The sequence below is a fragment of the Thamnophis elegans genome, chromosome 5 (assembly GCF_009769535.1).
Source record: "Thamnophis elegans isolate rThaEle1 chromosome 5, rThaEle1.pri, whole genome shotgun sequence".
Classification (NCBI taxonomy): Eukaryota; Metazoa; Chordata; class Lepidosauria; order Squamata; family Colubridae; genus Thamnophis; species Thamnophis elegans.
Genome location: NC_045545.1, coordinates 64597661 through 64741839, shown reverse-complemented (window position 1 = coordinate 64741839; position 144179 = coordinate 64597661). Strand labels below are relative to the sequence as shown.

At 36.5% G+C, this 144179-nt stretch overlaps 4 protein-coding genes across 6 annotated transcripts in view; all 4 read right to left on the bottom strand.

Annotated features, from left to right (window-relative positions):
• The window catches only part of LZTR1 (leucine zipper like transcription regulator 1), a 28896-nt gene extending 11872 nt beyond the window's left edge, over nt 1–17024 (bottom strand). For all 3 annotated transcript variants that reach the window (XM_032218375.1, XM_032218377.1, XM_032218376.1), the window contains exons 1-14: nt 16780–17024; nt 16575–16637; nt 12765–12821; nt 11722–11801; nt 11201–11309; nt 10375–10458; nt 9395–9452; nt 8244–8383; nt 6431–6632; nt 5505–5615; nt 3977–4069; nt 2787–2882; nt 1848–2031; nt 1–92 (exon numbers count right to left, since the gene is read on the bottom strand). The exon at nt 1–92 is cut by the window's left edge and continues 78 nt beyond it. In XM_032218375.1, the coding sequence (XP_032074266.1) occupies nt 1–92; nt 1848–2031; nt 2787–2882; nt 3977–4069; nt 5505–5615; nt 6431–6632; nt 8244–8383; nt 9395–9452; nt 10375–10458; nt 11201–11309; nt 11722–11801; nt 12765–12821; nt 16575–16637; nt 16780–16946 (1536 nt within the window). In that variant the 5' untranslated portion in view covers nt 16947–17024. The remainder of the gene's footprint in view (nt 93–1847; nt 2032–2786; nt 2883–3976; nt 4070–5504; nt 5616–6430; nt 6633–8243; nt 8384–9394; nt 9453–10374; nt 10459–11200; nt 11310–11721; nt 11802–12764; nt 12822–16574; nt 16638–16779) is intronic.
• Nucleotides 17025–19816: 2792 nt separating this feature from the next.
• IPO9 (importin 9) lies at nt 19817–48907 on the bottom strand. Its single transcript, XM_032217817.1, has 24 exons — nt 48547–48907; nt 44884–44945; nt 43448–43534; nt 42995–43196; nt 41493–41581; nt 40041–40127; nt 37459–37578; nt 37051–37151; nt 36175–36233; nt 35658–35809; nt 34584–34682; nt 33745–33851; nt 32247–32386; nt 30870–31029; nt 30456–30682; nt 29748–29896; nt 28884–29012; nt 27511–27786; nt 27002–27168; nt 26213–26346; nt 24982–25101; nt 24017–24121; nt 22808–22884; nt 19817–20805 (listed from the first exon to the last, which is right to left on the bottom strand). Exons 1-24 carry the CDS (start codon nt 48695–48697, stop codon nt 20695–20697), a joined length of 3111 nt encoding a protein of 1036 aa, XP_032073708.1. The 5' UTR covers nt 48698–48907; the 3' UTR covers nt 19817–20694.
• Nucleotides 48908–56165: 7258 nt separating this feature from the next.
• Nucleotides 56166–113415, bottom strand: KDM5B (lysine demethylase 5B). Its single transcript, XM_032217281.1, is given in 30 exon segments — nt 56166–57000; nt 57526–57834; nt 58310–58437; nt 59600–59711; nt 62379–62864; nt 63250–63408; nt 64607–64786; nt 65228–65366; nt 66365–66720; nt 67334–67448; nt 68902–69052; nt 69701–69825; nt 70764–70945; nt 73321–73515; nt 74174–74293; nt 75572–75734; nt 75929–76110; nt 77484–77642; nt 78354–78473; nt 80049–80207; nt 81717–81826; nt 82157–82256; nt 83638–83772; nt 95802–95827; nt 95830–95857; nt 99029–99069; nt 99072–99198; nt 99909–100031; nt 102575–102652; nt 113179–113415. Coding segments are annotated over 30 exon segments (4584 nt in total). The 5' UTR covers nt 113317–113415; the 3' UTR covers nt 56166–56862.
• Nucleotides 113416–128818: 15403 nt separating this feature from the next.
• Nucleotides 128819–135482, bottom strand: LOC116509312 (tubulin alpha-8 chain). The gene is made up of 5 exons (XM_032218431.1): nt 135376–135482; nt 132352–132574; nt 131265–131413; nt 129848–130528; nt 128819–129320 (listed from the first exon to the last, which is right to left on the bottom strand). The coding sequence occupies exons 1-5, from the start codon at nt 135376–135378 to the stop codon at nt 129027–129029; spliced, it is 1350 nt and encodes a 449-aa protein (XP_032074322.1). The 5' UTR covers nt 135379–135482; the 3' UTR covers nt 128819–129026.
• Between the last annotated feature and the right edge of the window lie 8697 nt (nt 135483–144179).

Genomic DNA, 144179 nt, shown 5'->3' with positions numbered 1-144179 from the left:
ATATTGGACACAGAGTTGTTCCAATCGGGATAGTTTGAAGTTAAGAGCCAACTTGTACACATCCATGATTAGCAGAACATCTTGCACATGCCCTATGTCACAATAAATAAAAATAATAATTAATTGTGCATACTGCAAACAATATGACAGGTGAGAAAGCAGGCAGGAAAGATAATAATTTGATTTCCAATATTAATATTGCAAAAATGAATCTCTAAAGGCCTATATTAAAATGCTGTTAAAGCATGTACATGTTAAGAATGTTTGTTAAGAAATGCAATACAGAGCAATCAAATACAAAAAGATAAAAACAGTATGATGGAAGTCAAGGGATATCTGTATTACCCTGAGTACAGACCTATGACTGCAATGGAGCCTGCCCATTACAATCATAAGTTGTGGCAGTCATTAATACCCACATAATTGTCTCACTTAATTACCACAATCCCTACATTCCCTATTGTGGTCATTAAATGACATTGCAGGCCATTAGTGTAGCACAGGGTACCTCATGGGGCAGTGGAGGCCCTGAGAGGCCAGGTACAAACCAGGTCTGCACTGCAGAACTTTACTATGGTCTCTAAACTCTTTTTAGATTTTTGGCTCCCTCATCTCTGGGAGTTGAAAGAGCTGCCTGCCAAAGAATTTCAGCTCTTTCCTGGCATTGGAAAGGAACTCTTTCAGCTCCATTCCTGCACCCCACCGAAGGACTTCAGCTTTTCTCAATAAGCAGCTCTTTCAGCTAACCCCCAGCAGAGAAGACTGCAGGTGACAATTACATGATCACATGGAGTTTGCAACTAATTGTAAGTTCAAACAGGTTGCCAAGGACCCTAATTGTGATCATATGACTGTGGGGATAAGGGTACAATGTTTTTCAACATCTGGAAGTGCTTTGTGGGTCATAACAAAGCATCCTTTCTGAGGCTGTTATAATTCTGGACCGCCATTAAACAATGGTTGCAAGTCAAACACTATCTTTAAAGTAGTGGTTCTCTAGATTACTGTTCACAAAAGGCCTTGCAAGATGAATCTTTTAAGCTGGACAGCTACTAGCTTAATCTAGAAACACTGGCCTATAAAGCACATGTTCTGGCATTGCACATAGGGTTTTAAAACTATCTATATAGGCTATTTAAAAATCCGATCACAAAAATTCTGCTCAGTAAGTAGGCTATTTGCTTGGGGGACACAAACAGGGTGGGATAATAAAGTGATAAAATAACCACTTTATTCAAGCCTGTCTCTATTGGCTTCTCCTGTTCAAGAGTGTAATATAAGGAAGCACTTGGCTTATTATCTCCTCGAAAGACATTCCCCTCTTTCCTTTTCCTTCTTATTGGTATTCATTTAAGCTCAAATTCTCAACACATCTCAGCTGAGAATTCATAGCCTCATTATCCAGCCTGCTGCTGGACGTTCTTAATTTTTTAAAAAAAAAATAGTTTTTGAAATAATTAAATTCTTAATTAAATTTAAGAATTCAAGGTTCTTAAATATTTCCTACAAATATTTCTTATAATGTTAGGCAAAGGCATCTTTCAATGGGCAGCTATTACCCAATTGCTAAGGATTTCTAATGCCCATTTTGCTCTGAGTTTCACACATCCTGTTGGGAACACGTCGACAGAACCACAGCCATATTCTGGTCTGGTCTGTGACACACAGGCATAAGCATATTAAAATTTGCTGTGGATAGCGATTACATGAAATTTGCTTTTGGTTTTAGTATCATAAGCCTCTTGCACTAGTCACGTTTATTTTTTTCTTTCTTAGAAAGACGAATTCCAAAAACAGACAGAGAAAACATGCACTACTTTTCCCAGGAATCAATTCTACTATCCTACCTTTGCGTGGGTATTTGATTTTATCTGTGTAGAGGAACTGCATGAGGACTTCAAAGGGTTGAGCTTCAGCTTCCCGGATTGTCACTTCCAGCAGCGGCTGAAGGCGACCCATCTTTACATTGTTGCCTGTCGTTTCCTTTTGGGGCGCCTCTTGTCCTTCCTCATTAATCTCTTGCTTAGATTTCTAATAAAGAGAGGGAAAAGTTAGGGTTAACATTATCTAAAAGGCTTATCTAAATTTGAAAAAAATAAATACATAAAAGTCAACTCTATTATAAGCAAAACATTGCCACAAAATGAAACAATTACATGGTTACATGCCATCATGTTCGCTTTACCTGGTTATTAAAATAAGATAGACCCTAATACAAATAGCAAACTAAGTCTGACGATGGTATATATGTTAAGATTTTCCCAAATATTATATCCTGTTGTAGGTACTGAGAAAAGAAATCACCCATCACTTCTAGACTACTTTTTCACTGAAAGCAACCATGCCTTTGGATTATTTATATGACAGGTTCAACAGGCTAACATGAAAGCACCGATTTGCAGCTCTTTTCTTAATAAGTAATATTAGTGGCTTATGACCCTCCTATCCATTTGTTTCAATTAGGTACATATCAAAAGATACTGTGAATGGAGTTAATAAGAGAACATAAGCATTAAACTTTAGCTAAGCAATGATAATGGTCTCTAATTAGTTCTAGTGGTAATATCCTTTATTGTATGCTTTTTACAGTAATATATTGCTGTAAACAAACCACAAATAAATGGCCTGATAAGAGTTATTCTTGGAGAGGAGAGCTGATTGCTACAAACAAACATATTCTAACTTACGTTTATGGTGAAATATTAGTAATTTACACAATGTCCTCATTTACTGCAGAAGATAAATTGGAAAAGTGGGATCCAAAAAATATTTGTAATAAATCATACCTGTTTCAGCCTTTCTTTTGCCTGTGTAATTTTTTTCCTTAGCCATTTACAGCGAGCTGTGACAATAGCTGCATGCCCTCGGACCCTCTCTTCTTTCTGTCAGAAATAGGGAGATAGCATGGAAAAGGAATTGCAGGATTTTGCTGATCACTGAACATTAAAAACACTATATATTGGAAATTTAGCCAGTTTTTATATATAGTTTATATGTATGTATGTATGTATGTATGTATGTATGTATGTATACGTATACGTATACGTATACATATATATATTAAACAACATTATTTATTTTTATTGATAAGGGCTGGTTTCGATTATTAATTTACTAGGAATGGTCATTTGGGCAGTCACTCATATATTCTGTATCTGCATGAGATCTATTTTAGGAAGCTTCTACGATTGTGAAAAAATTCTGAAAGAGTACCCACCCATTTTCAAGAGACTAACTTCTATTCAGTTCTTTAATATATATTTATTATGTTTTATCAATAGGAAAAAAATATAAAACAGAAAAAACAGAAAAAACAGAAAAAAAACCATATATCCAACAGCAACAACAAAAAAGGAAAAATTCAGTTCTCATTTAATAAAGGAGCAATTATAAAACTGAAGCAAATTAGAAAACTGATGAGTAACAACTCTAAACATACAGAGAAGCGGTTTGCTTTTCTTTATGTTCTCTGATAATCGTGAGTAGGGGCTGAAAGAAAGATTCACTTCTCCAGTGGATGAGCAGATATTACTAAGCAAAGAAATGAGTATTATATAGGCTGAGAATATATAGCAAACAGTAACATAGTTCATCTATGGTCTTTATAGAAGCAGTAACTATCTAATTGACATTCTTCTAGAATCAAGTAATTATATTGGGACTGAAGAAGTACCTGTTTTTGAAGTTATGAAAACTGCTTTCTTTAGCTGTTTTCTTTACTCATATCTCAAAAGCAGAAAACAACAGAACACATTTTTCACTTTCTCATCTTTCTTCTAAGCTTTTCTTTAGTTTTTCTTTATCAATATAACAGGGAAATCATACACAGCCTGGCCCCTGGAAATATTTCCAACCCCCTTATCAGCAGTTAATACAATTATATTAATAAATAACGAAGTACAAAGTATATAAGATGATATATACATATATTTCCTGCAGAGAAAACTTTTCAGCCATGTCATTATAATTCACTTACCTCCCCAAGCACAAATTCTAGATCACTGAATTGCCTGTTTTCCCATAGTCTTCCATAGTCATCATGTAAAGTACATTTTGGATAACATGAAAACTGAAATCAAAAGTTATTGCTATGTTACAGTCTGAAATGGAAAGTTTTACTGCTATGACCGACAGTTTGGCATGAACAGATTACATAAGTGTTATTAACTCTTTATGTCATTGAGCCAATATAATGGTACACTATTTGTAAGATTTAACTCTCTTTGCTCTATACCAGTCAATCTTCCCAATGCCGCGACCCTTTAATACAGTGCCTCATGTTGTGGTGACCCCCAACCATAGAGGAGCCGTGTCTCGGTTTCTAAGACCATCGAAAATGTGTGTTTTCTGATGGTCTTAGGCAACCCCTGTGAAAAGGTCCTTCGACCCCCAAAGGGGTCGCGACCTACAGGTTGAAAACCGCTGCTGTACACCATTTTAATAAGAAATCGTACCAAGAAAAACTTTGACCTAATTAATTTATGCACACATACATACATATTCATTGTATTATTTCGTCTTAGGACAGAAAATGGTATGCAGAATGCAGAAATTGGGCAATAAATAGCAGATGAAAGAACTAATGATATAAGATAAAGATAAGGAAACAGAAGTGTAGGTCAGAGGTCTCCAACCACTGGGCTGAGGCCTACTACTGTCCATGGCCTATAAGGAATTGGGCTGTGAGAGTGGCTGGCTGGAATGCGCACCTGCGTGTGTAGCTCAACTTGAGCAAGTGGCAGGTTGATGGGCACTTGTCCATGTGTGCGCCATTTTGCTATTTATGCAAGTTGAGCTGCATGCGTCCGGCCCACTGCTCGTGCAAGGTCTGTCTGAATGCCACCCACTGCTTGCATGGCCCAGTTCCCCCAGCTAGGCTGCCAAGCCAAAAAGGTTGAGGACTGCTAGTGTGGGTGGTTTCTTCAAACACAACCATACAGAAGCAACTCTACATGTAGAAGTTATGTATATGAAATATTAACTATTTACAACACAAACTGTTCAGAAGATCCAGGAATAAAACTAGACAACTTGCAATGTTGGAAACTACTCAATTTTATACAAAAAGAAAAATGGTGGGAAAAGTGGTGGGAGGACACAAGTTCAAATATGAAATCGCAACAGCTGGATTCTAAATTTCTGTAAATGAAAATAACTCTGCTAGAACTTGATGCTTCTTTAGTGTGAGATAACTCTGCACTTTTAACTTGTTTCTGTGACAAGTTAACATTGCTCTCAACTTGTACATCAGATCTCAACTAGCTAAAGAAGGAAACTTTTCCATTATATTCCATAAAAAATCATTTTTCATGTTAGATATCTCCCTGAAACTCTTGATATAAGATGTAGCAGTCTCTTCCTGATCAAAAAATCATGCTCCAAAATAGAATTCTATGCTACATAAATACTAAATAGTAAACTTACAGTAAATAGTAAGTTGTTCATTGTCAAAATGTAAACTAGTATCTTATATTAATCAATGACCAATACTTTCAATATATTACCTGAAATCTATACATTTCTCCACTTCTGATGTTATTATCCACTGTCCCTCCAAAGATATACATGGCATCACAGATGACAGCTGCAGCATGGAAGAGTCTTCCAGTTGGTAACTAGAAACAAAGAATGCAAAACACCCTTTACAAATATTATGGTGCATAACCACAAATTCAGTTTTCCTCACTGGTGCTCTGTAACCAATATTTTCTAGTCTAAAATCAGTTTTCAAGGCCTGAGATACAACACAAGTGTGTGGGAAATATAGCACATATGTTGATCCACCACAATATACAGATACACTATTGTATGCAGGTCAGTTCATATTTAAAAAGAATAGTGTCTTTTTAATACAGACAAAGAAAGAGATAGAAAAACCTCTCAATCCAACAACAAACCAAGGAAAATGGTCAGATCACATAGTATTTTAGTATTCATAACAAAGAGTGGGTATATCCCTGAAGGGTAAAGCCTTCACTTTGTTTACCACTTCACAATGCTCCACCTCTCATCAATAGACTAGCTGTGATTAAATGCCCCTTTTACCCAGGAACCACCCCAATTATTCACATATATACCCCACACATTGTATAACATCCGTTTCCTTAATGGATCTGATAAGCTTACAAATGAGCAATAAAACAACAAATGTTAAAACAAAACATAATAAAACTAAACGAAACATTTAACATATTAAACATCAAGACGCCAAAACATTAAAAGGCCTGAGTGAATAAGTATTTTTATATTATTTCTGTAATATAATAACCTGTTAAAATTCCAGTGGTAATTTGTTCCATGTTTAATAACAGCATTTATACCATTTACACTCTTCCTTCCTTCCTTATAATTCTATCTCTCATATATGAAATCAATTTGTTAAATCAGAGATTTTGCAAAGCTAATTAAAGGCAATTAATTATATTTTTACCTCACTATCTGGACTTTGCTGGATAACTTCCCATGTCTGAGAGTCAACATCATAGCAATGAAGTTCATTAGGCAACGTATTGTCTGCAGCGCCACCAAACACATAGAGATGACGATCAAAAGCAACCATTGTGTGACCATATCTCCTTTGGGGAGGAGGTGGAGAGCCCCGTAGTAAGTGTTCTGTAGGGATTCGTGTCCAACTGATATTTTAAAAAACAAAGATTATTTATTAATTGAATTTTTAGAGTTTCAGTTTCTAAAGCGGAAATGCACAGAGCTGTATTCAAGCCCTACAACTCTTCTAACAGCTGTCATGTTTCACAGAAAGGAAAATTTCAAGAATAATCCCAATGTATTATTTCATGTATTTACAGTAATTAAAAGTTGGTTTGAATTTAGATTTACATCTAGATTTAATAAGATTTAGTTTTTGCCATGACTTCACCAAGTCAAAAGTGAATTCTGGTCCTTACTCTGAAATGCTCTGCAACTTGTTTTAAAGAAATTTATGAAACAAAGAATATCTTCCTTTGTATGTTTGATTGATTGTTAATCTCTCCCTTTTTTATGTGTAGAAAATATTTTGCAAATTGTTATTATACTGCTTATCTGCTAATCAAAGTTTTGGATACAATCCTCAACTAGGAAGTAAGTACATTAAAAACAATGGGAATTACAAACATACATTTTTGTTGTTCTTTTCTTAAACTGAACACATAACATTTTAGTTGAGTTTATAATTAATGCATCCTTTTCGCATTTTGCTGTGTTTAAATGTTAATTCTAAATGATTATAGTAGGTTTTGCAACAGTATCCCTTAATCTGTTTTCATAAATAACACAGAAATGCAACTCAGTCCATCACTCTGTAGAATGTTTGCCCTGATAAGACAAAATAAGCTACTCAGAAATCAACTTGACTAGCATATACAATATAATGTAATTTCATAATGGCCTAATAAAGGGATTCTGATTTTTTTTGGTCCATTACAATTTGTACACTGATAATGAATAATTCATTCATAATAAAAATAATTCAAGCAAATGTCTTATTGAAACTGTAAAGCTAAATCCATGTAGGTTGACTGCTTTAATACACATAACAAGAGAAATACAGAAGTAATCAATATTACTTCAGTTATACGAAATATTATAGTCTACTCCTGTGACCCAGTTTGATGTTGCAGTGAAGCCATCAGATTGGAAACTGGGAATCCATGAGTTCTAGTCCCACAAAGGGAGATGGGTGACCTTGGCCTGTCATTCTCTCATACACTAGGAAGTAGTAGCAAACTGCTTTCAAAAAAATCTTGCCAAGGAAACTTCAGGGAATTGTCCAGGCAGTCATCAGGAGTCAAAAACAGAATTGAAAGCACACACACACACACACACACACACACCACTCTCAAAGTCCTTTCATGCTTTTCATTTTCAGTGGCATTTTCTTCAATGTCTCCATTGAACGTTTCCTCATAACTGACAATTTTTTCCCAAGATACTTTATAGAAATGTATTTATTTATTAAACATATTTCTATTCTACTGCGATCAAAATGACTCTTGGCATTTTACAAAGAAAAAATATAATGTAAGAGATAGCATAAAAAATAAAAGCACAATAGCATCATAACAATGCAAAGAAGTTAGAATAAAAAGATTGCAGCATCAAATCAAACCAGTGGAATGCTTTTCAAATAATTTTTCAAGAGCTTTTGAATTTAAATTATAGTAAACATTTCCACTAGATACTGCAAATCCAAGATACTCATTTTTAAACTTATTTGATTTTGCTCAGTTATATTTCATACATACATTTTTTCTTTGAATTCAAACTGAAAAAGATTGTTGGTAATCTTTGCTCCACTCTGGCCAGAAAAAACAAACATCCTTTCTTTGCAGACAGCTACAGGAAAATTACAGCATGAAGGAGGAATCTCACCAGTTTGTTTAATCTGAAAAGCAATACAACAAAATAAATTGCAATAAATTGTGGTTTTTCTTTGAAGATATTTCGCTTCTCATCCAAGAAGCTTCTTCACCTCTGACTGGATGGTGGGGAATTGAAGGATTTATACTATTAATCCTTCCATTCCCCACCAGCCAGTCAGAGCTATAGATTCATTGTTAATTTGAAGACTGAAATGTATTGTGTTTTGTTCATACTATCAGAAAATAAACAAGGACTAAACTTTTTAAAACCAGATACTTGAGAGACCGCCTCCTGCCAATTACCTCCCTGCGACCAATTAGATCGCATAGATTAGGCCTCCTCCGAGTTCCATCTGCCAGTCAGTGCCGACTGGCAACTACACGGAGGAGAGCCTTTTCAGTAGTAGCTCCGACCCTTTGGAACGATCTCCCCATGGAGATTCGTACCCTCACCACCGTCCAGACCTTCCACACAGCCCTTAAGACCTGGCTAGCCCGTCAGGCCTGGGGATAAAGATAATTTGTCCCCACCCGAATGATGAATGAATGTTGCTTACTATTTTACTTCTATGTATTGTTTGTGTCTATTGTCTGTACCCTCCCTCCCTTATTTTGTGTAAGCCGCCCTGAGTCCCCTTAGGGAAAAGGGCGGCCTATAAATGCTAATAAAATGAAAAAATGAAAAAAAGATACTGAAAGCTCAACAATTTGATTTACATACCGTATCTATGTACCCTTGCTAAAAGTAAAAATATATTTAATAAGCCTACTCCTGAAAAATGAGGATTTCAGTCTTAGTTATCTAAAGTATAATCTAGCAGGAACAATATAACTTAAATATGAAGAATTGCACACAGTTAGAACTATACATCCAATACTTTGTTCAAATACGTTTCTGAAATACTGACAATTGTTGAATTAGGAATATCCATTCATGTTTCCACTACAATCCCTCTCTAAATAGATTAACCTCAACTCTCATTCAGGGATTATATTTTAATCGAAAATTTAACAATATTAAGATATTGTCTTACCTCTTCCCAACACGTTAAATCTCTGTCTTGTAAACTAATAGTCCACATATCATTTAATCTGTATTGAAGGAAAATACAAGTTTTAATATACTTGTAGAAATGTAACAGTAACAGCACACTCTATTTCATGTGAAGGAAAATTTCCAGCCCAAAGCCCTAATAGATATTAGAATTGAATTAATTCAATTGAATTGAATTAATAGTTCCCCAGCAGCATAAAATGGTAAAAGTCAAAGTTCAGCGATAGAGATCCAAGGAGACTGTACGATTTGGGGGCCAAAAGGAGTACAGTGTGCAACCTATAATCCCTGTTACCTACCGTCACTATAAGCAATTGTCATAGCTAGAGCTCCAAGACATAAGGCCTGAATTTTGCTCCAGAGATTATTTCTCACCTTCTCTTCCACATTGAAAATTAATCCATAGAGAATCTGAAGGGTTTTTTTTTTAATGGATTCCATTTTTTAATGCAAGAAACTGATCCCAAGCTCCTGAAATATGTTTAAACATTTACAATTCAATCATCTATATCCTTAATTACCCTTCATAAATTTGTTTTAGATTAGGGAAGAATTATATTGGAGAGACAAACAACTAGGTATTGGAAGTCAGGGAGACAGTAGAGAACCTATCGTAATATTTGGTCAAACCAGGTTTGGCCAAATATTATATATTATTACTAATTAATTTTCTTGAGAAAAAAGGCTCCAGAAGATAGAAACATATTTTTCCAATGAAGAAACATATGTTAGAACAACAAAGCTCATATAATTTATTTCATTTAATTTGCTCAATAACTGCAAATTAGGTCTTAATTATGAATTTCTGAATATCATAATAAACCAATAGTAAACTAAAATACTAATAAAGGCATGCAAGTAAATCTATCTTCATCTTATCACATCAAGAGTCTTAAAAATGAATTGCCTTATCATTATTAATAAAAATAATCAGAGCTTTAGACAAATAATGTATCTTACCGTGCATTTCCATCATATCCTGCAAAGATCCACAATTTATCACTATAGACGGTTGCACCATGAGCTGACCGGGCAACTGGTAATCTAAAGACAAATTAGGATTTGATGATGAGCATATGTTTATCTATATTACTTATAATTTATCTATATTATTTACTTATTATTCTTTTAATTTTATATTATTTGGCCAGAGTTGCTTTAGATGGATGGAGGAATGGATGATTTGGAGGGATAAATAATTTAGAAGATTTTGGTATTTGTAGTTTAATGAGAGAGCAAAAACAAATCAACACATTAAAAACTCCAGATCCTCCCTCAGGCTAAGCAAAATGTTAATTCAGTTACAGTTGCACATCAAGAAAAAAGCAACAGTTAATTGATTTTTTTCCCTTTTTAAATTAGTGAAGTCAATCACAGAAGTAAGGTTTTAGGTTTATTTACTAAGTATATAAATATACTTAGTATACTTACCATACACTTAAGTATATAAATCAAGGGCTGGAACCTTTTAACAGCCTATTGTTTTAGTTTTAGTTTGATTTGGGGTCCTGACTAAATAAAAGCATTTGTTCTTTATTCAGCTTTATCTGTAAATATAGCCACTGATTACTGCCTTTTACTGATTCTTTTAATCAAATGGATTGAAAGAAGACTTCTACCGTAGAGGGTTTTATGTTATTCTGTTTATCAACTAAAAAGGGCTAAATTTTTAAAATCTCTAGATCACTTTGCAGCCTTCATAATTATATACAAAATTATTACTGAGTGCTGTTCTATGAATCTGCACTTTTTGCAGGTTTATGTAATAATACCTATACTCTCTTACCTTCCTTCAATCTTCCATTCAGTCCATTGGCCTGTTGCAAGTTTATACTCAAAAAGATCATTTTTGTTCTTCAAGTTGGAATTGGAATATATATCTCCAGTGTAGCCACCTACATGATGATGATGTTATAATAAGAGTCGGTTTGCACAATTTGATAATAAAGGAGTTATTATTTATAACAATAAATATGGTTACATAAAGCAAACCAATTAATGCCTTTATAGTTCATAAAAAACATATATGATATCCAGAACTTGTCATGTCTATATGCAATGTATACTGATTTTTTATTTACTGGTATGCTTTGTATTATGTCTGATTCCTGCACTATTTTCATACTGTTAGTTTTAAAACTTATCTTATTCCATATTGTTTTCAGACCTTGTTCACCTTAATGAATTGATAATGTTTATCAATTATTTTTCTGTCAGTGCTATATATGTTTGTGGTTAACTCCTTATGCTAATTCACTAAGATTCTTACATTACACCTAGAACTCGCTTAGCTTTCTGATAACTCACCAAATACAAACATGCTGCTTCCAGAAACGACTGCTGAGTGGTGATACCTTGGTGCTGGTGCAGTCCCAGTAGTAAAAGCCCTGTGCAGGATAATATACAACAACACATAGAAACAAAAAAAGGCTTAATTAATATGGTACTTTAATGAAAGGACATATAAATGTTGATTGTGTGCATTTTTAACTTAATGTCTTTCATAGCAAAAGTGGCCAACCCCCCCCGCCCCCCCCAAAAAAATACAGATCAGCAAGGGTTTTCAGATTGCCTGCTCTAACAAAAAGGTTATTTGGATTTAGATCCTAAAACAAAAGAGGAAATATTTTTATTTAACGACACTGGTAATAAAAGAGATATAAACATCCTTTGAAAGGAATGCTTCAAAATGCATGGCAGCCTGAAACAGATATTTTTAAAATACTAAAATGTATATGGCTCCTTTGGAAGACTCTATAAAAGGACACAACTGTAGATATTTTGCTTTGTATGTTTTTCAGTTCTACTAAAATATTTTTACATAGTCTAGGAATATTAATCTAGGAATATTAGTCTAGGAATAAGACGGTAGATAGGTGAGTAGAAAGAGCACTATATTCCATATTTAAATTAGCAATATTAATTCTTACATATTTTATAAATTTGCCAATTTATTTGCTATTATTCCTGTATATAACCTATGAAAACTTGGAATATTGTTCAGAAGGAATTTGGGCATTTCACACTTCCTAAAATTCTGTGGTAATATAATTTATCTTGTTATTGTTATAAATCCTACAATTCTGAATGTATTTAGTTATAACAAAGTGTATAAATATATTTAAAATTATATGCACATTGTTATTCTTCTTTAAAATGATTCAAAACTTTTTTCTTCCTAACGTGACTTACAATAAGTTAACTTTTTTTGACACCAAATCAAAACAGACAATAATAGAGTATATTGCCATCACTAAAAATAAATAATTTCTCATTTTGTCAAACAATCCTAAGTTCTAATTCACTCAAATATTGATAATATGGGACATTTATTAGAAATAGAAATGTACCTGCACCAAGAGCAGTCCTTCACATCAAATCTTAACAGGTCATTCAACATAGTTTTCCTTCAAAGTAAGGGAAACAATACATAAATGTATATTCAGAAGCCACAAAAATATTATTAAAGTTTATAAGTGAAAGAAATTTACTCAGCTAAAATCTACCTATTATTTGATTTCTAACTATTTTTAAATCAAAAGAGAAAAAAAAACAGTAACTTCTTTAACAATTATATCAGGATAAATTTTACAAATAAATATAATTAATGGAAACAGAACAGATTTTTGTAAGTTGAAATTTTGCTTGTTCATGCTTGTTTCCTAAATGCCTCAAGCAAATGTCTTATTTATGTTTATAATAATTTGCCTTTAAAATGACACAATATTGACTCAGTAAAGACTGCACATTTTTGGTAATAGCACCACCATTCCTTTTTTTGAAAGCTGTGATGGTATGATGGCATAAACCACTGTCTTATATTTTCAGGGATAGCAAAAGTTCTTTCATTTGCAGTTACATAGGAATTATTTTTATATCAACCATCATAAAAGCAACCACTGTGCAGTAGACAAAGCGAAGCATATTCCCAACTATTATAAAATAGATGCAAATAAAACTAGTATTCTATTGTCCCTTCCCCACTCACCACCCAGACCGTTACAATACAAAACAACAATGGACACACAGCCAGCACCATTCAGCACCAATTTACCAATCATGATACAACCACACAACCAATCATTCCACTTACTGAAACAAAGCCAGAGCTCCACACAACCCCACCAAGATTTATAGAGAGACAGCAGCTCTGAGCACACTTTAAGCTCAAAACCCAGTTTGAAGATGGCGAGACCTCGCTGAAACGTTGCCAAGACAATCTCAATTACATGTGTATGTATGTATGTATGTGTGTGTGTGTGTGTGTGTGTATAAATATCAGTGACATGCAGTCAGGTGAGACAGGTGGGGCACAGCCTCACCACTCTCATCATGAAAAGAAAAAAAAATGTAACAGGAAAAAAGGCTGAGGTGCTGAGGTGAGGCTAGCCAGCTGCTGCCTCATCTTGAATGACTGCCTGTTTAAAAAAGCTTCTAAAAAAGCACCCTCTACTATGATGCAGAAGAACTGCATGCCTCATCTAGTCTGACTTTTTAGGTGTTTTACATCGCTCAAGCAGAGTTAAGCAAGGCTTAAAAGCCTAAAAAGTCCCGAGGTGAGGCACGCAGTTCTCCTTCCTCATAGTAGAGGGCGCTCGTTCTTCCTGTGACTCAACGGCACCGCAGCTACCCCTCTTCCTTTTTTCTTCCCTTCTCGCTTGTGATACAGTGACAATAAAGGGGGAGCGCAGAGACGTAACTTAATCTCTTCATTGATTTCCCTTTTTACGGGATGAGCCGGCTTCCTGCTTCTTTTATTTTCTGGGAGTCTCACTTCTTTCTCCTTTTGTGCCAGTTTTTATTTTATTTTTTTTGTTTGGTGTGCATGTGTGGCGCCCACGGATGTGTGTATATAACTACTTTGGTGGAGAAGAAATGGCTGCTGGCATTATTTGGGAAAAAGCTTTTGGGGGAAGGTTGTGGAGAGGAAGGGAGGGAGGATGGGGGCTGCTTTTAGTGCTGATTTGTTTCCCTCTCTTTTCTCTCTTTCTCATTCCCTCCCTTCAACTCGCTTTCATTTCTCTCTCCCTCTCCCCCTTCTCTCTCTAATTTGTTTCTCCCTTTTCCCTCTCTCCCATTCTCTCCCTTCAGCTCTCTTTCATTTCTCTCTCCCTCTCCCCCTTCTCTCTCTAATTTGTTTCCCTCTCTTTTCCCTCTCTCCCATTCTCCCTTCAGCTCTTTCATTTCTCTCTTCCTCTCCTTCTCTAATTTGTTTCCCTCTTTTCCCTCTCTCCCATTCTCTCCTTCCAGCTCTCTTTCATTTCTCTCTAGCTCTCTCTCTTTCTCCCCTTTTCTCTTTCACCTCTTTCTTGCGCATGCAAGCAAAATACCCCAGGATCACGGCAGCGGGGACAGCGACTCCTTCCGCTGCCGCCACTGAGAAGTTAATGCCTGACTGCGCTGCGGAGAAGAGCCACGCTGTGCAGGAGACTCCTTAGCGCTAGACTCAGTCAGCATGAGCCGCGGTCCCCTTCATGTTGGCTCAGGAAGGAGGAGAATGGGAAAACACAACAAGGAACTCCTTGGCTCCTTACTCCCCCCCCCCAATCTCTTTTTTTGTTGTTGTTGGCCATTGGTGGTCACCGCATATGGTCCTCGGCGATATGCTCTTGCCCTCTACCCCTTTGAAACACGCAAGGACAGGACAAAATAGTGCGGATCCTTTTATTAAAACCTCCTGTATTACAAAGGCATTTTAATAAAAAGATTGTGATGATGTCAGTGCTTCACCAGCCATAAACCTCACCACACATAACTTTATATATATATGAAATGATATAAACATTCTAGATAAGATCTATTAGTGTCATATCGAATAAGGACATTTCCAATTAGGCAGAAAAGACAGACAGACAGACAGATAGACCATATTCTTGATTCGTGATGGTGAACCTTTTTTTGCTTGGGTGCCAAAAGGGCACGCAAGTGCGTGATAGCATGCTCACACCCATAATGCAATGCCTTCCCCCCGCACATGCACGCTCAATCCCCAAGCTTTCCTGAAGCCTGGGGAGGGCAAAAACGGCGTCCCCTGGCCCTCCAGAAGGCCAAAAATCAGCTAGCCATCAGTGCTGCGGAGCTGACATAGAGCAATGCCTTGCATGCCCTCAGAAATGGCTCCACGTGCCACCGGTGGCATGCATACCATAGGTTTGCCATCATAGTTCTAGACTGACTAGCCATCTTGGATATTCCTGTCAAAATTTTCAGCTTACCTATTATGTAAATATGTTGCATATGATCACAACTTCCAATCAGTTGAATATTATTCACACTTTTTCAAGACCTTGAAAAGTTGGTTCCTGTGTCCTGAGTCTGGGGCCCTGGGCATGAAATCTTGTGGCTGTGTAGATGACTGGTTTACTTTTTTATATTGTGTGTTTTATTTGTATTTGATGTATTTTATTGCAAGGTGCATAGACTCACATAAAAGTGAGATGGTTTGTCCCAGACTTTTCTTTAGGAGAAAGATTGGGGGCGGGGGAGGTCTCAAGAAGAAAGACCGGGAGGCCCATATATGCATTCATCACTTTTGGTACTCCATGGCATTCTTCAAGGGAAAAGAGTTGGATACCCCAAGGCCATCCTCAATGTCTTTGGCCTCTTAAGTGTTTTCCTAAAGAGAAAGTCATGGAGCAGCCAAAATTGAGCTAACACACCTCAAACAGGGGAGAGAAACCTCTGCAGCCAGAGCATTCAGAGATTCCCATCTCAGTTTTAAAGTGGTTAGAAACACTCTTGCGGACTAGACAAGTCCAGTTTGCCTTTTTATGCCTGCACCTTTTCTTAATATGCAGTGAGAAAAAAGATGCTCTGCCTAGCAATATTTTCAGGACAGGCAATATTTTAAGAGGAGCCTCCATCACTGTAAACTTCCCAGTTTCCGTTGTTTGTTTGTTTATTTTCTTTCACATGGTAAGAACTACATGACAGACATTGTTTCCTAATGATAAAAGAAAGGGGGGAAAATCCATCTCACTCCCATCCCAATCTCTGCATCCGCATCTTAGAAAAGCTTGTCTGGAAGAAACGTTTTGTGTGCCATTGTTAAAAGTGAACCATGTTACGAAGCGGAGAAGCGCAAAAAGGAGCCAGCATTTGTTTTTGCTTGTAGGGACAGGAGGGGCTACAACCAAGGGCAGGAACGTAAGGGGACTCACCCGTTATCCCCACCAAATACGTAGATGGCATCTCGATAAGCCACCACGGTGTGTTTGCTACGGCTGGAAAAAAAAGAGGAGACAACCTTGGTTTAGATCCCTTCCCTAAATCCGCCCTCCGGTCCGGCATTTCGTCAGTGGCTCTGTTCAGCCCAACGCCGAGCCGAGCCGCCCCACCCCCCCTCAGACCCCAGAGACGCCTCACCGAGCCCCGACAAATTCATCGCAGGGCGGGAGGCGGCGCCACCGGTGCACCGTCTCGAAAGGCCCGAAATTCAAAGTCAAGTATTCGACGCTGTCGGAGCAGCTATGATCAAAATCTACGCTGGGCGCCACCTTGGACCGGCCGCCCGAGTTGGCCGCAGCCGCCATGGCCCGGCTTTTGCTGCCGAGAAGAAAATCCGCGAGAGAACATAGATCAAGTCCGAACGTCAACTACAACTCCCGACATCCCACGGTCCCTCCGACACCGTTTATTCGGAAATCCGACTACAATTCCCAGCACGCCCTATACTTCCTGCAGCAGCATTTTCAAGGGTGACTTTATAGTTCAGTGTTTCTCAACCTTGGCGATTTGAAGATGTCTGGAATTCTGGCAGTTAAAGTCCGGACATCTTCAAGTTGCCAAGGTTGAGAAACACTGTTATAGTTTGTATTCGAACTATACGTGATTCTCGTCATTGAGTCGCAGACACCCTTTCGAAGTACGTGTTTCAATTAGGGTATAACTTGGCAACGACAGCCAAAAGTTCAAGACAAAAAAAGCAAGCTTCTGAATTGTATATTGGGATTCAGGCAGCCCAAGATGAACGTAGTAGTGTAATGATCAGTCTTTCCAATACGATGTTAAGACATAACATTTTGTTAAACAGGAGGGGGGAAAGCTGTAAACCTTTAGAAACAGTTCACTTTCCCAACTTTTTTGAAAAGATGCCAAAAGATCATGTCAAATGTGAAAAAACATCAAACTTAAACAATTATTGTTTGCCTTTTCAAATGAAGACAATGAAAGCATCACTTGAACAGAATTTAATCAAAGGGATTGATCAAAATTAAAATTAATTTGTCTATTAGTCTTGACTGAGCTGTCTCCCTTGATACATTTTTTCCAACATAAAAGTGCTTATTATTTTTCACTACATAAAAAGTATGGTTAATGTATTCAGCATGGACATGTACTTGTGTATTATTTATGTAACTTTTGTCAAGAAAACAAGAAAGTTAGACTTTCTAGAACCGCTGATAATACTCAAAAATTGTATATTCAAGAATTTCATATTTTGTATCAATAAGATATATATTCCCAAGAATATTTCTTCCCAGGAATGGTATAACATGTTTTTCACATAACAGTAGCAAGGTAAAAAACTGTTTAAGAATAGGATACTGCAGAAAATGTTAAAAACCAAGCTGACACTAGACATTTCTATTAATATTATGCTGTTTGCTTATATATTTAACATATATTTCTACAAAAATCTACAAGTTAGTCTTGATCCTTACTATAGCTATCAAATCATCTTATTTCAAGTATACATTCTGTAGCTACTTTTATTTTATATAAAGACTTTGTATAAAATCTTTATTTTAAGAAAACAGAAGTCTATTTATGTATTAATAACCTATGGCACAAAAAATGCCAGACTTCTCACTCAGAAGCACTATAGAACTCAAAAGGGATAAACGTATTCATCCACAAATTGTTTTAATATGACAACTCAATTATGGTAGCAGCATAGGAAACTGACAAGGCATCAAGTTACAAAGTACATGTAAAAGACAACCAAATAGTCAAAGAGCTGGAGTGTTTCAATTTAGTGGGTATGTTGAAACAGAAGCTGGACTTTTGTTGCTTCTTGATCAGCTAAATCAATTATGCTGTCTTATGAATGGAACAGAATTTTTTTCTCATTATTTAAACACATACATGTACAGGTATGATCTATGCATATAGAATAAAGGGCAATGTTTGTACATTTATAGTATTTATTTTATGTCATAAGACAAAATACTTATAAATAGCAATAATCCATTCTAAAATTACTTTTGATCTTATATTTGCTCTATGTATATGAAATCAAGAGTATCTTTTAAACAATATAGTTTATTAATTTTTAAAAAGGGGAAGCTACTTGGATTTTTTTAATTAAAGTTTGACGTAGTTATTCAAGTATCCAGTATTTATTATAGCAATAATAATGAGGTAGTCTTATGTCAATCTTAGTAAATAAAGGTAAACTTTAAATAAATACAAGTAATTTTATATTAATAAGGTTAAATGATAAATATGAAGCCTTTTCTGGTACCCTAAAGTAATGTCATAAATAATAAATATACTTTTATGCACTTCATATCCAAGATGAAAAGATTTTTGCTATTCTTTTATTTAAAATACTTGTTTTTTATGGATACACTTTTGAAATCCTGAAAGTTAGGAAATAACAGGGCAGACGATTTTAAATGGAAAAGATTTTATAATACTCTGACTTTTGCATTACAAATTCCCAAGCTGTCCACTTTGAGATGAAAAAAGCTTAAGGCAACTATTTTATCTATTTGCCCAAATATTTGGCTGAGAGAATAGAAACAAAAATTAATAAGTTGTGTCATAGTTTTTTTTAAATGTCCTATAAAAATGTCAGCACATCAGATAAATTATTATATTCCAAATTCAGTTTCAAGTTAAAAGGATTTCTAAATTATCACTATCATTATATCTAACCTTTCCAATCAAGCTAAAAGGGTTCTAATTCCAGTGATAATGGACAAGAATTTTCTTTCAGTGTCCACCTAAAAATATATTAGTAATTTAATTATATTAAACATCCTAAAGCAGAAATCATTAAAGACACTTTTTAGGGCTAAATTTGTGGTATGCTAAAATTCAGCTTCTATTAGATTTACTTCATTCATATGAGGGAAATACTTACATAGTTACCTTCATACATATTAACTTTTTCAAGGAAGACAGGGATACACTATGTGTCTAGCTGCTTATCTATAACTGTGCAACTCCTGGCTTTTTCATGAGCCAGAAATACTCATGTAATAGGCATTTGACAGAAATAAATTTCTTATAGTATTACACTTCAGTTTGAAATCAACACAGATTAATTAATGTAGCACTACACATTAAACAGAAAGTTGCTTTCCAAATCTACACAGAAATACAGTATTTTAAGTAGTAATTAAAAGCAAAGGGTACCATTTTCTTTTCTGAATTTTAAAAAGAACAATACCAATTTATGTTTGAATAGTTTTATTTCATTTCCCAAAAAGGGAGAAAAAGGCAAAAAGGTGTTGGGAGATGCATTGGTGTACTGATTTTTAGAGTAACCAGCAATATTAATTTTACTACCCTATAAAAAATACTTGTACTAATTTGTGAAGTATGGTTTAGCCAGTTGTTTAATCCTGTGTGTGAACAAAGCAAAGAGTTTTGGTGAAATGGGTCCATGGAGTAAATAAACAAGTTAAATACAATCAGTTTCATATAAAAAAAGTTTGGTTTCTAAACAAAAGTCATCAGTAACCACAGGAACTGAGTTTTAATATAGCAAGTCTGCTCAATATGGGTGCATGATAGTTTTAGTACAGAATTATGAAATGTAGAACCCCAAAGGTTTTCTATAAATGGAAACAATTTAGCATTTTTATTTTTCAGGTTTTAATTAAAAGTATTGGACTGGAAGCAGATTCCATTTCATTCCAAATGTCTATATAAAAAATGTCATCTGGTTAGATCAAGATAATATACCCTGCGTAACAAAAGTGTGAAGCGCTTCCAAGTTTCTAGATAAACAAGCTAGTGACAACAGTTCCTTCCTCATTTCATTAAACTGCTGTAAAAAGTCAGTGAAGTGCTTTTTCAGTAGAGGAAAAATGTTTAGAGCCAAACTGGAAAGTTTATCAGAAGAATAGTGTTCCCATTGTGCGAATTCAGAATGCAAAAACTCCATGCATATTTGCCTTTTGTCGCCTTCTAAAACACGAGCAGTACTTCCAAATAAAAATTAATCATTTTTGTAATATTTTGTGGATAAAGGAAATGTTCCCTGTTTAGGTCAAAAACATGAACTAAACCAGAAAATGTTGCCTAGATAATCACGATACTCTGGATTTATATGCCAATGGTCTGAAGAACTCTTCTTTCATTTTCATTGAGATGGTCTGAGAACATTGTATAGCAAGGGTGCTGGGCAAACTGGCATAAGAATTCTGTAAGATAAGCCTAGGAGAAAGAAAAATATATTGTTAATACCTGAATAGAAGAGAAATGCATGGTTAATAATGGGAAAAAATCATTAACCCAGGGTAATGAAGTCATAGTTTTTATTAAAGTTGTCAAAGGATTTATGAAGTAACTTACATAGCAGAATCAAAATATGGGTTTAACATTTGTTCAAGAATTAGTACAGAATTTCTGCAACAAACTTTTTTAAATTTTGGGATTAAGGCACTAATCTCAATCATCTACAGTGAATGGCAGCACAATTCCTTATTCAGTACAGGTTGTCCTTGATTTATGACCACAATGAAGCCCAAAATTTATGTTGCTAAGTAAGACATTTGTTGTGAGTTTTCCCCCTTTTACAACTTTTCTTGTCACAGTTGTTACATGAATCACTGCAGTTATTAAATTAGAAACACGCTTGTTAAGTGAATTTGGTCTCCCCATTTATTTTGGTTGTCAGAAGATCGCAAAAATTGATCACATTACATTAGGACACCGAAAAAATCATAAATATGAGTCAGTTGCCAAGCATCTGAATTTTGATCATTTGGACATGGGGATGTTGCAACAGTTGTTAGTGTGAAAAATAGTCATGTTTTTTCAGTGCTATTGTAACTTTAAACGGTTACTAAACAAAGTGCTGTAAGTCGAGGACTACCCGTAATGCGGAACATATTTCTTCTGAATTGCATCAGAGACTCAGTTCAAACTGTGTCCAGGATTATAGCTTTAATTTCAGCCATGTGTCTTTGAAAATTATGAGTGGTGTCAAGAGAACAATCTCATCAGCTTTAGAATAATGTTAACTACTGGTTATTTCCTGTTGTAACTCAAATAAATATTATATTTCATAAGAACACTTATTTCTGATTAACTTACACAAACAATGGAAAATTCTTCCCCATAGTATTTATTCTTGGACACAAGTCATGAATAACAAGATATTTTCTTCTTCAGGTGTTTTTTTTCTGGATTCTCTTTCCAAATTATTTACCAGAACACTGCTATGATGTCTAAATTGGGGTTTTTTTCAGAAATGTAAAAAAATGTTTTTAATATTCTCTGTTTTTAGTTTCTTTGCTCCTTTATTGTATTTTCTTCTTCAGTACAGATAGTACTCATTTAAGTTATGACAAACCTCCTAAAAGGCACTTATGACCCCGTTCCAAAGTTCTTGCAGCCACACACATACTCTAGTCATTTGATCGTATTTTGGGTGCCTGGCAACTGACTCACCTTTATGGCGGTGTACAACATACCAGTGATTACGAATTTTACCAGTTTCCAGCAAAAATGGCCCATTGAATAAAATAGATTTGTTTAATGATCATGGCATTCCCTTAATGATCACCACAAAAAATCGTAAAATTGGGTGATCTGCTTAACAATTGCCATGATTTACAACTGAAATTCTAGTTGCACTTATAGTCATAATTATGGTTTTAAGCCAAGAACTACCTGTATGATATTTCAATATTTTATTTATTTCTTAAAATTCAACACACTCAAATAAACTAACTTCCATTTGGAAAGCTTTTGATTCTAATAAATGTACATTTTCTTATCTGCAATAGGTCCAATATTGAGATTTCATGTTTATAAATAACTGAAGGTGGTGAATATATCCAATACACTTTCCTCCTCCTATTTTCCCCACAACAATCAACCTTATGAGGTGAATTGGGCTGAGAGAAAATAGCTGGCCCAAAGTCACCCAGCTGGCTTTCATGATTAATGTGGTACTTGCTTTAAAAATCATTTGTGATACCATTTTAAAAACAGATATGATAAATAATATATAATAATGTTATTTTAGAACAGGGTGTCAAACTTGCAGGCTGGATGCATCAAATACTGGCCATGTCCACCCCCTGTTCTGCAACGGGGGGGGGAAGTTGCGATATGTTATGTAACAAAGTTTCGTCGTGAGTTTGACACCCCTGTTCTAGGTGATGAAGTTTCAAAGTACACAACAAAGTTAGACCGCAAAATACGCCACCTGTAAATCTATCTGATATAGAGGATCCTTCAATGCATCTGGATCATCCTCATCATCATCTTCATAATAATCTTCATCTGTCAAACAAATATGTTTCAAAGTGAAGTTGATGCACACTTAAAGAACTGAAATCTCAAAATTCTTATACTTTCTTTGCACTACAATAAACTGCTGTTTTCTGCTTAGACATTGAATAAAACAGTAAATAACAAAACAGACCAGAATTACTAATAACCCTATTTCCAAACTATACAATGAATGTATTTGGATTCTGTTTCTTCTATTTATTTAACCATCTATTATTTAACAGCAACAATATATATCTAAAAGTGGCATAAACATGACCACTATTTTTATGGCATCATAGCGGAAGTTTTATTTCCATTCCTAAAACTGCAACAGTAAGAACAGACAATGAATATACACATTTTTGCAAACTCTTTTCTCCAATCCAATTTTCAATTTACTTCTAAAGCTTATTTCTCAGAAATGGTAGATAAAATAAGAAACAAACAAGATTCAGTGTTTTTACTTTTACTTTCAAGCAGAACCACTGAATCATGAAAGTCTTCATGTCAGGGTTCCAAGTAATACCCCCAATTAAAGACTTCAAGGCTAGTGATTCCTCAAAGTTCCATTTTATTAGAGATATATTGGCACATCTGGGAAAACCCAAATCTGAGAGTTCCGGGTTTTCCCCACCCAAAAGAAAGTCAAAGACCCATCCCCTGCACCCACAAGTCCATCACATGATCCAATCATTTCAACGTCCCAACTGGAGACAGCCCCCAGTCACTCCTATCCAGCTGCAGGCTGAGTGTCCTTAACTCCCATAGAAAAGAATGTTATTATACCTAATCCTCCACCGGCTTCTTGCAATCCCACCTCCCGTTTTCCCAGGCATTACATGTGGCAGCCATGAAGCTCCAATGAAAAAAATAGCTTCTAGGACTGACACTTCATTTGTCCAGGTATAGGTCATTCATTTCACTTACTATTTATCCTTTGAACAAATGCATTTTTTTTAATTTCAAAGAATATATGTTTGTGTAGGCATCGTGGAAGAGTTGCTCAATTTGTGTGTTTCTTGAAATAGGGAACAAACAAATCCTAACAGTTTAGTCATATGCATTATTGTTGCGTTGATTTTTTTTAAAAAATTAATAAGCTTTTTATGCTTTTTCATAAATTTAAAACTGCTTCACTTACCATATTTATTGGTAGCAAGAATATCTGACAATAGCTGGCCCGTTAACCCTTCATTCTCTTCTTCCTCTTCATCTTCTTGATCTTCCCACATATCATTGGATTCTTCTGTTAATTGAAATAAGAAATTAAACTAGCAGAACAGATTTATTTAATTTTATTGACTGTCTGTTATAATATTCTCTGAGAAACAAAATGTTAACATTTTCGTCCCCAAGTAAATTTTATTTAAGCATTATAGTAATGTTACTCCACCTAAAATTGATTCCTTTACTGTAAACATTTGTAATCATTAACTCAGTAAATTGACCCATAATATAAGGCAAACGTTTATAAAAGAGACTGTAAAAGGAAAAGAATTCACATTCTAAACACATGACTACTAATCTGAATGCCCAATACAGTATGTATGTGTGTGTGTGTGTGTGTGTGTGTGTGTGTGTGTGTGTATATATACATCGTATATCTCCTATCCTTACATGAAACACAAACCCCCAACCAATCAGAACACACCTCCACCCAATCAGGACACACCTCCACCCAATCAGAACACAGCCAAGCTCCCACCCAATCAGTTCAAACCCCCACTGGCAGTTAAAAGGAAGAAACAGCCGAGATCTCACATTGCTCCTGGAAGCACCAAGCCTGAAGATGACGAATGAGACTTTGTCGAAACGTCGCTAAGACATCTCAAATTTTACGCGGGAGAAAACCCGAATAACTAGACACACACACACACACACACATATATATAGCAACCTTGCTCACATGCTGTTGGTAATGCAATGCTTTTTCTCTCACAACCACCATAACCAGCTCTTTTTCTTCTGTAATCAGGAGAAATAACCCATAACCACTAATCTTGAAAATTATCAGTACAACATGATTAATCCATGGCCGAGCGTATTTGGACTTTCCAAACCCATATTCCATGCAAGTTGGGTCATAAGATACCTAGCAATATATACCTTGGCTCCATTCTGCAGCAGTTTGTCGAGAAGCATTTGCTTCTATTGCATTAGAAAGCTCATTTATTATCAGCTTTAAGATTTTAACTAACAAAGGAATGTTGGTCCAGCGCTCAGGATCTAAAAGATACCAAAAATTGCATATTTTTAAAGAAATTAAGAACTCTGAGAAACCACAATGTAAAACCAGTTGGAGAAGTGCTTCATGTTTTATTAGTCTCTGAGGTATGTTTTTGAAATACATATTTTATAAAAGGCCAGCAGTAGTTTAACTCCTCTTGGCGCACATGCCCACACACACATACACACACACAAAAACAGCTGGATCCGAAAACCTATTGTTCTGGGATCCTGACAATAACTGCCTGGCTATAGGCAGTCCTCATTTAGTGACCTCAAGTGGGCTGGCAACTATGTTATTAAGTGAAGTGATCTCTAAGAGAAACTGACTGTTCTCACATAGTTACTTCAGCTTTCCTTTGTTTTACAGATCTGCAAAGGTAAATGTGAGGATTGGTCATGAAGTGAATTTATCATCACTGCAAATGGTCCCATATGAGGTAGTTGCCAAATGAGGATTATCTGTTTATGCAGATACTTTGTACACTCTTTATTATATTTTTTTATTAAAAGTTAATATTTACTCCGTCTGAACAAACATTGTCAATACCACTCTTTAACCATCTGAGCCTAAGTTAACCTTTTTCAGGCTACATATTTCAGGACATAGAACGGCATGATTTTTTTTTTAAATGATAATAAATATTTTGTATAGATATTTAGTTCACAATACTTTAATTGGTTCAGAAGAATAGTCAGTTACACACATGGCCAAAAAAAATTTCCAGTCAAAAAGTTACACTGCTTTTCATGAAATTTGGATATAAGTTCCGAACCTATTTTTACATGTTCAGAATCATTTATTCTTATAAAATTAAAAATTCACTAATAGCTTTTATAAATATTTGTTTATAACATATTTAAAATATATAAAATATTTGTTTATAAATACAAATTTTAAAGGCTGAATAGAATACAGAACAGACATCCTCAATTTTCACTGAAGACTGTCTTATCTATATCCAAAATTTCAATAGATGAATTTATCATGAAAAAATTAATTTTGGTACCAGTTACAAAATAGACCTGATGTTAATTGTTTAATAAAGGTAACTAAGAATTAAAATTACTTTTAAGGATACATCCTGTTGATTCATATACAAATACTCACTTTTGGCTGCTTTTGATCGTGTACGTATGCCTTCTTCCATATTATATATTTCTTCCCCTTTTACCCTGATATCTTGAAGGCGCTTGTCATCTGTATTGATACCATACTGGAGTAACTTACATAGAGCTACAGAACTGAAATTTTTAAAAATAATATATTTCATTTCACATCATTCTACCTACAAGACAAATATGTAAAAGCATAAGCAAAAATTTGCAACATTTTATTTCATTTGGATGTGTAACCAAATATTCAATAGGACCTATGTCATGAACATTTATATAATTATTTTAATAATCACATAATTTATTTTACCGCATTTTAAAAACAAAGATTAGGCAAGACTTAAGGATATTTATCTATATGACTATATGTTTGGTGTTCTCTTGGCTTTTCTCCCCAATAGGCATTTTCCTAACCCTCAGTGTTACTTCCTTTCCACCCAATTTGAAATCCCTATTACCAAGTTTACTAGCCAACACAGGACAACACGTCTACTTTCTTTTTGAATGGGTGGGCAGGATGCTTAACAAAATCCAGCCCTCTACAACTGTTGATGGATATATTCCCACTCCTTTATATATGAGATGTTTGTGTTATAAACAAGGCATAAATCCTTGGACAGTCTATAAAGGACTATATAAGGTCAATTTGTCTTGAACAATTCATTATAATAAAATTACGATAAAATGCATTGCTTCTTACACTTAGTTCTTACATTCTTTAAAAAACAATTAAATACTTGTTCCAATCTATAGAAATATACACTGCAATAACAGAAAGCCTTACCTGACCTTCCCTTCATACTGTCCATAGAACAAATGTTGTCGACTCATCCACTCTGACATTACAAATTCCAGAGCAGGCTTGCCTGTTGGTCCAGGTAAACTACAAAGAAATTCTAGTAATGGTTCCAGCTGAGAATGAACTAGATGAGCAAATACCATGATCAAAGACTGCAAAAGGAATCAAAAGAAGATAATGACAGCTTCAATTTCTAAAAAAAAAAACCCAATCTCATAAATAAAATATCAATATCATATGTGTGTGTGTGTGTGTGTGTGTGTGTGTGTGTGGTATTTGTGCTGATAAATAAATAAAGGGAGACTAGTATAGATTTATTTCAAGCTATTTAGCTCTCATCAGCTAGCCATACCCTTACTGGGATTCGATACACACACACACACACACACACACACATCTTGCAAACAATTATTCTGATAATTATCATGAAACAAATATTAGTTTTAATAATATTTAAATAATAATAGTTTTCATCTATTTTATAACCTCCTTACCTGCATTACAGTGAGTGTTTCTGCTTGCTGCATTTTACTAAGAATTGCTCTGAGAATCTGATCCAGATTTTCTCCCAATTCACTCCCAACTTTGGAGATCAATGTAGAAACTAGCCTGCCTACAAAGGCAGCTGTAAATTCTGAGGTGCGTGGATCCAGAAGTTGACTCACCACTTGCATCACATACCACAGTCCATTGTGGCCTTGTTCATCATGCCACTGTGCAATTTGTTCCAAAGCAACTGAGATGTATGCACGCAAACATTCACCACCATTCTGAATAAACAATAATAATAAAACACAAAACCTTTCATTCCAGAAAGAATTCAGATATTACAACCAAACATCATATTATCACACAGGATGAAATAGTAACTGGTGATCTAAGAAAAAAAAACCCACAATAAATCTTTTCAGATGACCTTACTCTGCTTCACTTTTTCACGAAAGCCCTTTAAAGATCTACGTACTAAGCATGAAATAAATAAAATAAACTCTATTTGGCACAGTTCTTGGAAAATTACAATGTTTAGACTCCTAAACTAAACATCCAGATGATGAAATTGACCCATGTGATAATTCAAACAGGTGGATTGAAGATATAACCTTATAAAATGTTATTCATTTTTTCATACGTGAATGCCTAATCTTATTCATATGCATTGGTTAAATTTAAGTGCTGGCATGGTAGAAACAGGTACACAAAGTAATAAAGCCAAAATTGATATTTTCCAGAATGCTTGTTGCATTGAAACAAGTATATTTTATCAACTTGCTTGAACAAATGTTATTTTCCCCTGAAAGTAAGATTGGTGAAGCTTGTTCAAAGTATGTCAACTGTCTGAAGTTATATAGATAAACAGCATTTATGTCATATAACAACCTTTAATTTTCTGTTTTCTGTATATCTACCCAGGCAGATACTACAGCAAACCAATTACCAAAAAAGGAAGAGCAAAACAGGTAAAATTTGACAATGTTCCTATGTATTGTAAGAGTAAGAAATAATAAAAACTACATCATGATATGATAATACACTATATTTTACATATTAGCACCCAATTTCAAGATGCAAGAACAGGCTGGGCCTTGTGTTGTGCAGTTGCAATGTCTTTTTTGTCAGTCCCATTGTATAGATGGCTAGGCTAATTTTTCTGCTATTAACGAAACTTAGAGAAAAATAAATTTCAGTTGTGAAAGATTTGCTTCGTATTTAAATAACATAATAAAAATAAAAAAACCATTTAAATTTCATTAATGGAATCGATTGCCATTTGCAGTCAACATCCCTGCATCTTAATCATCATGAATCCAGTTCGTTTAAATATAGAAACTTTATACAAATGACTGAACAGCCACTCAAAAAACATTACCTGCATGGTAGCATTGTCATCTGTGTGCAGGCTACACTGAGCCACAGCAGGAAAAGCTTGGAAGATTAAGAGGTCTGAAAGAGGTGGTTTAGTATTTCTTACAACAGTTGTTAATATGTCTATTGAAGTCTGAAAAAGAAAAGAAAACAGAGGAGGGAGCTAACGAGCTGGAGGTCGGGATGGTGGAGAGATGGTATGGTGCAATAGTAAGATTAGTTTACCCAACAGTAATTAAAACTAATGTGCAAGTGTCATTTTGTTTCATATTGTTTTCAGCTTTTCTCTGAATGTCTTGCTATCTTGCCTCATTGAGAAATCTTGTGGAATACTGAGTTCTTTTTTTTATTTTGGGAGTTGCCCAGAGTTGTTAAAAGACAGGTGGCCATATATAATAAATATTTTAAGTAACTAAATAAAATATTTTTTCTGCTTTCCACATCTATAGCTAAAATCTGAAAGTTCCATTAAATTGAATATATTTTTAAATCTTCCCCACTTTTGTTCTTTTACTTTGAATTCACTTGTCATCTTTCTTTTATTTCCATTAATATATTATATTTCAAGAAATTACTTAAAACTATGTTCTCCTGTAAACTGCTAATTGTAACTATGGAATGCCAAATTATTATCTGATTGTTCTTTTTTGCTATTAATTTAAGAATTATACTATATAATTGCTTTATACTTTCATTTTTAGACTTCTAGAATATATATAAGCCTATTTAATACTTACATTGTTTGGGGAGGATCTCAGCTTTAATGTATTCTTCATTAGGAATTTAACAACAAATATTTCTTTTTTAAAATCAGCAGTCAGGCTATACAAATGTTTCTATATTTTGATTAAAATGTCTGTATACTTACTGCACAAAGTCCTGCTGGAATTTTATCAACAGGAGCTTGCATGATACTAACAAGAGTTGGAATTAATCTCATCTGCATTGCATCCTGACAGGCTTCTATTTGTGCTAGTTCCTTAAAAATATCCTGGGCAAGAGAAGCGACAACTGGATCTAAATAAAGAAATAATATCAATTACTAAGGAGAAATATCCTAGTAAAATCATAAAGTTATAATAAGAAAAAGCAGCCTCTAACATCACCCTGTCTACTAACAAGTATTCTAGCCAACATATAACTCATATACGTTCTTAGAATATTACACTGCTGGGTGGTTTTAGTCAAGTGTTTTGTTCAAACAGTATTCATAGAAATGCAAAGATACAAAATAGAGGGAATCCTGGGGACCAAGGAATGAGCAGTTTATCAGTTCTCCTGGCCATGCTCTCCTGGCCATGCTCACCATTTGAGCAATTTTCTGAGTGCTAAAATGCTACCTGTCACAGTAGGAAACAAGCATAACAAAAAGCAGCTATTTTCTATAAATCGGCTTAATAATATTTCTGATAAAAAAATTTTTTTAAACCAAGATAGATATCCCTATGGCCTTTTAATAAAATACTGAAAAAAACCAACACTTGCGTAATCCAATTTCTTCATTTAAAAATATTTGAGATCAACAGTGTTCTTTGAATATCTGCAATCATAATCAAGAGCAAGTCTGAGCACGTACCATTACTATATTTGAGAAATATTGCAATGGTGAAGGGACAAATCTTGTTCTCCACATTTGCTGTAAAGGCTGGATCTACTGTGCAGACAATGCAAAGAGTTTCCATCACAAGATTGAGAACCTCGGAACTAAACTGAGCTGCCAAATGGATTAATCCATCAAGGACACTAGGAAGAAAAGGCTGCAGTACATGGGTGCTATCAGAAATCTTCAGTTGGTCACAGTAGCTAGGAAAAATAAACATTTTAAGAAGAAAAATTATAAAATTATATTTGCCAGTAAGATTGTAACACAGCACAACATTTCTCATAATCATGCATTCAATGTCTTCACTATTCTAAGTATTATACATTCTCGAAATTAAATCATGGTATTATGCTACTGTTCAACTAATACAGGTCTTCAGCTACATACCCCCAGATAGCCCTTACTGCAGAAATTCGCACAGAAGGAGGTTGTGTTTCATGAAGGCCACTGACTGTTGCTTGTAGAAATTGCTGGATAAGCTCTGGAGACATTGCAACTGTGAACCGACTGGCCACCCAAAGAGCACGGCCAAGAAGGAAAGGCGAAACTATAAGAAAACACAAACAAACCATAGTGTTATTGCTATTGTAGTTCTCTCTCAAAACTATCATTTGGTAACAGGCCCTATATATATTAGTGAGACAATTTACATACTTGGAGCTAGTAAAAAAGAAATTATCTTTTTACACATAAACATGACAGTTGTTGTAGCCTAGCGGTATAAAGTGTGCACACCCGATTACATTGTAAACAGCATACTCTTTTGTTCTGACCCCCTCCTCCATCCAGTAACGAAAGCCGAGACAAGCTTAACTAGAATGTCCTTTAATACCAAGACCAAAATCTTGGTGGCTGAAAGCCAAGCAAACAGATAAGGACCTTGGCAGCAACTCAGACAAACCTTGGCAGCAACTCAAGACAAATCTTGGCAGCAATCCAGCCTGTCAAGTTAGTTACAACAGTTCTCTTTAGTCAATGTGTTGACTTCTGCAAGAGGGCGTGTGCACAAGCAGTCTTTTTTATAGTCTGGAGAGGAGCCTAATGACCACCAGCTGAGCGCAATTACCTCCTGTAATTGCGTAATTGTTCCTGACGCCTAGTAGCTTTTCAATGGCATGCATCCAGGAACAACTCACTGCTGGCTTCTGGATCACTCTCCCTTGTCTCCACCCAACTGGTCCAAGGCTCAGGCGCCACCTGGTGGCCAACCAGTCTCTCTGGTCCCTGCTCGGAGTCGGAACCCTGTCCAGGGTCCTCCACATCCTCCAGAGCCAACTCATAGGCCCCCTCGCTGTCGGAGTCTGGTGGCAGCTCCAACGGCTCCTGCTGGGCCACAACACTCTTTAATTCTCCAAGTGCAGGTTGAAGCAAATAAAAGAATGTACCTGATCATTTTTACTCTATGGATTTTAACAGAAAGGACAAGTTGCCATTATTTTAACAAGAATGTGTTTGATTCCTTACTTTTTGATTGTTGACAATCAAAACAAACTTCTATTTGCAGACCAGAGTTGAAATGATTTCCTTTTCTGCTTTGAAATTTTCATTAAATGACATAATTGTAAATCTGATTTTATGTTTGGAAGAATGTTTCTAAATTAATCTCATCCTGTGTTTAAATAAAGAGACTCACACCTACTTAAATGCAATACAATTTGTTCATAGCCACAAACATTCTATTAAAATTTATCCAAAAACTATGCATTACTTTGAAAAGATTTTTGAATTTCTCTTTTTAAATTATTTTTAGGCAATCATAAGTACCTGACAGGTTGAGATCAGCAAGAAGAACATTGGTTAGAAATCCGTGCATATCAAAATGTATCCTTCCATTTTTTACACAATCTGTGATAAGAGATTTGACCGAGCCTAAAGCCAGCATGCAAGCTTCATGTATCTTCCACCTGCAAAGAATAAATTACTTAAATTTTCTAATATTCAATTTTCTTACTTGATAACTAAAAAGCAATAGGAAACCAATGGCAAATAAAAGTTGGGTTATCATATATAACATAAATAATACTTTGGTTATTTAACTTTATTTGGAAATATGAGCTGTTATATACCTGAAGAATATTATTTAACTGATGACTATTTGAGATGGAATTTGTTACAGATGTAGTTTAGTAAGGGTAACTTAATCTGTTTCTATTATAACAGGGAAAATTGTATATTGGATTAGTATACTATTTTCATATGAATTAGTTTTACTAAAGCAGTTGCTTTACTGAAGTAACTAATGTATAATATTCTTCGGAATTATTCTCAATGGCATTGAACCAGGGAACACCATTTACTATCTGTGGCAATAGGACAAGTATTGACGCTTGGCCAAGCTTTACATGTTCTATATCTTATATATCTTATATACTGTATGTATATCCTGTGATTATTTTAGGAACAGTAAATATAACAATATGCCATGGATTTGATGGCTTTTACCATATGGTGTGGATTACTATGATAATCATAAAAGTGCATTTCTTTCCATTTTCATCTTAAATCCCATTTTTGTGTTCTGATATGCATGCTTTCAAATCTAGTACATGACTAAGAGACAGGAGAGAACAGACAATTGAGAATATAATAGTTTTTAACTGAAGGAAATATATGGGCATAGATCTATGTTTCTGTTACATCTGCAGAGCGAATCAGTAAGTGGATGTCTCAACAGCCACTGCTTACAGAATTCACTATTTTGTAGGAAAAACAAAGCAAAATCCAATCTTCATTTCATAGATACTGACAGCATTTAGCCATTATCAAAACAGGTAATAAACTGGCAGTTAATCAGTGCCCAATCTTATTTATAATTGCATTTTTTGCTGATCGTTGTGTAATAATATTCATGTAATTATTTTGTTAAACAAAACGAACAAGCTGAGTATTATGGACTCTTGTATCACCAACATTATCAGTATCTTCCAGATGCATTTATATGATCTCCTAATGCCAATGTCCTTTAGCATTCTATGGAAAAAAAGGTTAGCTTCTGAGCAATATTAAAATGATAATAAATCAGATGATTTATTCTCCTGCAATTTAAGCAAAAAGTGATTAGAAAACTAGCATTTATTCTGCCGTATGAACAACCTTAGCTTATTCATTAATGTCCCCGAATAACTTATAATGGTCAATGAGAAGGCAGCTGCTCTAATTCTAGATTTTTCATTTCTAACTTGATTATAAGGTATATAATACTAGTTTGTTTCATTATGGATTAAATATTCTGATACTGTCACTATAGAAACTGCTTTCTTACCAATGTTCAGCACCACTATTTTTGGCTTGCTCCGCTTCCTGCAAGTGTCTTGTAGCTGCAGCAGCCAAAGCTGTTGCACTTTCATTCTGGAAATCAGCTGCCACAGCCTATACAGAAGTATGACAATAGCTCACATTTTCTAGAAAAGGTAAAGGGAACCTTCATATCACTATTCTTTGTTGATAATGAAGTTAGCAGTTATAGTGAATAGCTTCAAAACAGTCTAGTCAAGAAAAAATATTAACAAAATTGTCTTCTTTTTAGCATCTTGAAATATTTTAGATATTCACATGAAATACAATGATGCCAAGGATGGGGAGAGAATAGAGCTCAACATAGCAAACATTAGAAGAGTTTGAAAGCAATCTAATACCATTCACGTGTATCTTCTTTCCAAACAGTGAGTTATAAATGTAAACAAGAATGCTAAATAAATAGTTCTATTAAACAGCCTTTCTAACGTCCATTACATTTATGTATCTCCTTTTAAATTATCTATTAATTGCTTCATTCTATTTTCAACTTAAAACCTGAGAGCAGAATAGCTCTTATAAAATAGCATAAAAGTCATACATTCTCAGGCAGCAAGCATTAAGTGTCAAGTATGTACATAGTGACATACAGTAAGTTACTTATTAAAAGCAGCTTTCATTTGCCACTATTGTGTAGATCAAAAGAAACAAACCTATATCCTGCCACTTATTACCGGTTTCCAACTTCTATCAGCATAGGCCATCACTGCCATTGATCAAGGATGTTTGAAATATATTTCAACATCTGAAGAATCATACATTATATTTTTCAAAACATTGTAAATTTGTACCATTGTAAAATCTTACCAGCAGCAAGTCCTGTGCAGCAATTCTAACGGTATAAGAAAATGTATCATCATCTTCATCCTCAACAAATTGTTGCGGATTAGCAGTCCAGACTTTTATCTGAAAAGCAATCAGTAATTCAATCATTTATAGAAATATCTTTGCTTATTCAAGACTACACATAATTAAACTACCACATGTAGGTAGTCCTCAGTGAATGATCATTGTTTGTGACCATTCAAAATTACAGCAGTGCTCAAATCAAAATTCAGGCACTTCACAGCTCACCCCCACGGCTTGGATCAGGGTATCCAACCTTGGATACCCTGCTTCACAACCAGGTGGATTCAGTTAATGATGGAAACAGGTGCGCCAGCCCATCACTTGCGTGGACTGGTTCCCCTCCCCACCTTCGGCCAAGCTGCCAAACCACAAAGGCTGGGTTGCTGCTCCAGACTGTCTGCTTGGAAACTTTTGTGTCTTTTTTTTCCTCACACCAGAATGTTTGCAAGACAACTTTTCTGCTATCTTAGTTGCAGATTAGCTGCAAGGTAGTATCAAGATGTAGGGAGTGTCTTAAGACTATGATCTCTAAAAATAGTGGTGCATCTTCATGGCAAGCAGAATGTGTGGTTAAGATATTTATCTAGTAATAAACTGTTTAGGTAAATATTATGGATCTATTACTCATTTAAACTTTTAAAGAGAATAAATCAGTATTTTGCCATATGGTACAGCCTGTGTAATTCAGTTGATTAAACAAGAACAGGTTAAATCATTGATACTATGTTTGCAAAAGGAACAACTTGCAAAAGGAGGAGATGCTGTAATGACTTGCAGAGAGACGCTGTGCTCACACAAGATCTGAGATACATCATTTTGAAGTACATACATTCTTGCAAACATTAAAATATGAAATGAGGTTTGAAAAACATTTTACTTTGAGTAGAAAGCCTGGGTCCCTGCAGGTGGTGCTAAATGCCAACTTCAAGCCCAAGATGAATGAGCTTCTTGGAGTTGTATTTCATCAATATCTGAAAAGTAATAAGCTTCTAGCCCATTTTTTACAATTTAAAGCATGAAAAATGTGCTTACCTGTTCTTCTGTTATCTGCATATAGAGAATGATGTAATATATTAATTCAGGCAATGCTTTCTTCACTGTGCTTTTAAACTTGTGGTTTTCTAATAGAGCATGAACAAACTCGAATATGCTGAAAACTAGGTTTTCAAAGCCCAAAACTTCACCTAAATTTTAAAAATTATATGAAAAATATTAAAGATCTTTCAAATTATTACTTTAGTATTTGACAGTTATATTATTTTACATAATTCAAATTTTATAATACCATTGCCAATAGCTTTGTTTTACTCACATTTAAAATGTAAAAAAATCCATATGTGTGTGTGTATGTATATATATATGAAAACTTATTAAAGCAATCTAAATGTGTTATATTGGAGCCCATTTGACATTCAAAATATCTATAGCCAACTTATTCTCTGTATGACAACTCAAAGCATCACCAATTAAAGACTGATTTTTTTTCTTTACAAGGAGCATATTTTAAAATATCAATTTTCATTACACCTCTAATAAAGAGTTTTCTTACCATCAGAATCCACTGGATCTTCCACTTCTTCTGTATCATTTACTTCTGTTCTCACATAGGTAGTTGAATAAATTAAGGAAAATAAATATAGCTACCATACAATTAGATTGCAATACAATTATTTCATCTAGACAATGAAAAATTCAAAGACTATCATTTATTAGAAAAAGGTCTAATAAAAAAGAATATCAACTGAACTAATGGGGAAAAATGCCTCTCCAACGTATTTATTTTTTATTAGCATTATTCAGATACACCTTTACATTACAAATAAAATAAGACTATCAACATTAGAAAATCTGTAAAATACTGTATGTACGAACCATTATTAAAAAGATTTAAAGATATAAATAGCGCAGTATAGTCTAAGAGTAGTAATATCAACCTAATCATTTTTTACTTTCTGGCAAAAATACACCATCTATTCACTTAAGCTAAAAAAAAATATCAGCCTTCAGCTTCAGCTCAACCCTCTCCTTAATTACATCTTTCAGTCCTATCAGTTACAGCAGAAGAGGTATGTTTCAGGTTCTGTCCATTATGAAATATCACCTGATGAGACACAGGCTATGAAATTTAGTATTCTATCAACTTTAATAGATACTATAAACTAGTATCTATCAACATGGAAGGCTAACAGCAGCCTTACATGAAAGGCAGCATTCACTAAGTCAACAAGGGTACAGAAGAGACAATTTGAAAGCCTGTGGGGAAAATATTTGAAATAGATCATTTGGATTCTTGATTAAAATCTCTAAACTATATTGCTGAAATATTTTATTGTACATTAGTATCTATCAACTTTTCTCCCTTACCCCCTTCCAATTCCCTTTCAAGGAAATTAATGCTTATTGCAAACCAAAGCAAAAAGGGTATAAGGCTGCACTTTCTGTAAGTGTATTCCAAACAATTGGAAGAATCTGTTGCATAGAGGAAATCATGTGTTTTGGGTAGTTTTTCACTAAAGCTGTCACTGCCTGCAGGAAGAAAACAGAGCATTAGAATTAATAACATGCTTTCTTTTATAATATTACTATTTTTCTTTAAGTGCCATTCTAACACTATATTTATATTTCTTCCTCTCCAGAAAAGTTCTCTGCCATACAGTAGCCATTGGATGCATGAAAAACTAAGCACATTTCAGGAATCATCAGAAGCAACTTGTTTTGAATTTAAAACCCAATATTGCTGTTAGATCTCATATTACACTGAGAATATGCAAAATCCTCCTTTATGTTGCTCATGGTAACCTCAAACTCATATAAAATCAGATATTGTACTTGCCTTTAAAACCTCCATTTTAAGTCCACTGTCTGATGTAGGGCCATCGGGCATTTGCAAAGCCTGAACAAAAGCTTCAGTAAACTGCTGCACCACAGGGAAAATCAGAATTTTGGCTGCTCCCTATAAAAAGAAAAAAAATATATAATTAGCTCAAAAATTAGAAAAAGGGGAAGATTCAATATTTATTCATTCCATTTTTATACTTCTATTATAGAAAAATCTAAGTTTTCCTTACTTGACATTCAACTACTGTGTTTTCCTGAAAATATGACATGTCCTGAAAATAAGGCCATGCCAGATTTTTCAGGTGGGCAAAAATATAAGCTCTCCCCTGAAAATAAGCACCCTGGACAACCCACCCCCTCCAGCCAGGCAGAGTGCTGCTCATCAACCTAGCGGCATTCCAAAGGCGCCAAGCCGAAGAACCAAGGGGTGGGGGGGACAAAGGCGCTCATGTTGCTTGGTGCTTTTAGGATACTGCTAGGTCGGTGAGTGGCACTGTGCCCAGTTGGAGAGGCGGTTGTTGGGCGGCTGCTCTCTTGTGAGCGGGCTCACACAGAGCCGGGCACAGCCTCTGGGGCGAATGTCTGTTTTGCGCTGTTGCAGCAACGCAACACAGCAGCCATGAGGTGACCACGTTCACGAGCAGCCACCTGGCAAATCCCTTTCCAGCTGGGCAAAGCGCCATTCACTGACCTAGGGGTATCACCAAGCCGCATGAGCATTTGTTTGCCTCCCCCTGGCTCCCGCAGCTTGGCATCTTCGGAATGCCCCTAGGTCAGTGAATGGCACTCTGCACGACTGGAGAGGAGGATTGTACAAGCAGATGTTCCACTCCCCACTCATGTGCCTCCTAACCTCACAATGCCCTGGCCCAGTTTTCCCTGCAGAGCCAGGGCGCCGCCATCCCAGTATGGCTTTTTCTGCAGCTTCCAAACCACAGAGGTAGTCTTCCTGCAGTGGCCGCTCTGGGAGTACGCTCTGCCAACAACCGGCCCAAAACCATAGAGCGTACTCCCAGAGCAGCCACTGCTGCAAGACTACCTCCGTAATTTGGAAGCTGCAAAAAAGCCATGCTGGGATGGTGGCGTTGGCAGCGGGCGGCGGTGCCCTGACTCTGCAGAAAGAGCAGGGCCAGGGCATTGTGAGGCTGGGGGGCGCACAAGCAGGGAGCAGAACAGCCACTTGCGCAACACCCCTCTCCAGTCATGCAGAGCTCCATTCACTGACCTAGGGGCATTCCGAAGGCGCCAAGCCGCGGGAACCAGCAAAAAGGCGCTCAAGCGGCTTGCCGATACCTCTAGGTCAATGAATGACACTGTGTCCGGCTGGAAAGGGGTTTGCTGGGTGGCTGCTCGTGAGCATGGTCAACTCATGGCTGCTGTGTTGCGCTGCTGCGACAGTGCAACACAGCCATTCACCCCTGAGGCTGTGGCCGGCTCTTTGGGAGTCCGCTCGCAAGAGAGCAGCTGCCCAGCAACCCCAAAACAATAAGCCCCCCCTAATAATAAGGCCCAAGCCATATTTTGTGGGTCAAAAGAAAATAAGACCCTGTCTTATTTTCGGGGAAACATGGTATCTTACATAAATCCAAAGCCTCCAACTAATAACTATTAGAGACTAAACAAGATTTTGGAAAGTCATTCTGAGGAATCAGAATTATGCTGACAAAATATTAACAAACCAGGAAAAACAATTCTTGCAAAGCCTTACATCTACAGAAACCGGATACTGTCATTATTCAACAAATGTTATTAAACAAAAATAATTCCCAGAGCACAGTCCAAAGAAAAATATACATGCTTAAAATAAAGAACACTGACTCAAATAGCTTTTAATAAAACCTTTACTGGGAATTTGTTTTATTTTAGAAGAAATTGAGTAATCATTTTCATTGTCTACAATATTATTTCAGTCTGGGTTATCTCTTGGCTTGGTGGGTGGTGGTTGTTGTTGTTTTGTGGTTTTTCTAACTTTGTACACTATCCAGACTCCATCAGAATCAGACAGCTAATGAATTCAAATAAATACAATTTCAAATAGGATTCAAATCACTTACTTAAACCACTCCAAAATACTGTAGCAGCTATATTCAAGTAAAACTGGCAACAGTAATTCCAGACATTTTAATCTCATATTTACATTAGTGTAATGATTTGTCTGAAATTTTATATAGCTATTTTATTTTACATTGTGCATCAGTTTATACATTTATAAACAGTTTAATAAATAGGTTTCAGAATGAAAAGCCAGCACATAGATACTTATTTTAGAAATTACAATTGAGAAGTTTATATTTTATATTTATATTAGTTATGTCCCACTTAATGACTAGGCTAAACTTAATGGTAAGTTTAAAAAAAACAACATTTAACAACAATAGCAGCTGCTAGTACCCAAGCTTAAGACTTCTTTGGTTGAATGTTTCAGAAATACGTTTTACCAAAGTTGATTATACAACACAGAGAAATCTGAGTGACTTAGTGATTAAGATATAAATATTTTTCAACCCTAACACTTATTGGCAATCTTGATCAGTTTTTATGGTATCACAATGTAACATAACAAAATTAATGATTTACCTTTTCCAACTCTTCCATATTGCAAATCATTTGTGCACAAGTGGTGAAGATTTCTACAGCACGTGATCGTGTACGAATACCATACACCTAAGAAAAGCAATTAACTATAATTGTGAAAAAGCCGAGAATTGTGTTCCCAATATTTATTGTTACTTAATATTCCCTTTTACAATCTTGTAATACCTTAAATATCTGTCAGAATGTTTTCTAACAAAAACACTTTGCTTTAAAAAATTTCTCTTTAAAACCTTAATAAAATATACCTCATTAGAAGATAATTATTTAAATATAAAATAACTTTTTATTTTCATAAATACTACCAAATGATATAACACCCCAGCTGAAAATATTTGATTTATTAAGTTAATCAGAAATGTTAAATTATTCCAGGTTTTACTAAAGAATTGGTATCCTGATTTTATGAAGAAGAAAATGTTTGCAGCGTTCTGTGGCAAATTAATATTATGAATCATATAACATACAGTATATCATATATACAGTATGCTATTCTATAACTTAAGATCTTCTTCTATCATTCTAGGATGACGGAAAAGACATTTTATTGTAGCTTTGGGTTCCTGCAGCATTCTTCCCACAGAAAGGAAAGGGGACTACTAAATGATTTATCCCAAAGAGCGGTGCTTTAAAGTTCTGAGAGATTTTTACCATAGCACTGAAAAAAGCGACATAACCATTTTTCACATTTACTACCATTGCAGCATCCCCATGGTCACATGATCATGATCAAAATTCAGATGCTTGAATGATTCATATTTATGAGAGTTGTAGTGTCCCAGGGTCATGTGATTAACTGTTGCAACCTTCTGACAAGCAGTCAATGGAGAAACCAGGCTCACTTAACATCTATGTTACTAACGTAACAACTGCAGAGATTCATTTAACAAGAAAGGTCATAAAATGGAGCAAAACTCACTTAACAAATGTTTCACTTAGCAACAGAAATTTTGGGCCTAATTGGGTCACAAGTCCAGGACTACCTGCATCCCAAGCATATTTACCCACGATCAAGACTAGCTGGACTCACTGGATTTGATCATAGTCTGTGCACATATAGACTTCCTTCTGCTTGGACCTTAGCATAAAGGCCTCTATCAATCCATTTTCTTGGTGGAAACAGAAGGAAAAATTGTTTCAATAATCCCTGTATCTGTTCCTCATTTTTACATTATAAGTTGGACTAAACTGATCATCCTCAGAACAGTATCAACAAGTTCATTTGTATTCAATGGTTGTTGGAATGGTAAGTCAAGTCTGGTCAATGATATGTACCCGCAGCCCTGTTCCTTCCATGCTTACGGGAGGTATTCTGTATTTGGCTCTGAAGAGGAAAAGAAGAGTCCTCAAAGGAAGTACCATTAAAAGTACAATAAATCTAGACATGCTGTTTTATATTATTCCTATGACATAAAAGAAAACAATTTTCATCCATACCTCAGCCATTGTAAAAATCTTGTACATCTCGGGAAGAATAACTGGAGCAACAAGGGGCATCTGTGTGTCTGTTACCTCTCGAGTGAACTCTGCAAGATATTATACGTACACATATAACATAGCTAAATTATGGTTTCCCAGACATATATTCAGGGAACACATCTTATTTCTATGCTGTTTATCCATTTTAACAGTATACTGATGACCAAATGGACAAAGAAAAGAATAAAAGTTTCCCTTGCAATTATTTATAGTCTAGCTCTTCTAATAGCAAATTTATTTTATTTCTAGGCTCCATTATTTGAAATTATAGGTGGGGGATCATATGGTTCAAATCTATCTTCCTAAATTCTTTCTACAATGAAAATCATATAGCCAGGTTAAAGAGTTCTAACTGAACTGATTATCTGCCTCACGAGAACTAGACATATATCCATAATTTATTATTATGTATTGACTCTGTTACACAAAGGTGCATTGAAACTATTCTCTTATATTCCTCAGCTATCTGGTTAAAGTAAAACAGATTTACACAAACTAGTATATTTGATATGAACATTGTCAGGTCTAGGAACTTCAGTCCATGAACCATTATCATCAGTAGTTGTCATTCACCCTGGATTCTTAGATACAATTTTTAACATGTGTTAACTTCTACTAATATAATCTGAGACATTGTTTTTTTTTAAATCATTGTTTGAACAGGCATCTCATGGGTCAGCAACTATAACATGCAAGCCTCATGTAGCCCATTAACACCTGAAAAGACACCGATAAAATCTAGTTAAATTTCAAAGGCAGATTTTTTTTTGTTTCTTCCTTCCTAAATTAAGGAAAAATAGGAAGCTCTCCATTCTCATCTATCCTCTCCAACGTGCTCCAAATCACTATTTTTTAAGAGTTAAGGATGGGGATATGATTAGGAAACCTCTGGAAGTAAATTGCGTCCATCCCCATCCTACACACACACACACACACACACACACACACACACACACACACACACACACGGCTTTCCATTCCCCTTCTAACCTTTTAAATCTGAAAAGAAAAAAAATGAAATACAGTATTTTGGCCAAATTGTGTCATGTTTCCCATCCTTGAGATAAAAATGACACAATGTGATCTAAGAGTCAGAGTTTTCTAGCGGTCTAGTGCAATTTTTCTTTTGTTTCAATATCAATACTTATAGAAATAAAGATCATGTCACACTGGATATCTAATGATCCATTAGTTACTGTCTATTAAGGAAAACATTATTTCCTAATGATTTAATGGAATGACATATTTTGTTGATTATTATACCCCAATATTGCACAACTTTCATAAAAGGCTAGACTTTAGGTGGTCAAAAGTCTTTGTTTATATTAAAACACTGTGTACTTTGTACTTTTACTACAACTATATTAAAGTAGAAAATATTTTCTATCTTAAAAATCAAAGTAAAAAGTCAAGCCAAGTTAGTAGAATTATCCAGTTAACAGCATATAAAATACAAATACCTGTAAGCACTCGCATAGCTCCATGCACTGCATTTAGATCTCCACTGACCAGCATTTCCATCAAGAGATTAAAAAGCTCAGGCCAAGCTTCAGGCCAGTCCCAATGGGCTATTGCTGAAACTGCATAAGCAACGCTTGAACGAACTTTGCTAATTGATTCCCGCAATCCATTGGGAAGCAGTTCCCTAATGGCAGCTTTTGCCTATGGATAATAAAAAGAGATGAACTTAAAAACAATCTTTGTCTCCACAGAACAGCAATATCTACAGGTGCCATCTAATTAAATAATCAAAGACTATTTAATATCTTTTAAAAAGGTGTCCTAAGAAAACATTGATCTTTGACTTTAAATGTCCTTTAAATTGCATAAAAAGGAAATACAGTTTCTAAGTTGTTCTATAGTTGTTCTAAACTTGGGTATTGTATAATAGAGTTTTTAAAAACAGGCATTACCCTTTCTGTAGTTTCAGGAGGTCTAAACTTCTCTGATTGGGAACACCAATGAGTTTCCACATATTGTTTCAAAATCACAGAGGCTAGCTATGAATAAAAAACAGAATAAAGAATCCCAGATTTATCATTTCATATGATCTTTCATCTCTTCAAAAATTCAAAGAACAGACACAACTGGTTTCAATTACAGAGGAATGCTGCTTTTAAAGCTCTAAAGTAAATATTACGCATTATTTAACAAATTATACCTACCCAGGAAACAGTATTACATTATATCATAAAGCAAGATATAACTTGAAGCTGACAGAGACAAGAAACATTTTACAAATGCATGCAATGTTTTAGTTAATTTAGTTTAAAATTATGCTTTAATTCTTCAATACACACATTTTAAATACAAGACTATGCCTATCCTTGAATTCTATTGATAGCAATTGTCTCACATCTGTATTTTAATATGAGTGACTTGATATTAATATTTTTATTGTAGTGAAATGGTAACCATATACTTAAGGCTAGTTTATTTAATTTTACTTTAACCATTTAAATGTGAGCTAATGTATTCACTCCGGTCTGCCAATTCTAATTCAAGGAAATCTTAAGTATGACATATAACTGTGAGTTAAACTAAGTCTAAACAAAGCTTTCTGGAAACTGACTCCTGAGCAATGCCAGCATATTCTGGGTCAGACTATTTGTGAGATTGCCTATCTCTCATTGCTTCTATTCACCCCACCAGATTTAGCAGGAAAGTTCCCGGTCTCTCCCATCAACAGTGCCCTTATGGTGGATATAGGAGTTGTGCGTCCTTTGCATTTTTCTTAGGGAAACTCCAGAAAAGCCACATGGCCCTGTTTACCTTCCCTAAAGCATTTGACCCAGGAGGTTATGCTATTGGCAAGGCTCTTTATAGGAGTTCTTTTTCTTTTACCTTGGACATTGCCTTTTAAATGGTTAAGACTGTTGTGAGATGTGTGGCCATATAAAATAGATAGATAGATGATAGATAGATAGATAGATAGATAGATAGATAGATAGATAGATAGATAGATAGATATAGAGAGAGAGATAGGATAGGATAGGATAGGATAGGATAGGATAGGATAGGATAGGATAGATAGATAGATAGATAGATAGATAGATAGATAGATAGATAGATAGATAGATAGATAGATAGATAGATAGATAGATCTGTCTTGAACTAGAGCATTTATCTGGTTTCATTTCATACAAGCTTTTTTTAATTTCATTAAAATATTTTCCCAAGTTAAAACAGCTTTGTACTAGTTTGAACATTGGTTGCCCTGACTGAACCTATAGTGCAAAGAAATCATTCTACCCAGTATTAGCTATTAGCATATCACACTAATACACAGAAAATTGCTCAATTTATAAATTGTTTAAATCTTTTGAACTGATCATTTTGAATGACTGACCTGACGAATAGCCAGTGCTCCTTGGGGATCTACAGTTAACTCTGCCAAGTGAACCCCAAATTCTGAAATAGAACAAAATAAAAATCATCAGCCTAAGGACCAATGATAAAGCACCATCGACTCAGGTATAATGGTGAAAAAACTATAGTATAATGACTTTATTCACAACCCACTCCTTATTATTTAAGCAATTCACTCCCTACAGTTTTTGTTTCACTTTATGACTGTTCCCTATTGTTCGTATGACATTTTTTCACCTCACAGGCAATAAAGAAAGTCTACAGAAAACAGAACAAAAGCAGTCTATGAATTACTTAAAGAAAGTAATTGAAAAAATATTCTTCAATGCTGAACAAATATATGAAAGAAAAAATATCTCCAATGATAGAACTTCCACAGTCATTAACTAAAAAAGTAATGTAATACATTAGGACTGTATAGTCAGGATGAAACAGCGGCAGTAATGAATTTTCTTACTCAATCTTTCCCAATTGGATGTCCTCTGATTGTATTGGACTACCTGTATCTTTAGGGCATATTAAGGATCTATATTTAAATTATACACTTTAGAAAAAAGGAGAAAAAAGGTACTTCATGGCTAAGTGCATATATTCATTGGGAATATAATTCTGAATATATTTATTCATTGTGTACCCCAACTTTCAAGATCTTTTGCCAAACATTTTTAAAAAAATAGTTTAGTTAAATTAGTAAAATTTCAACTAAAAAACAAAAGCACATAATAAGTAAATAATTCTTCCAATTTTCAAATTCTATTGCTATATTCTTATACATGAATCAATACAAGACAGAGAAACCCAAATCCAAACAAATCAAAGTGGATTATTTCCTGATTGAAAGTATTTGCAATAGTCTGCTACAATTTATGTCAAAATTATGAAATTTTGAATATAGTATCAGTAATTATCTTATAGTGTTTAGATTTCATAATAGCTAATGTGTAGCCATGTAAGTTCTAATCACAGAAACATATTCTTGACAAACTAGTAAAGCTCTAAAATCTACAATCAAATTGCTCTATTCTGATTGCTTCTCATTTCTCCACTGCAACTAATATTAAAGATAGTTCAAATAAGTAAAGGTAAATGTTTCCCCTGTCCAGTCATGTCTGACTCTAGTAAATAGTGCTCATCCCCATTTCTTAGTCAAAGGAGCCAGCCTTGTTCGAAAATACTTCTGTGGTCATGTGGCTAGCAGGACTACTATATGTAAAATCAACTATAAATATCCATAACAGATTTTGATCATCTTATTGCTAAGTATATTACAATTTTCACAACTATGTTATCATTTTTTATTCACAAAATCTTTGATAGAATCATTCAGTTCTATAATTGCAGTTCTTTAAAAAGAATCAGGAGGTGATAATAAGGATAACAGCCGCATGCATGAATCACCGAAGACACATGTTTTGTTGAACAAATTATCTCAAGAATCATATTTTCAGGAATACTCATACTCAATAATGAAAAGCAAACCATATACTTAATTCTGATACATAGACTAATGTCTCCTTGTTTCTTCAAATAATTACTACTACAGTACGACTTTTAATTTATTATATTGGTGTTAAATATACCAAGTAATGAGAAAGGTAAAACAACACAGCACAAATTTCTGTATGTCCTCGGAAATTTTATCACCATGGTCTGCATTTATACAAATCTTGTCAATCTTCACATGGCTCCTTCAGACTTGCTTTCTCTGAGTAAAATTGACTTAGTGCCACCTGAAAGAAATGACTAGCAGTTCCCCATTTTTGTGAGGTTAAGGTACAACGGGATAGTACATAATGTTTTCAATTGCAGCCAGTGTGTCTGCAGCCAAACCCACACAGATTAATGTGTCCTGTTATATTTCCAAATGGTTGTGAAAACTGAACTCTTTTAGGAAACATTTGGAGGATAATGAATTTCATCACTGGACTCCTATAGTGGATATTCCTATTTTTATCCCACTGTAAGATAATCTGTTATGAATAAGATAATGAGTGTCATGCATTCTGAAAACTTATTTATAATTGTTGGAACAAGTGATTAATAATATGCTGTGTTTCCCCAAAAATAAGACAGGTCTTTATTTTCTTTTGATCCCCAAAATAAGCACTTGGCCTTATTTTCGGGGAGGTCTTATTATTTTTGAGGTGCAGGAGGTGGCGAGTGTGGCCACCTCATGGTTGCTGCTGAGTTGCAATATTTTCAGGGAGGGCTTATTTTGGGGGGAGGGCTTATTTTAGTGCATGCGTCCAAAAGCCTGATTGGGCTTATTATTCAGGAAGGTCTTGTTTTGGGGGAAACAGAGTATTTATATTTGTATTTCTAGTTTTAGTATAATACAAATGTAAATTTGGTAAAAGAATACAATATATTTAACATACAGCACAAAAAAATAAATTACCTGGTTGGTTAGCAGAACCATTTGATAGCTGTTGTGAACATAAAAATTGGATATACCAAAGTTTTTGTGGTTGTGCTATGCCATTACATAAATACACCATGCTATACGATTTATCAGCGATTGCTAATAAAAATGGAAGCATGACATGTATTTAAAACAACAGTGCACACAATATGGAAAGGACACTATGCAACTTCATTATGGTTCTACCTGCCTTCATTATATGCATCGATATGTCTGCATACACCATATCATTCAATTTTTCATTTTAATTGTTTACAATACTTTAGCCTGGGAATCCAAAGGCAACAGCTTTTCTGACTAACAAATTTTATTAAGAGACAAAGGTTTCATGACTAACTTTTTACATCTCACTTTATCCTCTATCTAGGATATAGATTAAGATGAATAAATGGGAAGAAAGAAGCTTGATTATACAGATGCAAGCTGTACACGAGGTCTGGTTAGTGTAAACCTTAGCTCATTTAACATCTGTAAAGATTCTCAGTCATCCAGGTCATGGTTGTCCCAAAGGTGCTTTTTCAGGAGGCAACTGGACTTTGTTTTTTCTTTGAAGACATTTTGCTTCTCAACCAAGAAGCTTCTTCAGTTCTGACAGTTCTTCCATTCCCCACTATCCTGTCAGAGCTGAAGAAGCTTCTTGGATGAGAAGCGGATTGTCTTCAAAGAAAAAAAGAAAAGCAAGTCCAGTTGCCTCCTGAAAAGGCACCTTTGGGAGGTAGCTTTTTTGTGGTTTCATGTGTTCTGCAAACCACATGTATTTACGGTAGATTATGGCTCAAGATACAGTGCAAATCCTGAAAATCCAGAAAAGGGGCTGGTTCAGTAACCAAGTTAAGCATGTTGCATTAATATGGAAGATACTGTTTTTCAGCCTCTCTTGGGAGGACGGGGACTGAAATAGGAATCTGGTACCTTCAACATTGTGGGAACAAGAAATGATTGGCTACCGGATCCTGAAATGAACCCGGAATCAAAAAAAAGGAGGAAAAAAAAAGGAAGGTGAGCTTCACTCCACGTTCCTTTTCAGGAATCACTCGCGCCCCGAACGGGGATCTCTCGCTCCAGCCTCGCTTGCGGCGACAGCTTTGCCCCTCGCCGAAGTCCAAAGGGGAGGGCAGCGACGACTGCAAAGACTGGAGGCTCAGGAGGCCACAAGACCCCACGGCCTTCGGTCCTAGAACCCAGCCAGGCAAGGAGCTCCATCAGCTCGGGTATACTCACCCTCCGTCACCTCCAGCACCTTCACCTGTTCCTCAGCTGCAGCACGAACACCCTGCACCGGGCAGAGGATCCCGTTCAGGGTCTCCACCAGCGCTTCTTTCAGTCCCTGAGCCACGGGTCCAGGCCCGCCGCCCGCCACCGCTCCCGACATCCCGCCGTATACCGCCGCGCTGGGCGGGAGGAAAGGCACGCACGGAAGCCCCGTGGAAGAGCTCGCGAGGGAGGGAGGGAGGGAGGGGGAGAGAGAGACAGACAGGCAGACAGAGAGAAAGAGAGAGAGGGTGGAAAGAGAAAGGAGGCGGCACCGGAGGGTCGCGGGTGGTGCCGCCACGCGCCAAACGCGCCCGCAACGACGCGCTTTCCGAGAGCGACGACTGCGAAAATCAGAGGTTGAAAGATTCCCGAAGAGCGCCCCTTGAGGCTCTTAATACACGCGTTAAAAGGAGCTTTTTAAAAATCGCCTTCATTTTTTTTTAATTCTGCCCCGAAAACGAGTCTCTTCCAATTAACAGATAACAGATTAACAGAGTTGGAAGGGACTTTATGGGTCATCTAGTCCAACCACACCACACCACCCCCGCTCACGCAGGAGACCCTACCTACACCATTTCTGACCAATTATTGCCTGGTCAATACTGTATGCTAGCTGTACCGCATTGCCGATCTTTACTATGACCAATACATGTACAATAGGGAATGTCTTCATGTCGTTGCTGACAGGAAGAAGCCAAGCAAAATGTCGTAAAGAGGTCTTGTCAGACAAGAGGCTGAATGTATGCATTTTTACTCGAAAATACAGGTAGTCCTCGAATGACAAGAGCTCATTTAGTGACTGTTCAAAGTTAGAAGGGCACTAAAAAAGTGACATATTACCATTTTTCACACTTATGACCATTGTAGCATCCTTGTGGTCATGTGATGAAAATTAAGATGCTTGGCAACTGGTTCATATTTATGATGGTTGCAGTGTCCCCGTATCATGTGATTGTCTTTTGCAACTTTCTGACAAGCAAAGTCAATAGGGAAGCCAGATTCACTTAACAATCATGTTACTAATTTAACAACTGCAGTGATCCACTTTTTTATTGATCTCATAGGCTAAGCAGAACTTTCCTCTGTGGTTAGAAGTGATCACCTGGGAATGCTAGGCCTGTTGTTGTCAATAGACAGAGATTTAGAAGCATTCTTATTTTGACGATTCCTACTTGGTGTCAGTCTAATAATTCCTTAAATCAATTGTCTGAAACTGAAATCTAAAAAGCTTTGTGGGATCCAACTACTTTGGTCTGAGGTGAAACTTAGGGCAGCCCACTGAAAAATGTGACAATTTGTTTACAGAAGAATTCCATAACGTGGTCCTCTCCTGAGATTTATTGTAACTCCCATTGTCCCAATTAACAAGTATTACACTGATTTGATTGAACTATATTTCAACTCTGAACAGCGTAGAGTTAAATTGTGTTTGAAATACAGAGAATGTCCTCCTTTGCTTACAAACTGGCCTGAAAACAAGCAAAAATCAGGCATGCAACAGCTTTTCAGACAGGTTGGCATCTCGAATGGCCCTGTTAAATTTCAGATTTCAGATTAAGAGTTGGAAGGGACTTTATAGGTCATCTAGTCAAGCAGGAGACCGTACACCATTTCTGACAAATGGCAGTCCAATCTCTTCTTGAAAGTCTTAAGTGATGAAGCCCACACAACTTCCGAAGGCCCATTGGTTGCTTGTTCGCACTGTCAGAAAGTTCCTTCTTGTTTTTAGGTTCAAACATTGGAACACTCTCCTTGGTCAGTTTCCATCCATTATTCCTTTTCTGGCCTTCAGGTGCTTTGGAAAATAGCTTGACCCCCTCCTCTCTGTGGCAGCCCCTCAAATATTGGAACACTGCTATGATGTCTCCCCTGGTCATTCTCTCCACTAGACCAGCCATGCCCAGTTCTTGTAACCATTCTTCATATGTTTTAGTCTCCAGTCCCCTAATCATCCTGGTACATAAAGGTATACAAAATTGCAGTGCGAATTCCCAAGTCCTGTTTTAAAAGCGCATTTCAAAACTTTGAAAGTCAGCTGACTAGCAGTAAAACATAGACTCTGGATTGCACATTGTTACAAACCATGGTATAATTTGGTGTTGGCTTGGGTATTATGTATTCCTGCTAATATGATTTCCAAATAATGGTTATGGCTTACAATATAGGGTAAACTTTTAGTGCATGCACTCAAAAGCCCCATTGGGTTTATTATCTGGGGAGGGCTTACTTTCAGAAAAACGGTACATGCTGTGTGCCTGAAAAATAAAAATAGAAGAGCTACACCTTGTATTCCTTGAGCATCAGAGCTTCCTTTCCTTATATAGATGGAGTGTCTTAATGAGACAAACCAAATGATAAAAAGTTATATTTATGTAGTTACTTACCAAGCACATCTAAATTATATTAAAGTAACTGTCAGCTTCTGCCTTGCTACTGCTTCAGCTGTCATGAAACGGGGAGGGAGGGTTTGGTATTTGGGAGGGGTTATTTGATGTGCTGGAGGAATGTTCTAGTATTTACTGGATGGTTGGACTACGCATGCGTGGGTGCTTCCCGCCTGGACCAACGGCCCCGACATTCCATCTTCGTGATGCCTTTTGAAGTTATCTCACACCTGACACTTGAAGGACTTATGATTGGCCTGAGGCTATGATCCCAAGGGGTGGGGAATGGACTATTCTATATATCAATTGCTTTCGCGCCTAATTAAACAGACTTCGCTTCGCAACTGCTCGCTAACCATTTGTAATTAGTAAAAGTACTTTTGATTTCCAACACATGGAATCTCTTGGTCTTTCTTTCCTAATTATATAATGGAGGGATGCTGACAAGAAGCGAAGTCACTCAAAAACCCTTTCCAGGAGACCTACGTCTACCGTGAAGGGAGTAAATGTCTTCGCCGGTCAGAGAAGACGAGGAGGCCGCTTGTGATGTGGATCCCAGCGAGGCCGCCCCCCCCCCGAACTTTCGCTTCACGAGGCCGGACCTCCCGACCTCTCGCTTCATGAAGATTTATTTCAACTGCAGATATCAAGCCAGCCTGACCCACCCCCCCCATGATGGTCCACTTCGGTAGGACAAAGAGAGGAAGGGGCAAGCTGGGATGCAGGGGTTACCCGAAGGCAACCCCGACAACGACCGCTGGAGACGGGAGCCGTAAGAAAACCCCAGAGGAGTGATTTGCCTGATTACGGGGGACAAAGGTACTTTGGGGAAAGAGGTGGGGAAGATGAGGAAGACTGGAGGGGCTGGGAGCGAGAGTACCCATGCGCTGCTTCACCCCCCCCCCTCGGCCTGCTTCACCCCCTGCGGCTAGGGGTTTTGCCAGACCTGGGGCCCCACCTCCCCGAAGGCACAGAATGGCCAAAATCCCTCCCCTGCCTGTGAGATACAATGGTGATTCTACCAGCCTGGCCTCTTTTATTATGCAAGTCTTCAATTACATGGAAATTTATGGCCGTGATTTTGAGACAGACACTATGAGGGTGAGGATGATTCTCCTATCTTTGGATGGCGAAGCGGCTACCTGGTCCACTGCATTGCATATGTCTGCTTCCCCCCTCCTGAGGAATTTCAATCGGTTTATGGAGGCTTTCAGACGACGCTTTGATGACCCCTTGACTGAGAAGCGAAGCAAATTGAAATTTATAACCCTCGAGCAGGACGATAGGCCTGTAGCCCAATATATCCAGGACTTTCAGCGCCTTTCCCAATACATGAGAGGGTGGGGCGAGGACGCCCTTTTGGACAAATTTGCTTTGGGCTTAGATGAAGACATTTATCAGCAGTGTGTCAATCGCAATCTGCCCAGACGTTTGACCACTTGGTTTGAACACGCAGCTGACGCTGAACTCGACTTAAACAGGCTTCGTTGTGCCAAGGAGGAAAGAAAAAAAAGGAGAAAGCTGCAAAAAGCACCCCCCCTCCAGGCCGCAAAGCCCAGTTCAGAGGGAGGGGCGAGGGGAGAGGGGCCCCCTCAGTGACCTCCAGACCCGTAACATGCTTCCGTTGCGGGAAATTGGGGCATCGCGCCCCCGACTGCCGTGCTAAATTGTATAATGGAGGGATGCTGACAGTAACCAAAATATCTTTACAATCCCCAAGGCATGTCACAACATTTGAGCACCCTAATCCTTAGAAATTGGAAATTGAAATTTTGACATGCCCTAGCTCCCAAACACTGTTAGTGCCAAAAAGGCGGCTGTAGCCAAATGCCTGATGACTGTCATATTTATGAAATATTATATAGCAAGAGCCATGGTGGCACAGTGGTTAGAATGCTGTACTGCAGGCTACTTCTGCTAATTGTCAGCTGCCAGCAGTTTTGCAGTGTGAGTCTTACCAGTTCAAGGTTGACTCAGATTTCCACCCTTCCCAGATTGGTAAAATGAGGATGCAGGTTGCAGGCAATATGCTGACACTATAAACTGCTTAGAGAGGGCTATAAAGCACCGTGAAGTAGTATATAAGTATTAACTGCTATTGCTTTGTTGTTATTGTTAGTTGCGAAATTGTGTCTGGCCCATCGCAACCCCATGGACAATGTTCCTCCAGGCCTTCCTGTCCTCTACCATCCCCTGGAGTCCATTTAAGCTCATGCAGACTGCTTCAGTGACTCCATCCAGCCACCTCATTCTCTGTCACCCTCTTCTTTTGTCCTCAATCATTCCCAGCATTAGGCTCTTCTCTAGTAAGGCCTTCCTTTTCATTAGGTGGCCAAAGTATTTCATTTTCATCTTCAGGATCTGGCCTTCTAAAGAGCAGTCAGGGTTGATTTCCTCTAGGACTGACCAGTTTGATAGCCTTGCAGTCCAAGAGACACGCAGGAGTCTTCTCCAGCACCATAGTTCAAAGGTCTCAATTCTTCGGCGCTCAGCGTTCCTTATGGTCCAACTTTCACAACCATACATTGCAACTGGAAAAACGATAGCCTTGATTATACACACTTTTGTTGGCAGGGTGAAGTCTCTGCGTATGCCGTCTAAATTTGCCACAGCTTTCCTCCCCAGGAGCAAGTGTCTTTTAATTTCTTGGGTATAGTCCCCATGCTATTGCAACCAGTAGATATATAAATGTGAAATAATTCTCATCAATGAGTAGATACATTTCAGTTTATTATCTAGCTGCATTTTAAGTAGGCCTCTTGATTTGTCTTGATTTTTTAAAGTGAAAAATTAGAGCACACCATAAAGGAATGTAAAGTGTATGTGGTGTATGGATGTTTAATATTTAACTTTTTTTGCTGATAAGAGAATGTAGCAGTCCAGGTCTGAAGAAAATAAGATTTCATACACAGAAAGGTAAAAATAGCAGTGTCCCTCTCCCTCTCATTCTTCCTTCCAGGAAGGTTGTTTTACCAACTCTTTTTCATATTTCAGGAGGATATGATTAAGCACCGAAAGGATTTTATAGTAAAACTAATGTAGGTCAGCATTGTGAAATACTGATTGTGAGGACACCAAATAATAAGAGAGAGAAGGCAAACATATTTCATACACAGGGATGTAGAAAACAACATAATCCAATATACTGTAAGCAGGAGAATGTGAACTCTAAAATGCTGCAAAAGAAGTACAGAGCCTTTAATATAATTAAGAATGACATCGGATGAGATTTCTTTCCTTAGAAAAGTGCATTCTTCTAAGGTTTTGGATTTACTGTAACATTTATTATAAATTTGATCCTGTTGTATATATATTTTCTTGTATGTTGGTTTAAGAGTTCAAAAATGTAAATCTTGCTTTTTCAAAAAGAAACACTTTTCAACTGGATTATAAATATTGACAACAAATGCACTCATCTACTAGTAAAAATATTTTGTCCCAAATTATAGTCCAATGCTTTCAAAGAATAAACAAACTTAAAATGGGATGATATGACAGAGAAGGCAGGCTTCCAGATCTGATAGGTGGAATTGTTTAATAGAAGGAACCTGGAGAACATCAACATTGCTGATTGACACTGTACCCAGACAGATAGAAAATAGAGGAGTTAGGTGGTCTCACAAGTAATCAGATTATATACCATATAGCTCCTTATAGGTAACAACCAGCATCTTCAATTGCACCCAGAAGCAATGATGTTACAAAGGCATATTGAAGTGTTGTGGCTCAGCAGGAGCCGTTGGAGCTGCAGACAGACTCCGACAGCGAGGGGCCCTATGAGTCGGCTCTGGAAGATGTGGAGGACACTGGACAGGGTTCCGACTCCGAGCAGGGACCAGAGAGGCTGGTTGACCACCAGGAGGCGCCTGAGGCATGGAGCAGCGGTGAAAGCCAAAGGGAGTGTGCTCATGACGTCAGGCCTTGGAGCAGTGGGGAGGAGACAAGGGAATTGGTCCTGGATGCCAGGCAACGGTGGGCAGATAGACGCAGAGAACAACTACGCAGATACAGAAGATAATTGGACCCAGGTGGTTGTAATTAGGCTCCTCTCAAGAGTGTATATAAGGAGAGACTTTGGGAGGAGACTATTTGCAGGATTCAACTTAATTACAAATGCTGGAGAAGCTCTCATGTATATTTCTTATCTTGGAAGTCTGGATTGCTGCCAAGGTCTTGTCAGTGTGTTAATTTACTGTGAATAAATTGTCTAGCAGTATTCTTGTCTTGGAGTGCCTTGGTGTATGGAGAGGGGGGTCAGAATATTGAAGTATGCTTATTATTGCTTGTGCTGCTGCATTCTGGACCAAGTGAAGCTTCTGGATGGTCTTCAAAGACAGTCCCATTTAGAATGCATTGTGATAATCAAGTCACAGGATAACCAGGGCACAAGTGGCCATCTGAACAGCATCCTAATTTTAATACAATAAAATTAGTGCAAAAGCTTCCCTGGCCACTGCTACAACTTACTAATTAAGTGATATGAGTCCAGGAAGGTCCCCAGATTGTGCATCCAAGATTAAAGGTGGAACTTGCTAAGATTTGGGTAGCCCAAATACAACAGCCTTCAAGCACTGAGACAATCTTGAAAAAAAAAATTCTTCTTCCATTGCATTTACATCCCACCTTTCCTTTGAAACTTCCCAACCATATATATAGCAATATCATTTCATTTTATTATCCCTAAAAAAGCCAAAACGTAGATTGGGCTGAGAGTGAGTGAATGGCCTAAAGGCACCAAGTAATTAATATAAACATGTAACAATTTGAACCTGTATCGTATAACTCTACAATACCTGAATTCCTTAACTTGTTCCTTACATCTCAAATGTTTTTCTTAATGACAAATGTAGCAATTTTTCTTCTTCCACATTATATTCAGATAGGACTACTGATCTAACACAGCCTGTTTCTAAGAATCATTTTCCTGATTCTTAGCCATATTTGCGTCTACTATAGGTAAGAACCATCATACAATTGTACAAGATTGTCCACATATATGTCGCAAAATAACAAACTACCAGGTTTGTCCCATAGGTGACCTACAAGGAGTCTTTTGTCTCTTTGATTTTTTTAAAATAAGGCTTCCCAGGATGAAAAAGAGTAATAAATCTAAATATGAAATAGCATAGATCCTTTTAAAAATATTGTGTGAAAAAGTGCCATAGAAGTGGCTGCAATTCAACTTCTGTAAAGACGCCAGTGTTGAATTTTGTAACATAACCATTTGTTTATTCCACAATATAAACTGCAACATTTGATACAAGCTACCAAAAAAGAAAAAGCCAAAATACAGCTGTGGCCATTACTTTACAGAGCTTTCCTGTCTCCTACATCGCTAGTGTCATCAGTGATACTAGAACCTAAACATTTGCTTTCTGTACATTAACCAATGCTAAAAGCACCAACACGCTGTTTGGAATTATAATTCCAGTCACTGAAAGCAGACACAGAAGTTATTGCTCAGATAAATAAATCTAGTCTACAAAATCAAAATGAAGGAAATCTAACATTTTAAAAAATGTTTAAGAGTAAACAGGGATTTCTTCAAAAAGAGAATTATGGGGATGCTTAGTGCATTGCTTTGCACCTAAACAGAGCTGATTTAAGTGTGCTGGTAAATTCCAAAGAGGTAATTGAATGCTATACATGAAAAGGTGCACATCTTGATGCCTTCCAAACTGGCGAAAACCCCCAGACCAAAAGAGTCATTTCAAACCTTAATAACCACAAACAGTTTAAAGAATAAAAATACAAAAGTGTCAAATTGTTTTAAGTCTGAAAAAATGATCCCATGAGGACAGAAGTAGCACCATTTGCAATGTGGCTCTAAGACCAGCCCAGTGGCTTTATGGAGAAAAATATCTTTCTCTTCTACAGTCCCAAATGATCATCAAATGATTTACTTTCGATATGGAGAATCCTTTCTGGTACAGCTTGTACAAATATAGTCTTCTTTTTCTGCCATCTCTGGAGAAACACCCACACACACTTGATGAAACCATTGGTTGCAGCAGCCGTCACACTGGACCCAGTCCACCTAGACAGAAAAAAAATCCAGAAAAGGCCTCAATATATAGCATTATTATATATGTCTGTCAAAATTTCAACAATACAATATATGCCATACTACCCCCAGGCCTGGTTCTGAATACTATGCCTTAAGAAAGAGTTCAATAACTAAGATCCTCCAACAATATAGAAAACAAAATGCTAATTTTCTATAGATATAAAATGAACCATGTTGGAGTATTATTATTTAAGAGACTTAAATCATTCTAATGGTCTTAAAATGTGAGATATATATTATAGGTGAATGCGAGAAGAAATTTGTTGATGATAAAAGCAGCTTAACAACGAACTAGCTATCAGGATTGCTGGTTTTGCCCCTCAATGAAAATTTGTGAGCAGATGGAACAGTTATTCAAAAATAACTTAACTCTGAATTCCCTTAATTAAGTAGGGCAATGGAATAGATAACCTACAAGAGCCTGTTAATATTATCCTTCTATTATGTCCTGTATTTTTTATTCCATTTACTCCATAAGTTTTTGTTTCAATTTACCTCATCACCTTCAGGCTGTAGACAGTTGTCAGCTGGACAAATGGCATTCTCATCTTCAGAGTCTTCCTGTTCAGAGAATGACATTTCTGAAAAAAGCAACTGACTTTCGCCAGTATACTGAATGTCAAACAGCCCCTCTCTTTCTAATTTGCTCAGCTCCCTCAAATGAGTCAATTTCATTTTTTTCTTGTTTGGAGCTATTTTTCTTACTCTTGCTCTCATCTCACTGCAGAATTTCTCTCTTTCAAAGCGTCTCTTCAGCTTCTTTTCCATAGAACAAATTCCATCTCTCTTCCCTTGACAATCATTCTACAAGAAACATATTTTAAATTAAGTACTACATAACCATTACTTATAATTATTTTTTTCATGCAACAATTCTCTGTGTACAATATAAAAAGCATATTTGTAGCAATGTACTAAACTTTGGATAATTATAGAAATAATCTGTACTTTGTCTTGTGTAGCTTTGCAATGTCTTTTTCTTAGTGCTTATGTAAGCTTGAATAAAAATTAATAAATATTTAAAAATTTGGGAAAGGGATAGTGTGTTATCTGGCAAGCATGGATTCTACTTCATTAATAAATATTTAAAAATCACCATGGACACATTGATGTGTATGCACTGATTAGCCACGTCTACAATGCTTGTGTCAATTTTTAACATTCTGAAAATACCCTTGATTATTCTTTTATAGCAATTATTATTATTATTTTTTAAACTACTCTTCCAGAAACTGTGCCCAGGGAATGCTAGTTTCTTACAGTCTAGTTCAGTACTTACTTTTTCACTTGTTGGTCCTACTGACTTTTCCTTTGTAAATAAGATCTCATATAGTTCTTGTATTTCAGGTAGCGATACTTGTAGTAATTGGGCTTCCATCATTAGCTCATTCAATTCTGTACTTATGGCTACAACAAATCCAATATGGATTTTTTAAATTCTCCAGAGGTGACAAAGGAAATTCATTTTACAAACACTCACTATATATTTGTATAATCATGTACATACACACGTGCATGCATACATACATACATACATTATATCTTATCCATAAATATTTGATTTATAACCACAAAATGAGAAAGATTCAAATCAATCTGAATTAAAGATTGAATAGAAAAACAGAGTACAAAAGATGCAAAAATTAAACAATGATAAGAAACAGTTCCAGACATCCTTCATCAATTATCACTCTGCAGGATTCAGAAAACATTCAAAGAGTGTCTAGGAGAACTCGTTGTGACCAATTCACAACAGCCATTTCGTTGTGGCCAACTTGCCACAGGACAACTTTCCACAGCCAATTTGTCAAGAGAAAACTCACCAAACTCAATGTGATAAATATCTGTCACTGTTTCATTATTTTCATTTTTGTCCATTTTCACAAAAATGGAAGTAATGTCAAAGAAACAGTGGCGGATAACATCACATTGAGTTATCCCACGTGGAGCGAGTTGTCTCATGGTGAATTGGCCATGATGAGTTGTCCCATGGAGAGCTGGCCATGGCAAAATGGCCACAACAAGTTGGCCATGGTGAGTTATCCCATTCTGGTCCAAAAAGCTACGTTTTCAATGCTTTTCTAAGATAGAGCAGCGAGGCAGCCAAATAGACCTCTGGAGAAATAGTACTTTAGAAGGCGGGAGTGGCAACAGAGAAGGCCTGCCTCTTGAGATTCCACAAGATGTATTGATTGGTTGATTTTAGAACGGAATTAGGTTGTTCTACTCTAAACAACTCTGGACAGTGTACAATACATTTTATCATACAATGCATTTATGGCAACACATGTGCCATAAAAAATCCCAATAATTAAATTACCGGCAAATATGAAAGACCCACCAGCTTCTTTAACCGGGGATGTAGCCAGATTTTCTGGCTATTTTTAACACAAGCAGGGTGGAGACAAGCTATATCTTGGGAGGGATAGTATTCCATCAGATAGTGTTATTTAACTGAGAAGGCCTGGGGCACACTCATCCTATCAGATCTCAGTACGGTGAGAAACATGAGAGATCTCATATGTATTTAGGATTTTATACTTCAATACCAGGAAGTAAAAATACTTACTATGAAGGGGGATGCAATTTTGTCCTGTAGAAAAAGGTGAATGTAAATGTATTGATCTGTTATTCCACTCGTGAGGCAATGAGAAAGATGTGGCACCAATTGTCTGTGAAACCTGATTTTAAAAAAATTAAACACATTTTTATTGTAATAATCTATAAAGAAAAAAATTGGTTATAGAATTATAGCTGTCATTTTGTACCAATTATTTGGACATATCTCTAACTATTTCTTGTCCATTGTATTTACTCCCATACTTATCGGCTTTTCACCCACGTAAACCAGGGAGTCACCTGAACAGTTTGAGAGCATATATGTTATTATCCACTTTTAATATCAGTACTTTTTTAATATATTGTAAAAAGTAATGTATATTGCTGGTCTTTGACTGTAATGAAGATATATACTATACTTTATCAATGTGGCCCTTTCTTCTCTACAAGTTGTACAGGTCCGCTTTACACTATGAATAATTACTTTTATGAAATCAATTGCATAAATAGCCCTAGGCTGAGATTATATTAAAAGATAATTAAACTGAGAAGACATCTATCAATAGCTATTACCAATAAATAGGAAATAATTAATGAAAACCAGTTACTCAAGGAAGAGAGAAGCATAAATTGCTTCTGCATCTTATGCATAGATAACACCGCAAATCACCAGGAAAAACACTAGACAGACTTTGCTCTGAATAAGTCTTTTTCTTATATTAGTATTCTTTTTCTTCTTTTTCCAAATTCCCATTCCTTCCCCAGTCAGCAGATTTCATCCAAGATTAACTGAGTTTGAGATTGACTGTCTCAAGTAACATCAGAATAGCTGACTGAAAAGTACTCTGAAGCAAAGGGATTGTTATACACAACTTTATTATAACAACCACGCAGATCGGAAAGAAAAAGGATCCAAGGAAAAGTTATATATTCACTTCTATATGGTGTTTTTACAGTGACATCAAGTAACTGAAATCTGTAGGTAAAACTGGTAAAGGGCAATATTCATGAAAAATATGTACTACATACATGCATGCATGCATGCATGCATACATACATACATATATGAATTAAGACTGAAATACCTGAAATAGCTTGAAATACATTGATAGCATTTTATCTGACTATTAATTGCTCAGAATTTAATACTGCGCAACTAGTATGTTTATTATTGGATCAAGCATGTTCACCCATTTATATACACACTATATTCCTCCGCACATTGTATACTGCACTGTTGAGTTAATTAGGCTTTTATTTACCATTTCAACAAATCATTGGCCACTATCCATTCTGAAGGAATGGATAGAATCCTCACAGCTATCAGTTCAGCTACTTGCGTTCAGGGCCGACACTTCTGGTTAAGGCCTCCAGAAGATGACATGCAATTGGGTCCAAGCTATGGTTAACACCTCATTGCAAGACAGAATGATGCCATATAGCCTGAATGACATGGCTGTGGTGTTCTGTTCCTGTTTAAAATCTATATGCAACTGCTAAATAATTTCATCAATTGGTAAGAAGCTAAATATCATCAGTATGCTGATGATATTCAATTATATATCATAGTCCTAGGCAGGCAGGCAATGCCATTCAGGTGCCGACCCAGTATCTAGAGGCTGTAAGAGTCTACATGGGGAGAAAATGGATCCAATATAACCTTGCTAAGACAGAATGATTTAGAGTTTTTGGCCTTTGTGGATTTGAAGAAATATTGAATATTTGAATTCTTGATGGGAGTAGCACTCCTATGGACAGAGATGGTCTACAATTGTGGATTCTCTGAGACTCGTGGCTCCTGCTTGAGGGACAAATGAGAGTTGTGAATAGGAAGCTTTTGCAAAGATCCATTTTATGCAGCAATTGTGCTCATTGATGAATTGAGAAGCTTTGCTCTAAGTCACTCATGTCTTGATCACTTCTCAGTTCAATTACTGCACTATACTCTACATGGTGCTGTCCTTGAAAGCCAACTAGAAATTACAACTAGTCTAGAACTCAGTGGTGTTTGCAGCTGCCCCTCAGTTTGCCTATTATCATACCACTGTTTGAATTGTACTGACTTCCATTTTCTTTCCAGGTACAATTCAAGGTGCTGCTTATCACAGTGAAAAAAATACACTGGCAGAGTTTCAGGTGAAAATTATCTGCCTGCTCCACTGCCTGCACACACTACAGGTTGATTCTCTCAAATATGGTTCTCTACTGATACCTAGAAAGCTTATTGTCTTAATAGCTCTTGCCCTTCTCCCACCTGAAATCTGGCAAGCCCCCTCTCTTTTAGCTGTCCAGAAAGCATTATAAAGATGGTTTTCCTCCCAGGTATTGAGATAGGGTGATGCTGGAGCCTAGAAATTGTGGTTTCTCATGTATTGAAAATGTTGGTTTAAGAGTAGTGGCAGTTAGCTTTTTTCCAGGATATTCTTAACTATTATTCTTTATGTTCTTATCACGGGTGCTATGAACTGCCCTGAGTTATTAGTTTGGTGAAGGAAGGAAGGAAGGAAGGAAGGAAGGAAGGAAGGAAGGAAGGAAGGAAGGAAGGAAAAGGAAAGGGAGGGAAGGATCTGTTGTATCACTTTTCCCCCTTCAAATCCACATCCTTGCAGGACTCTATACCTAGCTGATCAACTAACAATTTGTAAAATCACTATAAATGTTTATACTCTGCAGGCCACATATCCATTAAATTGATTTTTTTTTGCTCTTATTTATCTAAAAAGTAAAATGTAGCAGCATTCATACTGGTATTCATATAGCACTTTGCTAGGATATGACTAGAATCTTACCTTATTGGTCTCTTGCAACTGGCCTGCCATGGTTTGCCATTTGCTGTACAATATCCCTGAGTCCACTTTGTTTGCTAAAAGTTTTATATTCCCTGAGGATAACATTTGTTGTGCTCTATGTTGCCAGTTCACGGTTCTCTCTATCATATACCGTAAGGCATCTCCCTCAGGCAGTCTCACCCGAATTCTCTGTAAAGAAGCCAGTAAAGGTAGAATCTTTTCTAAAGGTGGCTTTTCGGATCTATGGCAGTGAGGGCAAAGCCATACCCAAGGTCCCTGCAAATTGCTGGACACTGAAACACAGCTGGTATGGAACATTCCTCTGCATAGCTCACACTGTATCATTGGTGCTGCCGGCTCTCTCTGACAGAGGCAAACTTTGATCTCTACATTCTGTTCATCAGAAAAGATTTTTTCTTCATTTATTGCTCTTAGAGAATGCAGTGCTTCCATTTCTTTTAAACGGGCTTCACCAAGCATGGCCATCTGATAACGAATTACATGAAAATTATTTAGAGACATTTTAAAAAGTCCCTAAAATGTTCAGTTACAATTTGCTACAACTCTTGCAAAAAAAGTTCTAAGAAAAATGAATTTTTTTGAAATGGTTCACATTCTGCCATTTGGACAACTGTTAAGGTAATCTTAGATGCCAGAATGCAAAGCTTTACTTTTCTTCACAGAATGCATTCAATTAAATGGATAGAAAAATCTGATTTTACTTTAGTAACATTAAGAATATATATTAATATTCGAAGCAAAAAAGGTAGTAATGTACAATTCTGTCTCTGAATGGAAAAAGAAGCTTCATAAAATAACAAGCTTTATAAGCACATAAGTTCATTAAACACATTTCAGAATGAATACGTACCGCAGCTGCAGTTTCCTTACATTCAGATAATGCTCTTTCTAAATCACATAAGCTCTCAAGTTTGGGGCTCTTTTTTTTCCCATTTGGAACAGATTCTTTTGTTTTCTTTGTTTTTCTTTTAAATCCTGATGTCCCAATATCACATCTTGGACATAACACCTGGCAAAAATTAAAACTGTCATATTTTCTTCTTGTGTATCACAGAGCAATGTGTTCTACTAAGCCTGCTCTGGAGGAATGAGAGACCATTCAATAATTATATATAATACATACATTATCTATTTCTAAAAGCCTTCATGCAAATACCCAGATTAAAAAATGCCAACTTGCAATTTAAAGATTGGCAGGTACTTCCAAAATTTTACAAAATAATTAATAGAACTAAGCCAGGGAGGGGGGAAATGCTTGTCTACAATACCAATAGGTGAATACCCTGGATTGTAGCATGTTTTCTCCTTCCTCATATACATCTATGAGCCTTGACAATTGAAAGAGAAATATTCCACAGCATAATCCTTCCCAATCATCAACTAAAGTGCTTTCTTTAGGTTCACCTACATCAGGGGTGGGTTTCAACCGGTTCGCGGCGGTCCCTGCGATCCGGTTGGTCACCGAACCCGGAAGTAAGTAACTTCCGGGAACGGCGAAGGCCCCCTCCCGCGCCCGCCCGCTCCTTACCCGGTTTTGCCTAATTCTGCGCTTCTACGCATGCGCAGGACGCATACAGCGCCTGCGCAATCCTCCAGGAGCAGCTGGAGCATCGCACAGACGCTAGTACGCATGCGCGCGCATGCGCGAGGACGCCGCCAGCCTCGTTCCAACCGAACCGGTTGGAACGGGGCGAGAAACCCACCCCTGACCTACATGATCTGCCAGCACAAACACACACAAAAATAAGCATAAAAGATTCCTCATGTGAGGGCAGAACACTTAGCCTAAGATCAGATGATCTGTTAAAATAACACGCTACTTGTGACAACCATCCTGCCCAAAGTGTGAGACTAAACTCCCTGTCACTGCATGGGCAGATAAAAATAGCACAAAACCCAAACCTTGCTTCTACTTTAAATAAGGCTTGAACTTTGCACTGAGAAGTTGCTGGCTTTCTTCTTTGTTGACATTTCTAATTAATGTTTAAAAAGAGAGAGAAAAACTCCAAGGAACTGTTACATTACAACCTACAAGGCTTCTAGTTCCATTATTGGCCAGGGCAAGCCCGAGATCTCAGAAAGAGTGTTCATCTTGTAAATTCCAATCAAGCATTTGACCAAACCTTAATTCTTAATTATCATTTGTTTAATTACTATGATAGCCCTAAATAAATTATCTATTCACAGTAAATGTGGAAATAAATTACCTCCAGAAGAGAATAGGAAGAGTCCTCAGACAAGAAAGTATTGCTTGCGCACTCTTTCCAAACTTGAACTTCAGCTACTAAAGACTCCAGCCTTGGCAGATAGTCCAGATGAACTGGAATAGAGCGACTTCTTGTGATAAGTTCTACAAGCATGTCCAACACAGGTACACGTCCACCAGCCTAATAAGGCAGAAATGTTACAAACATGCAGTAGAGAATATTATAATGAAGTTGAAGATATACAAAATGAAACCAGACATTAGATAACAGCAGTCATTTTTGCTTTTATGTTGTTTTATATTACTTATCATTGTAAGTAACAATCAACTATATTACTACTTTTATAATTTGTTAAAGCTATAAAAGCAGGCTATTAGAAATAAGGATTTTTAAAAGTAAAAAATGTGTATCTATATTGCTGCAGAAGCCTTATACATTTTATAACATACAAGAAGTCTTCTACTTTGTTGGTTTTTTTAAGAGGACTCATTAGTCTTTTTTAAATGTCATTTACAGTACATATTACAGCAACTGCTTATAATCAAACATCACAGAGATCTCAGAAATGAAAGTATAGAGAAATTAAAGCATCACTTGCAATTATTAGATTTTTCTTCCTACCTGGAGGCTCTCCACTTCTTGTAGCCAATCTTTGGCCTTCTTTACAGCATCTTTCAAAGCAATTCCATTTGGAAGATAAGCAGGGATAACATCTATTTCCTTCACTGCTGCTTCAAGACTGCTTAATGACTGTCGTGGTCTTAAAGTAAAGGGAACACAAGAGTTCTGTCAGGCCTCCCAAATTCAAAGGTTTCTAAAAAATGTTCACTATGACACCATACGTTAAAGTTTGAATTATACATTTATAGGTTTAAAAAAAGAATTAAAACTTTATTGCATTCCTCAGTGTGGAATATTATAGTGTGAACTTGCTATGAAACCATAACACTTTATGTATGACTTGCTTTAGTCCCCAAATTCAAACTTTTTGATATTGTTAGATTGCAGCCCTAATCACTGATTACTGAACATGCTTGTTAGCAATTCAGTACTGGAAATAGTTGGCTTTTGGAAGAGCATAGGCAACCTGATATATCAGGTTGTCTTCTACTCTCATCAACATAGCCAGCGAAAAGAAGAGTATTGGGAGCTGCAATCCAAAATACCTTAAACTTCCAAGTTGACACTATCACAGGGAAATGAAGGTGTCTGGTATTATGTGAATGCCTGCGGAGCACGTCAACATTGGCATTCTGGGAAGTTAGCAGGTAAAGTTGCAAATGGCAATCACATAACCACAAGGCACGGCAACCAATCTTAAATGTGAACCAGTTGGCAAGCAGATTGCAATCATATGACTGCAGGGTGCTGGGACAATCAGAGCTGGAAGAACCAGTAGTAACCACTATTGGCTCATAACTTCAAACTGTCTCTAAATGAATTGTTGTATGTCGAAGACTACCTGTACTATGTAAAACTATTTCCCTTCCTTTATTTTAAACATTATTAAGTAACGTACATTCTCAAGTAATATTTAAAATAAGAATCAGCAATGAAATTGCTAACAGAATATGAATTATTGGTTACCAAAGAGAGATACCTTTCTTCTACTAAACATACAATTTGATGTTGCTTTTTTTAACGCTAGCAGAACACTTTTTTTCATTTTTATTATAGGTTGAGGAAAAATAAGAACTTAAATCACTGAAAAGCAATGGGAATTTTAAGAGTTCTGAAACAAGAAGACTCATTTTCTACCTGGCTTTTATCAGAGTTCTAGCCTTGTCATCCCAGTGTTCAGACACTGTTAAAAGTTCTTGGAGCCTGGCCATTGCCTTCTCAACTGCAGGATGAGGTGCTAGTCCAACACCAGAGTCTATGAGTCTTCTCATATCATCCAGAGTAAGAGAAGTGTGGTCCAAGCAAACATTTTGCACATCTTCCAACCAACGTGCTTGTTCTAAGCGTAGTCTTAATTCACCAAGCTGAGGAAGGTCAACATCAAAGTCAAAACTGACTTCTAAAAGTTCTTGCAGTTTTGAAGCACTGGGGATTTCTTCAGAGAGAAGTTTTTCACTGTATTTCTGAAAGTCTTCTACACGATTAAGAAGATCCTAAAATATGAAGCAGTGAGAATAAGTAAAAAATAAAATTTTCAAACCAGAACTGTAGCTATTTTAAAAATTATTTTAACAGCATTTTTGCATTTACTGACAAATAATGTATATTACTTCTGCAACTAAGTGACAAAGAAATCAGAATGCAAGGTATGCTTCTCTCAAAATTATTTACACTACAGTCTAAATTAATAATGTTTAAGGATTTAACAATTCTTCACTAGATTTGCAGTGGAGCATCCCGCCCTGTGCCTAAATGGATCAGATTGGATAAATCAAGAGAAAATAAAATGCTAAAAGAATTTTTAAAGAGGTTATATAAACAATCTGGCTTCATCATAGGTCTCATGTTGGCTGTGGATAGGTTCTCACTGAACCCGAGGCAATATCTGTCACTTGGGACTCTCCTAAAGCATTCTGCTCAATTGGCAAATAAAGGCCATGGAATCCGTTAGTTCATACAGTTTATTAACTGGCTTATACCAAACAGATCTACAATGACATTTACTTATTTAAGTTCCTGAATCTTTGAAAATATAAGAAGGTATATTTATATCTATTATTTGGAGGAAAAAAATTCTAGTTTATTCCATTGATAATTCCAAGTTACCTTCAGTAGTGTTGTTTGGTTAAGGACACATGGTAAAGCATGCAGTTGTCTAACAAATAAACGGAGTTCATTCACGGTCAACTGATTTTGAGATTTTCCTCCTCCAGACCGGTATCTGCAATTACACAGAAAAAGTTTTATACCACTAAAGGGTACATTAAATACATTTATCTTGTTATTTCATCTTTATTCAACTAACTTATTAAAACAATACTTGTTAATATGTAAATATTTTTCTCAAACCAGCTATCCATTAGAATCATAATCATGTGAACAGATTTTTATGGTCCACATTTTCTGTGTTAGCGATCTAATTCTGCTGTCATGTCATCAATTAGAACAAGAATGCACAATATGTGACACCTGAAAACTTTGTATACAACTCCTCCAGCATCATGACCTCCTTTGAGGACCACACTTAGGTATTTCCACCAAGCCGTCTGCACAGTTCAGCTAGGCCCTGGTGTCCACCAGCCTGAGATCTTAAACCCAAATTGTGATATAAACCACCAAAATTTAATGGGCAGTTAACTTAAATGGCAGATAGGGATGTACAAATTCTACAACTATCCTAACTTTAAGGTGGAAATCTGAGATGGTAGAAGGCTTAAGAGATATGTGAGATATGTAAGAAGTAATTCTGATCAGCCTAATTACAGTTGGATAAAAACTATTAGAGAAATCTAAGAGTATTGAAACATTTTGTGAAATGCATAAGGACTTTTCCAAGGCCAAACCAGTGTTTGTGTGTGTGGAGGTGGGTGTACATAAGCACATGTTCATGCTGCCATTCAGATAGTAGTTAAAATATCTTGCTGCAAAATCCATAGTTACAATTTTTTATGTTCTCCCAAGATGCTATTAAATATATAAAGAAGAGAGTGAAATGAATTCAGTGAATTCAGTGAAGACTTATAAAAGCTTTGCATTATTGCCTGTTGGGAGTTTAATAACTCACTTGGATTTGGGAAAGAGTTTTTTAAATAGGTCTTATTGTCTTGGTCAGGGTTACTAACTGGAAGCAGCAAAAGCAACATTATTTAATGTATAAATACTTTGGATTAGATTAAAAATTACTTCAGTTGACTTTTTTTGCCTATTCGAGACATTTTATTCATCTTGCATTGTCACTTTGTTATGCTAACAAAGTGGCAATGCAAGAAGGGACAATGAATGGGTAGAAAGGAATAAGAATGAAAACGTGGATGAATGAAATCCTCAAACAGAAGATGAGAAAATTAAAAACAAAAGCATACAAAGCATATGAAACTATGCATTCATTTGGTGGAAACAAGGATATTTGGAAACACAGAATACTATATACTAATACTGAGAAGATATCATGAATGTTGTCGGCAAAACCTATATTAAACAATATTTCCTTTTCTTATGTATTGATTTCTTTGATTTACTTACTCTTTTGTGCATTGCATAGTGTTATTTATTTTGAAAGGAAACTGCACAATAGGTATGCACATAGGCAAGTTTCAGTGCCAATAGTAACTGTGACACATATAGTGTTTCCAAACAAACACCACAGGAATCTAAATCTACCCACAAAAACATACCTTGTTTGCCTCTTGCCATTGAGAAGTTGCTGTGCAACCGAGGCACATTTCTCTGCATCCTGAGTAACTAATCGAAGATGTCGCAATAAATCATTGTCTGGAAACTTTCTTATTTCTGATTCTTCAATTAAAGCTTTGAAATTCATGAGACCTTTAGGAGGATAACAGTTTTTAGTTAAGAAATTATTATTATTACATTATTGCGCATTTCTATAGCACAGGGCTATATCAGGCAACATATTTGTAGTTAATTCTATCCATCCATTTTGAATATTTTGAGGCGGCCTACTGTCTCTTCTTGAAAGATTCCCGGTTGAAACATCAGGCACTCTCTCCACTAGGCCCTGGTTTATGGAATGTTATCACTAAAGGCTCAGACATGTCTTTGCTTCTTACGTTCAAAGTGTATCTCCTTTTTTCAATAAGCATTTAGTTCTCTTTGATTGATTTTTATTTTATTTGTTGGTTTTATATACCACCTGTTGAGAGATGAATCCTGTGTGTGTGTGTGTGTGTGTGTGTGTGTGTGTGTATTTTTCATGCATCTTTATTATTTAATTTGTTTTTACTCCATTCTTATACATCACAGAGTTGAAAGTTAACAGATATAGTTAGCATAAATTAAAAAAATTAAATTTATGATTGCTTAGTTATTTTGCTATATAATCTGATATATTATGTATATTTTCTTAACTAATTTGCTTTAGTTCAACAGGATTCTGGAATAAACATGAATACGATTGGATAATATGATCTCATAATGTTTAACTACAGTGCAAAAAATACAAAAGATACATACTTTTTTTATTATTAACTTTTGCCTCTAAAGCTTCACTGACGTTAGAAGCCCATTCATTGTAAGATTCTGCCCGCAACTTAAGTGCATTCATCATTGGATACAGTTCATCCACTGTATGTCGATACCTGGAGATATTATAGAGTTCAAACCATTATTTATAAATTCTAAATATTGTGGATTTAATAAAAAAAATACTTCTGCAATGCATACAACAGCATGAAACACACTGCTATGGTACAGTAATAATTATGTAGCTGATGCAAAGGGCAGCATCAGCTTTGCCCAGATTAGTTCTACAATGGCATGTTTGCTTGCCTCAGTATTATAAGCCTTTAGGGTTATTAAGGGTCACTAAATTTCTAATGTTATGTCAAATTTATATATTTTAATTTATAAAACTTTCCAATTGGGAAATCATGTGACAAGGTACAAAATTCCTCCTTTTGACCTCAGTATCAATTTTGATCCATTTCAGATAAGGTAACAAGTCTTCTGGTGGTCAAAGCTATATTAGAACATAAACAAGACATATCTTCTACAGACATACACTGTGCTGAGGTAGTGAAGATCACAGTTGTTTTTACAACAAGAGGAAGTTGTTGAGAAACAATCCCTGGGAGAATGGTAAAGGAAAGACTTGGTGTTTCCTTCCACCAATTCTGAATTTTTTAAAGATATTCTTCTAATAAATTACAACAATGAATTGGTGATTCTTCCATTATCATATGTAATTTATAGTACTGTTAAAAAGACAGGATTTCACAAAACAGAAAAGAGACAAAACACAGAAATAAGATTATGGAAAAAAATCACTGTAAATATAACAATTCATTGTTTCTACTTTTCTACTAAAACCAGCTAGTTATTTATTAACTAGGTGGTTAATAAATCTTCCTTTTCCTTTTTGAATGATTAATTAACTGCTAACCAAAGGTGCATGTGAGATTTATCTAAGAAGCACGTGAAACTTAACTAAGATGCATGTGGGATTTATGTGCATAATATTGAAAAAAATAAGATATTTAAAATATACTTAGTTGTCATAATGAAGCAATACACTTACCCCATTTTATATTGATATATGGGACATGTACAGAGTTCTTCTACATGATATAAGCATGCCAATAAGTCAGGGTTACAATTACAATAGACTGCAGACATATAGCAAGTGGTTTTACATTTTATGCACTGTCGTTCATCATCGGGCAACACTTCTAAATTAATTCTTTCTGATTCAGTAACACCCTGTAACAGACAATTCACAGAATAGCCATTATGTCAACAAGGAATTATATAATCAGAGTTGGAACAGACATTCTTAATCAAATCCACATCTTGTTCACTGCAAAACTTTCATTACAAGATACTCTTTATTATCGCCAACATTAGCAAACACATTAAAAAGGTTGCTTTGTTCTGTGACCCAATAAGTAACGTTTTGTTTAATAGTTAGCCAAAATTGGTTTCCTTAATTTTTTACTTATTGATTGTTGTCTTCTAAATCAATGGTTCTTAATATGAACCATGCCATACTTCTAATTTCTAGTTACTATTTTTCAGTCAACAGTGACTATAAGGAAGGTCATATAAATAAATGAGACTCAAAAGGGAGCCATGAGCAAAAGTAGGTTAAAAACTCTACTGCAGGTTGTCCTTCACCTACAACCATTAATTTGCTGTGAAGGAAAGACAGGCAAAAAGTACATACAATCATGCTGCATTGTAAGAAGGAAGTTATGATGTACAGCACTTAAGAACTGTTAAGGTGTGTCCACAGATTCCAATCAGAGACCAGCAAGAGGAACATGAGGCAAAGTCAAAATGATGGCATAGAGCAGAGCAGCCACTGATATTCAGTTGGAACTCCAAAACAGAAGGAAGTGTAAGAAATACTGTTGCCAAGGTGATCAGCTAAATAAATCAAAGAAGTCAGGAGGTGGTGTTTGGTAGCCAAGGCTGACTAAGATTTAAACTGACACAGTTAAGACATAAGAATGTGGATAGGGACTGGTTCAGACTTGTGGTGCCCAAGCAACTGCAATTCAAAGCACTTGGGTGGTAAGCGGGAATAAATAAAGATCTGGAAAAGAAGGGAGCTTCAAGTTTAGTTGTTGGGAGACAGTGAAGAAGGGAAAGCCCTTTCCCATTGTAAGAGATGGGGGCAATCTTGCTTTCAAACCTGAGTGAAAGGACAGAAGAAAGGATATATGGGAGTGCCTAGGGTGGAGGTGCTGGGGAAAGTGTAAGGCATTGTTGTAGATAATGTAAACCAATTTGTCATCTGTAGAACAAAGGCACTGTCCTACATGAATGGAAGGTGCATGGTGTTGAAGGTTTTATAGTAGGAAGTGATATCTTATCATGCTACCCAGGGAACCTATTGGGCCTGTGAATCTTGGTGAACAGGTCTTATTAAGGCAAGCTCTTTCTCACCCCAATCTACCTTACATGGTTGTTCTAAGAAAGTAGAGGCATGTTTCCCGACTTGAGTTGAACAAAAAAATAAAATATAGGATAAATATTTAACAATTGCAGTAACAATACTGCCCCATCTCCAATCTCCCATTTTTGAGGAAGATTACTAATAGGGTGGGGCATCAAGTAGAATGGTCTGTAGATAAAGCAGATTTTTAAACCCTTGGCAGTCAGAAGTCAGAACTAGGCATGGGATGGAAAGCACAGTGGTCACTCTTAGGAATGATCTAGGGCAGGGTTTAGATGAAGAGTATATGACTATTTGTATGCTACTGGATCTTTCAATGGGCTTTCATATCATTAAGCACAATGTTCTTCTGTGAGGAAAAAGAAAGATGTTGCAAAGGTTCTACAGTTCCTAAATAGGCAGTCTGAAGTAGTGGGAAGGAAAGGTCACATTATATCTTTGTTGTAGGATTCTTACTGGTTTCCAGTTTGCTGATTACTTATGAAGCTCTATAATGAAGTGGGACTTGATTTTCTTCAAGGTTGCTAGTTTCAAGTAGAATTAGCCTTTCTATTACACGATAATTTATCTGATAACTTTATACCCAAATTAGTAAATAAATAACTTAAAAATAATAATGCTATTTTAATGGCCAGACTTTTTAAAGCTCATCAAAAATAGTTCGTACTGCATTTATTTTTATTGATTTACTCAATTTAAATTTTTCCTCTTACTTGTAAAAATAATAAAGGCAGAATTTAAAACAAACAAATAAATATAAACACATAAATGGCTGTGAGCAGCTCACAGTATAAAAAAAACCAAAATGCCACAAAAAGTTAAAACATGTAACAATAAACAACATGGTGAATTCAGTCAACAACAAATATGTCATGCAATATACAAGGAACTCCAACCATCTTAGCACAAAGCCTGGGAGAAAAGCCTGATCTCTGGAACCCCACCAGGGTCTAAGTATCTGGATCTCTAGGAGAATCTGATTCCAAAGGTTGTCTCTGTACTCTCACTAGCTGGGATATATGAAATGAAATGGTATAGGATCCACCACCTTGGATTGTTTGTAAAAACAATAAAGGCAAAATACAAATAAATAAATAATAAAAAAATAAAGCTGTCAGTTTGTTTAGCTTAAAATTATTTCACAATTTAATATGTATAGACCCCCACCAAAATTTACCAGCTTATGCACAGCCTCCCGTAAAGTCTTTTCATCTTCAATCATAATAGCCATATCTTTTTCAACTGTAGAAGCTACCACCACATCAAGAGTTTCTGCTTTGGCTGCCATTCGACATATCATCTCATCATGAGAAAACACACAATAGCGGTTTAATAAGCGGTAGTGCTCCACACACTGACGACCCAAAGGCAACTAAACAAAAAATGAGAGCAAATATAGTTTCTCTATGTTCTAAGGTAAGTAACATGATATCCATTGTTGACTGAAGAAAATGTTAATTTAATGCAGTTCCTTAGACTAAGAATAAAAAGGCTAATAATAAACTCTTCTAAGATCATATTCAAACTTTCAGGAAATTTTCTCTTAGTTCTAGGTTGCTTCTCTCCTTGATTAGTTTCCATCCATTGCTTCTTGTCCTGCCCTCATGTGCTTTGGAGAATAGCTTGACTCCCTCTTCTTTGTGGCAACCCCTGAGATATTGGAACACTGTTATCATGTCACCCCTAGTCCTTCTTTTCAGTAAACTAGACATATTTCAGCAACCATTCTTTATATGTTTTAGCCTCCAGTCTCCTAATCATCTTTGTTGCTTTGTTGTTACTTGAGAAAGTGTTCAGTGTAAAAACTGATTTCATTTCAAGAAAAAATCTGAATTTACTGAATATTTTTTCTCTGAAGTGATTTTTCTAGTAAACTTAATTTTGTATAGTTATTAAATAACCTGTACATTGATTCTGCATATGTTTATTTTAAACAAAATTCATATCAGATAACTATATCCATATTAGAAAAGCTAGCCACAACCTATTTATGTTTTCGAAATAAACAGATCATTATCTTCATAACATACCCAGTCAACAGTGCAGAAATTAACCGCTTCAGCAAAGTTAAAACCTTGATTAAAGCCACTATGATAGGCTCTTGGAAACGTAATCACAAATTCACCAGCACACTGATTGGTTCGGTAAATCTAGAAAAAAAAATAAAGCCAACACAGGGAAAAACATAGTTATTACTTAAGTCTTGTTTTTAGAACACATTAAGAATACATTAAGAGCTCTTTTTCTTAAAAAAGAATGATCCCAGATGCTGGTGCCAGCAGTGGTCAATGAGAATCATCCAAAAAACCAAAAAACTGGAAATTCTAATAGTTCCAGCATTATTCAAAAATACAGATAGTCCTTGATTTACCACAGTTCATTTACTGACTGTTCAAAGTTACATCACTGAAAAAGTGACATGGCTATTTTTCATACTTACGACCATTTAAGCATTCCCATGGTCATGTGATCAGAATTCAGATGTTTGGCAACTGACATAATTCCGACAGTTGCAGTGTCCTATTATCATGTGGTCATCTTTTGCGACCTTTAACAAGCAAAATCAATGGGGAAGCCAGACTCACTTAACAACCGTGTCACTAGCTTATTAATCGCAATGATTCACTTAAAGGTCATAAAATGGGGGCAAAATTCACTTAAGTGTCTCGCTTAGCAACATAAATTTTGGGCTCAACTGTGGTCATAAGTCTAGGACTACCTGTAAAGAGTTTATGTGCAATTAGTTATAAGAAATAACAGGAGATGAATATCTATGCCTATCTTTTCTGTACATTTTAATGCTGCTGTAATTGCAACTACTTGGGGATGCAGGAATTGTAAATCAGCTACAGCAATTAAATAATAATAACAGCAACAACAGCAACTACAACACACCGAATCTGAAATTCGTTTTCCAAGTTAAAAACTAAGAAAAAATTATGGATTTGGGATGGCTTGTCAGTTCAGAATATGAGAACAATATGAAGCAGCATATTATACTATAGTCAGAATAGAGAAATGTTATTAATATTTATTAGTTTTCTTATGCTACATGCAGGTTTTAATAGGCATTTATTTATACATAGGAAAATTGTTACATCTGGTAGGCTATTGTGTGATGCACAATGTGGATTAATTGGGCCAAACTTTGTTATAAATGAGATCATTTTTTAAACCTTTTCCTTCCTTAATTTTTATATTGTGCACTTTTCTCTGTTTTTCCTTTCTTTTAAACGCCATTTGGTTTTATTTTCAATTAAGTCAGTAAAAAGTAGTTACATTCTCTGTTCTATCACACCCATTTATAAAAAAAGCTCAATACAGGTATGTAAAAATATGTAAAACATTTCCAAACATTAAAAAATGTAGTAAGATATGTATCCCACATTAGAAGCAGAAGGAAAAAAAACAAAAGCTCAGTGACATACAGGCACACCATGAGACATTAGTGTGTTGGGATTCATAATTGTAACCAGCTGATGCAAAAGATCTGGTTGAGATTCAAACAACTCAGGAGCCAGCTTCTTCATGACATCTTCCAGTTGTTCAGCTGCATATCCTGGGGCTCCATACCATGTTTTAGGTTCCCCCCTACAAATAATGAAAAAATAAGTTATAGAGCAGTTTTAAATGTATAATTATAATTATGTATTATAATTAGGAAGACAAACAAGATGTATACCCAAATGAAAGATTAATAGTGCGCATTAATGTTAAAAGGAAATATTTAGTCTAATAATCTGTAGAAGTCAGGGATCTTTAAGTATCATTCTTTACAAGCTCACCAGTGCAAATAGTTAATGGAGTAACTCCAGTGATCTTCAATATGCCAGCAAAATGACGAAAAGCACATCCCCACATATAGCCAGGGCAACTTCATTCCACATATATCTGCAGTGATGTGAGCAAGTACAGACTGTTCCATCACGGGCATATTATTCAAATTCCATCCGCTATCAAGATACTCCTAGAAACAAAGCAAAAAGTAGAATCCAACCAACTATAAGCCATAAACCAATCAAGTGGAAGTGGAACTTTTTAATCTGATTATGTTTTTCTAACTTGACACTAAAGAATCACTGATTTATGCTTAAAACTTTATAAAATAACACAGATAACATCCATCAAGAGTCAATATGTGAGCAAAACAATGGATAAAGTGATGGATGTCCAAGGATATCATGGAAAAGGGGATGCGGATGAAGGGAATCATCATTTACTTTGATATGTTAAAAAAAATCAAAAACTTGAAATATCTCCGTTTGTTTCTTCCTTCCCCTAATTTCAAAGCTTTATCAAGCCTGGGAAGATTAACTTTCTTTTCCTTGTACTGTGTTGGAGCTCTGTGCTAGACAGAACTTGGAAGTTAGAAGCAACTCAAACAATTTTGTAGAACACTGAGTTATTTCTTTTTGAACTATCTGGGGTAGTGAAACATGAACCTCACTCTACTTTACTTGCACTGTAATTATGATGATAATATTTTCAGATCAGCACAGTAAGAAAGCAGAGTTGGTTGGATGGGGGAGAAATAGAGAACTACCTGTGTTCTTTAATTTTGGTCTTTAACTAATTTTTGATTTGGGGGCTACCTAGAGTTTGTTATAAATGGGCAACAATATAAATATTTTAAGTGAAGTTGAAGTAAATAGTTTAATGGTTTTAACTTGAATGATTTTTATAGTTTTATTTGTTTTAATAACTACTGCTTTAGTATTTCAAAAGCAATATGAAAATATTATAAAGTATAAATAAAATAAATCTGAATTTTAAAATGGTCCAGAAACTTGATGTAGTCCAAAACTGGATAACAAGATTGTTATCAATATTGTCCCAACTTTCAATTGTTTCCAATCCTGACTGAAAGTGGTATTAACCCTTACAATCCTAAATTCTTTGGATTCTTGAAAAGCTTTTAAAGCGTCCCATATTCTAAAATTGTGATATTTCTGACTATTTAGACCAAATGAAGCGAAGCAGAAGGCTACTAAGAGATCTAGAGGTATGTATCATTTGGATTCAACCAGGGAAAATTGATTTGGCTTCACTGTCAGTAGCAACCTTTCTGGGTTTGAATAGTAGCCTACATGGGCAAAGGAAAATACTCATTTGAGTTAAAGCAGCAGTGAAAATATGCCCCACACTGCAAGAGGTTTACTTGACATTTTCTCTGTTGTAATATTTTAGCACCAAGATAACTTTTACTTTTTTCCAAGCTTTTCTGGTAGTAAAATAGTAAAAAAAGATTCAGTCTTAAGTGCTAATTTCTTCTACTCTTTTAAATGTCACACATCTTTCTGGGCAACATTGATTGTGAATTAGTCAAGAAACAAATCTTACCGCTTCTTCTGGTCGGAGTTTAATTTTCCCATCTCTTACAGGAAACCCACTGCCAAATTCCTTTGAGGCAATATCAGCACCATATTCCACTGTCACATCCTCTTCAATTGTACTTACAAGGCGCCAAAACTCTTTCTCCACTAATTCTGTGGGGACCATCTGAATAGAAAGCAGACAAAACATTACCAACAATAAAATAAATAAAATAAAATAAAAATGCAGTGAGAATACACTGAGCGCATAAATGGAATCAAATGATATAATATGGAAGAAAAAAAATTCATTTGTAAGGGGTATATTCAGCAGATATTTGTACTAAAAAGTTTAACCATTTGGACAAATCTTAAGGAAACAGAACAAATAAAGAAGCCAAATAAATCCTTTCAGTGATTTCATGTTTAATACTGAAATCATACAGGTGCAAGTATATCTCGACTTACAACAGTCACTTTGAACAGTGACCGTTCAAAGGAGGCATTATAGATGAGATAAAAGCTCCCTTAAGTACTATTGGTTATTTCATCATTTTCTCAGTTAATAGAATCCTTTTTCCTTATTATTATATAATGTTCTTGAATGTAATTTCTTTTCATAACAAATAGAAAGATGGAAAAATTTCAACATGTAGGAGTTAAACCATTGATAAAAAGACACTAAATATCAAGCAGAACGTAAATACTTTCTGAGGCTAGATAAATTTTAGAGTGAATAGTTTTTGTATTAAAATATGAGTCATACCATTTTTTTAAAAAAATAGAATGGTAGCAACTGAAAGAATGGACATGTAGGTTGAAGTAATAGGCCCTACATTCCATGAATATCCCCTATAATGAAATCTAAATTACAAACTAAATAAAAATATAAACATACATGCACTGGCATATTAAAATAATCTGACTTGAAGGCATCTGCCATTTCTCCAAATGTACGAAGCGTGTAGTCTCGTGCTGCCTGTTCAAAGCCAAATGCTTCTTGTGGTTTATTGCATTCCTGTTAAAAACAATGAATAAATATTGTATGCACAGTACTGAATAAGATGCAACATATAACTATGGATTATTTGCAGCAAGATGGGCAACAAAGAAATTTAATAAATACATAAATAAATTTGCAGATTCCAGAGTTTATAATATGGTCAAAGAAGTCAGAGACTGCAATGCTCAAATTAAAAGAAAGGAGTAAAATTATGGATGATATTATTATGGGGACTATTTTTATTCTTTTCTAGAAGCAGTATCACATTCATACATTTATTTAAATAATTAATCTGGCAATCCATCTCACTACTGTCACTTGCAGAGGCTAACAAGAAATTAAAACCACCTCAAAAAGTTCTATTAATTAAAAAAACATTCAGCTACAATAAATCAATATATCATGTGATCTCAAAGTAGATAATTCCATCTTACAATCAGTAAGAAACAACAATCAATTACTAGTGCAACTATAACACCCTGACCCAAATGTACAAGGAAACAATCAGGTTTTACAAAGGCCAAAAGAGTCAGGACCATCAAGATTTCCAAGGGAAGAGAAGGTGTATCTCTTAGATCCCACTTGAAGGCATAGTTTAATAGAAAGGACCTGGTACATGTGCACTTTGACATTGCTGATAAAATAAGCAGAAACAATAGGTGATCCTCCAAAAGGCCTGGTTCTATGCTGTACAGAGCCTTTGTAGATGATAATCAGCACCTTGAATTGCATCAGCTCACTGGAAGCCAATGGGAGTTCATGGAGCAATAATATTATGAGAGTACTGTGAAATAGTCAAAACTGTCTGTATTACCAAACTAGTTGTAGCTCCTAAGTGATCTTCAAGGAAAATTCCTATGTTGCCCACATTACAGTACTCCAGATGGGTGGTGACAAAGGGCATGAATAACCATGAATAGGGACTCCCATTCCAGAAACAGACACGATTGACACAGAAGATGAATCTGTGCAAAACTTAACACCTGCAATCTGCCACTTGAACAAGAACCATGAGTATAAGAAAAATGCAAATTGTTCAACGACAATTGGGAGGACTACCCAATTCCAGTCAAGGATAGAAAATCTACAAATTCAGGAGGCTTTAGAATCTACACTGATTTGGTTTTGCCAGGGTTCAGTTAAAACTTATTATTTTCCACTTAGACCGACACAGCCTCTCACATTGGTAAAGAATCCTAAGGGCATCATTTGTTCAACCCAGGGTAGAGATGAATAGTTAGCTATCTGTTGCTGAGTGAGCTGCTGATACATCACCCAGCAGCTTCATGTACCTGCTAACTTGGATCAGGAAGAGTAGAGAGTCCTGAGTCAACCTACAGAGTAGGGGCATTGGACTCAATCTCCCTAACATTGGAATCAATTAACTGAATAATTAAATGTGGATAGATTGGGTCTCCTACTGATGAGGGAGATTACCTATTAAACAGAATTATGGGGAAATAAAAAGTGAGCTGCATTCATCACTTCCAAAATAAGTGTCAAATCAAAGAAAAACATACTTTGGTTTCATACAATATATTTTTAAATACTGATAATTTATCTTTTAGGAAAAAATCTATGATATATTACCTGAGCTAGACACTGGGGACATCTCCAATCTCCCTTGGGAACATCATGAAGAGGTGGTATCAAACAAAAAGTATGATAACTATCATCACAGCCATCGCATAGAAGCAGACGATCTTCATCGTTTCCACTGCCACATAATAGGCATACATACAAATCGACCTATTAAAAGAAAGTTGTGGTTAAAAAAAAATAACTTCCGATATTTAGTATTTTATTCTACTGCTCACAATACAAAAACCAGGCCAAAACAAATATATAAACATCTCATATTTATATTAGAACATATTTAGTTGTTTTTACTGAACAACATACAGTGGCTCTAGAAAGTCTATAACCCATTAAAATGTTTTTTTGTGATGTAAAAAATATCAGAGCAAAATTAAAAACTTCAGAATTTTTTCTACCTTTAATATAACATAAAAGCTGTACAATTCAATTGAAAAACAAATCTGAAATCTTTTAAAGGGGGGGGATAAAAATCTAGAATAAAGTGGTTGCATGTGGATACCCTATAATAAGTACAGATATGGTTGTGTTCAGAATTAACTATCACATTCAAACTGACTGGATATTATTCAGTATATAATCAATTAAAGTGACTGTGATCAAACCCATATAAAATTCAGCTATTCTAGAAGGATTTTTCTGGCATGTACTTTGTTCTCAATGAGCATCAAAATACAGCTTCTGAAGTAGATCTCAAAAAATCTGAAAGAATTTGAAAAATATTTTCAGTAACTAAATATCAAATTAAACTAAAATTTCATTCTAAATAATAGAGGCAACAGTGGATCAACTTTCTAGAAAAGTATGTTGTAGCAGATTAGTTTAACATCAATCTATTATAGTATTGGCACTTTGTTTTTCTAAAACTTGAGGAATTATTTTTCAATTATCTGCACTAAATAATAATATATTATTATTATTATTATTATTATTATTATTATTATTATTATTATTATTATTATACAATTGTATCACAGCGGCCAGTTGTTTCACCGGATTTGGCATTGGTTACTAGTCGGGCCCCACCCAGGGGCCTAGGACGTCGTAACGTATTTCTTAATATGCGTGCAGATCCAAGCAGTGCGGCTTTTTGCATTTGACTGATGGTGATTTTGTCAATTTTTAACTGTTTTAAATGTAATTCCAGTGCTTTTGGAATAGCACCCAGTGTGCCAATTACCACTGGAATTACCACTGCTGGTTTGTGCCATAGTCGTTGAATTTCGATTTTTAAGTCCTGGTATCTTGCGATTTTTTCATGTTCCTTCTCGGCGACCCTGCTATCACCTGGTATTGCGATGTCTATGATTGTGACCTTATTTTTCTCAACCAGTGTGATGTCTGGTGTATTATGCGCCAGTATTTTGTCCGTTTGTATACGGAAATCCCACAAGATCTTGACCATCTGATTTTCGGTGACTTTTTCAGGCTGATGTTCCCACCAGTTTGTTGCTGTTTTAATATTATAATTTTTGCACAAATTCCAATGGATCATTTGTGCTACTGAATTGTGCCGCAATTTATAATCAGTCTGTGCGATTTTTTTACAGCAGCTGAGTATGTGATCAACAGTTTCATCAGCTTCTTTGCAAAGTCTGCAGCATTATTATTATTATTATTATTATTATTATTATTAGCATGAAAAATCCCAAACATACTCACAGAATTAAAAATTTTCTTAGAACGTCCCTTTGATTTTTCTCTATCTGCTTCCCAAAGCCACTGTTTTTTCTCAACAACTTCTCGTTTCGGTATAGCTTGAGGTTCTTTATCTGATTAAGGCAAAACATTAACACTAGTTAAGCATTTGGAATAGAAGTAAATCCATTAAAGAAAATTTAGTTGGAAAAACTGGTTTTTATTTAATCTGTAGAAACATACACATTAAAGGTGATTTAAAAAACAAAATGGTATATAACAAATTCTTTTTATAACAAAGAAGGTCTTCCAATTTTGTAAAGAAAAAAAATGTTCATAAAAATTTAAATTTTATTTAAGTGAAAGACCACACAGAACTTTGGGCAACCTACACTGCTAGACCTAGCTACAGCTTTAAGGGGAAACTATATAACAGCAATGTAATTTTTCACTTGTAAGCTTACCATTGTCAGGCTTTATTGGAGTGCTCCCCATTCTGCGCCTCAAATTATGAGTTTTGGTCTCTGTAGTTTCTTCAATCTCAGTTTTAATATTAGTAGTAGCCTTGTAAAAAAAAAAATAAGTTTAATATTTTTTCATTTTAAAATGTGTTTACTCTTAAATTAACCTGCTGTAAGATGATTTCATACCAAAAACAGACTTTCCCTATCTACACTTAATGTGTCACTCTTGAGTGAGTTCAGCTTTCATCGTGAATAGAATTACACTATAATTAAACTACTTAAGACAAGTAAAATTAATGTGAAGAGAAAGGAAGATGTGGAGTCTGGCTTTTATTTTCAGCTGCTAGCAATTAATGCCTTCTTGTGGTAGTAATGTAATAACAATGTTGAAGAATTTTTGCATGGAACATCCCATAGTTCTGATTTAGCATTTAATTTCTAAGTCAAAAACATAAGAAATTACGTAGATAAGGACCTTTACATAGCCAAGGATTCTATACTGACACTGCTCATCTACAGGATTTTGAGTACGCTTAAATCAAGATGTTAGTTAATTCAAAAGTACTGAACTAATATTTTAAAATGTTTTAAAACATTTATAATGAAGTGCTCTAAATCATAAGCATATTGTTAACATTACAAAATAACATTTCACACAAGCGGTAAATCAGGGCTCCAAATACTCAGAATTTTTAGTAAAGGTAATTTGGTCAAGGATCAAAGCTTTAACTCAAAGCAGTACTGAATAGTAGAAGCCAAATTAAATTGCTTCTAGATTTCAAGGGTTTATACATTAGTTCAACTTCTACTCTGACATCAACATTTCTTAATTAGTTTGCTCTCTTTAAAACAGATTACAAAAACTAGATCCTCTCTAATGAATTTTTGACTTAGTGATACAGAATTTGGGGAATTCTGACATCTCCCCCAGTAGTCATCCCATTGCAATATACACTGTCATGATTTTTTTGAATCCTGTTATTTTTCTGTGTACACTGCTTTGAGTGATTGAAAATAATGACTTAGAAATATTAGTAATAATAGCGATTAACCATGTGTGATTTCTGTAAGAGATCTTTGCACAATAGAAAAATTGGATCCAAAATTATGCTAAGTCATAATTCTTAAAGTATTTTATGTTAAATAAGCCATAGTTTACACATTATAAGCCAATAGAAAACACATCATTTTATAGCTTAATATGATGCACTCATCGAAGCAAAAACATCATTCCAAAGAAATTGCACTATGGGAAGAATATGCTATCTCTAAGACTAGAATTGGGCCACCAATACATTTAATTAAATAACAATATTCTTCTCAAATGTGGTTGAATAAGACCACAGCAGCAGCTGTATTCATCATAAGAATTGTAGACATAATCTGTAAGCCTAAAGATCATGCTCTTTAATTTCTGGCAATGGATAAACTTTTATATTATGACCTTCGTACAATTATCTCATATACAAAGTCAATCCTACCTCCGATCTCATGCGTTTGGCACGACGTGCAGGAGCACAAGTTTCAGATGGTTGAACGGATTGTCTCTGAGGAATATCATGGGGTTTATATTCTTTTTCCTTTGTACCATTGGTAATATCTGGCTTCTGAAAACACTAGAAAAAGCAAAAGTGAATTATTTCTTCGCATCTCATATAATATTCCCATTGGCATTACAATTATGTTAAGTTGTTGAAAGAAACTATTGTTACATGATTATATCAATTGAATTGGGATGCCCAGGTCCTGTGGCTGTAAAACAGATGCAAATTATCATCCCTCCACCACCATGCTTGGTACGAGATGATTGTGCTGATATACTGTGTGTGTTAAACATAGCCAAACATGACCAAACATGTTCACTTTGGTCTCATCTGTCAAAGGACAGTGGTTCCAGAAGTCTTGTGATTTGTTCATATGCAAATTTACAAACCTAAGCTATCCTGCCATGTTCTTTTTAAGATAGTTGGATATAGATATAGTAATAAAATTGAATGAATAAAAACATTATTAATATGATTATTGCTCTTCATCTACATGCTACCATACTTGACAAATGGTCTTCTCTAACAGTGCTTTATGACCATACTGCTTGAAGCAGTATTGCAGCAAAACACATACACACACACAGAAATTTTTCATTATACTATTTGGATAATTTATTAGTCAAACTAACTCAGCATATCCCATGAATACAAATGATTGAGTCACTGACATCCTGATTGGGGTTCAGAGTACATTTAGGGCACAGTATTTACCTCTTAGCTAGGACATAGTAAAAATCATCTGGTCTTTAGCTGTTCTTAAAAGTAGTACAACCTCAGACGAATAGCAATATATGACACCATGTCAACATTTATTTTACAAAAAGAAAGCCAAAATGGAGAATGTGTGAAGAACTAACTACACCTTACTGCTTTCGTAGGCATGAAGAGACTAAGTAGCAGCCAGGTACTGCTAATCAAGGGTCCTTGATCAATTGATCATTAGCAAGTATAAATGGAGTTTGCTGGACTCCAGCACTGAGGTGTGTGTTAACACAATGCCAAAGAGTAAAGATCTTAGAGAAGCAATTGTTGCTGCCCATCAATCTGGAAGAGTTATAAGGCCATTCCCAAATAATTTAAAGTCCATTATTCTACAGTGACAAAGATTATTCTCAAATAGAAAACATTCAGGATAGTTGCCAATCTTTCCAGGAATGGATGTTCCAGCAAATTTATTCAAAAGTCAGACAGTGCAGTTTTCTCTAATGAGCTTAAGAAAGCACGTTTTCCTTTCTAGCACTTCAATTACTCTCAACTTGAATGAACTGTATATAATGACTGGCCCAAGTCACCAATAGCATTTTATAGTTGAATGGAGAATTGAACCAGTGTTAAAGGCTAAAAGATGTATTACCAACATTTAGAAAATGTGAGTAAAATTTAAGATACAAAAAACTACATTCTTTTTTTTGAAAAGTTTTATTTTTTTTAATTAAACAAAAACACACAAAAAATAATCATCTTTCGTTACATTTTGTAGAAAGCATGTCAATTGGTTACAAATACATTTCGTGTGTTTCTTCCACAATCATTACATATACTTCATTCAAATTGAATTGTACATTTTAAATTTTTTAAAAAGTCTTTTACTATCACTGTACCACAATTCTCATTTAATTACAATTATTTAAACGTGTTTTTATCTAAAATCATTTGTATTTAAGACACAATGACCTACTGGCATTCATTCGCAATTTCAATAAACCTCCAATAACAGTACACCTTTATAACATATTCTGAAACAAAGTCAGTTAGTAAGGCATCTAGCATTCCCCCCTTTTCCCCCCCCAACTCACTATTTAAAGCTCTATATCCAATTGCTTTAACTAGTACAACACACACACATATATATCATTAAACATTATCCATTAACATTTCCTTGTTATTATTGTAGTTAACTAAAAATATTTGCTATTTTATATCACCTCTCCTCTCATTCAGGCCCAAAGAAATATACCTTTATTAGCAAACTCTAAACAAAAATTTATTAATAAAATTTATAGGTCTTTTCCCTAAGTCCCAAATTACAATTTATATCCAAGTTCTTTTTACTCATTAAGGTTATCATTTCATTATATTATCGTAGGATTATATGTTAACAAATGAACATTTAATAAGAATCTAAACAATCTACAAAATGCTAACATTCCTACTTATTAATCACCCAAAATATCATTAACATTTTCTTGTAGTATTGGTGGTTAACGAAAAAAATTATTTATGTTTATATCACATCTCCTCTCTTCAGAACCAAAGTAGTTATACCTTTATAACAAGATCTAAACAAAAATTTATAATAAAATTTATAGGTCTTTTCACCAAGGCCACACTTTACAATTTATAACCAGGTTACTTATACTAATTATTTCATATTGTTGTCATAGTTAATTAAAGTTAACAAACAAACATTCAACAATCTACAAAATACTGAAATTCCTACTTATTAATCACCAAAATTTAACTAACTTTTTATCATCAACTTTCATTACCAACCTGTATCTTTCCAGTAGCAAAACAGTCTTATCTCTCTTTTCAGTTGTTGTGTCAATTCTCTTTTCAGCTCCTTTTATAAAGTTTTTATAAACTTCTCTCTGTACTTTATTGCTTAAAAGATCTCTCAGTCTCGTTGCCCTTGAATGTTATTAACATTAGCTTGTCTTTGGTTGTCAAACTTATTTCTAAATAGATTTCTCTTCTTAGCTCCATCATTATCACCCTTTTTTTCCCTCCTGTATCTTGAAATCTGGGATAAAGCTCCAATTGTCAAATTCACTTTTCCATCTTCCTTCTTTCTGCTTTCACCCATATTTGCTCCATATAAGTTCCTCTATTGTCTGGCTTTATCTTCTATATTTTCATTTCTCTCTTTAATTTTTGGGGCTCCGACCCCATCATCTTTTGCTGTGATAAACAATAGTCTATCCAACTTCTTCTCAAAATCTTCCACATCCTTCTAAAATATTTTGAATTCCAGACAGATGTTTCAAACTTTTAAGGTTCCTCATCTGGATATGATCCATTTTCCCCCCCAAAAAATGAAGTAGAAAAAAGAAAAAGGGAGTCCTGATAGCCACTGCACTCTAGCCTTTTCAAGCTTCTTTGTGTGTCGGTGTGTGTGTGCGTGTGTGTGTGTGTGTGTGTATAAAAAGTTAACTTACGCACAAGTCTTTTTTACACTTCAAAGGAGAAGGGTTTTATCTTTTCTTTACTTTTCCTTCTCTAACCAAATATTTTCCCAGGCACCTGCAAAAAAACAATTCGTGCCCTTGACTCTTTAATAAATTTTTGTAAGCAAGTTGCAAACCCTTCAGTTACAAAGTAGTAAGATCAAATAGGACTGAACTAAGGATACATGTTTCAAAGAAAGAACTTCAGACTCTGACTTTTGAATGGCAGATTCCACTTTTTCTTTTTTTCATACTTTTCTCAATTATATGGAAAACAAAAATCTTTAATGGTCTTTGGTGGAATTAGTAAAATAGAAGAAGAATTTGTTAAATAAAAAGCGTGTTTTAATTTAAGCCAAAAAATAAGGTAGTAAAAAATAGAGGGGAAACAAATCATCCTTCACTTCAAGCGGCGAACAGGAACGTTACAATCACTTCAATCACAAACTATCATTACAAGAAAAATGAAAACTTCAAGGGAGTCCCATAAGAATTAAATTTCGCCGCTTTATTCTTTTACTTAAAGGACTAATTAATCTTTTTTAAAAAAAAGTTTCTCTTGGGCACTCTTTCTCAGAGTAACAAAAAACCTCACCCGATGGACTCACTTCACTCCTTCCTTCCGGAGGCCGTCATCCGGACAACTTGGGGGCTGCTTGTTTGCCGCCGGCTGAAGCGTTCCCTTGGGTCAATCAGGGACATTGCGGTGTCCCTGAGACAGCAAGGCTTTGTCTTCCTGGATCACTGTCTTTCCGGGACAGTTAGGTCCTGCTGGACCATTCAGGGCAAAAGTGTCAACGGCAGTCTCAGACTGCCGAGACTGCATGTTGTGTGTCGCGTTGTGGCTCTCCTTCTCAAAAAAAAACTAATTCTTTAAGTAACAGAAATTAAGAAAGTATATAGTGTATCCAATTGTTGATAGTTAACAAACATATAAAACTGATTTTTGAAGTCTCGTGAAAGGCTTCAAATTTTTTTTTTTAAATATTTTATTCATTTCACATCCATTTTGCAATCACTTATATACAGGGTATTTGCTATAAGAAAAGAAAAAAAATGAAATAAAACAAAATAAAAAGAAAACCTACTCATCATTCACAACCCCACCTAACACTTCCATCCTCCATACACCCCATCTACCCCTCCAACTTTCCTTTCTCCCTCTAACGCTCCCCTCCTACTTCCCTTTCCCCTCAAACCTTCCTTCTCCCCTTACTCCACACGCCCTCCTTGCATTCCCCTTACTCCTTCCTTACTCCTCCCTCTTCTTTCCCTCTACCTCCCTCCTTGGTGTATGCCTTTATTCGAGTGTTGTTTAATCTGATAAAAAGTAAAATAAACCAAGGAGAAAGAAAAAAAAAATATAAAGAAAGAAGAGAGAGAAAAGAAAAAAAGAAACAACAACAACAAAAAAAACAACAACCGTATATAAGTACATTCTTGTTCTTATTGAGACTATATTAACACCCACCCTCCCACCCCCCACAAATCCCCATCCCTAATCCTCCCGACTTCCCAGGGCCCACACCTGGCACTACCTTCTGTCTAAAGTATCTTGTGTACGTATGGATTAAAAATAAAAATAATATATTAAAGGAAAGAAAAACAAGAAAAAAGAAAGAAAAGAAAAGAGAAAAGAAAAAAAAGAAACCACTCTTTGTGTTGAGCTCAGCCCCCCATCTTTATCTATGCTTAAATAGTATAAGTCATTCTATCTATATTTTATTCTCGTCTCTTACTTCTTTGTTATTTACCCCAACTTCTGTAGACTCTCCCGTTCCTCTTCCTAAACCTTATATTCAGATAAACATTTATACAGATTTGTGTAGGCATCAATATACAATCTAACCAAAAATAATCCCTTCCGATAAAATTTAAGCAACGTGGTTCATGCCACATATTCAAATATTACTTTACAGAAGAATAATCAAACTTTCCCTTCTAATAAAATTTAAACAGCGTAAATAATCTTTCTTAACCTCATTTTCAAACAATAATTCAAAATAATCTAACCAAGCTTTCCCTTCTTAGTAAAGTTTAAGCAGCGTGGATCAAGTATTACTTTACACAAAAATCAGTTTACATTCTATCTTAAGATAATCCCAACCGACTTTCTCTTCTAATAGGATTTAAACAACGTAAATCATTCCGCATGCATTTTACCCTCATCCCTTACTTGTCTGATATTTACCACTATCAGATTTATGCAGACATTAGTTTAAGATCTAGCTCAAAGTAATTTCACCCAACTTTCCCTTCTAATAAGAATTAAACAGCATGGATCATTCCACATATTCAAATAATACTTTCAACAAAAGTCAGTTAACCTTCTGTTTTAAGGTAGTCCCTTCTAACAAAATTTAAACAACATAATTCATTCCGCATTCATTTTACATCTATCTTAAGATAATCCCAACCGGCTTTCTCTTCTAATAGGATTTAAACAACGTAAATCATTCCGCAATATTTTACCCTCATCCCTTGCTTGTCTGATATTTACCACTATCAAATTTATGCAGACATTAGTTTAAGATCTAGCTCAAAGTAATTTCACCCAACTTTCCCTTCTAATAAGAATTAATCCGCTTTTTCTACCGGAGAGAGGTCGCAAACCCCCATTCGGTCCACAACTTTGGCAAATATTTTAAAATGTCTAAATCCTCGATCTCCGCTTTTCTGCTTCTCCGAGGGAGGAAAGGCTACCCCCTCCATCTTGCAGCCACGCGGCCTGCCGCTTGCCTTCTCCTTCCGCTTGTCTCTCCTTTTTCCAAGTGAGTCAGGAAGTCCCGCCTTCAAAGTCCTACAATAGAAATCTCGGGCCTCCGAAACAGAGTTAAGACGAAATCTTTGATTCTCAAATGTGACCGTAATGCCGGCTGGGGCCTCCCATCTGTACCGAATCTGTTGATTTCTAAGTTCTTTAGTTAAAAAGGCATAGTCTCTTCTTGCTCTCAACATCTGGAAAGGTATTTCTTTGAAGACAATCAGGTCCTGGTCATCAACTCGGAGACTGTTATTATGAAGCTTTTGCACGATCGCGTTTCTGGATTCTTTTGTGGAGAAATATATAATTATGTCCCTCGGGAGCTGTCGCTGTTCCGCTACCAACGAGTTCTGGCGATAAATTTTCCGAATCTGCCAATCAAAGTTAAGTCCCGGGCTTCCCACCGCATGGCTAAAGCTTCAGCAAAGGTCTGTTTCAGATTCTCTTGCTCCTTTTGCGGAGTCCTCTAACTCTTATTGCAAATGCCTTCCTATTAAAATTTATCATCACGAGCTGTTCTTCGGTGTCTCTAATTTTTTGTTGTATTTGAATATTAGTAGTCAAATTAAAATTAGCCTTCTCCAAGGTTTCCAATTTATTCTCTATTTCAGCAGAATAATCTGACAGGGCAGACACGGCTGCGAACGTATTCGCCTTCATTTGGTCAATTTTAGACTTTAAATCATCATATAGTTCCAATACAAATTCCTTGATTTCTTGTTTAAAATCATTAAACATTTGAAAGAAAAATTCCTGTGTTAAAAATTCTCCAGTAGAGGGCATAGGAGACAAAGGCTGTGATTCCAGTATAAATTCTTTAGGTTCTTTAGGCACATTTGTAGCAAGACGCTTCTTTGACCTGGGTGCCATAATAAATAAGCAAATAAGCAGCGCTTTCGCTCCCCTCTGTTTCCAAAGAAAAAGAATTTATTTTGTTAAGGAGCGATCTGCAGGAAGGTAAAACGGCTAAGTACATCCCCTATCAATCACCAACGGAGAGAAATCGCCATTTTGAAGTCCGTTTAGACAAAGAAGTCTCTAAGGCAAATGGTGCTGGTATTTAAGATAGTAATAAAAGCATAAATCTCACAGGAGTGGGACCCGCCCGTATTAATCCTGGCTTGAAAAAACTTTGCTTTGTCCTGGGGGGGGCTCGCCTGTCTGGGGCTGCCAAAAAAGGCAGCTGAGAAGAACTGGCTGGAGATAAAAGCTCCGCTCCCGCTGGATCTAATCTCTGTCCACAGCCAAAAAAAAGAGAAAGGCTGTGGATTACGAATAGACCCTAGCATACAGAGCTACTCCCTGCCCCTTTCTTAGCCAAAAAGGGGTGATATCTATGATCTTATTTAGATATACAGACCAGATCTCTGAGAGGAGCTCGGTTGAGCCCTCCTCGGCAACAGGCCACGCCCCCCGGAGAAAGGCTTCAAATTTTTTATAACAATTACAGGATCAGATTTTTTTATTTGGAATTTTTAGCTATGAATTAATTTCCCTCTTCCTTCAATAGATTTTATTCACAATTGAATGACTGAATGAATGAATTCAGTCATTCAATTGTCTTGAATGAATCTCAATTGCTCTCATTTCTCATCCTAAACTGGAAGATACAGAAATATATTGTTCGGTCAAGACTTTGGTCACAGCTTGGAATCAGCATGCAACCTGCACAGAATAATCTATTCACACTGTGTTTGTGGCTCCTGCAGACTTCCTTGGTTTATTGAGCAGCTGCAGAAAGTAAAGTGACACAAGGAACATCTAGATAAAGCCAATTATCCCAAGATAAGAGCCTTTGTGAGGACTCATGATGGCAAGAGCATGCTCACTTCTCTGCACTTATTGTGTCTGCGGATAGACACCAGCAGCCCTGTATGATGTGACCAGGTTCCTTCTGGACAAACAAGAACTAAAGGAACCCTTGCATGGCCAATGTGAGGAATGTTTTCAGTATATCTATCAGATAAAGTCACCTATTTGGAGATAAGATTCCAGCTGGACAAATCATTTGGAAATGTCAGGAACACACCTGTGCTCAGTTACCTGAAGAGAATTTGAGCCAGTTACCCTTAAGAAAATGGGCAGAGTTCTTGGGGCTATGAGGTCTGCCATGTTTCAGACCTGCTGTGTGCCTCCAAATTAAGGCCTCCAGGAAGGTGGCTGTGATGGAATGGCTTTTGAAAAAGCATTTTTGGGACAGATTTTTGCCCACAATAGCCAATGAAAGCTGGTCAAAGAGATGGAGTGAAATAGGACTCTAGCTAGTATTAACACTGTTTGAAGGGATAGGGCAATTTCAGTTTCCTGAAACAGGCACTGAAGTACCCCACTCATAAGAGTCCCCCACTGTACCCAATAGTTTTGGGTGGTGCCTTGCGGGCAGTATCTTCATTGAGACAACAGTAGATTGTAAAATGGGTAGTAGATACTTTCAAATGAAAATGATTACAATCTTGCTTAAGGCCTTGTTTAAGCACCAACTCTAAATTGAGGTTGATTAATATTGGGAATATATTTCCATGGGAATATAATGATACTGATTTACCCTAGATCTCCCAACCACTTCTAATAGTGCTGACCATATAACTTGCTGGAGTAGCTATTGATGGAAGTCATATAATTACAATACTGCTCTTTCCCAAAGATCTATTTCTGGAAAGTTACATACAATATATGCTGTTTGCACTGTAATGCCAGTCCCATACAATACTTAACTGCTATGATTTAAAATAATAAAGCTATAAAATTATTGAACAATATTATCTGCAAATGCAGGGCAATATGTCATTGGTCAACATTGGTCATTGGTCAACAAATTAGTGTGATCAATCTGAAACAGGTAAGACACTACAGGGTCTAAATCAGTATCTAGAGATAATAAAAATGTTGTATGAGAAACAACACCTTAATACACTGAAAGGCTCATGTTCTCATGTTAAGCACTGGAAAAAACATAGCCTGGGCAGAGTGTAACTCCTCCCTGAAAGAATAGATAGTCTTATATCAACTTTCCTTAACAATAATAAAGACTAAAGACGAACAGAAAAAAAAGTATTATTCTTGAGTTCAAAGCAATAAGATTAGTGAAATCATTAAAGTCAAAATTTCAGCAAGTGACTTTGCTTGCAAATATGGAAGCTATGCATAGGAAATTTGAAGTTTAGATTCTGGCTTTCTTTGTCTGCTATTTCAGAAAGGATAGCATTCTTCTTCTGAGAAGTTGGATCAGTCTGCTCATCTATTATTTTTACTTAACAGTTACAAGGCACATTACTGTTGTTGGAATCCTTCTTACACCTTGGAATGCAGATTATGGATCTAGTCTTTCACTGAAAAGCTCCCAAAAAAATCACACTGGCAGCTTTTTCTCGATCGAAATAGGCAACAGTTGCTCCTATCTCAATAAAGTTTAAGTAAATTATGGTGTTTTATGCATAAACCATTAAAATAATTAAGCTCCAACAGACATAAAATACTGCCATTCAGTTGCCGAGAAGCACACAGATCAGAACTATTAGTCCTTGATATAGCAATAGCAATAGCAGTTAGACTTATATACTGCTTCATAGGGCTTTCAGCCCTCTCTAAGCGGTTTACAGAGTCAGCATATTGCCCCCAACAACAATCCGGGTCCTCACTGACTGCATATTTACTCCCAAGCTTATTTCATGTTAATGTTAATTTGATGTCAATGTGAACAAATGCTAAGTGGACACAAATATAGGTTAGAATATATTTTGGTATGTAGCAGCTTTACCTTTACGATCCCATGAATAGGCAATACCTAGACGATGGGATACATGGTTGTGGCAGCCCTTGCCATATGACTTCCTGACAATGCAGATGCATCACATATTGTGTTACTTCAACTTCATCTAGTATGTATCTAGTTTCCTAAGTTGTGAAACATTACCTGGAAATATACTGACATGCCATCATCGTAACAAGCATTTTGTTCAAGACGCTTTTATACTATGAAGGTAAGGAATGTCGAATTCTGTTTTTACCAGTGTCAAGTGTATAACTAATGTTCCAAAAGAAACACAAATATATTTTAACCCTTTATGTTTCCTTAAAGTCTCTTGGTGGATTATGTGTACACATCCATGTAAATTTCTGGACAATAATGTAGCAGTACTGAAGTATGATGTTGCTTTTACTCTGGGACTTAATGTCAGTTTAATTCAAGGGTGCGCAACCCCTGGTCTGTGGACTGACACCGGTCCATGGCATACCAGAAACTGAGCCATGCAAACAAGCGAAGCCCCATCTGCGGGATGCAGGCAGCACATGAACCCATGCCCCTCTGGTCCATGGAAAAACCTCTCTCCATGGAATCAATTCCTGGGGGCCGCTGGCTTAATCTATATTCTAATACTACCTGGTAGTATCTTATCCATACACCAATCAAACCAACCCTGCTTAACTCTTCAGCCCCAGAATAGATGCTGCTATCTGTTGAGACAATATACTATTCCCATACTTTGATTAATGTGTATTGTAATGACAGAAGCAAGATATCTGCCAAACAGGATTTTTAAAAATTAAGCAAAAACCCTGCTCATTTTAATGCCCCTTATTTACAACATTTTATTTGTTTAAAATCTTTCTAGTTTCTCACTCTTTTGAAAGAAAATTCCTTATTATATATAAAGAAATAGGTATCTCCATCGGCCAGTTAACAACTTTTACTTCATGAATGGAATGATGCTATTTAAAAAAATCTACAGTATTTCACATTGAAGAGGACACAGGAATTGCCTGTTTGATGTACCTTAAAAAGGTACATTTCATACGGACATTTTTATGCATGCTATTTTTGTAAATCATTACATTCTAAGAGTATCAGAACAAAAAAATTATACTTGTCTGCCTATTCTGAGGGAAAAGATATTATAACAAAGTTCTACAAAATGCAAGATCACCTCATTTTGCCGAGTTTTAAAAATTCAATATTGAACATAATGAAATGGGAAAACTTTTGCCAAGTTAAAAAGGACAGAAAGATGAGACAAAGATAGGCACATTTATCAACAATAGAAAGTCAGGAACTAGTTAAGAGTACAAATTGGAGTAAAACCTCCATACATCTCTTCTGACATAAAATAATTAAAATATGAATATGCAAATTCTGATAAACATTTATCAAGAACTTGTTCATCACTTTACATTTCAAAAAAAGAAATATAAATGAACAATCAAGCTAATTATAAGCTTCAGCTGAGCAACCTAATCTAAAAAAAAGGAATTAATTCCTTGAACATTTTTAAAACTATCTTATCATTTTCTACTTTAAAAAAAATCAGAAACACTGACGGTTTAACAAAAAGCATACTTTAAAACTGAGCATATTTGGTGCAATTCATTTTAAAGTGCATATAAGCTTTAATATTATTCAAAATTATTTTTTCTAATAAATTTTCAACATTGAGGAAAAAAGAGTTAGCAGTCAGAAATGTTATAATTTGGATATGTGAAAAGTATGACTCAATGATCTAAATATCCTGTTCTCATTCTAGAATTCAATGTGAGAAAACAGAGGAAACTAAATGCTTAGAATTTTTCAGAGAAAATATCAGAATCTGAGATATCAATTGCTATATCCCAATTACTCCAATTTTTGGATGTTACTAATTAGTCAGAGCCATAAGTATTATTCTATTTTAATAGCTGAACATAATTCCTGCTGAAATAAGGAAATACTATATTTTAACATCATAAATGTTCTTCTGTATCAAGTACATTTAACAGATACAAATATAAGTGGTAATACTAATTTAGTTTCTTTTCACCAATTCTTCTATACCAAAGTTTTTTATTTATATATATTAAAATGTCAATATAGTAGCATTTGCCTATTTGTATTGATCAACAGAATCTGATTTTACTATGGTAGAAATATTTCATCAATATATGTACATAGATAAAAAATAAATAGATTTTATTGTTCCAAGTCCTATTATATATTAGATATATAAACATATTTTTTAAAAAATGTTTTATGATCAAAAGTGGAATTGAACCAGTGACAAGTAAGATTAAAAAAAATCAATTTAACAGAATATACAATTTGAATATTTTGCATAGGAGATTATTCAGACAGCATCCAAAATAGTTTAGAACAAAGATGGGAAGGGTTGTCATTCAAAAAGTCATGTCACACATACCTTTTCCAGAACTGCATCATCCACTAACACATCAGTTTGGAACAAATGTCTGGTGCCTATTGCAAGAGAGAGCTTGGAGAGTTACAACTTAAAGGAATTGTGACCTTGTAAATGGAGGCCACAAGTAGTCATTTGAAAATTATTCACTTTTAGAATGGCCCTTAAAAAATTCTTCAGGTTTTATTTTCAAAGACATCTGCAAAAAGTAGGTTTTGAGTAACACAGTAACCAAAATGGCTGACTGTTTAGGATGAAAATGGAAAATTGTTTATATGTTCCGTCGCAGTAACTATGACTACAAGAGGTAGTGAAGAAAATGTGCACAAGATACAAAGTGATTAAATGAACTGCAGCATTTGCCTAATTAGTCTAATCAGTAGAAATATAGGAAAACGATCATGACAGAATCATGAAGATCATTTTTCTGATCCAAAATCAGACATTTTTATTGAGACAGTCTTGCATTATTAACATTCCTATACTAACCAGAATGTTCACTTTCCCCCCCCAAAAGACACATATTGCTTAGCTGAGAAAGATTAAATACTGTATGCATGTTTAAATACTACACTTAGAATCTAACTGCAAAACACTGTAAGAAAGATATGAGCTGCTACAGATCTCAACTAGTTAGGATTTACAACTGTGTTTTACCACGAGACAATGTAATGCAAATTGACTAAATTCAGTCCACTTACAATTTTACCATCACAACAACCAGTTTGGATTACGTTCATGTATTGATAATATGCAAGCACTACTGCCTTCCATTGGGATGAGAAAGTTGCAATGAAATTGGACTTGTTTCCTTGTATAAACATAGAAACTGAATGAATTTTGTGTCTTATCCCCAATTTCATTTTGTAGAGTCAAACCAATATACTCTTCCCCACTCCCCATCATCTGACTCTTATTTTGGGCTTGTAACATAATATCTTTTAGTCTTAAAAGTTCATTACAATGGTTTTTTAAAAACCATTAAAATATTTTGCATAATCTTTAATGTGATAACGTGTTTCCCCGAAAATACGGCAGGGTCTTATTTTCTTTTTACTTACAAAATATGGCCTTGGGCTTATTATAGGGGAGGGCTTTTGTTTTGGGGTTGCTGGGCGGCTGCTCCCTTGCGAACTGGCTCCCAAAGAGCCGGGCACAGCCTCAGCGGCGAAGCAGCCATGAGGTGACCAAGTTCACGAGCAACCGCCCGGCAAACCCCCTCTCCAGCCTGGCAAAGCGCCATTCACTGACCTAGGGGGTATCCCTAAGGCGCCAAGCCGCGTGGCGCTCTGCCAGCTGTGCCTGGCCGGAGAGGGGGATGTCCAGGGGGGTTATTTTTGGGGGTGGGCTTATATTTTTGCCCACGCGAAAAATGTAGCAAGGCTTTAGTTTCAGGACAGGTCATATTTTCAGGGAAACACGGTATTAATATTTAATTGATTTAGCCCCTAATAATGCAAAGAACACAGCTATATTGCCACTAGCTATTACTTTATATTCAAAGTCTTATCTATATGTTCATAAACTGAATATAGTGCTGTAGAGACCCAGAAATACTAGTCCTTAGTTCAGAACAATAACACTATGATCATTAGAAGATATTTCTAAACACTTATTCATTATAGAAAATGTATGCGCACCATACTATACTCAAATGTGTGATAATGCAAACACAGCATGTGGTTTATTAAGTGACTATTTTGATAAATGTAGGTTTCCATTAAAAAACACCCATTTGTTAGTTAAATCAATATTGTCTAATCATAAAAGGGCAGCTAATTATTTATTTTGCTTTTCTTTCCTTTTTATTGACGAGAAAAATCAGCATATAATTTTAAAATGATTAAGAAAAAAAGGGGGAAAAGGCAGATTCAGCAGAGATGCACTTTGCCTCCCTTTTCTAAAAGTGTATTCGTCGTAACAAATTAGTTATCAAAAGTCTATGGATCTATATAAATCATAATTCTAACACATATGAGAGGATTGTGTGTGCATATGCACCTGAAGAGAGACTAAGATTAATCAGGGTTTGTATTCTTTCCATGCATTTTATTAACTATATCCATGTTTTAGGATAAGATCTCAAATGGTCTCTACATAAGGTAACATATTCAATTAAAAAGTTAAAACATAATAGGCTAATTGTTTAAAGAGCAGATAAAACCAGCCCAGCCATAAATGGGGAGCAGGGGAAGCTTAGCAAAATAAAATGCATTCAAGTTTCTTTCAAAGACTTCAAGTAAGAGAGAATTGTAAATGTTTAAATGTTAAATGGGATTACATTAATAAGATGCTATGTTAATACTTTCTAATTTCATCAATTGTAGTTAAGTTTGATATAAGAGCTTATAATAACCTTAAGTCCTTGGAAAGGTTATTAAGAAACTAGGTATGTTTCAAATAGACTGATCCCAAACAATTCAGGACTTCAAAGATCAATACTACTGTAGCACTTTTCATTCATTCCAGAAATGGCTCATAAATAAAACCAATGCAAAATTGGAATGATGTGATCAGAGGGCTTATCAAATACTCTTGAAAGATGAATTTTATAAATGTGAATTTTTCAAGACAGCAATAGAAAAGGAGCACTGTGCATGGTATACAGTACAGCCATAACTAAGCTAGTCAGAAAAATTTAGTCTAAAAAATTCTTCATTTTGCTAGAGAATTTTATGCTGTAACAAGTTATCAGACAACCAAAATCTGGATCTAAACATGATTATTTCAGAGAAAATCACACTACTCAATATCCACTTTGTATCTCAGAAGATTGTTTTTACATTTAGCTCTTAGATTGGAGAACAGGAAAAAGGTTTTATGCTTACATAATGAAAATGAAAATACCTAAACAAGTTCAAAATGATAAATGAAAACTAGCATACTGAAACACATGTACTCCAGAATACAGGAAAAGAGTTCGAAAGACTAGCAGCAGCTTTAGGTTACTCCAAGGACAATCTTTCTTCCAATTGTGAGAATTAAAATACCCTCTAAAAATCAATTTCTTGATAAATAATGGTTGCATTTTGGGATCATGGAAATCTTCAAAGTTTTATGAAAACTTTCCAAACCCCACTGAATTATGTATCACTTTGAGAATTCAACAGCCAGCACCAAAACTTCTAAATTAAGGACAAATGTTTTATACTTTAAAGTGCTATTAGGATGTTTTACAGCAGAGTGGGAAAAAGTTGATTAAAAATCTGGACTATAAAAGCAGAACTTACCAGAAGGCTAGCTCCAGTTTGGAATAAGTTGTAAGGGTAAGAATGCGTTCATAGTGAGCACGTATATGTGATCCCACCGCTTTGCCAGGAGCAAATCCCATCTTGGTAGCTATTTTAGTCCATTTTCTGTCCTTGCAAACCAAGTCAAATCCACCTTCCTCTGCAACTAGCTATAAAGTAAAAATGTATGAATGAAAACAGTGGTAAAAATACAGCTAATAAATGGTACTTTGTAGTTTTTTTTCTTTATTAGTAATCTATAAGTTATCAATAAGAAAATTTTAAAATAGTAATTTGATATACTAGAGAAAAACAATGTTTTAAGTAATCAACATGTTCTCCAAAAATGGGTGAACTCTTCAAGCTCACCACTTAATTCTGACAAAGTGACACAAGGTACAATTCCTTGCCACTTTTTAATAGAGAACAAAAAACTGTTCTATAATCTCTAGAAGAGTGATCCCTAACCTTCCTGGCTCTATGAACTAGCAGCCGCAGCGCCAGCAATGGTGAGGGGGAGGGATGATTTTGCGCACACAACCTAATTCTGTGCTTGTCCAAGTAGAGCTTTGTGCGCTTGCTTTTTTGCAGGCCATTTTCCAAAAGGCTGCGAACCGGTAGTGGTTCGTGGGCTGGGGTTGGGGACCCCTGCCCTAGAATGTGTCAATTTAAAAAAAAAAATCAAAACGGAAAAGGAAAATCCCATATACAATATAAAATAAAGCCTCATTTGCACCTTGTCCGTGGCCAAAAAAACCTGTATCCCCAGTCACCTCAAGGTTGACATTTTAATCTGAATTTTATTTCTAGAAAATGCAACCTTTCAGTGGCTTTAAGAACTACTTCTAAAGTTTGTCAAAAATGGTAATACACAACTTACCCTGTTAAGCTGGAACAAATCTAGAATTTTTCTTTCTACATGTGGAATTTTCAATGCGCATCCCTGGAGTTCCCAGAACTTTGCTATCTGGTCCAGAAAATTCAGTTTCACCCTAGTCTGAGCCTATTAAAATATAAAGTCAAATATTATAGAAATCAGCTTTCATTTTGATGTTTCAATGTGAAAATTCCTCAAGTCATTTTGTATGGTGAACAAAAGAAACTGTAAATAGCTGCCCAAAGTCATTCAACTGAGATGGGCGACCACTCAAATTGAATAAATAAATATTTATTATCCTATCCACATCTCCGTGCTTAACATAGCAATTCAAGAGAAGTATTAAATGTATTTCTAAACAATTATATCATGTGTACTTGATATATGTGATACTTGAACAATCATTTTGTTTAAATACAACTAGTGTTCTAATAAAATACAAAAATATTTCTTTAAAAAAATCTGTCTCACTGAAATTATCAAAAATAAAATTAGAATCCGGTATATTGAGTATACAGTCACAGTCAAATTCAATTTGAAAACCAGGAGGTATGTAAATACTGGTATTTTCCAGCCCTTGTACTCAAGCTCATATTCTAACTTACTCATCAATGATCTAATTTCTCTATCTGAAGTCCCTGCCAATCACCTCAATGAACTGGATTCTATCACCCAGAAATAAAAGATTTTTTTCTAATCATCTTTGTGTGTTTACAAGCAGTCCATTATCATTTACTAATTAAACTAGTATTTAAATAATTTACCATATGTCCATTTTATACCACTTATAATTTCATGCTATACCAGTAGAGAAACACTGATTAGCGTTTGGGTGGAATAATAAGTTTCTGGCAACTTCAAATTACTTAAGATAAACCAAAAAAGGGCAGCTAAGGATTTCAAATCTGTTTTCTGAACTGGAAGTGGTCAAGTGGTCACTAAAATTGCTAATTCTGGCTCACCTGCATCTGAATCTGGGCTAAGAGAATACTTATTGTAGAATGTAGTTCCGATTCCCAGGAGAAAGGAATATAAGAGTAGCTTAGAGTGTTTATGTGTGGGGAAAAATAATTAAAAGAGCTCATCTCTAGGATTTTTCAGAATGTATGTTTAATGCTGCAAGTAGTTTGCTTCAGTTTTGAAGATTTCTGTCTGAAGGTGAGGATCAATAAAGGAAATTGCTTAGAAGAACCTCAATGTGATTTTCTTGTTTTTGGAATCTGACAACACTTCAATAAAAACATTGGAATATTAACAGTGACATCAATTGGGGTTTTGGAATTATGCCTTCTCTTTTGTAGCACCAGTAGTTTGAAATAATGTTACCCCAGAGTGGCATAGCTCCGCTCTGTTATTCCAAAAGTCACTGAAAACTAGCTACAGTTAGTTCTCCATTTATGACCATAGTTGAGCATGGAGTTACTTAGTCATGCCGAATATTAAACAGGTCACCATATGATTGTGCCCAATTTTATCACCTATTTTGCTGCGTGATTCTTGCTGGAAAGCAGCAAATGCCTGATTCCAGGAAAAAATAAAATAAATCGACATCACATGACTGCAGGATGCTGCAAACAGTTCTAAATGCTGGCCAGCTACTAAGCAACAGCATGATCGTGTGATCACGAAGGTGGGATGGTCACTGGAACTTCAAATCTGGGTTGTAAATATCTTTTTTTGAGTCCATCACAACTGCCAAGAGTCACTAAGCGACGTCATAAATTGAGGACTACCTATTTTCCTAGGCCCATGATGGCGAACCAATGGCACACATGCCAGAGGTGGCACACAAAGCCCCCTCTGTAGGCACGCACGCAGCAGCAGCTCTTCTGATTTCTGGCATACCCATCCGCTTTCCGGGCAATTTCCAGGCTGTTTCCCAGGGCATTTTTAGGCTGTTTTTGGGGCTGTTTCAGGCTGTTGTCTGGGCCATTTTCAAGCCATTCTGGAGCCAAAAATGGCCCCAAAACAGCCTGAAAACAGCCCAAAAAACAGCCTGAAAACAGCCATGTGCACCGGCCAGTGGATCTTCAGGTTTCCAGTGCTCCGGCGCATGCACACAATTCCAGTTTGGGCACTCGGTGCCGAAAAAGTTCACTATCATTGTCCTAGGCTCTGAGGCAGGGTAGTTGATAAGATTTGTCTTAGAAGACTTCATTCTCTTTATGTGCCTTTTTTTTTGAATGCCTATGTTTCTTTTATATATTTTTTTATTATTATGTAAAGCACCTAAAGTTGATTAAAGCCAGGAATTCTTCAAATCTATATAAATAAAAATAAGTAAACATCTTGTCATAAAAAGGAAACTTCATTAAGAATAAAAAAAGAAAACTGCTGACCCATACATGGTTACTATACTAAACATTATTGAGCTGAAAGTGGCAGCAAATACAATAAGTGATACCAGAATGGAAGACTACAATGTTTTAGTCTTTTCAGATTAACAGAAAGGGGATGGTAATAACAAAATATATAATATAAAATGGTGTGTGCTGTGAAACAAATTGAGACTAAGATGCTAAACAATAATTGAATCATGAACACCGAAATATCTATATGCTGTAACAAAAAATAATTTGAAGACAATTTAATAGTATTCAATTTCAAATTCTGTGTGCTATGATGTATAAGTTCACTATTAATGTAATTTATATTTCTTGGGTCATTACCTCTAATTCATTCAGCCTTTGGATTCTTGGAGTAAAATGAAGTTTATCAACATCACATGCAAATGGAGGCTGCCAGTCCTAAAAAAAGAAAAAAATAGTAAGTTTGATCTGAAACATTTCTTACGGCATTTTCAGATTTTTAGAAATGTAACTGAAAAAAATATAATGGTGCCTTACATCTTATAAGCGCAATGGCAAACAAGGGCAATTTGGAAATCACAGCAATGAGGATGAAGCAAATATTAGTGCTCGCTGCCCTATCTTTGACTCTTTTGTCTACTGAGCAGATGAATTACTAAGAACATTTTTTATATTTTAATATTGCCTGCAATCTGGTAATCAAATAACTTTGTATTAAAAATTAGTGTATCAGATTAGTTTTAAAGATAGTACAAGTAATTTTCCTTGGCTTTGGGGGAAATATAGTATTTGCTCACTTTTTAAAAATTTCAATTAAAAGCAGCACCAGAAAGTGAACTTGTATAATTAACCCCAAATCTTCTTCTGTGTTTTGAACACAACTACTATATGAGCTGCAAACACCCAGTAGACTTCTGGGTTTCAATGTGTTTTAAAGCCCTACACAGCATGGGACCAAGTTACTTGCAAAATTATCTTTCTCTGATAGTTTTGGTCTGTCCTTCCAGATCTAGCAAGATGGACATGTTCTGAGCATTGTTGCTAAAACAATCTCACCTGATGAGTCTTCTCTGTATCTGAAGAGTTTGAAATATGGACAGTTCCCAGTTTACTGATTTTCACAAGGCCATGAAAACCCAGCTCTTCCTCCAGATAATGGAGTTAGGGTATTAGTATGGGGACCTTGGTAGAAATTTATGTGACTGGTGACTGCAGTTTTACAGGTAGTCCTCGACTTATAACTCTAATGGAGCCTTACTAATTATGGTAGTAAACTGCAATGGTTATAAAGCAGGTCATCATGTGACGAACCAATTTTCTGACTCTTTTTTCTGCAGTGATCAGTCAGCAAATGCTGTGGCCATTAAACAAGAGCCAGTTTGATTTAGTGTTAAGGCATCAAGCTAGAAACCAGGAAACTTTGAGTTTTAGTTCTGCCTTAGGCATGAAAGCCTGCTGGATGATTTTGGGCCAGTCACTCTTAGTCCAACTCATCTCCCATCAGTGGTGGGTTCCGGACCCTGGCGCAGTCGGTACTCTACGCATGGGGTCAGGTGTCCTAGATGGGCACGTGCACTGCGTGAACATACCACCACCGTGACACCCAGCTGCCCAGTGGAGATCATGCAGGTACCACACGCTGTGTGCACATGTACAATGGGCTTAAACACCCATAGAATTAAAGAATTAAATGCGGGCGGGCGGGCAAGTGGGCCAAATGAGCCATCGTACCGGTACGGTGGTTGCTTCTCCCAGCTACTTCTGGTATGGCTGTACGGGCCGTACCGTCCGGAACCCACCACTGCCTCACATGGTGTTATTGCGGGAAAAATAGGAGGAGGGAGGAATATTTGATATGTTCACCAGTTTTAAGGTATTCAATCACCCCTTTATTCACTCACTAGGAGTATTTTTGCAAAAAATGAAAGTAAATGCCAGTTTTTAGCAAAATTTCAATAAATCAGTTCTGTGATCACACTGCAAACACCATAAAAAGTCAAGGACTACCTGTACAGAGTCTTGATGTAGCTTTCTTCGATTTGTTTTACTGGAATATCTTGTTTTTATTTTGTTGGTTGACCAGTATTTCTTACACAGATTGATGGCAATATTATTTTTTATTAAACCAGTATTCCACCCAATTTAAAATCAAATTACAATCAAATCAATAAAATACAAAATGTAGCAAGCATGATGAAGGAGGGGTCTCACTCTTCCTTGCCAAAGACCTGGGTGAAGAGCTAGTCCTTCACAGTTCTTCTAAATAACAACAGTGGGGACCATCTGGATCTTGTGGAAGACCTCTTTCCAGGGAGAAGGGCTCAACTGGACTAATAAATAATAATGAACTTCTTTACATGGCAAAAAAGCACCTATGCACTACTGAAATTTATTCCAAATGAATTTTCAAAAGATTGCATCCTCTCAATACAGGTCAATTGTATACAATTAAATAGTTATATTTCAATCCTTATCCCATCAGCATAGTTAAGTGAGTGAGAATGAGAGAAAACGATAGGCATATTTTTATGTATTAAGATTCATTGCTGGCAGGGGATTAAAAACTGAGTCATTCAGATATTAATCCATAGATATTGCTATTTCATTTCTTTTCATGATGACAGTTTGCTATTATACTTATTTAGCATAGAACAATTAGCAGAACAACAGAATATGGAATTTACCCCATTAATGTATAGTGGGAAGAGGCAAATGTTTAGTAATGGAGATGATCTCATCACGGCCTCCCAGCCGCCAACAATAGAAAAGCTGCACATGTGCAGAAGAGTCTTCCAGTTACTACATGGTTCCCCAATCCCTGTTCCGCAGACTGTTGCCAGGCCGCAGTCCATTTGGAACTGGATTGTTCAAGTTGCAGCAAGTGAGAGCACAAAACTATCCCCCCCCCCCGCTCTGCTGCCGCTTCTGCCGGTCCACCGAACCAGAAAGGTTGGGGAACACTGAGTTACTAGAACTTCTGGGAAATTGTCAGAGAAAAAGCAAAGCAACATAGAGGGTCACCTTGCTTTACAAAATAGCTTCAAGCCTTCATTGAAGCCAAATACCCTCTTGAAAATTTGCATTGCTCTACAGAATATACAGTATAACTTCTATCAGATTTTAAAATGCCTCATAGCATAGAAAAAACAACCCAACATCTGCCAATTATATAGAATTTTCATATCTGTTTCCAGCAAAAATGTGGTCCCAATCTTACAGTTGTTGGGGAAGAACAAAATGCCAAAATAAGAGTGGTGCTGATCAGCGTACAAAAAGGAAGAAAAATTAAAATATTGTGTGCTTGCCCATTTTTCCTAAATGCCTCCCACCAGACCATTTCCTTCCTTCCCATTTGGATTCATTTTTGGTTTCAGAAGTTGATCTGGAAAAAAAACCACTCAGAAAATATATCAAGGAAAAATGTATGCAATGAATCCTAGTTTTCTCTACAAAGTTAATCTTCTATTATTGTTATAATTTTAAAAAACCTCCCAAACAGTCCAACTTCAAGCAGTACACAGTCCTTGACTTACAACCAGCTGTTATTAACTATTCAAAGTATGACAGATCTCCCCAAGATACTTATGACCTGGTTCCAAAGTTTTGATGACTGCCTCCCATCACATAACCACATTTTGAATGCTCTGCAGCCAGCCTAAATTTGTAGCATTCCAAGATCATATGACTGCATGTTTTGTTTTTGCCAAAACTTGGAGTTTATTTGTTTTTCAGCAACAGCATTCCGCGCAATCAATGGATTTACTTAGGGACATTGGGGGGGGGGGGTTGTCATTTAATGATTGCTGCAAAAAAATGCCATAAAATTAAGTCAGTTGTATGATGACCTGCTTTATAACCATTACGACTTACAACCTTAATGGGCAGACTCCATTATGATTATAAGTCAAGAACTCCCTGTACATCCAATGCATTATTATATATTACTTTGCTAAAGATTTAGAAACTTTCTGATCAATTCTTTTCCTGGATAAACATTTTGCCAACTTTTTAAAATAGTTATTTGTTCTGAATTTGTTTCTCTTTACTGCTCTTTCTTTCATAAAGATCATTACAGATTGATTAATCGGAATATAGGAGTAACCTTTTTCTGATACAATAGATTGCTTCACTACTGGCAAATCATTATAAGCATTCACCAATTTAAGTATTATTTGTTCCTTTGCATACAAAAACTAACGTGGTTCATTATGTAATAATGCTAAATCCAATACAGTACAATATCACAGGTTGTACTGTACTTACTGATTCATATTATTTTTCTATCCTTGAATTTTAAGGCTTGAATGTACACCAAGTTTATTAATGTATGCAATGCATGACTCCAGGCTGTCCTCACAGCTTTAGATGCCTTCACTAGATGCTCTCTACTTCATCATAAATTAGGCATGCTTCAGCATGTCTTAATTCACAAAAAGCATCAGGTTGGTTTATATCTGTTAAAGGCAACAGTAGAACATGTAATCTTATATTATGAAAGACAATATAGATATTTTCCTTCAGGGAATATTGGACTTCCAAACTTTAATATGATGTAGATGAAGCAATACATAAAATTATCATCTTCTCACTACAGTAAGGGAAAGGCAAGCTAAGAGCATTAATATAATCAGAAAAGACTTTCAAGAATTGTCACTGTTTGCAAAATTATCTTCTAGATTGCTGAAAGGAAAAATACTACCTCTGAATAAATTGTACAGAAAAGTTTACAGCTCAGACCCAAACCATCATACAGTCTATATATGGCTTCACCAGAACTGCAAATAGGATATTTGCTTAAAGGATTCTAAATGAATGACATAATGGTGTAAAATCTCTTTAGCAGGAATTACAGATTTTCTTGAGGAATCAAACAATCAAATTCCAGTCACTGAGAGAAATGGTAGTGTGGAAGGGGATCTGGAATAGAAATGGGAATGGATTTTTAATCAAGGAATAATGGAATGACTGGATCCATTCACTGGGGAAGAAGGAGATCAGATTGATGAAGCAGCATTGTATTCCTGCTCAGGAATAATGGAAACGACAATGCAGATCACCTTAGCATCAGATGCTTACCCTGATTTTAATGATAACACTAAAACCTTTTCACAGTGTTTTGGTCAGTTTATCTAGATTAGAGTTCAGTTATCATCTTGATATAACACAAGATTTCATTTTCTTTAAAAGTGGTAAGCATACAGTGTGGTCATATCAAGAATGAAGATTATTCTTACTTTTAAGAATATTTTAATATTATAAAGATTAAAATATTTTAATATCTTAAGACTAATAAAATACAGTGAGGCAAATGATATTGAGACTCATTCAGCTATGAAACAAGATTCATGTACTTGTCAGCAGATGGGATAGAACCAGGGCAATTCAGATAAAGTAACAGCTCATCCATTATAGGTTGTTACATGAATTAAGTGGCATATGCTGGGTTTATGCACTTCCCTCTTCTTCATACCAAAGAGAAATTTAAAGCTTTCATTACCCTCAGTATCAATAACTATGGTTTCTCCACCATATTTTTTTCAACCATAATCTAAGAATAATATTTTGTCACTTCATGATTTATAATCTGGATCTGGTGTTTTCAGTGACAACTTCTGGACTTAACTTGCAGTAGGAAATTTTCCATCTTTTTCATAGTGAAGAAAATTTATCTAGTGATAAATGAAGTATCCTATCACTTCTGAAATTAGATGTTATGTAAATGAAAAATAATTGATTTTTTAAAAAATGACAATGAGCAATTAATTCACATTTCATGAGCTATAAAACTGTTCAACAATGTATAGAGAACTATGGCAGAAATGAGCTTGAAAGTGAACTGAGGTAAATAATAATAAACTTATGAGAGAAATAACTCTCAAAACATCAGAGAAAAACATCTGGGTCAGCACATACTAAAATTCACCGCCATATTTTCTAAATATTAAGAGGATAAAGGATAACACATCTAAAGCAACATTTAACACATTAAATGGTTCACAAAAGCAGCTTTCCAATTTAATTTATTTCATAAGAATTGTAAAACGTTTCAAGATTGGAAGTGCGGATTCATTTACCACCTGGGCAGAATTCTACAGAAACCATCATCCCTCCCATTTAACTTAACAACTGCTCTTTAATTAGCATTTATGATGCAGAAGCCAGCAGAAAGCAGCTCTTTATATGGAATTTTGGAAAGTATAGTACATATTTGCCATTTTTGGAAATTGATTTTATGTTAATGACATAATTGTTAAATTTGATCTATGTATAACTTTTCTATCAATTCTGCTCAAATCAGATGATCAAATATGGTGCAAATAACTCCACTAAACAGCCGTGGTTTTTTTTTTGCAATGTCATCAGAATATAATTGGTTACAGCTAACCAGAATTACTTGATTCACAAGCTTCCTACACCTGTTTTAATTCAAGATTTAGATCTTTATTAATCACAATTTGACTAACTGAATGCTACAATGTAGATGAGCAAGTATCCTATTTAAACACATAATCCTGGATGTAATAATTTAAGATCCTAATTCTCAGAATATTCACCAATGACTATGTTAGGAAATTCTGGGAATTGAAAGCCACACATCTAAAAGGCAACATATGGAAACCTGTCCTAAATAGAAATATGGGAGATAGGTATCATCAGAAAAATTAAGAAACTTCAGGAAAATAATCTCAATAGGACTCAATAAAATAGGGTTTGTAATCAATTCTTATAACTGAAAATCTCATTTCAGGAATTAATATAATTTAGTGCTCTAGTGCATAGACACACACTGTTTATTAAGTGCAACATATCTGAGATTTTTATTTTGAAAACTTTGTTGTCTAGCATTTTGAAAAAGGAATTGCAGTTCTAATAAATATAAATATTAAAATAAAATAGCTCCCAGTTTGTCTAAATGTATAATGTTCAATATTTTAATGTCTAAAATAACCTCTAAGTGAATATGAATGATAAAGGTCTAATACTACAAATGAGAACTTTGTTAATTTTAAAAGCAGAAGGTAGAAAAGAATTCCCAGTTTTGAATGGTATCTGCTTCTTAGCCAGAAAATAGTATTTTCTGTTAATGAATGTATATACCAGTGATGGCGAACCTTCCTGAGTCCCCAAACTGTGCGCATGCACATGCCCAAACTGAAAGGTACTCCTACATGTGCATGCGTGCACACGTATTAATGTGCACATGCATGGGCATGTATGCATGCGCAGCAGAGACCCAAAGACCAACTGGCCAGTGAGAGGCAGGTCATCCCAACACCAGCAGCGCAGCAAGAGGTAAGATCTTTTTTTTTCATCATCGTTTGCAGGGAAACAGAAGTTCACAAAAGAAACACTACAGAGATCTGACCTGGGGCAACGGCACGCGTGCCAGCAGAGAGGGCTCTATATGCCACCTCTGGCATGTGTGCCATAGGTTCATCATCATTGGTATATACTGTTCATGAAAATAAAAGGACCATTTTCCCTGAACATTTTAGATGGGATATTTCTCTAAAAATTTGCACTCTGCAGCAGATTCAGTGCGTTAAATAGTGTATAATTTACCCAAGTCCATAGTACATAAATGTTTCTAAAATGTACATATGCTATCCAACGTATAAACATTTACTTAAATCAATGTACTTACAATTATTTCAACAAGTCTAAAGTCTGTATAATCATATAAATTCTGTGAGTTAGGACCAGCTAACTTTACTGATCATTAAATAATGTGGCATTTGGGATTATAACCTCTAACATCAAGAATTTAAATTTGATACAAAAGAAGTTTTCAATAACAAGGAGGAGAGAAACAGACACTAGATTGTTATTTTAAACAACAAATGGACCAGATTGAAATACTGAATCATTATCTGGATTCACAAAAATTCATGGGCACATTTTCCACATCATAGGAACGTACGCCACCTTGCTGGAGAGGTTTTCTTCTTAGTCTGCAGGAAAATTACATTTAATTTATGTCAGCATACTTTTAATTTTTCTATTAGATTATATTATTAAAAAATAATAGTCAAGAATAGGGATCCACACAAACATTCAGGACAGATAAATGTAATTTTAGCCTTTTCTACACATTAAGGAAAGCTACTTATGCACATAAGGTTAGTGTGCCTGTTCAAAATGATATAGTCCCTTTCTAGAACAATTGATGCCAAGTCCAGAAAAAATATGCATTTTGTTTATTTAAGTATCAGCAATAAATGCATCAAAGCAGACGTGGCTATATAATCAGGGTACACATTATATTCCATACACTGATCCACAAACCAGGTGTGTTGTCCAGTGTGACCTGTGTTATACACAACTAGGCTTTATTTAAAAGTGGTATTATTTATAAAAAGAGTTTCAAATGTAGAACACATGTTTTTGACAGTGTGAGATAACAAATTCAGTGACCAGGCATGGAAAATAGTTTTTTTTCTTCTTGAAAAATACCTTTAAAAAACCAAATTAGTTTTATTTTCCACAATACTGCACCAATTTATATGAAACATATGTCTCACTTATTTTCAGCCCATTTTCTAAAACAGATTAGATTTTATTTTAAAACTCTTGCTTTAATTGACAAAACTCCCAGGTAACAGTAATTCAGCTGCCATTTGGTCATCCCAGTTTTTGAACTGTATCTCACAAAAATGTACAAATCTGCCCCCAAACAGTAGAATTTAAAGTGATTTTAGACATAATAAAGGCTTGCACTACAATCTTAAATATAGAAATGTAATAACAAATTAAATATGGAAAAAGTAATTTAGAGAATCTACAAAATATATATTATCTTTCATATATTTTTTAAATTAGAACATGTAAGTGCTATCCCACTTACAATAACATGTAAGTGCTATCCTACAATAAACCTTTATTGAAATAAGTGGCTCACTGACTGGAACAAAGATGAGTACTTTTTATTAGCAGAAGAGAAGTCCTGCATACCACTTTCTCCAGTTATGTTAACCACAGTAATTAAAACTAAAAGTTATTTCAAATGTATCCAAAACAGAACATGGATAAAGTTTTAAATAGAACTTCTAACCATCAAAATGTCTTAATTTCCAATTAAATGCTTTTAAGGACCCCTCACTATAACGAATGCTGCCTGAGCCCATTGGTCTCATAAATGAAGATATGTTGGTGGAAGGAATAGGTAACTCTCCTTTTAAGAACCAAACATGTGATTTTTCAGATACTTCCTTCTGATCCATAATTAATCTTTTTCATCAAATTCAAGTAACTGTAGTAATAAAGCCACAACCAGTAACAATAATGAATAATTAACAGGCTATTTTACTCAAAATTACCCTCTTGCAGCCTGCTGTAGTGCCTGATAATATTTTTAATGATGGAGACTTATCACCCTTCCACTATGTATTGCACTCTAAAATGGTGGCCATGTCTGCCTAGGATTCTAAAGAAATGATTTCTCCAAACTCCAATACAATATGTTTATTTTCAACTTTAAAATGTGATATTTTTATTAAAATCAAGACAGGGGGGTCCTGAATGGCCACAGAATTATTTTTATAGGCACAGAAAAGAGGGAAACAAGGAAATCTTCAGCTTTAGCTCAACCACAATGCCAACATGGAGGGCAACACCCCAAGCAGCTGTCTCATTTAGGTCTTTACACAATGATTGCTCAAAGTATTTATATTGAAAGCAGCAGTGTAATTTTAAGAATTTGACACAGCTTAAACTTTGACAAAGTACCTGACTAGACACAAAACTACTTTCAAAATATCCAACTTTATGAACTGGCTGGCTGCCTCTTATAAGCTATACCATTTCTTCTGAGACTACTGCCTTACAGAGCTCCACATTTGTTTGAAACACAAAAAACAACAACCATCTAGCATACACGTTCCTGCAAGAAGAAACCATAAATCTAGTCATGCAGGGAAATTTTTAAAACCCTTTATGAAGTTGAAACATAAAGCTGCTGCCCCCATGATGCCTACGGTTGTTAGCTCTTCTTGGGTAGAAACAAAAGCTTCCACTGCTCTTTAAAGGCACTGCCCACTAGCGACCCTCCGAGAAGTCATCCAGAGAAGGCCCTTCAAAAACAACACGGAGATAACTTCGCCCTTTTGATCTAAAAAACGCAGCAGCTTAAGAATTGTTTCGTGCGTGAGAATAGAGGAGGGGGGGGGGGAGAAACGCTAACGAAAGTAAGCTTTGTGTGTGTGCGCGCGTGTGCTTCCCACATCGTCGGTTGGACCTCGCAAGGCAACTTTATTCGGACCCGCAGAGGGTTGCGAGTGAACAGAGTTCCTCGAGTGGAGTCGGGGACCGAAGCGAGAGCGATGGGGAAGCTCGCCGGCAGCCATATTTATGGGTCTCCCACGGGGGAACCGAGCCTCGAAGCCCGCTTTGCTTGCAAGGACGGCCAAGCGGCACCCCACTCTCTCTCCTCTGCGCTCGGTGGAGGTAGGGGGGGGGAGCTACAAAAACAAGTCGACCTGAAGCACACAAAGCATTTTAGGTTACCGGATCTCCCTTAGGATGATGCGAGGCGAGGGAAGCGGCTCCCCCTCCCGCTCCGTTGTTCCCCTCCTCGCCAGCCCCCCACGCAGGAAAGCCTCGAGCCCCACCGGCGACCCTGTACAGATGGGTAGCTGGGGATCCCTCTTGGGGAAGGGCGCACTTTCCCCACTAGCGATGCGGACGTGGGACGGGAGGAGTGGAAGCTTCGTGCGAGGAGGAAGAAAGGGGGAGTTGGGGGAAAGTTTCGGAGCAGGCACGGAGGTCGGACGCCCGGCAAGTGAGTTCGGAAGACGGGAGGTAGTCGGGGTCCCGGGAGGAGCGCGTCGAAAGGGGGCGAGTGGCCCGGGGGACGAGTGCCACCCCCCGCCTATTTCCACGTACGGCTTCAAAGCGCCCCCTTTCAATGCCTGGTTGGAATGGGGGGGGAAGCGATCGACCCTCTCCCGCCGCCAAGGTTTACTTACCGGGGTGGCCGCACCTTGCAGATCCCGGTCCGCTCGGCAATTGGGCCGGATCTTGTGGATAAAGCCGAAGGGGTCCGCGAATTCTTCCCAGGTGGGCTCGAAAACAGGGCACTCTGGCGGCGGCAGGAACTCGGCCATGGCCAGCTAGATGGCCGGCAGGACGGGCACCTCCGACTCGGTCAACCGTTCCGAACAATCCCCCAACAGCCAAAGCGTCGCTGAACACCTCTAGAATGGACGGTGTGCCTCCGCTCAAAAGGGAGGGAGGAGGAAAAGAGTCCGCGGATGAGGACGCTCTATGAAAGTGCTCCCCCCCCCCACATACACGCACACGCCGCTGCTTTTTCTTCGGGGCTGGCGTTAGTTCGTTCTCACCACATGGGGTGCCAAGCCCTCCTCCTCCTCACCCCTTTGTTTGTGGGTCGGGATACGACTCTTCCAAAGCAGTTAACAGAAAATGGGACTCTAGTATGCTCCCACTTGCAGAAGGTCTCTTCCCCCGGCTACTCTGACGGGAGTTAAGGCCTACTGAGCCCGAAGGATCGCAGGTTGACGCGAAGAAAACGCGCTCGGCCTCGGTACTGTGGCTCCCACGGCGACGAATTGGAAACGAGGGCCGGGCCTTAAAGCCCAATGGCGAGCAGTCCCCCATTGTTCGAACGGGTTTAGTCAAGCCAGTTTCTGCTAAATAAATATAGTTAACTTTAGTTGGTATAAATACATACACCACCAGTCGAGGATACATGGGACTATGAAGACTAGGCCCTTTGCTTAAATTGCTGGGACTGAAATTGCTTTAGAAAACGGGTGTGTCTTGCTTGGCCTGGGTGCACAAACTTGCAGCCATGTTTACAAGGGATTCATTCCATACTTTACCTGTAGCTTTAATTTATGCCTGTCCTGTTACCTCCCCCTCCCCCACACACAAACACACACAGACACAGGTATAGAAGTAATCATAGTAGATATTTTGGTCGGAATAAGGCCATTTTGTATCTTTGAGTTACTGAGGTTCTCTAGATAGATATAATAAGAAAACACTACTCATGAAAACAAAATAAGCCTCCTGCCAAAATCTCATAGTTTTCACTTTAAAAGCAAATTTCTGGCGCACACACCCCACTGATCTTTCAGTCCAAATACAATAATTCATTTGCCTCCTCTCCACCAGCCCTGAGATGAGGAAATGCCATCGAAAACTACATTTGATTTATTATGTTGTTGTTGAACTGATTAGCCATTTTGATCAAGTTTTAAGTTTCAGATGGTCATAAGTAGGATAGTGAGCAAGGCATTGACTTTAGTGAAATCTTTGAAATCTTTTTGTTAATAAAACTTTTAGTAAAAAGATACCTTTTAGTAAAAAGATACTGGTCTGATGCAACAGAACAATGCAGACAAAGAGGGATGGGATTGATGTATTCGTAACTCTTTAAAGAAAATTTGGAGTTATGAAAAAAGCAGCATTCCAACAAGGTGGAGTACATGCAACTATCAATAGTCTTTTCAAAACTGCTTTTTTTTACATTAATATTTTGAACAGTTTCACAGCAAGGACTTTAATTTCTTGTATAGTCCTACAGTTGTGTTTCAAAATGGAGATTGAGGTGAGGCCAAAAAAGGTAAGCCATATTTTCTCTTACAATAATTGTAGTTTTTAATCTATCTTTATTAATCCAGTATTCTGCATGTTTGGCAATGAGGTTTACTGAATTCAATGATATTTCTTTTCAAATAAGACTTGAAAATATTGCATAATGCATCTTCAGTGATTCTGGTAATTGTTTTACTTTGCAGTTTTTCTTAATGACTTACTTTTAAACATATTGGCCCATGAAATCTACTACGATAAACCAAAAGTGCAAAATAACATATTTAGATTGATTCCAAAAATACTGAGATTCTAATATTGAAGGAGAGGAAAATGTGCAGATAAAAAAGCTTCAATATTATTCTAAAGGGGTGGAGAGAGGAAAATGTCCTTAGAATCATGGACTTTATCACAAAGCAGACTCATTTATTAGTTTTTTTCACCAGAAGTAAATTGAATACAGCAATTTTATAAAAAGATACCAAAGCTCTGTGTGATTTCTTTTAGAATTTAAGGGCAATTTTATATATTAAGATTATTTTGAACAAAAATATCTAGGCATCAGCTTCTTATAAACTTAAGTAATTTCCTCATATAGGCCTGCTTGCTATATAAAACTTTGGGATTTGTCTTTGTTCCAGAAACCTATTATTGGATTGTTGCCATGCTCGAGGTCCTCCAACGGAAGATCACTCGAGACCTCTAAGCTAATGAGTTGCACGCAGAGAACGCAAGCACATAGGTCTCTACTCTCTAATCCACCTTCGCCTTTATGATCTATGTTTACATGTGCGGAGCGATCTTTCACAGCTGACAGCCATCTCACTGTCGGCACTTCTTTTTTTAAAGAGCCTCTCTATTCTCTCGGATAGGCCAAAAGCTTGGGAAACGTCATAAGGGGAGGGAGGCTGAGCTGTTTCATTGTCTGCGCCTGGTGCTGTGCAGTGGGGAAGCCTTCTTTTCCAGTGTAAATCACTGCACGGGGGGCGGGGGGTGTAAACTGGAGCGCTGCTCTATGTGTGGCTTTCAAGCCTGCATAGAAGAATCGAAGCTCTTCAGTACGGGCTATAGGCAGATCACTGGAGTCTCCAGGACAATGGAAACTAGTGATTGGAGAGGACGATCCAAGTAATCATTAAAAACCGATCATTAAAAAGGGGTTTACTTTAATCCTCTACTAAGGTGAAAGATATATTTATTTTCTAGTAAATGTGCAAATATATGTGGAGGATTATAGCTCTAGCATCGGGGACTGTAATACACCCGCTTACCTGGAAACAAGCCCCAATTAAATCTCAGTCTAATTTACTTCTGAGCAGCGATTAATAGGACACTATGTGAAATGTGCCCAGTTCCTAGACGGAAAAAATCAACCGGAGAACTGTCGCTTTTTAACATACTTTCCCTTCTGGCAATGAAGCTTCTCGCAATATCAATACAGCTTTGAACACTCCATATTCTGCAGGATGCGCTTAAAGCCCGACAAAACTCTCTTTAACCAAGTTTTAGCTCTCCAAAAGTGGTTCGTGTTTTCACCGTGTCAAGAATTGTCTCTCTCTCCCTACTTCATTCCACCGATGTTGAAGCCTTACTCATTAGCACAATTCTTCAAGAAGAAAAGGATTGGAATGTTGGATTTATTCCAAAAAGTTTTATAGAAACAGGTTTCTTCCTGAGCTCTCTTCCCCGCTGCTGTTAAGTTATATGAAGACTTCCGGCATTAATCGTTTTGCACTTGGTGGGGTGAGGGATGTTTTCTTTATAAACAAAAGTTCAAACCATCTCCCCCAATATTGCCCAGCAATCCTTCGAATCTTGACATGCAATCATTTTTAATCCTTACCCTCCCCCCTCCCGAACGACTATGCCTCTGATTCAGTTTCACACAAACCTCAGGGATCTCTTACTAGTCTACAGTGTGAGATATCTAAAATAAGATTCCCGACCCTATAACTCAGGAGCCTGGGGCTTTGTCCAAATCACTTTACTAACCAACGTGGTACGTGGCGTCTAAACGCTTATGCTGCTATAACCCCACCCCCACTCTATTCTGTTACTGGCAAAATACGGTGAAGGCGGGATGGATGGCGATGGAGGTGATGTCATTTGGGTCCACTCGAAGACGATTAGGAGAACAAAAGGACAATCCTCTCCGATGTCAGATTATCAAAGGGAAGTACAACCTAACAGGATAGGGCCAGACCCGTGGACGAAGTCCAAACCCCTCCTTCATCAGCATCTACCAGTGGTCTCCTGTTGTACGAAGGCGGAAACAAAACAGGAGAGCCACAAATGTAGGCCATGTATTACCGAAGGTGTTGTGACTGACACCATCCTATCCTCAGGTACTGACCCAACAAAAAAAGGATGGGCCAAGCACCTTGCAGAGAATATAGCCCTACCTGTAGGGAAAGAGAAAGAGACTTGCCCTCTAGGACCCGGGGGAGCAGCAGGCGCTGCACGTAGCGCACGTGTATTCGCTCCCGTATTTTTGGCCCAATCTGCTCCTCCCCCGTCGACACAGCCTGGGTGCCGCCCTCTTTTTATCCGAAGTTTTAGATCGCGGGATGCGAGGGTGGGGGGACGTTTCCAGCCAGTCCCTTTTTGCACCTCAGCTCCTAGCTATGCGATCATAAGTTTCCCAAAGTAGCAACAGCTGGTGAACCCAGGCCTTTTTGGTGCCGCGCCGTCGGAATTCAGGATTTATAATTTACACATCTTAAGCGCTTGAGGTTTATGCCAGTGTTCAGGGCATGGCAGGGTTCCTCCTTTTTGCCCTCTTCCCATACTCGAGAGTTAATGAGTTATGAAAAATGACAGTATACTCCCTTGTAGTGCCTGCTAAAGCTATGCAGCTGATCATCCGGAATAACCACTATCAGAGTTGAAGCAGGGAGTGGTTTTATTTTAGACTGATTAAAAACAGAAAAGACCCAATTGTTAAGAAGTAGTGTACAAAGGTGTGGGCACAATCCAATGCACAAATGATAGTGACTCTAATGGGGTCTTAAAGCTTTGATACAGCCTAACGAAGTCAGTCTCACTTCCAGAGAAGCTATGGAAATTTTTAAAATTTAAAACAACAGTAATCTGTCTAGCAACAAATTCTCATTTTATATTAGTCCTTTCTAGTACAAAAGCTAATGCATAGACATGACAAACAAAACTCACTAATCATAAGTTGCTAAAATATAAAATTCTCAAAGATTAGTCATATTGACATGTGAACAATTAAAAGTTGCAGGAAATAGCAATAGGAAACTTACTAATTCTTTTACATCTGAAATAGTTTTCACCGTATTCTAAAGTGGGCATAAGAAGAAATAAGCAGGAAACATTACCTTCAGACCCTAAAATCTGCAACACCACATTGTACAATACAATATGTGTAATATAATGAGGATAATATTTGCACATTTATTTAATGTCCTTTGCCCTCTCTGTGTTCTCTCTGGATTAAGTAAATATATATATATATACCAAGCAGTGTAGAAAAAAAAAAGTTTGAAAGACCTGGATTAAAAGATAGTTGAATCTTCCCCACATTTTCTATTCCATAGAAAAAACAGAGTTAATAGTCCTTATTTAAGCATATCTGGGCCGGGTGGAGCTACAAAAGGAGTCTCATTAAGGACAGAAATGCACATATATTAAAGTAGGCCCAATACTAATGTGGAGTTCTCAATTCTTTGTTTAGAGAATAAAATGATGCTTAATGTATTTTTTAAAAAATAGTCTTCTTCAGCTTGGTACCCTTAGCTTATCTGAAACTGCAGCTGCCATGAATAATGTTGATTGGCAAATGTTTGGGAAAGTTGGTTGACTGAGGTTGGGGAGCAGCTCTCACTTTGCAACTTCAATAAACCAAAAGAAAAAGAAACGGTCAATGTCAAAAGCGTACACACGTAAAATTGTTCCTCAATGAAGCATAATGGTAAAGTATTAAGCCAACATAAAACCTTATAATTAAAACGCACTCTCTTAATAATGGACTCTTAAACCCATACAGGTAGTCCCAGTTTAATGATGGTAATTCTGCAACTCTGTTGTTAAGTGAAGCAGTTATAAAGTGTGATGTCATGCCACCATGCCGCTTAATGCAGCAGCAATCCCAGTTGCTGTCATTAGGTGAATCACACACAGTCACAGCATCCAATGGTCACATGATCCACCTTTGTGACCTGCCAGCTTCCCCACTGACTGTGTTGATCAAAAGCTTTATTTGTGTAACATATCAAACCTCAAACTGGTCAACCACATTGGAATATGTGTTGCTTGAACCCAGGCTGTGTGATTAATTCATGGTTCTGTGTATCATGTGACTTCAAAAAACTGATTAGCTGTGGTTAACAATGGTAAATACTGAAATACAAATTTATTTTTAACAAAACGACAGTCTCAATTTGGTATTTCCAAAATTATTCATAAATTGAAAGATTCAACTTGTTTGGGATATAGTTTAAAATAACTTTAACATATTTAACTTTCAAAAACCTAATTCAGTATAGTATAATATCTAATCGATAAAGAATTTCAAGTGCACATGTCATTGTCTAGTAGACCCTAAACAGAATTTCTTTGCTTCAATATTTCTGGATGGTGTTTTTAGCTGTATGTACTTCTATGCTTGGAGAATGAATCCTGTTTTATATGCTTTCCAAAAGTAATATAAAATTAATTAATTTAATTCCCAAGATCTTCTGCAAATGATAGGGGCAACTGTTCTGTATGTCAGTAAGAAAAAACTATTTGCAGGAGTATGGTTAAACTATAAATATTTTACATTTTGTGGTTGTTGTTGTTCCACTTTCTATAGCCACCCATTCAGTCAAGGACTCTGGGCAGCTTTCAATTCCAAAAAGTATAAAACAATTAAAATTTAATTGCATTTAATAAACAATTAAAAAAAACATCCAAAATAAATATACACAGCAACTGAGGAGTGGTCAGTTAACAGTAAAGCCAAGAAATGGGGAGCTTATCACGTTCAGGCTTGGGAATGCAAGCCGATTTTTAAAGCCTCACGAAAGACTGACAGGGTTTGGGCCATTCTAATTTCTGAGGGGAGGATAATCCACAGAGCAGGGACTATTGCAGGAAAGGCCAATATTTCTGCCAGCTGACACTCATTGGCTGACAGAATCTGCATCATGCCCAGTCTGCTACACCAAATTGAATGGGTAGAGACTCTTAGAAAAAGACAGTCCCTCAGGTAACCTGGTCCCAAGCCACATAAGACTAAAGGTGAACATGTAAAGCCTTTGGAATTGGAATTATATAACGGTAACCAATACAATTCACACTACAGGGCCCTGGGACCATCACTCACCTACTCCAGTGGAATCCTCTTGAACTACTTCTGCAGTGCAGAGCATTGTGGGTCCCACTAGATGGTGCTGTACAAGGACATTGTTTCATTACACAGTGAAAATTTAGAACATGAAACAGAAAAGCTAGAACAACATAAAACTAATGTCCAATATTCACTTAGGGCACCTTACAAGGTTAGTCAATCAGTGTGTCACTAAAGCAGTAAAGAGGACAAGGTTTATATTTCTTCAAAAATGGCACATGACATTAAAATAAGATAAAAGTCTTACTGGGATTATTTTTATTGTTGTATATTTGGATTTTTATGTTTTAAAAGCTACCCAGAGTGACTAAATTTTCAAAATAAGATAAAAATAAAATAAAATAATAAAAGTATGTCACTAATGTGGAAATGATCAAAGTAAGTTTAGAGACAGGATAAACCTTACACATCAAGTTTTTATTCATTCATTCATTTACTAATACATATACAAACTGTTGCAGCAGCAGCAAGGGTCATATCTGAAATGTGATAAGTCACTCATAGATGGACTTTTCTTTTGTTTTAGCATACTTGGATTTGGGCAACTAGTTCTATTGCCTATCAATAATATATTTGCCCTTGAAAACTGTAACATAGGTTTTCAGTGTCTATACATATGCAGCAATAAATTATCTGTATTTTTGTTCTATTCTCTCCTCTAATAATTTTTCCTTCAAAGTAACCTCTTCTTCATTCCTTTTTAGGGTTAATACAGGGGTGTCAAACTTAAAGCCTGGGTGCTGGATCCGACCTGTGGGGAGCTTAGATCTGGCCTGCAGGGCCACCCTGGAAACAGCAAAGGACTGGCCCATGGTGCCTCTGCCTGTGAAAACAGAGCTTGGAAGGGCCGCATGTGGCTCTCCAAAGCTCCATTTTCACAGGCAGAGGGTTGCAGGAGGCCATTGCACCTGAAAACGGAGCTTGTGAGGGCCGCACGCAGCTCTCCTGAGCTCCATTTTCCCTGGCAAAGGTTGTAGGATGCTGTTGCACCTGAAAATGGAGCTTGGGAGCTTGTTTTCACTGACACAGCACTCTGGCCACCACAAGCACCCTGACATGAGTGACCTCAAGCTGACCACATCCACCCTGGCCACACCCACTCCAGCCCCCCAAGGTCAAACACATACCTGATATGTCCCTCAGTTAAATCGAATTTGACACCCCTGGATTAATAGGTTATTTTTTTTGAAGATTTTAAAAGTGGGAACTGATTTTTCTGGTCATATAATCCAAAGAATTTTCTATTATCTTTGTAATTTTTACAAAATGCTTATTCTGGTTTGGCAATAAAATGTAAACATATTAAATATTCTTGACATCTTCTATACTCTATACTTCTATAGAAAGACGCATTAATTCCTCATACAAATTACCTGCTGTTGGTTTGATGATGATGGGGGAGGGTTGTTTTATTTTTTAGGGGGGTTGGCCAGCAATCTGCTATATAGATTACATTTTGTGATATTATCAATAAAGTTGCTCTAATGCCTTGATATGCAGCTTTATCTGCTAAAATTACAAGGGAAGATAATGATTGTCATCTGCTAATATTAATATTACAGGTAGAAGTATAGGATTTGGTTGAGAACTTGATAGCTTTACATCAGCAATAGAAGGTTTTACTTAATTCAAATGAAAAATGTATTAAATTATCAGCTTTTGAAAAAGAGGGTTGCTATGGCATGGCTGCAGAAATTTGGGAGTAGATATTTACTCTAAGTGTTGAGACGGAAATTCTTTTTCTGTGCAGTTTTTCATTACCATTCACTTAAGTCCTGCCTGAAAATATTATATATAATTTCACTTGAATTTGAGGAGTTAATTTACTTCCTAAACCATTTATATAGAGAAAAAGAATATGAGGTCAAACTTTTAAAGCATTAGTATGATTAATACACAAGACATGACAAAACATAACTCTAAATAGAAAGATTAAGTTCTTAACAAAAGGAATACAGGAATGCAAAATTATTCTCTTAAGGATTCTTCAATTGTTTGTTATGAGCATATTATGGTGCTCTGAATATTTTGGCCTTTTGTTCTTACTGTTATGTCTGCCAGCTCTAGCAAGGAGAACTATATCTTCTATATATTCCACTATACCCTCTTTTCTATATAGCCTGTAGCTGGCTATATTTCTATAGACTGCATTTAGAAGCCAAGAAAACATGTTCTTTCATAAGGTGAATCTACTTTCATCAGGTCAGTAGTGAATCATACTTATTTAGTTGTTTATATGTGTTTATTATTGTCTTCCTCTTTGTAGTAGAATTTGTCACTTTAATGAAATATTTAAATGCATGAATTTGCAAATAAGAGTGAGCTAAGTAAAATGATTGCACTTGAACTGGTATAATTGTATTATGGAGTTTTAAATAATAGCATTGACTTTATATCTACAGAGTTCTCAGGTTTAAGAAAAAAATAAGATGCTGCCATTGGACAGGAAGATCTTGTGGCATAGGGAACAGTAAGGTGTTGAATAAGTTTTGCAGTCTTCCATTCATTTTATGAACCTTTATCTTGCAGCGGAGGAACAGGGGTGGGTTCCTGCCAGTTGTAACCTCTTATGTAGAAGAGGTTCCACAAATCTACAGTGCCGTTTAGAACCGGTTCCAGCTCCCTCCCCCTGCCTATCCGCACATCATCAAGATGAAGAGTAAGAGGAGGAATTCTGGGAGTTGAAATCCACAAGTCTTAAAGCTGTAAATTTTGAACACCCCTGGGTTTTTTTTTCTAAAGAGTTAGGGGTGCAAGGGTCTTGTGACTTGACAGCTTTAAGACTTGCATGCTTCAAATGCCACAGTTCCTGAGCCAACATTTTGGTTGCTAAGCAAGAGCGTTGTAAAGTGAGTTTCACCACATTTTATAAGTTGGCCACGCCCACCCAGTCACATGGCCGGCAAGCCACTCACCCGGTCACATGGCTGACAAGCCACTCCCACAAAGCAGTCCACACCTACAGAAGAGGTTCTAAAAAAATTGAAATCCACCACTGCAGAGGAACCATTTCTCTACTATTGGGAAAGTAAAGTTCACCTATTTCTGAGATTTGCTTCCATATGTGGAATAGGAGAAATGCAATTTTATCCTTTAAACAGCAAATATTTATTTTTATTATTAAGTCAGGGTGGCGAAGATACTTAATATTCCTGTATCCTTCTATTTTCCCTACAATAACAATCCTGTGAAGTAGGTTGGGCTGAGTGAGAGAGTGAGTCTGGCCCAAAACCACCCAATCACATTTCAGGCCTGTATTCAATAAAGGATGGAATTTTAACGTTTCTGGCAATATTCTCTCAAAGAGAATATAATACTTGGGCTTACATGGAAAGTTAATTTCAACTCTCTTTCTGGCCTAGGGGCTATAGAAAGGAATGTTGACTTTAATGCTTGATCAGTATCCTATTTCATGAAAGCAAACATTAGTAGTCCTTTACCAAAAAGCTTGAAATATGCTGCAGTGAGCAGAACTGTTTTTGTGCCACAAACTCTCCCACAAACTCCAAACTTGTCTTTAGAAGGATCTGACTGTGGTAATAACTGCTGCACTACTGTACCACCTTAATGTATAAGCCAGCTGGATAGAAATCTGTTCATTCAGCAAATGCCTTCCAGAAGTATTTAGTGGCTCAAAAATGTAAAGAAGAATATTCAGTGCAAGATTAAAGGAGAATAATCCAGAGCCGCACATATGAAACACTTAGGCAAGACCTTAAAAGCATTTAAAGGTGTTTTTTTTATGTCTTCTGATCTAAGTACTTAACAGAGCAGCAATATACTTAAAATGGGTGGCTTTGTGGATTGTAATTAAACTATATTTTAAAAGTAATAGTATGTACTGGTATATAAAAGTAAAAATATAAACAGCTTTTAAAGACAGTGTGCTCCAAGAGAAGTAGTAGAATGGTAGATGTTTAATCAAAAAACATGGACCTGCCACAAATGTCCAGGACAGGATAATAATTTCATCAGGAGGTATTCTCCATTGCTACTTTACTCATTTAAAATAAAATTACACAGTGAAAGAATACAGTTCATATATTTTGGAAAGGTAGCAGAAGAATTGGTGCAAAGTTCATTGACTGGAGCAAGTGTTAGTCAAGTCTGGAATTCATTTAATAAAATCCATAGGGAAAACAACGTTAATTGTTGTATTTTTTTAAGTAGCTGAATTAACATGTATCAGTAAACAACTGTGTGTTTTTGTTTTGATTTTAACATGATGCACCAATCCAGTCATTCTGGTTTGTAATAATGTATTATATAAATCTGATACTTATATATTATGACATTTCTCAAACCAGCATTGAATAAGTAATACTAATACTGAACTGTACTCAGTGTTATTCTCACTTGAGAAGGTGAAATATATGTTATAGCATACTTCAACCTAATACCTCCAGATGATTTAGTTCAAGTTACTGATACTGAGATAGGCAACATACAAATTTAACAAACAAACCCAACAACGACTTCAACTCCCAGAATTCCCCAGCCACATCTTAATGTTGCTGAAGTTGAAAAACATTGATTTAGACCAAGGGTGTCAAAATCACGGCATGTGGCCCAGATGTGTCACGCGTTGGCCACACCCTCTCCCATTTTAGCAAAGGGGGAAAGTTGCAATACGTCACATGATGAAAATGTGATGCTGAGAGTTTGACACCCCTAACTTAGATCATTACTCCGAGTCAGACTAACCAAAGACTGTGTTGACTGGAACATGGAGAAATAGAACTCCAATACATAATGAAGAACCAGATTGCAGACAACTGTTCATCGAATCCATTCTGTTCTGTGCTTCCCAAGCTTGTAAATAAGAAGTTGACCTATTTTCATAAGTATTATAAGTGTTTTAGTTAGTTTGTTTTTGGCAAGAACAACTTGTGACTGGAAAGTGACATATTTAAAAAAGCTCTCTCTGCTCTGGGCAATGACAAAGAAAATTGTTAATGCTGATGGCATTTTTTTCCACTCTATCAATCATTACTAGGTGAAATGTAGGACAAATGTGCACCAATCACCATGAGCATTTTCCTGAATGCAAAAGTGAAATTAAATTTGGGTTACCTCTAATCCTGTTTATTTCTTAATCTATGCTATTTTTTTTAAATGACATGACTAGCTCAACAAAATAATGGCCAGATCCACAAGACATCAGATGAAATAGCTACCAGCGACAGGAACTTGCAGTTTGTCTAACCAGATTCTCTTTTACAGGCAGACTTCCCTTCCCCCAACTACACTTCAAAGGAAAAGCCATCCATTAAAAACAGTGCAAAACTTAAACCCAAAGGGCTAATCCCTTTTAACCACCCCTTTGCAAAATATACTCATTTACAGTTAACATTCATCAGACCTCAGCAGGAAATTAGATAGAGAACAGCATGAAAATAGCATATACAAAAAGAATAATAATCAGGTTTAACAGGTTTCTGCAGGACACTACTTAAATGTGGGTGGAGGAGTGAGAATTTGCTATAATATAATGTCTAAAGACATTAATTAGACATCTAATATAATGTCTAAAGACAAGATTTCATAGTTAAGTGTGGTTAACATGCTTTAATAAGCACATTTCTATAAATCCATTAAGATGAGGGTAATATAAATGCCAATAGATGCAAAATAAAAAAACATTTTCACCCACTCTTTCACAAAAGTTCTATTTCATAATGTAGACAATACTTTTATTTTCTTGGAAGTCTTCGGAAGGTTGAACATTACTCCTGGCCACTAAATTATCCAACTACAGTATTTATTTCCTTTGTAAGAATACAAAGTTTTTGCTACAGATAGTCCTCAGCCTATGACAATTGTGCCAAAATTGCTAATCAAGACAGTTAAATGAGCTTGGTTCCATGTTATGACCCTTCTTGCCACAGTTGTTAAGTGAATCACTGAAGTTGTTAAGTTAGTAACAGGGTTGTTAAGTGAATCTGGCTTCCCCATCAACTTTGCTAGTCAAAAAATTGCAAAAAGTGATTGTTTGACTCCTGGCCACTGCAACTGTCATAAATATTGGTTCATATTTGTGAACCAATGTCCGAATTTTCATCACATGACCACAGGGATGCTGCACTGGTTGTGTGAAAAGGATTACCCATATTGTCTATATTGTTAAATGAGTTTAGGGATAATTAGATTCATTCTGAATTATTTGAATTTAGATCCTCATGATGTGGGTATCTGCTATATTTTAGAACATTAAAAGTGGTCTGTTACAGAATCCTCAATCCATTAAATTACCCTTTGGTTGGACTTTTTAGACTTATTGATAATATAGTAGTATATGTGAATTGTTAATATAACCTAGGTTGATAGAATCTTTTCTGGGGCTTAAGAGATTGGCAAGGTACCTGCCACCATTTGGCCTTATGTAACTGATAGCATATCTGACCTTGTGCTTTATGGCACACGTGTACCCATTAGCTGGAAATATTTCCTACCTTCCTAAACTGGCAATATCTGACTGACATCATGGACATCCAACAAATCTTTTCAGTCAGATTCTGTCCCCTTGATAACTAGTTATTCAAGGAAAACATACATACAAGTTGTATGCTTTGCATAATTTATATGAAAATTGAAATAATTTTTGTTATTGTTGGGGAGCTCCAGTGTTTATTCCCAAGAGCAGCCTTTCTACAAACTGGCTGCTCTTTTTCCCTGATTCCTAATAGGATGTAGGCATTGATTTAGGACACTTCACTCCATATCTGCCTGGTTGTGAAGTTGGAAGTATGTAACTGGGTGTCATCTGCATACTAATATCTTAACCTAGATGTGGTGTGTATTTAATAGACATGTAACAAGCGGGAATAGAATGTTCTGAACTACCATTTCTGTGCTTACCATTTAGTATTCTGAAAGATTGCTCTTACAACAAATGGAAAACATGATTTACTGCAATTCAGAGCATTGATTGATACTCCCAAGCCTTGTTTAATACTTGTTACCGTATTTTCACGACCATAAGCCGCACTGAAAATCCTAAAATTTTATCAAAAACCAGCAGTGCGGCTTATAACCCGGTGCGCTTTATGTGTGAAAAAAGATAGAAAATCTCTCCCTCCCGACGCTCAAACTTGAAGCTCGCAAGCATGCACACGTCCCTCGGGTCTCTCCCTTCAACCTCGCTACTTTCTCAGTCGGAGACCGGGGGGCGAGCAGAGAGCCACCCAGTTCCCAGCCCCTATAGACTGAGCTGTTCCGTCACCCCCGCCGCCGCAAGAAGGGACGGCAGACCGGCGCAGCCCTTCAGGATTTGCCGGCGCCGAGCACCCCATCCGCCCCGGCAGTCGCCCTGCCTAACTCCGCTCCGCGCCCCAGCCGGCTCTGCGCTGCTGGTCAAGGGCGCGCGGGTGGCCGGTGCGGCGCCGGTCTTCCCAGCACACCACGCCGGCCGGGCAAGAGCCGGGAGAGCAGCAGAGCCCGAAGCCTCCCGCGCCAGAAACGTCCCGCTAGCCGACGCCTGCCACGTGCGCCCACCCGCCCGCCTCGGGGACCGCAACCCGGGCGCCCTGCCCGCCGCCGCCCGGTTTGGCTTCCCTGGCCGCGGCGCCCCATGCCCCCGCGCTGGCGATCTCCCGGGGTGGCGAGGCTGCGCGGGGCCGCTCAGCGGAGGAAGGCGGCCGCCTGGCGGGAGAGGCTCGGCCGAAAGGTGCTGGGGCTGGAGCCGCAGAGCCAGGCATGCCTTCCGCCCGGGAAGTCCTGCCCCTTCATCCCCGAAGGCCGGCGCGCGGTGAGGGGGGCCGGCGTGGGGGCGAAAGTACTTTACACATGCTCCACGGTCGCCGCGCTCTCCGTCCCAGCCTTCGCCGAAGCCGGCGGGCTGCCTCCCGAAGAAGCCGCCGGAGCGTCCCAAGCCAGAAAATGCCCCAACTCGGGCAGACGGAGTTCCAAGTTGCAACCTGCGCACGTGATTCGATGAAGAACCAAGGGGAGCCGGGTCTCTGAGCGCGGCTTATAACCCGGTGCGCTTTGTATGTGGAAAAAGTTTAAAAAATTAACGTTAATTGATACTGCGGCTTTTAATCCGGTGCGGCTTTTGGTCGTGAAAATACGGTACTTTATATCTTCAAATGCTAGAACAAGAAATCTAAATGGGCTCATCCCAGATGACTGGTATTATAATGATGATTAATTTTTCTATCATTCCAGCTCATTAGGATTAAATATCTTAATTAAAAATGCACTATGATTAAAAGGCTGCTACTATACCCAAATTCCCTTCTTAAGAGAATGGCACGAAACTGGATGGGACATAAGATATGGAGCTTATATATTGGGAAGGGGTGCAGGCAAGGTTTTTGCTGCTGTAGGCTATTGATATATGGGGGAAAGTATTGTGCATTTTTGGATTAGAGAAAATCTGGAAATATATGTTTGAATTATATAACTTTTGATGTGAGTAGTTGTTGGCTTTAAGTTAACAGCACTGTATGATGAAAAAAAATGAGAATGTTTAAATTGAACAGATGTTAAATGCATGTGATACATAAAGATATTTATTTATAAATATATATAAAGGATACTTGTGACATTCTTTCAAGAACATGTTTTTATGCAAGCAATATTTTATTGAAATAGTAAAAAATGGATTTGTTTTCCATTTAAAAAAATAGAACTTTTTTTACTATATGCAAATACTGAATGGAAAATGTCTGTTTTAAGAATGAGACCACTTCATATTGATATGCAAGATCATTTTATTTGTATCCCACCTAAACGTTTAATGCTTGTATTAACAACTGATCAAATTTCTTTGGTTATAAGAATTTATTCCAAGCATTTTATCGTGGAATGCTAAATGTTTACATTGGAGATGTAAAAATGCATTTTATTGGTTAATACAGGCAAAGTAGCAAATGGCAACAGCCTCACAATATTTAAAGAGTTTTAATACTCTTCACCTTCATCTTCACCATCCAAGGAGTCAGTGCCCACTTCTTCATAATCCTTTTCAAGGGCAGCCAAATCTTCTCTGGCCTCAGAAAATTCTCCTTCCTCCATTCCTTCTCCTACATACCAGTGGACAAAAGCACGCTTAGCGTACATCAAATCAAACTTATGATCCAGACGGGCCCAAGCTTCTGCAATGGCTGTGGTATTGCTGAGCATGCAGACTGCACGTTGGACTTTGGCCAAGTCACCACCAGGAACTACTGTTGGGGGCTGATAATTTATACCCACCTAGAGAGTTACAGAAATAGACATTGTCAGCCTTTCCTACATTCAAGTAGTATGTAACATTTCTACATTTGCATATCTGAATGTGCTGCATTTACATAGAGAACAGAAATCCTATAAAGATTGTTCTGTGCTTTAAGCACCACCACAGCTGGATCTATATATTAAATTATTGTCTTTTTCATAGAAAAATTGAAATAAAGCAAAACTCTTAATTATTTGCATGTCAGAAAATATCCCAACATTATTGCCAAAAGCAATTCTGCTGTTAAAGAAATGGGAGTTCAATTTGCATAATCCTGCATGCACTTTCTATATATCTACCATAGCATCTAACTCTAACCCTAACTATCTGAACTATAAGCAAAACCCTCCAGCTGCTATATGCTCTTAAATATAATTTTAATTGCACTGTAAATCATGATGCTATTTATACCATTTCAAAGTTGCATGTTTCTTCTATTACATTTATTCAGTAATATACACATTTAGACGAGATGCCATTTGCAATACATATCAGCAATACCTACCTTAAAACCAGTAGGACACCAATCAACAAATTGAATGGTACGCTTTGTCTTGATAGCAGCAATGGCAGCATTTACATCCTTGGGGACAACATCTCCACGGTACAACATACAACAGGCCATGTACTTGCCATGGCGAGGATCACACTTCACCATTTGATTGGATGGCTCAAAACAAGCATTGGTGATCTCAGAGACAGAGAGTTGCTCATGATAGGCTTTCTCTGCTGAAATAATAGGGGAATATGTGACTAGGGGAAAATGAATTCTGGGATAAGGCACCAGGTTTGTCTGGAATTCTGTCAGATCCACATTTAAGGCACCATCAAATCTAAGAGAGGCAGTGATGGATGAAACAATCTGACCAATGAGACGGTTGAGATTGGTGTATGTTGGGCGCTCAATGTCTAGATTCCTTCGACAAATATCATAGATGGCTTCATTGTCAACCATGAAGGCACAATCAGAATGTTCAAGAGTAGTGTGCGTAGTTAATATGGAATTGTATGGCTCAACAACAGCAGTTGAAACTTGAGGAGCTGGGTAAATGGCAAATTCGAGTTTTGATTTCTTTCCATAGTCAACGGAAAGGCGTTCCATCAGCAGAGAAGTAAAACCTGAACCAGTGCCTCCTCCAAAACTGTGGAAGATCAGGAACCCTTGCAAACCGGTGCACTGGTCTGCCTGAAAGAAGAATATGCATATTACACATTCTAACAGTACAAATCAAGATTTATGTCTTATAGGTTTGCCCTTTTCTTTTTTTATTGCCAATTTCCTTGCCAAAAAATTGTTATTGTGATCTGTAAGGAAGGAGGCTTGGATTAATCTAAAAAAGTTATTGCAAGTTGTCAGTTTAGACCACTGGCAACACTGGTTTGACCCTTGCCTTCAGGAAGGGGAAGAGAGAAGATAGTATTAGAAGAAAATGAAGGGGAAGTCAAAGAGAAAAAAATGTACAGAAAAAAAGAGTAGTTCCAACAACCTTTGGCTCTGCTAAGTTCCTCACCTGTAATTTCCCTTTGACTGTCATGGTCACCTTGTTTCAAGATCAGGGTTATATTGATATGACAACTGCATCCCTGAGCCCAGCCTTTCTCTCTCCCAGGAAGAGAGGAGCTGGGGAAGGAACAGCCACTTTGCCACCCAATCAATCACTGCTTGCCTAGTCATGTAGGTGTAACTATTACTGCAAGTGGGCAGAGAAGCCTCCAGGAATGCCTGTGATAAGCGCCTTTCCATACAACATGTTCTTCTTCATTTCAGCCAATGACATTTTTCTTAACGTTGTAAAAAACTATATTGCAGCACCCAGGCCAATAAGGTAATCTACCTATTGCACAATTTGTGTTTTAGGTCTAATTTATGCTCAAGCTAAATCTTAGCGTATGTTTGACAGGTTTAAAACATTAGGACATACCAGCTTCCTAATCCGCTCCAATACAAGGTCAATTATTTCTTTTCCCACAGTGTAGTGACCTCTTGCATAATTGTTAGCAGCATCTTCCTTGCCAGAAATCAACTGTTCGGGATGGAAGAGTTGCTTATATATCCCATTCCGCACTTCATCTGCAATAGAATATACATTATTCCACAGTGAAAACCTAGAAAATATTGTTCACGTTCTACTTGCTCATTGGTTCAGAGTATTACTGTTTAAACCATAACCTCTCAATACCTAAGATTACAATACATAACATTATCAATATAAGAATAAGTATTAAAAATGATATCCTGCAGAGGTTTAAAGACTGAAAAACTATTTTTAAAATGGTTTTATTTTCCTTTCTAAGCAATTTCCAGTCTTCTGTAAATAATCAATTTTGTATTCACAAATCCATACAGGTTTTAGGTTTGATAAGGAAATACAGATTATATATTTCAATCATTTATATTTTTCCCTTCATAGAAATATGTTTCTGGTTTCAAAAGTATACATTTTAAATCAGAAATATTTAGTGTACTCATTTTTAAAAAATGAATTTAGTTTTCAATTTTTATTGTGAAAGATTAAACTTTAAAAATTCTCATTTACTTTTAAGATTCACTTGAATATGATTTAATTTGTTTCCTACTTGGGATTTCCTTTCTGTGAAATAGACGGGGAGATAAGCTTATTGAAAGAGCATATAAATATTCTTATTTCCTAGTTGCAGATTTTAATCTATATCTTAACTGGAAACCTAATAGGAACATGATTCATTGTGCCAAGTACTCCAAAAGCTACAAACTAAACATGAGAATATGCAGTAGCAGAGGGCAAAGAGAAACACTATCTGATTTTTCAAGAGTTATGAAGTATCAAAGTCTAAATAAAATAAAGCAGATTGTAATTTGGAAATACTGTGCTCCAAATATATATAGTAGGGGGTAACACACTTCTATAAATTTCCCTTATAAAGTCCAGAAGGCAACATATAAAACAGGAGGTTTTTACATCTTAAGCCTTTCTGTTAAACCACTTCCACGTTTCTCCCTTTTACTGCAGCCATGTAAGTCATATTTACCTATGACTGCTGGTTCCAAATCCACAAATACAGCACGAGGAACATGCTTTCCTGCCCCCGTCTCGCTGAAGAAGGTGTTGAATGAGTCATCTCCACCACCAATTGTTTTGTCGCTTGGCATTGTGCCATTAGGCTGAATGCCATGTTCCAAGCAGTATAACTCCCAACATGCATTGCCAATTTGCACACCGGCTTGGCCAACATGGATTGAGATGCATTCACGCTGTGGAGAGAGACAGACAGGAAATTAGCAAGGTTTCCCCTTTCTTCTTTACCATAAACTAAAAGGCAAAGTGCCAGCTAATTCACCAAAGGGAAAAATAGGTGACTGTCAGCTTCTTTTGAATTTAAGGGATAGTCCTCTTTTAAGGAGTTATATATTCCATGAAACTTTACATCAATGGTAGAATAAGACTCCGCTATTTACTTCATATTCTATCAAAACATATTTAACTTTCATACTATAAAATATCCCTTAATTGTTTTGAAACAGTTGGTTATAATACAGGAATTTACCTCCCAGAATTTCCGGCCACCATTGTGAAAACCTCAGGTTGGGGAAAAGGTATAATACAGGTAGCTGTTGATGTACACCCCTAATTAAGGCTGGAATTGCAGTTGTGGCAGTCACAAAGCCACAACTTTGTTTTCAGTTATTGTTAAGTGAAACAGTTTGCTGTTTTTCCCCCCAGAAACTAAGCCCCCCCCAAAAAAACCCTACAAAAATCATGGTCATGGTATGTGGCAGATGGTCATAAATGTGAGCTAGCAAAGATCCCAAAATGTGATCATGTAGGGATTTTGGGGGGTTTTCTTTGGGGGGGGGCAGCCACCACAATTTTAAAAATGGGTTATAAATAGCTCTGATTAAGTCCATCATAAGTTTAAATTAAACAAGGTCTACCTGTAAGTGTAGGTAGCCTTTATGACCTGGGCATCACAAATAATCTGGCCAGATGAGAAATATCCTAGGTTTTTAGCAAAATGATGAAAACAGCAATATGCTGCAAGTTTCACTCCCTTTATGTATGTCAGACAGGACAACCTGTGTTCTTTTCATCATTTGCTACACCCAGTACCTCTGGTCAAAGAAAAGATATACTGTGTAAAGATAAAAATGTAAAGCCCTTAAATCATGGGGGAAAACTGTTTCCATTACGTGTAGAGATCTTGAGCATATACTCAGTGCTAGGTAAATCCAAAGATACCTCTTTATGTCTACTATGTCCACCCACCCCTCTTCTTATAGCCATACAATATTTGTGCTGGGAAAGAAAGCAGATTGTTGGAATCCCATAGAGGCACAAAAGTCCTACTCATTTGATTTTCTGGTAAAGCGATGCAATTGTTGAGGCCAAACATTTGGTGAAAAAATAGCTTTTCTCTAATATTGACAGTCTAATATTGACAGTTGTTTAGCTGAAGGTTTTCAAAATTCTAATGGTGCCCATCATCCAAAAAGTGGAATACAGCAGTGAAAGTTGCACCCATATATCTAGCAGTGCACCAGCATTATAGTTAAGCATCTCATGGTCATCAGTTCATGTCATGGTCTATAAATCAGGAATAATTTGTGGCTGTGCACAGGACCCTTCTTTAGTCATCAGTTCATTCTTTGCATAATTGTCATTAAAGGCTAGATATAAATCCATTTTAACTATGTTCAGAAACGTTAGCTAGAGAAGAATTTTTATTTTAGTTGATTGTTCCAAAGGTTTAGGCTTAGGATTTTAAATTAGGATTTGTCTTAGTTTTTCACCAAACTTGCAATATGAAGATATACTTGGTGAAATCAATGTAACAAAAATAATGGTTACAACCTAACAAAAATATCTTGGAATAATTGTAAGAATTAAGAATCTGAACTACAATTTAGAAAGAAACAAAACAATTAGAATAAAAGGATAAATTACTTAAGCGACATGAGCCAGATTGCATTGTGAAAAACAGTTTTACAAGATTTTGTCATAAGAGTGTTGAAATATCAGGAAAGAAAAAAAAGAGAGGCAGCCATCTTATTTAGAACTTTCCCACCATTTTATGTCAATGCACAAAGTTGCATTGTACAAAGTTGAAGGACGAAACTCAAACGGCCAGAAATGTTCCAGCGGTTACAACTTGAGAGAGAGAGTGAGAGTGAGAGAGAGAGAGAGAGAGAGAGAGAGAGAGAGAGAGAGGGAGGGAGGGAGAGGGAGGGAGGAAGAGAGAGAGAGAGAGAGAGAGAGGCCCAAACTCCTACAGAAAAAAAGGAAAAACCGAACAGGCTGATGAAGTGTCATTAAAACTCGCGGGACTTCAAAGTGCCAGGCATGAGGGTGGCGGATCCAAGTTTCTTTCGCATCCCTTCCGCCCCCCCTTTTTTTTTCAAACAAAGAGAAGTTTTTCTTCGGAGATCAGCTGTGATTAAATCCGCCCGGGTTTCGGCTTCCCCAACTCTCAATTTCTTTTCGATTTCTGGAGATAACACGCAGCCCTTGAACATCTCAAAGGCTTAATGCAAGCGCCTCACCCGAGGAAACTCCGAGTAAAACGTAACTTGACCCCACCGCAAACACCGCACTCCGAAGGGGAGGCGGCAGCGTTATTGTTGTTGTTCCCTCGGAAAACCTCTGGGCCATTGATATCGGGAAAGGAGCATTAGCCGAAGACGAGTGCGCTTCGTGGGAGGAAAAGGCACCATCTTTGGGGAAAGACGTAGGCTCTCTGGCAGGCGAACGCTGCTTCCGGAAAGCCTTTGCCTTCCTCCGGGCCTTTTCGTTACCCTTTTCTCGGAGCAAAGGCATGTTCGGAGGGACCCAAGTTCAGGTCGCGCCTGCTCTCGCTAGCCTTCGGGACGCGCGAATTACAAGGCCTGGAAAGTGGTTTTGGTTTTTTAATAGAAAACTTTTGGTAAAAGGGACCCTTTACCAATTACATAACGCCCCACCTATGGCCATACGGTGGCTTTACTAACTTTTCCCTGGAAAGGGCACAAAAGGGTCCCAGAGCAACAAAAAAAAAAAAAGAAAGCCAAGCGGCGCTTACCATTTCTGCGGCAGGTTACGGCTCTCCGAAGTTATCGGTTCTCTGGCGACAGCAGACGCGCTACGGGTCTGAGCAGCACCGCGAAAACAGCTGCTTCGCTCGCTGGGCCGCCTTTATATAGAGACCCCGAACGAGCGCTTTTCTCCTTGCAGCGCATTGGGTAGCTCCGACGCCTCCTCACGCCTCCCCTGGCGCGCTATTGAGTGGGAAGCGAAAGTGGGGAAGCGGCCTTCCCCTCGTCATTGGGTGAGAACTACGAATTTATCCGTTCGCGGGCGGCCATAGGGCAATTCGTAATGGGGCTCAGTTAAGAGAAAAAGTTCCCGCCAAATGCAAGCGGCCGAGGTCGGCTCTCTTCCTTCCCCCGTCTGATCAGCTCGCATTCCTGCGGGCCAAGTTCGGATCTGCCTACACTTGTCTGGAAAAGCCAGACACGCAGATGCGCCCTGGTTGCCGGGGTTAAGTGGTTTGCTTCTTTCGGGACTCCCTGTTGATGGCTGCTTGTTTAATGTCTCGCAGAGAGAAGGCGGCCTTTCGGGTCGTCTTCCCGAAGGGGGTGTTCGTGAAGATGTTGAGTTGGATGAAAAATGCAGCGCCGAAGTGCAAAACAAAACAAACCGAAGCCTCAATGAAACTCAATTCTCCATTATTTGGGGACAGGGAGGGGGAGGTGAGCATGGAAGGAGATAGGGCCTCCCGGTGCGATTAGGGACTAGAAAGAACCAGAAGCCAGATTCTGGCTGTCAACGTGGCAACAGTCTGGAAAGTTTAAACGTAGATCAGAGGAAAACTGCAGTGTTTTCATGCAAAATGTCTCAGTGGCCTTTTTTGAAGCACTCCTTGGGATCTGATGAACATTTAACTTGTAACAGAATGCTTTAAAATAGTATACATCACATTTCTGTGTCTTCTCTGATCCTAAATTTAAATAATATAACTTGTGTTTAAACAGCAACTTTATCAAATTTAAGGGGCTTTCTAAAAACGAGGAATCCAAGGACATCTTTTCCAATTAGCATATTGTTAAAAACATGCATATATGAGCAGTGGCATAAATGTTTGTAAAATATTTTCAGTTGGAAAAGGTACTATTAGATTCCTGATTTTTATTAATTTTTTTGCCACCTTAGATTAATATGGAGGACTTCTGATGATACCTCTATGCTGGCTTGATAATTAGCTTGATAAAAAGCTGCTCTGTCCAGTGTGCTTCTATTACCTTGGCTGATTTCAAAAAGTTAAGCAGGACCAAGGGCAGTTAGAGATCAATTGGTCGATCAAGAAATCCCAGGTCTAGATCGGGAAATCGAAACATTCTGGAAGGGGACAATGGCTAGGATCCCAAGAAAAATGGAAATGTATGTATGTACTACATATATACATTGTTTCCAAAAATAAAGCCCAACTTGAAAGTGACAAATCTTTTTAGGGTGAAACAATAAAAACAGATATGTTTGATGGGACTTTGTATAATCAGTGTAATTGTAGTCATCTGTTCTCTGTTCCTAATAATATTAAACACTTGATTCTGAGTTCAGATGGAATAGCTTTTGGTAAAATTTAATTTCCTGAGACTGTTTCTCTAGTCAATGACATTTAAATTGTAAAATAGTCTTTCCTGCCTGATTCTCTCCTCATTCTTAGATCTGTAATTGACAACAAACATAGCTCTACTAGTAAGGGATCATTAATGTATTAATTAGTCCAATTACAATGTAACAACATGTACATTAGCGCTATAGCATTGATTGTATTTTTCCATGTTCTTTTGAGTTTAGCATTAGCATTATGCTCCCATGCTATGTAGCATATCGGGCAGCAAGGCAACTCCAGTATTTTCAGTTTTGGGTGAGTACTTCAGTATCTTCCCATATGATATTTAAAGTCTTTAAGTCATCAATTGACATTCTTGGCCATGTATTTTGAGGATGTCTTCTTGGTCATTTGGCATCGGAGATGGAGGTGAGGGTGTTTCAACTCATTGCTGTTTGGGAATTTGATTGTTATCCATACAGAGTATATGATATGCAAGTGTCAAGCGCAGGGGAAATCAATTCAGGAAGTTCAAAAGATTGCAAGTTTAAGCTCTCTACAAGAATTTTACCAACTAATGGTCAAGGGAAATGAGCAGGAGATAATAAAGGCATTCAAGGTGGGCTGGATTTAGATCTCTTGCAAACGTACGTGGACTTGTGACTTATGATGCATGTGACCCTTCCCTCAGCTTGATCATCTACAATACGGGTGTCAAACTCGCCACTTCACATTGCCATCACGTGATGTTTTGTGACTTTTTTCCCCTTCATGGAGCTGGGGCAGTGGTGGGATTCAGCCAGTTCACACCTATCCGGGAGAACCGGTTGTTAACTTTCTAAGCAGTTCGGAGAACCGGTTGTTGGAAGAAATCTCTTTTTGTGTTTTTTTCCACTGTACAGGGCTAATCCTGTATGGAAGGCAGGAATAAACATTCTGGTGTTGTTTCTAGCCTCATCTTTATTGTCCTGCTTACAGAAACTGCCTCTCTGGTTAACCCTTATTACATTATAACAACTAAGGCGAAGAGCCCATCAACCTGAGTGACATTGAGTTGGCCACACCCACACGGTCACATGACCGAGCCACACCTACCCAGCTGGTCATTAGGGCAGAGAACCGGTTGTTAAATTATTTGAATCCCACCACTGAGCTGGGGTGAGTGTGGCCTATACATGACACATCCAGCCCATGGGCTGACAGTTTGACATCCCTGTCCTACAGCAAGTTGCAGTCTTCTGCATGCAACAATGTTATGTAATTTGTAGGAGAAACTTTGTTACTTCTTTGTTTCAAAGCACTTTGTTAATGACATGGTCAAAATAGCAAATCTTTAGTCCTTGTTAATACTTCCTGATGCCTTCCAGGTCCCACTGGCATAAATGGCTGTTGGGCTCACTATAGAAGTGAGCAAACGGAATTTAAATTTTAGTTATATAGATGAGGACTAAATTTTATTCATCCTCTGGAAAAAAACTGTTGCTTTTCCAATGTGGCACTTGATGTCCGCCTGCATATCCATTTCGTGTGATTGCACTACCCAAATAAGCAAACCTTTCTCTACCTCTTCAGGTTGCTGTGATCCGAATATGATTCCCTGTATCTATGCAGTGAAGCTCACATACATGATCTTTGATTTCTCGACACTTATCCTGAGGCCAATTCTGATCGCTTCTTTATCTAAGGCAGTTGTCACTTGTAATTTCACCTTGTCTTCCTCAAGTATGGCAATATCATCTTTTGAGTTGCTACAAGTATATATAGATTATATTTTTACATATATTTTAAATTTTAGTAGATATTTTAAAAGGGCCATGTGTGCTTTGGGAAAAAAAGATGTGGCACTAACATTAATGGACAATAGTAGCATCATTTTTCAGCTCAGGCAGAAGCTTGAAAAATGCAGCCTGTGCTAATCGAATAGCATTAGCATCCTCAAAGGACCTCATGACAGAGCCAGCTCCACAGCCTCTGTCTCGAGTATGCGCCCATAAGATTCCTCTCCCCATTTTCAGTTTATGTAAAAAAAAAGAAACAAAATGCTGTAATCAGTGAGATATTTTAGATCATTTCCCACAATTTGGAACTTTTCCGATATGTTGGCATTATGAAAATTCCAGTGAACATTGTCAAGGAATTTTGGGAGACGTGGTGTAGCTCCAACATACATAGAGAATGTCAGGTTAGGAAAAGCTGCATTAAGTTTGGAGTATTTCCAAATCTCTCAGAGCCACATTTTCATTTGAAGTACATCAAATTTATATTGGGGCATCAGTCTGTACAAGCTTATTCTCGTGAAGAATTCTGGTCATCTTCTGTCAATAGTTTGCAAAAGAACTGAACTGGGTTGGGAATTAACATGACAGATGATAAAAGATTGGAAGGAGGTTTACTCCCTACCTGCTGTAATTACAGTACATGATTTGCTTAGTAACTGGTGAGACAGGCTAATCAAGAGAGAATAGGGATCATTTCACATCCTTGCATAAGTTAGGTAAAGACGGAGAACTTTAAGCACCCACTTACTATATCTGGCCAGTAGCATTCTGGGAAAATTATTGTACAGTTTAATATTGGTCTTGGTCTTCAAATCCCTAAAAGATTTGAGATTGACTGTCCAAGGGACAGCCTCTCTCATAAATATAGACATTAAGTTCTGATGGGAGAGTATTTTGAAGATACCTCATTGTCCAAAGCTTGTCATCCTGTAAATAGGAGAGTGGTTATATCTGTGTTGTTTACAAACTATGGAATATGCTTCCTTGGAAGTTGGGTTTAGCTCCAGATCTTCCAAATTTTAAATAGCTGTAAAGTTGTAGCTCTTTAATTAAACAATCAGTTGTTATTTTGTTTTTAGTCCCGTATTTTCATCAGCTCAGTCAGAAACACTGAATGAATAATTGGATTTGAACTGCAAAAATCCAGATGGCCAGTACATATGATTATGTGGCCTTTTGCAACCCAGATATAATAGCTGTGATTTTAGTATCAGTATTATTTAGTTTTTACATTTTTATTGTGCTTTTTAAAAAAAAACTAAATAACTTGATGCTTCTTTGAGCAGAAAGCATGGGTATAAATAAATAAATCTCAGCAATAGGCTTTGTGACCATATCTGTCTCATGAATGGCTTTGGGAGCCATTGAGTGAAAGACAAAAATGAATTTCAAGTGGTAGGTAACTTTATATGTTCACTTTTTGTAGGAAACTGTAGGGTTCTGCTTGACTTTGGGTATGATATTTGGTTTTATGTGTAGATTTCTCAGATGGGTACATAATTACAGATCTTGTTTTTGTCTATCTAGTTCAGGGGTAGTCAACCTTTTTATACTTACCACCCACTTTTGTATCTCTGTTAGCAGTAAAATTTTCTAACCGCCCATCGGTTTCACAATAATGGTGATTTATAAAGTAGGGAAGTAACTTTACCTTATAAAATTTATAAGTTACAGCAACTCCTACCACCTACCATGAAAGCTGGAACACCCACTAGTGGGCGGTAGGGACCAGGTTGACTACCATTGATCTAGTTTATTACACATGCATTAGGGCAAATTGTATTTGCCACACTAAATAGGCACATATTAATATATGGTCTGACTTTTGCTCTAGCAATCATGAAGAACTAAGTGATGCTGGAATAACTTCTAACATGCCGCAATGTGGATTTTATACTTTCATTCAGTTGTATCCAGCTCAGACACAATGACCCTGGGGCAATCAGAATCTGGCTTCTATCAAAATCAGTACTGAATGATTCATTAGGTTTTTTCCATTAAATCTCAGAATAAGTAGTATAAAAATCAAATAGGCACATGTGTCAATAGTTGGTAGGATTGAGATGTTTATTTCTAACAAGATGTTTTGTAATGTGATTGTGAAAGCTAACAATGCTCACTAAATTATGTTAAAATTTTACATGCAATATTCTGGGTTTCCATTTCTCACATAGAAGAATCTAGGGATAATATCAAGAAACCATTTTGGGGTGTTTTTTATAGTCTTACAGGGAAAGAATGGGTGTGTTCACATATAATTTGTATTTTCAGATTTCTCATATGGGATGTATATTTTGCCAGAATATTTATGTAGTGGTAGATTTGGAAAGGAGGCGGCTGGTGCCAGAATAATTCTCAATGATCTGTGAAATTACCTGAAAAAATCATTAAAGGGTGAAGATTGAACATTTGATTCAATTATTTGCAAAAATAATTTCAGTTCAGGTCTTGATGGGGACCTAACATTTTTAAGGGATGTATTTGGATTTTGGAATGAATGCAAGGTTGCAATTCATGAAGAGACCTTGTATGCTACATAGTCATTAAGGAGGTGTTCCAACATGTGAAAGAAGTACATTTATGAGAAGAGTATTAGAGCTACAATTAGTAACACATATGGTTGGGGCTTTTATACTCAGAACAGCTGTCTTCCCCGAGGAACTGTTTCATCAGTAGAGAGTTGCAATACACACTTCCAATAATTGGACTGCTCTTTTTGTGTTAAACTAAATTATAAACATTGTAAGACTTTGTGCCAACAAAATTGGTGGCCCAATTTAAGCTACCAAGAAAATGTAAATATTTATATTAGGAATAATAGTTCTATAATGCATTACCAAGTTGCTTTACGAAGGTTTTTTTTAAATCCCCTGAAAAAGTTCTTTTCCCTAACCCAGTAGTTACCTGAAAAATTTTCCTGTTGAAAATCCATAGTAGCAACATATGAGGAAGAAAATGCAGATTGAAGATGGTTCACTAAAAGTAGAGCCAAGGACCACAGCAGAATGAAGAGCTAGTAAGTAGCTCTTCATAATTCCTCTCCAGACAAGGAAAGGATGAATGTGTGCCATACAGTTGTTCCTGGTGAGGAGATCACAAGACAGCAGCCTCTGACAGGTTTGGAACTCTGGGAGACAAGGGAATAATCATTTTGCTCCAACCACAATAGGTGACTTCAAAACAACCCTGGATTTGTACTCTTCCTTTTAAAATCAATTTTGGAAATGGCTTGCTCTCTGCCGTTCAGCTATTAAGAACCTTTGGATCAACAAATCTGAAAACACCAGGTGGGCTTCCTTCAATCCTTAGTGAAAGAAGTTCCAAATACAAGCTTAAGGATTTAAATTTTTATGGAGTAGAACAACAAAAGATTAATTAGAGCTTTGAGTTTGAAAAGTTTGCAAACGAAGTAAGGGTCCAGATGGATTTGAAATAAGAATTTGCAATTACGGTAATTATAAGATTCCTTCCTGTGGGAAACTGCTTTTGTTCTGAATTCTTAAAAAAGGATACGATGGCTCTTTGAAGATTGGACACTAGAGGGAACTAGAAGGAAGTCAAGATTGTAGCTAATGGAGAAGAACACTTAAATTTGGTTTCTACTGAATACAAAAATGAGCAAAATATTTAAACAGTGGAGATATTAAAGGATATTTTTGAACAGATGGGCCCAGAAGTTAATTTAATAGTATCTGCCTGTATGGATACTATGTTTAAGAGATGTTATGAAAGAGGAACATGTTTTACTGGACGAGACTGATACTGATCTGATACTGATCTTAAAATAACAGGCAACACAAGAATATGGTAAATGATAGCATATTTCACACAAAGAAGAAACATCATAATTAAAAAGTATATAGGCATAACAAACCAAAAGAGTGACCTGGATAATTTTTCTACTTGGACTTATAAAGAAGTTTGTTAAAAGCTTTGATGAATTTTGAGGAAAAATGAAAAGAAATCAAGATTGAGAACATTAATTGGAGAGACTCAAAATCAAAATTATTAAAAGTAAAAGGAAGGAATATAAATTTCATTTGCTTATATTTGATTAAGGTTAAAATAGATATGTTGTTAGGTAAAGGAGTATCATGCAGAGGTTCAAGATCAGTTTCTTTTGTTGTAGTGGAGAACAAGTCACAGAATAAAAAAATGATCTTTAATTGTAGGAAGATAAATTTCAATTTAATGTAAGAATAATATGAACAGCAATTTGACAGTTAATCAATCACTAAAGAAGATAGAGGGTTCCCCTTCATTGATCTTATTTGAACAAAGACTGGACAGCCACCTATCAAGAATCATTTTCATTTGGATATATCAGCAGGAGACTGCAGAGTTTGAATGCTATGATTCTAGGGTGAGCGGAGAGACGAATTCAATACAATACCACCCTTTGATGGCACATCATATCTCTAGGAAGGTAATTAGCGCTTTAAGATGCTTAGCATGCCCAATCTGATGTCATATCCATTTGTCTTTAATCTGTCTAACTCAAAAACTGCTGGCTTTGACTGTGGACAATTCAACTTCATGAATATAGCATTTAGTAAAAGAACCTCTAAAGCCTCTGGACTGTTCTTAAGACAAAAATATAGAGACTTAAAGGCATCTGAGCCTAAGTGTTTATTTTCAGATGTTCTCAACTGTAGCATTTGCACATACTTTTCTTTCTAGTCCAGTGGTTCTCAACCTGTGGGTTGAGACCCCTTTGGGGGTCGAACGACCCTTTCAAAAGGGTCGCCTAAGACCATTGGAAAACACATATTTTCGATGGTCTTAGGAACAGAGATACCAATTTTATGGTTAAGGGTCAACACAATATGAGGACCTGTATTAAAGGGTCGTGGAAAGCTTGAGAACCACTGTTCTAGACCAAATTTAGAACAAAGACCAAATAACATTCTTTATTTTAAATTATAAACTGCAGTATTTCCCTGGAATCTAAATGATTTGCATTTCTCCTAAGGTTTTATCTTTATTGTAAATTTATAGTATATTTTTGTTATACATGATGCCAGTAGAAAAGAATGAATCTAATCCCACTATCCCAAAGGTGCTTTTTCCAAAAGACAACTGGACTTTGCTAGTTTTTTTCTTTGTAAACATTTTGCTTCTCATCCAAGAACTTCTTGAATTCTGAATTGAAGAAGCTTCTTGTATGAGAACAAAATGTTTTCAAAGACACCCCCCAAAAAACTCCAACTGCCTTTTGGAAAAAAGCAATTTTGGGACAACCATGACTTGGATGATTGAGAATCTCCATAGATTCCACTCTCATATTATTGACTTAGATACAGGCATCTTTTTAACCTTTCATCCAGACAAATAAAATTATCTTAACTGTAAAATACATTTTTAAAAAATCTGCCATTTTAATTTGTTCAAATTAATTTCTAATTGTTCATTAGAAAATAACTTTGAGATTTAGGATCTTGCAAGATGTTGCAGGAGGAAAGTTCATTTATTATTCATTATACAATATTTGAT

Coding starts and splice junctions, on each gene's coding strand:
- IPO9 (XM_032217817.1), bottom strand. CDS start 48,697: ATGTCGGGAGCGGTGGCGGGCGGCGGGCCTGGACCCGTGGCTCAGGGA. Junction 37,579..40,040: donor ATATGGAAGAGTTGGAAAAG/GTAAATCATTAA, acceptor TTCTTTTTATAG/GGAGCAGCCAAAATTCTGAT. Junction 32,387..33,744: donor AATAGTGGTGCTGAACATTG/GTAAGAAAGCAG, acceptor TATTCTTTGCAG/GTGGAAGATACATGAAGCTT.
- LOC116509312 (XM_032218431.1), bottom strand. Junction 131,414..132,351: donor TTTGGAACCAGCAGTCATAG/GTAAATATGACT, acceptor ATTCTATTGCAG/ATGAAGTGCGGAATGGGATA. Junction 129,321..129,847: donor GGTGTCCTACTGGTTTTAAG/GTAGGTATTGCT, acceptor GTAACTCTCTAG/GTGGGTATAAATTATCAGCC.